The 115,182-nt window shown below is 43.9% G+C and overlaps 1 protein-coding gene and 2 long non-coding RNA genes across 3 annotated transcripts; 1 reads left to right on the top strand and 2 right to left on the bottom strand.

Annotated features, from left to right (window-relative positions):
- Positions 1-56,324: 56,324 nt before the first annotated feature.
- Positions 56,325-56,614, top strand: LOC115480420. Its single transcript, XR_003943820.1, has 2 exons — positions 56,325-56,356; positions 56,559-56,614. It is a non-coding gene; the product is annotated as an uncharacterized LOC115480420 (long non-coding RNA).
- An 806-nt stretch (positions 56,615-57,420) lies between these two features.
- Positions 57,421-103,390, bottom strand: LOC115480419 (cytochrome P450 2A4-like). Its single transcript, XM_030219088.1, has 9 exons — positions 103,102-103,390; positions 97,236-97,398; positions 95,723-95,872; positions 90,790-90,950; positions 86,774-86,950; positions 85,273-85,414; positions 80,960-81,147; positions 74,860-75,001; positions 57,421-57,957 (listed from the first exon to the last, which is right to left on the bottom strand). The coding sequence occupies exons 1-9, from the start codon at positions 103,291-103,293 to the stop codon at positions 57,776-57,778; spliced, it is 1,497 nt and encodes a 498-aa protein (XP_030074948.1). The 5' UTR covers positions 103,294-103,390; the 3' UTR covers positions 57,421-57,775.
- A 5,720-nt stretch (positions 103,391-109,110) lies between these two features.
- On the bottom strand, positions 109,111-114,470 carry LOC115479759. Its single transcript, XR_003943754.1, has 3 exons — positions 114,459-114,470; positions 110,468-110,471; positions 109,111-109,187 (listed from the first exon to the last, which is right to left on the bottom strand). It is a non-coding gene; the product is annotated as an uncharacterized LOC115479759 (long non-coding RNA).
- Between the last annotated feature and the right edge of the window lie 712 nt (positions 114,471-115,182).

Here is a 115,182-nt window from a genome sequence, read left to right as displayed (position 1 = left end):
TGAGTCCTCTGCCAACCCATTCAAGTCTAGTCTAATTCTGGTAAGGGCAACCATCTGCCATAACAGCCAAATTGAACTTAGAACTGGAAGAGAGGTGGAAGTGGAATAGGACAGTGGTATGAGGTCAGACCCATCTGCCTGGACCAGCTGCACAGACGTAATCAAATATGGTCTTTTTTTTTTTTTTACAAACCAGGAGCCCACTGAAACCACCATGCACAAATATCCCCCTGTTGGACAGAGCTTAAAAATAACCTTCATATGTGTGTTCCTATTTCACATGATTAAAAAGACGGAGCAAGAAGGCTCCATGCTTTTCTAGATTCTCAAGGACCCTGTGGATAACGCAGGATTGTCAGAATCTTCTCTGTGATAGCAGTATCACAACATGAAGTGGAGCAAGGACCTGAAGAATAAAATCAGATTAATGACAGGTCTTCGAGGCTTGTTGTCCTGCTGAATTATACTTCATAGGCTGGCCAAGCATGGAGTGTCCCTGTGAGAGTGGGAACAATCCCAGAATCCACCTACACATCTGTTGGGAACGGATGTGCTCAGAAAAACATTTTCTCCTATGGAGATTTTTTCTTTTTTTCTGGGAACAGTCAGTTACCAAAACACAATCAACAATTGTGCTGGAGAGAGATCAGCTGGGCTTGGTTAAGAGGGACTGCCTGTGCGTGCCCAGCTTTGCCTGAAATTCTCATCCTGATGTATTTATTGATTTGAATTTGGCTTTTGCTTTTTACAGTTGTAGTTCAAGATGAGTAACATTCACATACACTAGGGGCTCAATATTCAACTGGAGGCAATCAGCGTTCCGCCGCTGGCATTAAACCTGGAAATTCAATGCCGGCCATTTTCAGGCACCAGCACTGAATTTCTGGGTTTCTGGAACTGGCTGATGCATAGCTGGTTAAGTGCAATATTCAGCTAGTGGCAGACTGACCATTCAGGCCTGGGCACAGGCTCTAGGCTGTATGGCGGCTGGGGTAAGAGTGTGAGACCCATCTTTGCAATTGCCTCTGTGGTATTTCGTGCTGTGGTGAGGCCTAGCATTGTCATGTTGCAACAAAATTTCCTTCTTGTGCTTCCAAACTCTTCTCAATCGTTCTTTCAAAGTTTTCAGGGTTGCAGTGTAACGCTTTGAGTGATCCTCTGATTGTCCTTTACAAGTTCGTCAGCCCTTCTCGTATGAGACTTAAATCAGTCATTCCCGGTACATAATCTTTACATTTTTAGCCCAGTGACACACAGTACTCACATCAGTACAGCCATAAACAACCTGTAAGCAGTGGCAAACTGGAGGGACTCCTTCAACGGTCAGAAATTCTATCATTGCACATTGCTTAAATCACACTGATGAACGCTCACTGCATGTTTCCATTTCACAAGCAATAGCAAAACAACCTCTTCACACAGACACTTTTCACCATCTGAGGTAAAGAAATTTCAAAAAACATTTGTAGTGTCAGTGCTGCCATCTGTTGATGAATTATGAAGGTGACGGCATTGCTTTTCATTTAACACTTGCAGATTAAACATACATTTTTGGACCCCCATTCATTTCTTAGGCCTCCTAGGGATGATTAGGATCTTCATTTATAGTCTTCACTCTCCCTCCCTGGATTGCCCTCCCCACAGATCACCACTCCTGAAGTCATATGGAGACGACTGCAGTGGCTGGTTTTAAGTAGGGCGGCAGCAGCAACAGGTTGCAAGTGAGTGTAAGGACTGAAGAAGCACTTGCTCATAGATCCTGCATTCCTCCCAGAATCCAGAAGCAGGAGGGGCCATTATACCCAATATTAGGATCAGGGCCGGTTTTAGACAAGGTGAGATCCAGGGCAGAAATTAAGGAGAGGCGCCAGATCCCCCCTCCACTTGATCTCCCCATCTGCATTGCTACTACACGGTCCGGACATCTCTTCCCCTTCTCCACACCAAGGTCCATCTCTCTCTTTTCTCCTCACCTTGCAGACTTCTTTAAAATTTTATTTCCCTTCTCAGAGAGGCCCCGGCATGGCAGCCATCTTCACAAGCTGCCTCCAGCTGTCCTGAAGTTTTCCCTCTCTGGAAGAAAGCCTCTGCTGTGATTCGCCCAGGCAGAAACAGGAAATTGTGTCGGGGGGGGGGGGGGGGGGGGGTGCGGATTGAGGCACACAGCGGGAAAGCTGGATTGAAGCAGAGAGTGGGAAAGCTTTGGGGCAGCCACGCCAGAATCCCTCTGAGAAGGGAAATATATTTTTAAAGAAGATTGGAAAGAGAGGAGGAGAAGGACTGTGGTAGGGAGAAGGGAAGAGAAGACTGCGGGGCCCCCTGGAGCTATGGGTCCCAGGGCAGCCGCCCTGTTTGCCCCCCCCCCCCCCCCTTCCACTGATGCCAACCTGAAGAGGATTAGATACATTAGAAACCTGGACTTTGGATTTCAAGCTGAAATTTAATAACGATAAAACAAAGTTTTTAGTACTGAGTAGTAGTTTCAATAGTTTGCCATTTAACAAGTTGATTGTAAATGGTACTAGCTATATGCTGGACAAGGAACTTACATTTTTGGGAATAATTTTTGACAACTCTAACTTTTGAATCACAAATACAGGCAGGTGCTAAGAAGGTGTTTAGAGAGGTTTGGAAACTTAGAATACAATCATATTTCAAATCTGATGTCTATCAAATAATTGTTCAGTCAGTGACGTTAACTCATTTAGATTATTGCAATGTTATCTACACAGCTGCCGTGATTTTTTATTAAGATGGCTGCGGATGTTGCAGAGCACAGTAGAACAGTAGAGTGTAACGAAACACGTGACTACTCACCTCCTTCTGTTTTTTGCAGACCACTTTTAATATCCTGATCTGCACATTTCTTATCTGTGATTTGAAAATCCATTATTACGTTACCTGATGATTTTATTCTTAGTGCTGCATTCAGCATCAAGGCCAGTTCTTTTTCACTTTTTTTTTAACATCTTTTCAAGTTTTATTCTCACCCATCTATGTACATGTTAAGCCATACTTTATACATAACTATAATTGATGATGTTTTTGAAGATAACGCAAGTGGTTTTATAGATGTCATATTTTACAATTTGTATTTAGTTATAACTTGCATTATAGTCACTAATATTACTATTGGTAATTATCCTCGTGTTGTCATCCTACAATTTATTTTTCATGTAAGTGTTACTTTTTTATGCATCTACTTACATCAACATGGCAATTATCTTTTTGATTTACGGTTTGTTATTTTATATTTGTCCTCCGGTATTTATATTGCCTATATTTGCATGGTAATGTTTTTGACATTCTAAAAATATGATTTTACCACTTAAAAATATATTTTTTTCTACTACTTAAAATATGTCGTTTAGTTTTTTACAAAATATTCCTTTTAGTATTTATATTAACATATATTAACATGGCAATTATCTTTTTTGGCTTATATAAGTACTTATTTGTTTCCAATATCTGTCCTCCAGCATCTATATCAACATGGTCATGTTTTGATATTCTATAATTTATATGTTCCTCTTTACTGGACGTTACATCACTGTATATCTTATTTATGTTCTTATTGTTATTGTTTTTGGTTTTTAGACTCCTGATGTAGGCCATCTGGCCGAAACACAACGTTGTGTCGAGTCATTTTTAATGTGGAAATTGTTTTATTATCATTTGTTTGAAAATTAATAAATATTGTTTATTTTAAACTACATTTTGGGTCCAGTTATTGGATTGCCTGGCTCATATGCCCACCTTTTTGTTTACATTTTACGCAGAGCACAGTAGCACAGCTTATTTGAAAGGGATCGAGATTTGAGAGAATTTCACCTGTATTTGTTCAACTTCATTGGTTATTGATAGAGGCCTAAGTGATCTTTAAAACCAATGTAGTTGTAGTTCAAATACTGAATGGCTGAGCTCCAGTTTATATTCAGGCTTTAATCAATATTTTGCAGGCTTTAATCAATATTTTGCAGTGTTGCATCTAAGCACTTTCTTGTTTTGCAGTTTCCTAGTGAGATATGACAATATTTTCTTCCACTCCACTATCAATATTCAGTCAGAAGTGGTGAGCGTCTTTTTAAACACCTACTGTCACTGGCTAGTTTAGCCCTCAATATTCAGTGCCGGACCCATACCCACGCAATGGAACTGAATATTGGGGGCTAAATGATGGTGGGCTGGCTGTCAGAGCTTATGCAGGCCCAGCCAATATTCAGCGGGGCCCACTTAAAGTTATACGGACCCCAGACGAATATTGGGCCAAGACCTACATTAAAAATTTTATTTTCCCCTTCCCTCCCCCCCCCCCCCCTATGAAGGCTGTAGGCTCCCCTCCCAGTCCCTCCCTGATGTGTGGCAGCACCCCCTTTCATCTCCACCTCCATCTCCCAGTCAGGATAGGACCCCCGGGGCCTACCTGACCTCCCTGATGGTCCAGCACAGTATTGAGGGCAGAAGCAAACCCCTCTCGCTCCTGTCCTTAGTAGCAGCTTCCTCAAAATGGCTGCAGCGACCTCTCAGGCCCTTCAGGACCTGGTTGCCCACCCCTGGTCTAGCCAGTCCTACTTTCCCTAACACAGACTTCCTGTCTGTAAGGGGAAAGAACCAGCTGGACTTTCAGAGTGTAGCATGCATGTGCTCAGAAGCTGTGTGCCACATTTTTTCCTGTTTTATTGCTACTGCTGCAACAGCCACCCTCCTTCTTCAAGGACCAAAGGGACAAATGGACCCAGCACTAGTGCAGGGTTCCCAACCACAGGCCCACACTCAAGTGCCTCCTCCTCCCTCCACTGATGCTGGACTTCATGTCAGGGAAGGAGGGATGAGACACAGCAGTGCTTGAATGTGGACCTGTGGCCAAAGACCCCACACTGGCACTGAATCAACCTGTTTTTTTTTTGTTACATTTGTACCCCGCGCTTTCCCACTCATGGCAGGCTCAATGCGGCTTACATATACAGGTACTTATTTGCACCTGGGGCAATGGAGGGTTAAGTGACTTGCCCAGAGTCACAAGGAGCTGCCCATGCCTGAAGTGGGAATCAACTCAGTTCCCCAGTTCCCCAGGACCAGAGTCCACCACCCTAACCACTAGGCCACTCCTCCACTTTTTATAAAAGGACCCAGAAATGTCAGTGGTAACATATCTAACATACATGTAACTACCATACATGTAACTACCTTACATGTACCTCATTATACTACAATATCACTTTGTATTCATTCATACCATGTATTTGTTCAGACCGTAATCGGCTAACACCGTTAACAGTTATATATAAGCCACATTGAGCCAAGGTGGGAAAATGTGGGATACAAATGTAACAATTATTATTATTATTATTATTATTAACATGTAATTGACTTTGGGTGTCAGGTAAACAAAATACAAAAATCATGTGACAAATATTCACCACTCCACTATTCATCTAATGTAATCTTGTTGATTCTCTTTACCCAGTAATCTGCTCCGAACTTTGAGGTGTGAGTGAAATATAAGCACCTGGTAAGGTAAAATAAAATAAAAGTAAAAATTTTTAGAGGAGAAATCCGAATCATTCAATATTAAATATCATTGTTTTAACATTTATTAAATTATTCAACTGAATACATATTAGCTTCACTCCATAACCATTTCACCTTCATATAAACCTATTAATGTATTAGTATGTAGAAGGCTCAAAAGTCTTATAAAGTCTCTGTAAGATATTGGATTCCCTCCCTACAAGACTTTAGAGCTCTCCATATAGGTTTATATGAAGGTGATTTTTTGTGAATAATTTAATAATTGTTAAACGAGTGATATTTAATATTGAATGTTTAGGATTTCTCCACTAAATATTTTTTGGGTGATTCTTTGGGTATAAGGGTCGTATTTTGATGAAGTGAAGGGAAGATTGGCAGCGGAACAGATCTCATACTAATTGCTTCAAGATTTGGATGTTAAGGTCCATATTCTCTTTTAGGGTATGAATGAACTAGCCCCTAAATATTTCAATTTTTCAAGGTACCACTGAAAGGAAAAAGCAGCCAAACCAGCACTATGCACATATCCATTAAGGGACATCACTTCAGTTTTAACATGATTGATCTTATACCCCGACCAATGGAAAAAACATCCATCAACTGTTGTACTTTTGGCACATACTGAGGTGTGGTAGATAGCATAATATCATCTCCATAGAGACTCAGAACCCCCTGAAGGAAAGCCATGCACTGTCTCCCTCTCTGCAGGATAGTTCCTCCACCCCCTTCCCCTCTTGCAAGCATCTCACAGTTGTATTGAACTTCATTTTGTAGGGATACTGTCTCTTTAAGAGCCGGTGGCAGTATTGGCTGTGAGAGGCAGCAACAGCTGCTCTGGGCTGGAAGTGGCTTGGGGCAGCTGCATTACAGGCAGAAATTCACCATATATGGCACCGGTGGATGGGCAGTGAAATCCAGAAATGATGGGATTTTTGATTGTAGTGTACCTAGGAAAAAGCTGGGTTAATGGAGGTGAGAGTCACTTGTTCCAGGCCACCGTGTGGTTAGTGCAGGACAGCGGCTGTTTCTGGCTCCATCAGCAAAATTGGGGGTGGGGGGTGTAATGTATTTATTCACATTCATTTGCTCTTTCTAGGTTATAGTATTTTAGCAAATATAACAATAACAATACAAACCAGCCTCCATAAAGCTTTAGAACGAAAAAATAAATGCACCAACAAACAAATATCTGAATGTAATAAAATGCAGGACAATCATTTCCATCAGAAGCAAATAAAATTACCCTGAAAAGATAGGCCCTTCATTTCAACCCTGTGTATTGTAGATAACACAATCATATAAAATTAACCCCTTTTATAACAGTTCATTAATTGTACCAACCAGAAATGGGTCTAGACTGCTACGACCCTAATTCATGCCATGTAAATTATTAACAAACGAGTGGGTCCTTTTACTAAGCTGAGGTACAAAGTGGCTTTAGTGCACCCTTACATGGGCTTTCCCCTCTTGCTAAGGCCATTTTTACCACAGCCAAAAAATGGCAGATTTTCTATTTTTTTTGTACTGATGGCCTGAGAAACCCCGGGCAAGGATTATGGGTTGGCCCTGGAATAACTCAGCCAGACAAGGTATATAAATATGAGCCCTGTGACCTGTTCCCTCACAGGACAGGAACATCAGATGCAACAGTTTCTCTTATTTAGTGACAGTCCTGTGTAGGCCTCTGGCTAGCAGGCGAAGTAGTCTGTGGCTGGTGGGGCTGCCCCGCCTCAAACAAAGCCTGTAAGTTCTCAGGTCTTCTGAAACTCTGTTCTGGCCCCAGCCAGACCTCAACAAGACTTGCAAGTCTTAACAAGAAACAAAGTTGGCTTACCTCAGCTAGGATTACCATATTTGGTCCCCCAAAAAAGAGGACACATGCCCTACCCCCACCCACCCCGTCCCCTTTCACACACCACCCCACCCCTTTCCCACCCTTGCTCTGCCCCCTTTCACACCCTCGCACCACCCCCTGTCACATATTCCCCTCCCCCCTGTCACACGCCCCGTCACCCCCCGTCATCCCTCGTCCACTCCCCTCCCCGTCACCCCCCTTCCCTTACCTTACTCTACTGCCCTGGTGGTCTAGTGACCTCCTCGGGGCAGTAAAGAGCCCCCTCTTTGCTGCCCGGAGCGCTGCCCTGCATCCTGTTGCTGATCTCGGCGCCGATTCAGAATGGCCACCGAGAGTTGAAGTCTCGCGAGGTCACTTCAACTCTCGGTGGCCATTTTGAATCAGCGCCGAGATCAGCAACAGAATGCAGGGCAGTGCTCCGGGCAAGAAAGAGGGGGCTCTTTCCTGCCCCGAAGGTGGAAGAGGTCACTAGACCACCAGGGCAGTAGAGCAGTAAGTAAGGGGAGGGGAGGGCCAGGAGGCTAGCATAGGACGGCCCACCAGCCTGCCCATTTGTCCAGAAATCTGGACAAACAGGCAGATTGGCAAAACCCGCCCGGTTGCCTGGACATGTCCTCAAAAAGAGGACATGCCCGGGTAAATCTGGACATATGGTAACCCTAACCTCAGCCAGGTTACAGTAGTGACAGTATAGACTTTGGCTTCAGTTCTTCCTTCCCTGAGCCTTTCTAACTTTAGCCTTGCCTTGTCTTTTAATCTCCCAGGTGTTGAGGCTGCCCCTTCTGGCTCACTTCCTCCCGGGGTGGAATCAATGTTCTTAAGGTGGCCCAGTCTAGTTAGAGAGGGACTTTTCTTAAGGGTGAGGGGCAGTGTTCAATAAACCCCCTCACATGGCCATTTAAAAAAAGCATGTGTGCATTTACTGACACCTATTTTGTAGGTAGTAAGGACTCACATGCTAATCCTACACTATCCAGTTAGCGTACTGTAATGTGGATACGTTAACTGCTTAGTGCAGAAACACCCAGTCTGTGGCCCCCTGACACACTTCCTCCAATAACAACAACAACAAAAAATAATGTTTATCACGTGGATTAGTGCGCACTGATTTGGCAGTTACCGCAGGATGCCTGAGCCCATCTTGTGGTACGTCATTTTAAGCTGTGGTGAACATGCGGTAGTGTTTACCGCAGCTTAGTAAAAGGGCCTCCAGGTCTTCATGCTGCACTGAAAAGCTTGTGACCATGTCTGAGTTAATGTCATTCAGGCCCATACTGAGTAGCGTGGTCCACGGTAATATTTAACCAGATATCTTCATTCAGTTAATTTTCCCATTATATTCAGCAGCACATATCTAGTTAAAGTGTTGCTGAACGTAACTGGGTTAAGCTAACTAGATAATGGTGTTACTGAATAGTGTTACCCAAATAAACCAAAGCCACGACACTAGAATTCTTAACTGAATAAATGTGGTCTGGCCAACAGTATTTACCCAGTCAGTGGGAGGGGTGGCGCGGGGAATTTTAAAACCAAAGATTTGTCGGAGTAACTGTCAAAGTAACAGTGGGAGTAACTGTACAAATCTTCCAAATAAAATTCCCATTGCATTATTTTTTAAAGAATTTATTTACTAAAATGTATTTCTTGACTGGACATTGTTGTGCTTCAAGTGAATTACATTATAATCAACGTTATACATATCATCCTCCCTCTTTCTCAAACCACAGAGACCAGTTCGGAACATATATCACCAGTCCCTCATTCAATTAACTCAGACTCAGGCCTGTTATATTTTGAAAACTACCACAAGAAAAATGAACAATGCTATAATAGGCAGCCAATGGAATCTGAGTTAGAACTGGTCTAATAGCTTGTCTAGCTGTACATCCTACTAGAAAACATGCTGCTGTATATTGAGTTAATTGAAAATTCTCCAGAAGTCTCTTTGCATTTGTCCTGGAGTTCAGGGTAGGTAGGTAGCAAATTAAAATGCACCTACCTCTCCCACACTTTTAGTAACACCTCTGGGAACTATTTTAAATCCTTAAGGGCTCTTGGGTTTTGAGGGAGAAATATAGCCAGATGATTGAAGGTAGAGATAGTCCCTGGTACACAAGTAACATAGTAGATGACAGCAGAAAAAGACCTGCACGGTCCATCCAGTCTGCCCAACAAGATAAACTCATATGCTACTTTTTGTGTATACCTTACCTTGATTTGTATCTGCTATTTTCAGGGCACAGACCTTAGAAGTCTTGCCCAGCACTAGCCCCGCCTCCCAACCACCAGCCCCACCTCCCCTCACCGGCTCTGCCACCCAATCTCGGCTAAGTTTCTGAGGATCATGATAACTACAATGGAGATAAGCAAAGAAGACTCTAGTGTTGGCTGGACTAATTTGTCACTGTAGATGTTCGGACTATCCTGAAAGTCAAGCTCATGTGCAAACCCTCAAGAGCTGCAGGCCATCATCCAGTAGAAGAGTAGTCTGTTTAGAGCAGTAGGATGTAGAACTAGGGAAGCCCAGTTCTACTGGCTCTCTTTGTGACCTTGAGCAAGTCACTTAATATCTGCTGGAAATTAACGTTATCAGGCCTTGAACTACAACTAACAATGGGGTGAACCAAATCTAAGTAACTGAACACAAACAGAACACAACAAAGGCCCACAAAAGCCATCTTGTCTGTTCAATGTAAAAAAGAGAGAGGCTCAGGTCTGGACAGTTGGGAAGAAGTGGGGCAATCAGAACCACAGGAATACAGTTTACGTCTATGCACTGTATAACCTGAAAACCAGAGCAGCCCATCCCACTAGTGGGAATAAGAATGGATCAACTCCAATAGTAGGCAGATCCAAACCTAGCTTTTACCCTCACCAACATTACAGGGTCTTGTAATTTCTACCACTTTTAAGGAGAATCGGAACTACAATTCCGCAACACTCAATAGCAAAGCCTGGCTTATGAATGATTTATGGGGGCCACCACTTGTGTGAGAGTTTCTTGGCTTGCCTTGTCCAGTCATCTTTACCCCCTGGCTAAGGCTGGGTGCTCAATCATTTATTGACTGGAACTGGATGGATGAGTGAATTGGCCAGAGGTTGCCTAGCTGACAGAAATCCTACTTTGGGATATGAACTCAGGTCCTGGGTGTAGTAGACAAGTAGATCACCCATTCCACTGCAAGGCCTGTGCCAGATGGGTGTAGGGAAGAAAATGTTTTACATATTTTAGACTGATTCCTTCATTAGTTGCTCCAACAAACCATCTAGCAACAGCAATATGAGGCTTCTTTTCATCCACACCCCTCAGAAATTACTCTTCAGAGGTCCTCCCCACTAGTACTTTGCTAGGGGACTGTCACCAAATGGATTACCTTTGCCCAGTGGTCAATGACCTGGAACCTTTTGTCACCACCAACCCAGAATCTTTTCAAGCTTGCTTCCTGTTCCAGTACATTTTATTTTGCACATTGCATGACAGTGATGGACCTCACACGTAAACCAAAGCATGCTAATGATGATCTCAATCTTTTAAATTTAATGCTAGTGCTCTTCATACTTGCATTGTGCCAGAGAGAACTTCTTTCTGGAGTTCATGGAGTGTAATGTATGTAGGTACCATGCCTCTTTCTATTTTCCCATGCTTGTTAGACTTCTTCTGTTCTGTACTGAAAATTCACTTCTTGAAGCAGAAACAAGCTACATCTCCACTAATGAGATTTTGCTGGGGGAGGGTGTGTATGAAGGCTATCATGGGTGGTTACTAGTCATACAGGTCTGAATCATGCTAGTTATGCTTTCTTCCCTCTTGTTTCCCTTTCCTTGCTTTGCCCCCCCCCCCCCCCCCCCCCCCCCCACTATCCTCTCTTCCAGAGGTGTAGCTATTATTGAGCAAGCCTGGTAAAATGCCCAGGTCTGTCCAATGGTAGGGGCAACCTGAAGTTGCTCCCTTCCTTCTACAAGTCCAGCATCTCTCCCACCCCCATCCCTGGTATTTCTAAAGCCACTACTTATTCCTGAGGTTGGTAGCATACAATCTTGCTACTCTTTGGGATTCTGCCAGGTACTTGTGTCCTGGACTGGCCACTGTTGGAAGCAGGAAACTGGGCTAAATGGACCCTCAGTCTGATTCAGTATGGCAATTCTTAGTCCCTGAAAGATGGTAATTGGGACATTGACAGGCAGAAAAGTTGGTGTGGCAGGGCCTGAGTGGCCCAGCCTATTCAGGTGCCTATGGATGCTAACGCGCAACATAAGCACCTTCACTTTTGACGGGCTAGTAGGGTCTAATTCTAACCTTGTGAGATCTGCATCAGGAAATGCTGGACATGAATACTGAAGTTGCTCATGATGCTGGCATCTGGCACTTTAAAAGAGAACCTGACCAAGAGCTGCAGGTAGGATTGTGGTGGTGATGGTAATGCATTCAAAGTACCTGCTTCCAATTTTGATGGTGTGCTGTAGTGCAGTGCACCACATCCAGGGAGGGGGGGGGGGGAGCTGAGGGGCTTGGACCCTAAGAACTCCTCCCCATGGCTATACCCCTGTTGCAGAACAAGGAGTTTTAGTGTTTGCTCCCTTTTCACAAGGATCACCTCTGGTTCTATTCCACTCAGGATCCTCATTGACCTCAAGCTTGCTCCCCCTCCTCGAAAGCCATCTTTGGTCCTTAGTCAACTTCTCTAGAGTAAAACCCAAGAAGAAAAAGAAACAGCTGTCCCAACAAGTCACTTCCCTAACTGAAGTTGTTATAACATCTCTATATTCTCTTCATGACATGAAGCTGTCCCTACAAGACAATTTCCATTAGGGAGTGGCTATAAAATCTCTACATTCTCTTCATGACATGTATGGAGACACTTAAGTAAATAGTAAGAGATAAGGGACTTTTATGATACACTTTAAATAAATAAATGACCATCACAAGAGATCCTAAGAGGATAGAATTATTACAACAAAGTCATAAATAGAAGGAAGGGTTTCTTAACATTTGCGATATGTGCTTCAAAAGATAGAGTCAGGATTCCCAGATTGTAAACCACATCCTCTACTACAAGAGGTAAACAAATAGAGGGATATGGGAATGTATTGCTCTTTCTCACCCACTTCAGCTATGCTTTTTGTGAATTTAACCTTAGCTCATTCAGGAACAGATAAACAGCAACTGGAGCCAGGGATTTAACCAAATAAATCCAAGTTTCCAATGCAATCTGGACCAAGGGGCATGCAACAGTATATCACCTACATGATATTTGATCCCAAATTTCCTAAAGATTTCAGTCAATAGACCAAGGTAGATATTGAAAGGGGGGATGGTTGGAGATAGTGGTGACCTGTGTGGAGCCTTGCAAGTCATTGTGTGAAGATAAGATGACTTATTATATACATGTACAAATTAGGACTTCTCAGTAAGAAACCATGATTCAATCCAAGAGGTGTGAACAGTTCACACATGATGTCCAGGAGGAACCAAAACAAAGAGCAAGGTGTACCAATTACTTGCATTGCATTTGTATTTAAGGAACAACTTGTCTTACCCTCAATCAGTGGATTATTTTCCTAGTGAAAAAAAACAAGGAATTCAAGGTCTGTTTCCCCTAAAGCAGCCTATGGGTGAAATGTGGTCATAACATTTTTAAAGACTAATTGCCGCCTCTCACTCTTTCTTTTGGTTCCTGAGAGAAGGAGATGGCAATTCTCCTAGGACTAACCAAAGAGGAGATCTGAAGATGTGTTGACCTAGGAAGTGACTGGAGATAACCACTGTAAGTAAGTTTTGAGTATCCCATGGGAGCAGCGCAATGCATCTCATCAGCTCTGGGGAAGTCCAGTTTGAGTGTGAGGGGCTGAACCCAGGCCCATGTTTAACCCCCAGGGAGAAAGGTTTTGAGAAGCAGTGTTTTAAGGGACTTGAGGTAATTCTGGGGTCCTTTTACTAAGCCGTGGTAAAAATAGGCTTTAACGTACCCTTATGTAGGTCTTTCCTGCAAGCTAAGGCCATTTTACCACACTCATAAAAATGACATTTTTTTTTCTTTAATGGCCATGTTCTAATGTTTAAGTTTTTTTTTGCATTAGTGGCATTTTTTAAAATTACCCATGAGCACTTACCACCACCCATTTTGTAGGTGGTAAGGACTCCTGAGATATCCATGCGCTAACCAGTTAACACTGAGTAATATAGATGAGCTAACTGGTTAGTGCAGGTACACCCACTCTCTGCCCATGACATGCCCCCTAAAAAAATTTTATTTAGCATGCGGCTTAGCGCAGATTTCAGTGTTACCGCATGTTAACTAAACATTTAATTTTTCATCCTATTTAGCCATCTTTTCTCCAAACTGAAGAGCCCTAACCCGTTTAGCTTTTCTCCAGAGCTGCTTCATTCTCTTTATCATTTTTGTTGATCTTCTCTGAACCTTCTCTAGTTCTGTAATATCCTTTTGGAGACGGGGTGATCAGATCTGTATACAGTACTCAAGGTGCAGTTGCATGATGGACTTATACAGAAGCATAAAGATAATCTCAATTTTGTTATCCATCCCTTTTCGGACCTATAGGGGTCTCCATTGTCACCACAGCTTTTCAATGGAGTGGAGGAGTGGCCTAGTGGTTAGGATGGTGGACTTTGGTCCTGGGGAACTGAGGAATTGAGTTTGATTCCCACTTCAGGCACAGGCAGCTCCTTGTGACTCTGGGCAAGTCACTTAACCCTCCATTGCCCCAGGTACAAATAAGTACCTGTATACAATATGTAAGCCACATTGAGCCTGCCATGAGTGGGAAAGCACAGGGTACAAATGTAACAAAAACAATGTTTACATGAGTCATCTGGGAGGTTATTTGCATTCTTTAAATATATTTCACTATCATACGCTAATGATATATTTGTTTTATGCCCAGTTCACGAAACTTAGTATTTTTCTATTGTTAAAACAATATATAAAGGCAGTGGAAGGCAGGGCATTTTTAAATTATCTTGAGATTAACACACAGAAAACTAAATTTATTTGGTTTGGAGATTATCAAAAAGTTTCATCAGAAATAATGTCTTTCTTCAGGTATATCTCTAAAGATTGATTGTAAATCAAGAGTTCTTGGAATAATTTTGGATTCTAGACTTACTTATGAGCATCAGATTAATGCCTTAGTAAGGAAATTCTTTTTTTTTTCATTTGAGAAAACTTCGAGCGATTCAAAATTCTTTAAACCCTACTTGATTATTGTAATTTACTATACCGCAGTGTAAACAAAAAGCAGATGCATCGACTTCAACGTCTTCAAAATACAGCTGCCTGACTGTTTTTTGGTTTAGGAAAATTTAGTGAAGTTAGCCCTTTGTTGTGAGATTTACAATGGTTGAGATTGGAATCTCACATTCAATTTAAGATTACTTGTCAAATTTGTAAGTGTATTTTCAGTATGAATTCTGTTATGGTAGGAAATGTAATAGCATTTTCAGGGTTAAGAGATTATCTGAGGAGTTAAAAGAAATTTAAATCTTGATATTCCATCTGTGAGAGAGGAAAGTTGTCTGGTAACGCTGTTTTGCTTTTCATGGTTTGAGAATTTGGAATAGTATGCCAGTGTGCATACGGTTAATACCTGATTATAGTCTTTTTCATAAAATGTTAAAATCCTACCTGTTCTCATTGTAAGATTTCTCCAGTGAATGGATTGTTTAGATTTAATTGCATATCATATCTGAATAAGATATTAATCTTGTTGTGAACCAGTTTAAAATGTTGTTAAAAGCAGTATACAAGATGTGGAATAGAATAGATTAAATAAATGGTACTTAAAATTAGTATTAAAAAAACATTGGTGTTCAATGCTATTTTATAATGGGTAGTCGAAGATGAGCACCTATTATAGAATTAGCTGGCAACCAAATTTGAGCACCAAGTCTTAGGCCTGCTGAAAACCAGGTCTAATTTCCAGAGTCCAATTTGGGTGCATATCCCCAATATTCTATAACACTGCATGCAAATTATAGGAATGATCCTGACCTACCCACATACCTCCTATGGCCACACCCCTTTTTGGATTGTGTGCTATGTGATTTTGGGCACGCATTGTTATAGAATAGTTCATAGCCAGATGTGCATGCAAATTCAAATTGGTGTCAATTAATGGCAGTTAGCAACCAATTATTAGCTTGTTAGTCATTTAGTTGGGTGCACATTCTGGATCGGTGTCCAATTTTGGGTGCATTATATAGTATCTGGGGGATCCCTAAGATTCTATTTGCTTATTTTAGACACAATACACTGGACTGAAAATGTCAACATATCATAAGTACATAAGTATTGCCATACTGGGAAACACCAAAGGTCCATTAAGCCCAGTATCCTGTTTCCAACAGTGGCCAATCCAGGTCACAAATACCTGTCAAGATCCCCAAAAGTACAAAACATTTTATACTGCTTATCCCAGAAATAGTGGATTTTCCCCAAGTCCATTTAATAATGGTCTATGGACTTTTCCTTTAGGAAGCCGTCCAAACCTTTTTTAAACTCTGCTAAGCTAACCGCTTTTACCACATTCTCTGGCAACAAATTCCAGAGTTTAATTACTGTACATGTTGAATGAAGAAACATTTTCTCTGATTCGTTTTAAATTTTCTACCTTGTAGCTTCATCACATGCCCCCTAGTCCTAGTTTTTTTGGAAAGCGTAAAGAGATGCTTCACATCTACCAGTTCAACTCCACTCATTATTTTATAGACCTCTATCATATATCCCCTCAGTCGCCTTTTCTCCAAGCTGAAGAGCCCTAGCCGCTTTAGCCTTTCCTCATAGGGAAGTCATCCCATTCCCCTTTATCACCCTTCTTTGCACCTTTTCTAATTCCACTATATCTTTTTTGAGATACGGTGACCAGAATTGAACACTGTATCAGTCTGCTCATCTTCAACTATTTGTTTGTTTACACATTCAAAAACATCTCATAAATTGGTAAGACAAGATGTTACTATGTTACTAGAACAGTACAGGGATCATGGATTTGATATACTGCCTTTACAACCAAAGCAGTGTACATTTATTACATGCAGGTACTTTCTCTGTCTCTAGTGGACTCATCATCTAAGTTTATATCCACCACTTTATCCTTCCCTTTTTGAGTACCATCCTGTCCTGACCTCCTTAGTTCCATCTGCTCATTATATAATATCTCTGTTCACCCTCAGCAGGTACATATGCAGGACTGCACAGCAAGAGCCTCCTCCCTCTCCATCTTCCTCATATGCGGAAATAAGGGTCAACCAACAAGTTTAGGTGAGACCTTTTTGTGGACTAAATTAATCTCTGATAAATGGTAATGGCAATGGGACTTGATATACTGCATTTCTGTGGTACATCTTTGATAGTTCTGTCTCTTCATCAGGTCAGTGAAAAACCACTGAAGTTATAAATTGTGTTGACTCATCTGGGTCTTAGATGGTCTGTATATGCCATTATAGCTGAGTAAAAGGGGGATAGACAAAAGTGATTGGATAGTAATACAGTTTCTACCTCAAAGTCTGCGACAGTTACTGCCGGGACCAAGTCAAGGAATTATGGTGCCCTATCCTGCTTATAATCAAAATAGAAAAACGCCTATATTGTGACCCAAATCGGGAGATAGATGTTTATCTCACAAAAATGAATAAAGCTGCACTCCGTCGCGGATGCGGACAAAGTTGATGGGGGCGTGTCGAAGGCGGAACTGGGGCGTGGTTATCGGGCGATCAGAGATGGGCGCCTTTCGCCGATAATGGAAAAAAAATATGCGTTTTTAGCGAGAATTTAGGGCACTTTTCCTGGACCCTGTTTTTTCACGAATAAGGCCCCAAAAAGTGCCCTAAATGACCAGATGACCACTGGAGGGAATCGGGGATGACCTCCCCTTACTCCCCCAGTGGTCACAAACCCCCTCCCACCACAAAATATGCCATTTCACAACTTTTTATTTTCACCCTCAAATGTCATACCCACCACCCTGGCAGCAGTATGCAGGTCACTGGAGCAGTTATTAGGGGGTGCAGTGGACTTCAGGCAGGTGGACCCAGGCCCATCCCCCCTCCACCTGTTACACTTGTGCTGGTAAATGGGAGCCCTCCAAACCGCCCCCCAAACCCACTGTACCCACATGTAGGTGCCCCCCTTCACCCCTTAGGGCTATAGTAATGGTGTAGACTTGTGGGCAGTGGGTTTTGAGGGGGATTTGGGGGGCTCAACACCCAAGGGAAGGGTGCTATGCACCTGCGAGCTGTTTTACCTTTTTTTTTTTTTTGTAAAAGTGCCCCCTAGGGTGCCCGGTTGGTGTCCTGGCATGTGAGGGGGACCAGTGCACTACGAATCCTGGCCCCTCCCACGAATAAATGTCTTGGAGTTATTCGTTTTTGAGCTGGGCGCTTTTGGTTTCCATTATCGCTGAAAAACAAAAACGCCCAGCTCAAAAAAAGATAAACGTCCATGTTTTTCGAAACTACGGTTCGGTCCGCCCCTTCACGGACCTGTTCTCGGAGATAAACGCCCATGGAGATAGACGTTTCCGTTCGATTATGCCCCTTCACATCAACTCGCTTTCCCCTGCATTGTGTCTGTCCTTGGTAACCCTCACAGGTCCAGCATCTCTCCCTCCATCACTCACTCAATCCAGCATCTCCACCACCCTGATCCGAACTCTCCCTCCTTCTTCCACCGCAGTCCTTTACATTTTACCATGTTTGTTGGCAATGGCAGCATGAACAACAGATGTCTTTTGGCCCGCCCCATGTCTTCCCTCTGCCACATCCCAACTCTTCTGATGCAATTTCCTGTGGGTGGAATGCAGCAGAGGGGAGATGCAGGGGCAGGTTGAAAGCTGCCTGCTGTTCATGCTGCCACTGTCGCTGCTGGCAACCAAGGTAAACTGTACATGACCGCGATGACAAAAGGAGAGAGAGATGCCAGACTCATAGGGAGGGGGAAAGAGAAGGTTTAACTTTTAGACCAGGTGAGACACTGGCGGTGACATCAGAGGCTGGGGATTTTGTCGCATTTTATCACCTGGCGTCCTCAGCCAGTGCCTCACCTGGTCCAGTGGTTAAGCTGGCCCTGGTTGCTGTCTTAGATATGATCTTGCTCCTCTGCTTACCTCCTGCTGCTTCCTCCATCCAGATAGAAACCTTCAACACAAGTTTCCTTAAGCCTGAGGGCCTAATATAGAATGCATAGCCACACAGTTACTGCCGATCAATACAGAGAAGGATTGAGTGAGGGTGTTAATTATTTTACTATTGTTTTGCTGTTAAGAAAATTGTAATTTTTATGTTAAACAGTACCTGCTGTATACCGCCTTGGGTGAATCTCTTCATAAAGGCAGTTAATAAATCCCAATCAATCAATCAACTCACTGAGAAGATATGGCCACACATTGAATTAATACCGTGGCATGCAGCAAGCTAAGTATATGCAAACTTTATGCATGCAAAACCTACGTTTTGCAAGGAGAAGCCAGCCAGGCACATGTGTACATGTATGTTCTGCGTACATAAAATTTGCATACACTTAACTTGCTGTATGTCACAGTATTACACGCATGGTAGAAGCCGACAACTGTTTGTGGCTCTACCTGTGACTTTCTGCATCAGTCTCTGAGACCTGATGGCGAGGGGAGGAAGCAACAGAGAGAGCGAGTCAGGGAAACTGGGCAAAAGCAGTTTCTACGATCACTATCACCACTGAAACATAATTAATCAATCAAGTTCTCCTCATTTCATTTAAAATCTAAAGACACGATTTAAGGCATGGGGCAGAGCCATGGAAATATGAGATGTGATTCTGCATAAACCTGAAAAATCTGTCATCGATGGGAAATCAATCGCTTGTGCAAATTACTTTTAATTTTGCGATTTCCACTCCTCCCTTAGCCCAATTCTTAAAATATCCTATGATATCAAATAGCTTATTGAAACTTGCTATACTGCCCAGGCTGACTCGCAGATCAGGGCGTTTACAGTCTAAAATAACATTGAACGGAAATTTTGAAAGGAACTACAATATAAATGATAGGACAGGTTCTAATATACACCAGTAGTGTCAGTAACACGTCATTTCAAATCAATTCTTATTAAGGAATGGGGCAGGATTTAGCTTTTGCATGTATAGGAGAAAGTGGGATGTTTGACCACGGAGATACAAAGCCTGGAGAGATGGATCTTAAAAACACTTGTTTATTGATGAAAAAAGACTCGACACAACTGTTGTGTTTCGGCCGTTAGGCCTGCTTCAGGAGTCTCGCTTGACAGAGACCGTCTGGTGAACACGCTGAACTGTACGCGGCGAGGTATTCCGTGTAGTCGGTCTCAGCCACGGGAGAACAGCTGATGCATACATTGAGAGACACGTAATGTGTTGATCTATGAGGTGGGTCTTTAGAAAGACCTTTTTCGAAAAAACTTGCTCGTAGTCAATTGAAATGTCAGCGTGACTCCTGATGCAGGCCTAATGGCCTAAACGCAACAGTTGTGTCGAGTCTTTTTTCATCAATAAACAAGTGTTTTTAAGATCCATCTCTCCAGGCTTTGTATCTCCATGGTCAAACATCCCACTTTCTCCTATACCTGTGTTCTCCCATGGGGCGTTCGAGTTCTCCGCTTGCCTGCGGATCTGTCTGAACCTTTAGCTTTTGCATGACAGGAACACTGCACAAAATTCTCCCTTGGAAAATGCAGGTTGATTGGATCCTGTTTATAATGTCCACCTCTTTAGGTATCTATACTCATCCTGCACACAAAAATGCACATGGTACAATACCAAATCATAATCTCATCTGCAGAAATGTTCTGTAGGGTGAAAGATATAATCTGGAAAAAAAAATACAGAAGAAGATAACAGAGGTGGCTTTAAGACAAAGCACCAAATCACTTTAATGAATGTTTGTAATCCCTAAAAACCCCCTTGTTACCTGGAACAGACCCCTGAATTTCTGCATGCCTACTTGTTTCTGATTACCACCTGGGATTCCTGGCTGGCCCAGACTGGTCTGGAAAAGTACAGCTTTTTGCACTAAAATACTGCTGAGAAACCCGTGAAGCTGTAATTACAATTTCAGGGATAGATATTTTCCCTGCAACCCATTTTTTGGGGGATTTCAATAACTCTTTGCCTTTTCACTGTCGTTTCCAAGCTGCCTCTCCTTTGCTCCCTCCTCCTTTCTCCCTCTCTCTGCCATACTTTGCAGGTCATTTTAGAAGGGCCACATGGCATCTGTATGTGTCAATGGCAGCATTTAGACATGCAAATGCTGGTTTTACAACACCAGATTTAAAGGGGCTTTTACAATGGGAAATTTTATGTATTTATTTATTTATTTGTAGACAAACCAGAAGAAAAAAGCAACACTGGGCCTTCAGAACTAGGACAACAGGAGTACTTTATTAATCAATGACCCGACACGGGCCGTGTTTCGGCGCCAACAAAGGCGCCTGCTTCAGGGGTCGATGTGCTGATGCAATGACGTGCAGATGGCAAAAACACGATTGCTGCTTGGATTTGAGATTCAACAGCAGGGAATGGATCTCTTTGGGTGTTCTTTTGGGTTGTTTTGTGACTTCCGGATTAATTGTTGCTATACCCTTGAAGTAAGTTTTCGCAGGCTGGCCAGTCCTGAGAAGATTCACTGCTGTTCCATGTTTCCACCATTTGGAGATAATGGGTCTCACTGTGGTTCTTGTTGTCCTAGTTCTGAAGGCCCAGTGTTGCTTTTTTCTTCTGGTTTGTCTGACTGTATACTGTAGTGCCCCCTCTGTCTGTATTTTATTTATTTGTATCCCACATTTTCCCACTTATTTGCAGGCTCAATGTGGCTTACATAGTACCGTAACAGCATTTGCCAGTTCCGGTATGAACAAATACAAGGTGATATTATGGTAGAATAAGGTTCAGGTATGATGAATACTTTGGGGGAGTTTAGGGGGGGGGCGAGGAAGAGTTTGAATATGTCCATTACGGTCTTTGGTTTCGTTATGTCGCAGATATACAGGTTTTTTATGTTGGTTCGGTGGGGCATGCCTTTCTGAACAGGTTTGTTTTTAGAGCCTTTCGGAAATTGAAGTGGTCGAGCATAGTTTTTACTACTTTTGGCAATGCGTTCCATAATTGTGCGCTTAAATAGGAAAAGCTGGATGCGTAAGTTGATTTGTATTTGAGTCCTTTGCTGCTTAGGTAGTGGAGATTTAGGTATGAACGTGATGATCTTGTAGTGTTTCTAGTTGGCAGGTCAGTGAGGTCTGTCATATATCCCGGGGCTTCGCCGTAAATAATTTTGCTGTCATTTACATGTGGAAGTGTCAGATAAGAAGCTGAGTAAACTATTTTAAATAAATATTTATATATTTGTTTGTTTTGTTACTTTTTGAGCTGGTATTAAACCCTGGAGCAAATGTAAATACCAACAGAAATGTCTTTTTTTCTTAAATATATGTGCACGTTAAAGGTAGGCGCTCCTTTCTGTGCATCACACAGAATACTCATTTTAATACTAATGAGCTCATTGTAATACTTTTGCATAGGGTTATCAGTAGCTGCTACAGTGAACGGTAAAAAGGACGCAGAACCCCTTTGTGGTACAACCGGTCTAAAGCAAACATTGCCATATCACTGACTCAAGTGAACCCGAAAAGGCTGGTCCGCTCCTTATTTTGCCTCATTATTAGCCTGGAGTTTTCATTCTGATTTCCCTACGAAAAGCAGATCTATTTTATTTTAGCTTTCGTAATACTGGCTTAAATAATGTTACAATAATCATATTGTATGGGAATGTATGCATATGATGAGGAGCAAACCTCATGTGGACGTGAGCAACAAACAGAAGAAAGTGAGGTAGATCCAAGGAGGATATCAAGTGGTTTTTATTTGTAAAACAGCTAAAAAATGACCCAACATGGCTGTGTTTTGGCACAAAAGTCCTGCATCAGGGGTCTGGTGAATCTCTGATGCTATGGCAGAAATGCTTAACAACAAGATTGTGGATAAAATACTTGCTGCAAAATCCTTTTAATATCTTCAGGGGGACAGAAGCGCTAAATAGCAGTCGCCATCCAAACGGCAAGAGTCAGTGCTGCAAATATATATATATATATATATATATATATATATATATATATATATATATATATATTTTTTTTTTTTTTTTTTAGTTACATTTGTACCCTGCGCTTTCCCACTCTTGGCAGGCTCAATGGGGCTTACATATTGTATACAGGTACTTATTTGTACCTGGGGCAATGGAGGGTTAAGTGACTTGCCCAGAGTCACAAGGAGCTGCCTGTGGGAATCAAACTCAGTTCCCCAGAACCAAAGTCCACCACCCTAATCAGTAGGCCACTTCTCCACTGTTGCTACTATTTGAGATTCTACATGGAATGTTGCTATTCCACTAGCAACATTCCATGTAGAAGTTGGCCCTTGCAGATCACCAATGTGGCCATGCAGGCTTCTGTAAGTCTGCACAGAAACAGAAGCCTGCGCAGCCTTCTACATGGAATGTTGCTAGTGGAATAGCAACATTCCATGTAGAATCTCCAATAGTATCTATTTTATTTTTGTTACATTTGTACTCCGCGCTTTCCCACTCATGGCAGGCTCAATGCAGCTTACATGGGGCAATGGAGGGTTAAGTGACTTGCCCAGAGTCACAAGGAGCTGCCTGTGCCTGAAGTGGGAATCGAACTCAGTTCCTCAGTTCCCCAGGACCAAAGTCCACCACCCTAACCACTAGGCCACTCTTCCACCTCCCAAAAATGGGCAAAAAAATCTGAGATCTAAAAGAAAGAGCGGAGTCAGTGATAATTCCAAGATATCTAAATGAAGATACAGGGTAATCTGTCTGTCAAACAGTATGGGAACTAGAGAAGGCATTGGACCAGAGCTTGTAATCGTTTTGTCAGGATTTAAGTCAAGGCGGTGTCCCCTAAGACATCTGTCACTGAATCGATTAAAAAGAACTTTCCAGTTTACCTTGATATGTTGCCTGGACATATTACACCCTATGAACTCCAGAAAGCAGAGCTGGCTTAAACATTAGGCAGCCTAAGGGGCCCCTTTACCAAGCCAAGCTCAAAAGTAGCCGGCACTGTTTGTTGCGCATTCATTGGTTTCCCGTATGTTGTGGCCACTTTCAGCGCAGCAGCAAAATGGCCACACTTATGTTCCTGTAATGGCCAAGCATGACTTTCCCAATTAGTGCGTGGCCTTTACTATGGGAGCCCTTACCGCCACCTATTTACTAGGCGGCAAGGTCTCCCACGCTACTCCCATGCTAATCGGGCAACACGCAGTACTGTACCCACACTACCTGATTAGCACAGGGCACGCCTACTCTCTGCCTAAAGACACGCTTCTATCAAAAAACAAAAACTATTTTTAGCATGGGGTTAGCGTGCATTGATCGACATACTACTGCAGGGTGACTCAGCACATCCCACGGCAGTGCTTTTTGACGCATGGCAGGCACACGCTGGGGCAGTTGTTCCCAAACATGGTCCTGGAGGCACCCCAGCCAGTCAGGTTTTCAGGATATCCACAATGAATATTCAGGAGAGAGATTTGCATGCAGTGAAGGCAGTGCATGCAAATCTCTCTCATGAATATTCATTGTGGATATTCTGAAAACACTAGTAAAAAAGCCCCATTTCTGATGCAAATGAAACGGGGGCTAGCCAGTGTTGCCAGGTGGGCGGTTTTACCGCCCAATTGGGCGGTTTTCCGCGACCCGCCGCGGGAAATTTTTGCCCGCGGCGGGTTGCGGTTTTTTGGGCTGGTTTTTGTGCTTCGGGCGGTTTTTTCGGCCGCGGGGGGGCGGGGTTAGTGACGTTTTTGGGTGGGGTTAATGACGTTTTGGGCGGGGTTAGTGACGTGGGAGGCGGGGCCGATGACGTGGGAGGCGGGGCCGATGACGGGGAGGCGGGGCCGATGACGGGGAGGCGGGGCCGATGACGTAAGAGGCGGGGCCGATGACGGGGAGGCGGGGCCGGTGACGTGGGAGGCGGGGCCGGTGACGGCGGGGGCGGGGTTTATGACGGCGGGGGCGGGGTGATGACGCGGGGGTGGGGGTGTCAGGGGCGGGGTTTGTGTTTGGGCGGTTTTTGGGCTGTTTTTTGGGCTCCAGTGGGCTGGAAAAAAATTTTCCACCTGGCAACCCTGGGGCTAGCAAGGTTTTCTTCAGAGTGTGCATGTGGGAGTGTGTGTCCCTGCCCTCTGCCCTCTGTCCCTCCCCCTCTCCCCTTGGAGTCCAGTCCTTCAGTGTTAAGTTTCCTGCTGTTCTGTGTTACAGAGAGAGTGAGGGCATCTCTCTCCTCTCCCCCTCTGAGTCCTTCACTGTTACAGAGAGAGGGATTTCGTGCTGTGCTGTTTTCCTTCACTCATGGGGAAACCGGATATCTCTGGCGCTTCACACTTCCGGCTAGAGGCTTCAGAACGTTGGTCTTGCCTTTTATATATATAGATGGCTGGCTAGGGTGCCTCCAGGACTAGGTTTGGGAATCACTGCGCTAGGGCCTACCGCAGCATAGTGAAAGAGCCCATAAATGGTTGCTGAGGGTGGCATTTATGGAGAGGGGGATGGCAGTAGAAAACCACTTCAGTTAAAGCAAAAAAGATTAAAAAAAAAAACGGTGCCCCACCCCCACCCCAGCAGCCATGATGATCCTGGTACAAGCTTCTAACAGGGAGGGGGAAGAGGAGGGCAGTGGTCACTTTAATATTCAATGGCTTTTAAAAAACATTATTGTCTATATGCCTAAATAATCTAAACTGTTGTATAAAGAAATAGAATGAGCCTTAGTCAAAGAAATAGTACATAAGAAAATGAAAGCATACAGAAAATTAAGACATCTTTTATCAAAGATTATAATGACTAAAATCCCATTTGTAAGTAAACCATATGGGGCAAAAGTCAAAAAAACACACTAAAAGCAAAACAACCAAGCAAAAAAAACCCATCCACTTCCACCTTCACCGACAACGAAAACCGAAAACCAAAACAAAAGAAGAAATGAACAGACAGACACCTGCTAATCCTATGTAAGCCACTCCTGTAAACACCGCCCCCCCCCCCCCAAAAAAAAAATAACATGACATCAGGGATCTACTCAACAAGAATCCTAAACTGATGAAAATGTTGCCGTCTTAAGGATGAGAGAAAATATACTTTACACTTCAAAGCTTAATAACACCACCTAAACTTCCGGCAATCACTAAAGACTAACCTGTTTAAAAAGGCATACCCCGCAGATCCAACTTAAATAGCTGATCTCTGCTACACAACAAAAGTAAAGTACGTAATGGATATAACACAACTCTTCCCCTGACTGTTCCACATGAACTTTATCTTACCACAACATCACTTTGTATTTGTTCACACCGGAGTCTGTGAACGCCTCTCCAGTACTATGTAAGCTACATTGAGCCTGCAAATAGGTGGGAAAATGTGGGATACAAATGTAAGAAACAAACAAACAAGCAAATAAAAGCACTGAAATCTAAGCACAAAGGTTGTTCCACCAACGAAGCCTTGCCCTGTGCTTGAAAGGCTCTAGGGATGCCAGAAAATACTGATATTATAGATCCCAAAAAACTGAGGGGTCCTTTTACAAAGGTGCGCTGAAAAATGGCTTGTGGTAGCGTAGGCGCGGGTTTTGGGCGCACGCTGATCCATTTTTTTAGTGCTCCTGTAAAAAAGGCCTCTTTTTTTGCCGAAAATGGATGTGCGGCAAAATCGAAATTGCCGCGCGTCCATTTTGGGTCTGAGACCTTACCGCCAGCCATAGACCTAGCGGTAAAGAATCTGGGTGGTAATGACCTAAGCGCGTCAATGCGCGTCAGAAAGTAAAAAATATTTTGCGGACGTGCGCCAAAATATGAAATTACCACAAGGTCCATGTGGTAACCAGGTGGCAACTCCAATTTGGCGCACGTTTGGTGCCCGTAGGTGCCTACGCGGTTTAGGAAACAAGGCCCTGAAAGCTTTAAATTTTAAATACAAAGTGATGATGGTGGTGGGAGGGGGGAGGGGAAGGAGGGCGGGTTCACTGAAATAAAAAATGTCAAATTGGAAGAAGGAACTCAAAACTACATTAAAAATACTTTCCAAGAATCCAAGAGCTGTGTCATACAATTAAATTAAAAAAGAAATAGTAGAAAAGATCTTATTTTAAAAATAATAATAATAAGGAACCATCATAAATCAGAACTTATTTGAGCTCTTTGCAGTTCCTCAGTTTAATGCAGATAAAAGCACTTATCCATCCTGATTTCAACTTCCTCTTATCAACCGAGCTTATGTCCCAACATGGTCTTGATTGTATGGTTTGTGTTCCTGCCCCAAGGGACTACTTCCTTCATATTATAACTGTAGATGTGTTCACAGAGTTACCTCTAAAAACGTGACTGTAATTAAAGGACCTCTAAATAAACTGGGGAATTCCATAGCCTAATTTTGGGGAAACAGGTGCCGTTCTTGGCACAAAAATTTCCATTTGCTCTCGAAGGAAGGTAATCACGGGGATTTCCATATGAAATTTCCACACAGAGAAAGTAATTCTTCAACAGGGTGCCTAGATATGGAGGGAACAGATGGCAGGAATGGGTTGGTGTCTTTTCAGGACCATGTCCTGATGCAGCATAGACAAAACATGGTCCATGTTGGCGGAGGTCCTGTGTAATAGAGGGAGTTGGATTAGCGCCTAGGAGTAAGCAAAGATAAGTTCATGCTTTTAACTACAAATTATAAATTAATAATTAAGGAAGAGATGAAATAACACACTGTGATTTTATCATAGATCCGATGATGAGTTTGGCGAATCACTGGGCTGTGTTCTTTGTGCGAAAATAGTTGCTGTCGAGGATCCTTCACAGTGTTTTAGGAATCATTGATCCTCATACTTAAGAGTGCATAAATATTATATGCATTGGGTTGTTTTAATCATTGTAGGATAAAAAGGTAAACAGGCAGCAACTTCAAGCATATTCTATAGAGCAGTAATTCCCAAATCTGTCCCCAGGGAATCCAGCCAGTCAGGTGTTCAGGGTATCCAAAATGAATATTCATGAGACAATTTGCATACACTGATTCCTAGGTAAGCCACTCTGTGGAGGAGTAGCCTAATGGTTAGTGCAGTGTAGAGACCTGCACGGGAACGGGGTTTGCGGGAATCCCACGGAACCCGCAGGATTCCCGCAGGGACAGAAGCAGTTCTGCAAGAATCCCGTGGGGACGGAAATAGTTCCTGAGGGGTTCCCTTGGGGACGGAAGCAGTTCCTGCGGGGTTCCCGTGGGGACAGAAGCAGTTCTTGTGGGGTTCTCGTGGAAGTGTATGCTGCACTTGCGCCAGCCTCTCACTTATCGAGTACCAAGTTCTTTGAGTGCTGTCTCCTCCTCCTCCTCCTTGCTTTTACAGCACAGATGTGGAAAGTTTTCATTAAGGAAGTGGTAGAGATACAAATGGTGATGAAATTCAGAAAGGCATAGGATGAACACAGAGGATCTCTAATTAGAAAATGGAAGTTATAAAAAACCTAAACTTAAATGGCTGCATGTGTGGATGTGTCGCGTGACATTTAGAGTGGAGGAGTGGCCTAGTGGTTAGGGTGGTGGACTGTGGTCCTGGGGAACTGAGGAACTGAGTTTGATTCTTGGCACAGGCAGCTCCTTGTGACTCTGGCCAAGTCACTTAACCCTCCATTGCCCGCTGCATTGAGCCTGCCATGAGTGGGAAAGCGCGGGGTACAAATGTAACAAAAATAAAAATGGTGACTTTGGCTATGATGAACTAAGGCCAATACCGGGAGACCTGTACGGTCTGTGTCTCATATATGGAAATCTGGTTTAGGATGGGCTGGAAAGGGTTTAGACAGCAACTTTAGTGGCTGGAACATGAGGACAGTGCTGGACAAACTTTTATGGTCTGTGTCCCGTAAACGAGAAGATGAACAGGCTGGAGTGGGCTTCAAGGGCAAGTCCAGCAGTTGGAACATAAGGATAGACCATAGAAGTCTGCCTGGCCCTATGTCCCAGAAATGCCAAAGAAAGACCATAATCAAGTATATAATATCACATTCATTGTTGATTTAACCATGAATTGATAATGATTGTGACTATTGGGCAGACTGGATGGACCGATCTGGTTTTTATCTGCTGTCATTTACTATGTTACTATTACTCCTCTTCTCTCGGGCTGATGCACAGACCTCAGCTCTGACATAGGCATGAGCATCAGATGTCACCTGACCTACTGGCACGTGCATGTGGTGATCTCTTAGTGCACAGTGCCAGTGAATCAGAGAAGTCTTACACCAGAGTGTTCCAACTTCCGTTCCTTCCTTGCCTGCAGTGAGGCGGCTTAAACCCAGAGACTGAGAGAGCCGACAGGAATTTTTTTAAATGTACCATTAAATTCTTGTGGGGCTGGGTGAAGACAGGTTAAATTCTTGCAGGGACAGGTAAGATTCCATGCGGGGACGGGCGGGAATGAGTTAGATTCCCCAAGGGGACGAATGGGGACGGGTTGGATTCCAGTGGGGACGGGTGGGGATGGGTTGGATTTCTGTCCCCGTGCAACTCTCTAGTGCAGTGGCCAGGGAAACCCAGTTCAATTCCTACTGTAGCTCTTTGTGATCCTGGGGATGTCATTTAACCAATCTTCATGTCACTCGGATCTGAAGATTGTTTGTGATGTTTGTTCAAGTCATTTAACCATACATTCCCCTGGTACTAAGGGGCCCTTTTACAAAGGCATGCTGAAAAATGGCCTGTGGTAGTGTAGAAGCATGTTTTGGGCGTGCGCAGAATAATTTTTCAGCGCACCTGTAAAAAATGCCTTTTTAAAATTTTTGACGAAATGGACGTGCCTCAAAATGAAAATTGCCGCATGTCCATTTTGGGCCTCAGACCTTACTGTCAGCCATTGACCTAGTGGTAAGGTCTCATGCGGTAACCGATCTACGCGGTAGTCAGGTGGTAACTCAAAATTGATGCACGTTGGGCGTACATAGGCGCCTACACAGCTTAGTAATAGAGCCCCTAAATAAGTACCTGTATATAAAATGTAAACCGCGAACACAAGGAGGTATAACAAATCCCTTTCATTGTGGATATTCTGAAATCCTCACTGGCTGGGGTTCCCCTAGGACTGGTTTGGGAATCACTGATATAAAGAAAAGTAGGCATCTGTTTTTCTTTCTATAACAATAGCTCAAGTGGCAGACAATACACTTACATGTCAGGTGTGATCACTTGCACCAGTTCTATAGCCCAGACACATGCAAATGATAGAATACTGTAATGTATGAAAATGCTCTGCCCAGCTCCACCCATGCGGACACCAACTGACAAAGTACATGGCAACATGGGAGTGGTCATTTACACATGTAAGTGGTTGCTTATGCATGTGAATAACTAGAATACTGCCATTTATACATGTTCCTTGCCGCCTAATCCAGGCAACTCCTGATAGAAATACCCCCATAGGTAGCTGTTCTATCAAGGGTGCTAAAAGTTAGCTGCCAACAATCTGAGTGCTAAGCTAGCATTTTATAATGGCAGATTTGTGCCCTTCTAGAATGCTAGCTGAAGGTGAGATATGATTGATGTCTACCAAATCCTGAGTGGAGTAGAAGTGAATCGATTTTTTTTTACTCTTTCACAAAGTACAAAGACTGACGTTACAAGGAAATACTTGAAAAACAGGAGGAAATATATATTTTTTTCACTCAAAGAATAATTAAGCTCTGGAACTCATTGCAGGAGAATGTGGTAACATTAGCATATCTGGGTTTAAAAAAAGGTTTGGACAAGCTCCTGGAGGAAAAGTCTATTGAGCTAGACATGGGGAAGCCACTGCCTGCCCTGAGATCAGTAGCATGGAATCTTGCTACTCTTTGGGGTTTCGGAATCTTGCTACTCTGGGATTCTGGAATCTTCCTACTCTTTGGGGTTCCAGAATCTTGCAAATATTTGGGTTTCTGCTAGGTACTTGAAACCTGCATTAGCCACAGTTGGAAATAGGATACTGGGCGTAACGGCAGGCAACACGCTGTTGGTTTTCCTTCTACATCGAATTGATGTGTACAGGAAACTTGATTTGAAACTCATAGAGTTCACCTTTGTTTACAATTTTGCTTTACATGTGTACTCTGTGAATATCCAGTTTAACCCCTGAGGCAGACGCCTTTGTGCGTCGAAACACAGACCGTGTCGGGTCTTTTTGAATAATCAATAAAGTATTTCCATCAACATCATCTCCAGAGTTGGTCTTGTCTGAGGTCAGCCTCTACTCCTTGTGTACTGTGTGGATCCGTTGTACAGGTTTTTCCTGTTCTACTGTTCTTGACCACTCAATAGAATCATTTAACCTGTGAGGTGTAACTGATTGAAGTTTTATATCCAACTAGTAAAAAAGGCCCATTTCTGACACAAATGAAATGGGCGTAAGCAAGGTTTTCCTCGGAGTGTGAATGTTTGAGAGAATGACTGTGAGAGAGAGAGAGAGTGAATATGCGAGTGTGTGTGTGTGACAGAGAGAGAGTGAGACTGGGTGCGAGTGTGTCTGTGAGAGAGAGAGTGTATGTGTGAGAATGAGAGCGTGTGCCATGGGCCCCCCTCCCTTCCTCCCAGTTCCAGTGTCCCCCCTCCCTCCCTTCCTCCCAGTTCCAGAGTCCCCCCTCCCTCCCTCTGAGTTCCAGGGTCATCCCCCTCCCTCTGAGTTCCAGGGTTGTCCCCTCCCTCCGAGTTCCATGGCTGTCCGTCCCCTCCCTCCCTCCAAGTTCCAGGGTTGTTCCCTCCCTCCCTCCGAGTTCCAGGGTCGTCCCCCCTCCCTCCCTCCCTCACTCCGAGTTCCAGGGTCATCCCCTCCCTCCCTCCGAGTTCCAGGGTTGTCCTCCCCATCCCTCCCTCTCTCCCTCCAAGCTCCAGGGTTGTCCCCTCCCTCCCTCCCTCCGAGTTCCAGGGTCAACCCCCCTCACCCTTCCTCCGAGTTCCAGGGTCATCCCCTCCCTCTCTCCCTCCGAGTTTCAGGGTCCCCCCCTCAAAACACGACATCACACGCATGAGGGTGTCGTCATCCCTCCCTTCCTCCCTCCCTCCCTTCCAGTTCCAGGCCCCCTACCTCCAAATTTTAAAAGTCATCTTCACTTACGAAGTCGGGTGTACGGCGGCCGGCAGCTGCGGTAAAAGGCGTGCAGGCTCGGCCCTTCTCTCTCTCTCTCTCAGCTCTGGTCCCACCCTCATTTCCTGTTTCCGCAAGAGCGGGACCAGAGCTGAGAGAGAGAGAAGGGTCGAGCCTGCATGCCTGTTACTGATGCTGCTGTCGGCCACTGTAAACCCGACGTCATAAGTGACGTTGACTCTTAAAATTTGGAGGTAGGGGGCCTGGAACTGGAAGGGAGGGAGGGAGGAAGGGAAGGGCGACGACACCCTCATGCGTGTGACGTCGCGTTCCGTTGCCTGGCAACTCTGCAGCGTTCCCTTCCAGTGATTGGTCTTTATGAACATGGAAGTACTTGATGTCATTTCAGGAGATGGATACAGCAAGAGCACGAATGCTTCAAGGCTTCACTTTCTCGGAGTCAGCTTCAGAACTTTGGAAGTGCTTTTTATTATATAGTATAGGATATTGTTTACGTAGAGAGAGATGAAAAGTCCTGTCCCTCTCATATGTAGCAGGAACATATTTAATAACAAACTAAGGGATCCTTTTACGAAGCTCAGCAAAAGGGGGCCTGTGCTGGCATCGGTATGTGTTTTTGATGCATGCCGAGGCCCTTTTACCACAGAGGGTAAAAGGCAGGTCTTTCTTTTTATAAAGAAATGGCCGTGCAGCAAATGAAGCACTTGCCATGCTCCCATTTCAGGGGGGAGCACTTATCACCACCCATTGAAGTGGCAGTAAGGGCTCCCACGCTAACCTGGCAGTAACCAGGCAGCACATGGCACTGCCCGATTACCACTGGGTACACACCAGTGCTATAAAAATAAAAATATTTTTGTAGCATCAAAAATGGCACGTGCTGGGGATGAGAGCTACTGCTTTGTAAATGACCCCCACAGGGCCCTGTTTACTAAGGTGTGCTAGCGCACGTTAAAAGCTAGAGATGCCCATACATTCCTATGGGTGTCTCTAGTGTTAGCGTGCACTAAAAACGCTAGTGCACCTATAGTGCAGCTTAGTAAACAGGGCCCTAAGGTACATAAGTGAACATATGACCCATTTCTAAGTAATGAAGGAACAATAGGAGAAGCAGTGTTGATACAGCTGCAAATCAATGGTCCAGCTAGCCCAGTGGCCAATCAAAGTCGCAAGTACCTGGTAGAAACCCAAATAGTAGCCACATTCCCGTGCAACCAATGCTAGGGCAAGCAGTGGCTTCCCCATGTCTGTCTAAATAGCAGACTATGAATGTTTCCTCCAGGAACTTGTCCAAACCTTTTTAAAACTCAGATGCACTAATCACTGTTACCACATCCTCCGGCAATGAGTTCCAGAGTTTAACTTTGCTGAGCGAAAAAATATTTCCTCCTCTAGGGACAGAGAAAGTACCGCATATAATGTGTACAGTGCTTCATATGTCTAGTAGCACTATAGGAATGATTAGTAGTAGTATTCCTGTGCTATTGAGTGCAGGAATACCCACTCTCTGCCCCCCCCCCCCCCCCCATGGACACAGTCCCTCAAAAAAAAAAAAGTATTGCTTGGTTAGCACACACAGATTAAGATTTTGCTCACACCTTTTTCAGTAGTAGGTTAAGGTGAGTTACATTCAGGTACACTGGATATTTCTCTGTCCCAGGAGGGCTCACAATCTAAGTTTGTACCTGAGGCAATGGAGGGTTTAGTGACTTGCCCAAGATCACAAGGAGCAGTAGGGGGATTTGAACTGGCCACCTCTGGATTGCAAGACTAGTGCTCTAGCCACTCCTGCACCCCAAAGAATTTTGTTACTCTTGGGGTTCTACATGGAATGTTGCTATACTTTGAAATTCTGCATGGAATCTTGTTATTCTTTAGAATTCTAGAATCTTTATGTATTTATTTAGAGTTTGCTCACACCTTTTTCAGTAGTAGCTCAAGGTGGGTTACATTCAGGTACTCTGGATATTTCTCTGTCCAAGGAGGGCTCACAATCTAAGTTTGTACCTGAGGCAATGGAGTGACTTGCCCAAGATCACAAGGAGCAGCAGTGAGATTTGAACAGGCCACCTCTGGATTGCAAAACCAGTGCTTTAACCACTAGGCCACTCCTGAGGATATTCTGTGGGACACCATTTTAAGCTGCATTAGGCACCAAAATCCTTTAACAACACTAGTCCAAATACAGAGCCATGGGGCTCCATTCTTCACTGAGAAAGCTGACCATTATTCTTACTCAAAGTGGGGGTTGACAATATTTTTTTTTTTTTAGCATTTTCAACACATACTGTATCAGCCCACCCAGAACACTGTTTCCTCTATTATGCTGGCACTGCATTTTCAAGACTTGCAAAAGCTGGCCAGACATTTAAAAAATGACCTTGGTACCAGCATTGCAGAGGGAGCAGCTTGCCGGAAGGATTAAACTCCTTCTACTTAGCTGATGCCATGGTTATACATTTAAATATATTGGGAGCGCTGCTGTTCTGATTGTCATCAGAATATCTCCTTTCACCCTTGTACACTGATACATGTAATATATGAATACAGCACAGACTGCTGATGAGTGCATCTTCACAGCTCTTGTAGACATCACGCTGACATTTAAGTATTAAAATGGCTGGACACATAGAAAGAATTATTTGCAGCAAAAAGGATAAAAATGGAAATATATCAATGAAAAATATTTTACACGTTCTGCAAATTCAGGACAGGCAAAACAGGCACCTGCCTAGGGTGCCAAATGTTAAAGGCTCCAACCCCTGGATTCTATAACAGTTGCCCACATTTCAGATCTACATGCAAACTAATTAGTTAATGAGCCATTAATAATCAATTATTGACATTAACTGGAACTTAGGCATGGATCTGTCTATATGCTATTCTATTTATTTGGATTTTGTTCATACCATTTTCAGTGGTAGCTCAAGCGGAGCTACTGGGTATTTCCCTGTCTGTGGAGGGCTCACAATCTAATTTTGTAGCTGACACAATGGAGGGTTAAGTGATTTGCCCAAGATCACAAGGAGCAGCAGTGGGATTTGAACCAGGCACCTGCTGGATAGCAAGACTGGTGCACTAACTACTAGGCCACTCCTCTACTCCAACTTATAGCATGGTGTGCCTAAATTGTCTCATTTGTAATTCAAAAGGGGTGTGGCCAGGGAAGGGGAATGGGCAGGTGAGGAGCATTCATCAAATTTAGATGCAGTGATATAGAATAAGGTCATTTATGTATCCAACTGCCATTAGTTGCATGTCAGCATTTACACCAAGTTTCAGCAGGCATAAGTCATTGCATCTAAAGGTGGACACAGGAATATGCACTAAGGGCCAGATTATGTAAATGATGTCTAAACTCTAGATGTGCCCAATTAAAGTGCCTAGTGCTATTCCATATAGCGCACCTAAAGTTAGGCGCAGTGTATAGAACAGAGCATAGGACTGGGGAATGCACCTGTATTTAGGTGCAGCCATTTACGTCGCTGAAAACCTGGTGTAAATAGCCGCCCCTAAATGTAGGTGCGATCCCCCGAATTCTATAACAATGCACATAAATTCAAGTAATGCCTGAAATGCTCATACTCCTCCATGGCTGCGCCCCCTTTTCAGCTACACGCATTAGAATTTGTGCGTGCCTCTTTTTAGAATACGCCTAAAAAGAAGCATGCTTAAATTCCAATTATTGCCAATTAGTGATGATAATTGGCTGTTATTAGCCAATTATCAACACTGATTGGCTCGTTATTCAATTGAGTGGTGCTCGTAAATTGACTGTGCGTACAATTTAACATTCACTACTCGCCACACCATATACAGAATGTGGGAAGCAAGCGCTATTCTATACAGGTCCCTTAGCACCAAGTGACTTTTATAGAATTGACAGCACAGATCTTAATGGCGTCTAACTTTGTGCGCCATTTACCGAATCATAAGTACATAATATTGCCATACTGGGGCAGACCAAAGGTCTATCAAGCCCAGCATCCTGTTTCCAACAGTGGCCAATCCAGGTCACAAATACCTGACAAAATCCTAAAAAGGTACTAAACATCATTTTATACTGCTTATCCCAGAAATAATGGATTTTCCCCAAGTCCAATTTAATAATGGTCTATGGACTTTTCCTTTAGGAAGCTGTCCAAACCTTTTTTAAACTCTGCTAAGCTAACCGCCTTTAACACATTCTCTGGCAACGAATTCCAGAGTTTAATTACACATTGAAGAAAACTTTTCTCCGATTCATTTTAAATTTACTACTTTGTAGCTTCATCACATGCCCCCTAGTCCTACTCCACTCAGTATTTTATAGACCTCTATCATATCTCCCCTCAGCCGCCTTTTCTCCAAGCTGAAGAGCCCTAGTCGCTTTAGCCTTTCCTCATAGGGAAGTCGTCCCATCCCCTTTATCATTTTCGTCGCCCTTCTCTGCACCTTTTCTAATTCCACTGTATCTTTTTTGAGATGCGGCGACCAGAATTGAACACAATATTCGAGATGCGGTCGCACCATGGAGCTCCCCAAATACCCAGGAGTCTTCTCCCACTACACTTAAGGCTGTGTCTATGTGGTGCTGTGAAGGATTGCCACAGTGGCACCCCTAGGCCTACCTCTGCTCCTCTTCTGGATCTCCATTCTTTATGGGATCTCTGATACTGTCTTTCCCCCTCCTGCCCCACTCAATGGGCTCTGCTGTCTGTTCTTGCCTAGCCCTGTGTACTGATCTGAGATGATAAAGTGACTGAAGACAAGCGAATCATGTATCTCTGCAGCCTGCCAGAGAGACAGTTTCTTTTACCATTGAAATTTTGAGCAAATATACCAGGTTCAAATAAACTAGGGAAAAGGTCACCACGATTCAAATTCCAAACAGAATTAATAGGAAGCTTCCTAATATGGAGTGACCACAAGTCTACAAAATGGTAAGAGAGTAAAATGTAATACAGTATAGTCTTGATTATTCAACGTAAGCGAAACCGAGCCATCGTCAGAGAAGTGAAAAGTCGGATAATATGGAAAACAATGGTAATCCTTTAAACATACTTTATGCATACAGATCAGGCATAGGGTATCTGTATTTAAAATACAGTATTGTTTATTAACACTAACCAGCAGCGTGTGACGTCAGAAAACAGGAAGAGAACCTGCAGCACATCTTAACACCAATGCGATGATGTCACCCGGGGGGGGGGGGGGTCTGTCGGATATTCCAGATGCTCATATTAGCAATGGTCGGATAATCGAGTCTGTACTGTAAGAGGAAATACAAAAAAATGTGACATTTGTCACAAAGGGGGCAAATCTATGAATGTGGTGCTTATTTTTATGTACCAAGAGGTGCTTTCTGCGCGACTCATTTTCCGCCAAAGTCGCTATGCTCACATTAGCCCCCTCCTTAAGTCACTTCACTGGCTCCTATTCAGTTCAAGCTTCTCTTATTGACCTATAAGTGTATTCACTCTGCTGCTCCCCAGTACCTCTCCACTCTCGTCTCTCCCTACGCCCCCCCTCGAATACTCCGTTCTGTAGATAAATCTCTCTTATCCGTCCCCTTCTCCTCTACTGCTAATTCTAGACTCTGTTCCTTTTATCTTGCTGCACCCCACGCCTGGAATCGACTTCCAGAGCCTGTGCATCTAGCCCCATCTTTGGCCGTTTTCAAGTCCAAACTTAAAGCCCACCTCTTTCCCATTGCTTTTGACTCCTAACCACTACTCACTTGCCCTGTCCTTTAACCTCACCTATTATTCCTTTACCCTTAATTGTTCTGTCTGTCTACCTGTCTTATCTAGATTGTGAGCTCTTTGAGCAGGGACTGTCTTTTAGTGTATGGTGTACAGCGCTGCGTATGCCTTGTAGCGCTATAGAAATGATAAACAGTAGTAGTAGTAGTAGTAATTAATCTATAAAGGAAAGAGACATTTCCAGTTCTGTTCCATGTAAACCACCAAGAGGGTAGACAGTATCTACCCTCGCTATGGAGCATGGTGCCTTGACTGTGCTCCTTTGAGCTTGCACAGGTAATAGTGTGCCGCTTTTGGTCTGTTTGAAGACCTAGTGATGTTAGAAAATGTCTCCACTTTTGTTTTTTTCTGCTCTGTACATGGCTTCAGTTCAGAAGAAGGCAATGAGTCTCAATGTCCCACAGTGTGATCAAAGCTGGGCTTCTGGGGTGTGCTATGATGTCACCTTTGTAGCAGTATTAAAAAACTTGTCCACACCTGTCTTTTCCTGCTCTGTATCTGATCCCAATTCAGCAGCTGACAGTGAGTCTCAGTGTCCTGGGGTTCTGGTCCCATAGTCCAAAGTTGGTGTCCAAGGCTGTCTCTCTCACTCAATTTGTTTTATGTCTTCGACTATTTTTGCTGTATGTAGATGGGTCTATTGTCTTTGCAAGTTCCAGGAATTCAGTGTTCAGTGATACATTGAGATTCAACAATGAATCAAGAATGCTATGCTTCAGCCCAACAAAGAAAGAATGTGAAGGTTACTAGCCAGGAACAGCCAGATAAACAGTGGCACAGAGAAATACAGAGACTCATCCAAAGTCACCTAAATTCATTGACAGAGTCAGGAATTAGAACCAAGGCACAGGGAGACAAAAAGTGACTCACCCTAAGGTCAACAATAGAGCTGGGATTAGAACTGAGGCAGAGGAGGAAAAAGTGAGTCACCCTGAAGAGTGACAGAGCCAGGGGGGTAGAAGTGAAGCATAAGGAGATAAAATGATTCACTAAAGACCCTGGACAGAGTTAGTGGCATTGGAAGGATTTGGATTCCCATCTGATTCATACTATGGCCCTTTACTGTTCACATCTGATCCCTCAGTTCATGTTAGAACAATTAAAAAAAAATGTGAGGTTTGAATGTAGCATTAAAAGATTTTAATCTCTTTCCGTGGTGGTTGGATTATAAATTGCTTTCTGGGTGACTCTTTTTTTTTTTTGCAGCTGTTTTTAATTCGTCTTGGACATCTGAGATGTTCCTTTTTCTCCAGGGGCAGACGGTGACCTGACTATACACATGAATGTAAACTGACTGCTCCCCAACATGAAATCCTTGCGATAACCACTGGCATCAGTGTTTTCATCAAACTGTATGCATGTCCAATAGCCTTCCAGAAACAAACAGGACTGAATTAAATTAATCCATCCCTCTGTGGTGTAAGAAATCATTGGGAGTGTTGGGCCATGTTTGTGTATGCAGCAGTTCTGTGACCCCCTGCTTGCAACAGCCTCATTTTATTGCTGAACAAATCCAGTTCTCATGCTCTCATCTTCTGCAAAGGGAATATGACTTCCAAAGTCAAGGAGGTATTTTTTCTGCAGCTGATGACTTCATACAAAAAAGGTGACTGAAGCTCAATGTTTGTTTAAAACAACTGCTAGTGCAGTGTTTTCACTCCCAGTCCTTGGGGGCCACCAATAGGATAGATTTTCAGGATATTCTCAATGAATATCCACGAGAGAAATTTGCATACAGTGTGACTAAGTAGGCACTCTATCTCTCTCATGCAAACAGAGCTGCTTACCAATCGCGGAGCCCTGTACAAACCAATTTGGGGGGCCTCCGGCAGTCTGGTATGTCCCACTGCTTCTGAACCCTCCCACCTTCCACCTCCCACCTTAAAACATATATTTCTCTGTAGAAGGTTCAGAGCAATGGCAGAGATTCACACAAGCTGTCTGTCACTGACCCCAGAGCCTGCTCTCTGCTGTGTCCTGCCCTTACTGAATCAGGAAGTTACATCAGAAGGGGGACGGGATGCCACAGAGACCAGGCTCCAGGGTCAGTGGCAGATGGTCTATGCAAATTGCTGCTGCCCTGAGCCTTCTATGGAGAAATGCTGTTTTAAGGAAGGGGGGGGGGGGGTTCAGAGACAGTGGAACATACCGAGGCATGGCTACTAGGCGCACGGGACCCTGTGTGGCTGCCCCTGTTGCCCATGCTTAAGGCTGGCCCTGCATGCAAATTCATTAGGGCAATAGTTCCCAAACCTGGTCCTGGAGTCACCCCAGCCAGTCAGGTTTTCAGGATACCCTCAATGAAAATTCATTAGAGATTTGCATACAGTGGAAGCAATATATGCAAATATCTCTCATGAATATTCATTGTGGATATCCTGAATACCTGACTGGCTGGAGTGCCTCCAGGACCAGGTTTGAGAATCACTACACTAGGGATATGCTGAAAACTTAAGTGGTTTGGTAGCTCTTGAAGGCGGAGTGAATACCAAGGTTCCTGGTGCTTTCACCTCACTCTAGAAAAGTAGAATTCACTCCCAGTCCTTGAGGGCCACCAACAGGTCAGGTTTTCAGGATAACCCTATTGAATATGCATGGAAATAGTTGCATACAGTGGGGATTAAGTAGGCATGCAAATCTCTGTCATGCATATTCATTAGGAATATCCTACAAAGCTGACCGGCTGGTGGCTTGAAGACTCTAGGTCAACCAAACAGGCTGGTTTTCCCTATTATATGCAGGGACTTAATTGTTATTTTCTTCGGGAAATCAACAGGAATCAAAACTACAAAGCCGTGCAGGCAGTAGGACATAACTGGAACTCGGTCAGCCTAGTTGATTGACCTGGGGCAAGGTGGCAGCCTTGCATTGCCAGAACACAGGTTGAGCTTTTTATGATCCATTTTGCATGGCAGGCTCCAAGAAGAGTCTTTAGCTCAGTGAGTTAAAAGTCACAGAGGTGTTATATACATACCAGTCCAAGGGTCTCATTTTTATACAGTGACTTGTCAAAGGGGGATTTTTAGATTTCGAAATGTGTGTATGAGAAGGCATCTGCCAAGCTCCCTGACTCATCTCAGTGAGTTGCCTTGTCACACCAGCCAACTGAGAAACAACATCCAAGCTCCAGCATCAGGATCTGTCTGTCGCTTTGCCAGTCCAGATGCTCGGACAACATTGTTTACTGCAGAAGAGCTTGAAGGAATGTTTGCAACGTGTGTAAGCTTAAGAAAAGTGCATGTTTCAGAAATGCAGTCACCAGCTCGGGGCTTATCTGGAAAGAATTTCAGTCCTTTCTGGGTTCTGCTCCGGTTTTATAAGCCTTTTAGTCTGAAGCTAAGAATATGAGGGATTTCAGCTAAATGCACAGTGATTGGAAATGTCAGAAATAGCTGCTCTGCTGTGTGAATAAGTCAAAAATTGATTCCACAGGCTAGAGAGAGGTTCAGACATGATTGCTGAATAATACAGGCTAAGGGGCTTCTAAAAACAATTTTCAATGGACTTTGCCTTATGTAGTTAAGCAGTTCCCCAGGTAAATTCTCTCTGGGCTGAAAATTGTCATCTACACAGTGGCTAACAGATCGTACATACTTTAGTAGTAGGAAAAAGTAGTGGGCTTGGTTAGATACTGACTGCATCTGATGTAAAACAGATGAGAAGTCTACAGATATGTCCCAGTGTCCAACCTTCCCTCTAGACTTGTGGGAATCCACTGCACCTTTCTTATATCAGGGGTAGTGCGCTATCTCATTGTTTCAACCAGGGGTGTAGCCAGACCTGAGCGGGAGGGCGGTCCAGATCCCAAGGTATGGGCACAGTTTAGCCCGCCTCCCCCAGCCGCCGACTCCCCCTGCCGCCGCCAGGTACCTTTGCTGGCGGGGGTCCCCAACCCCCGCCAACCGGTCTTCTTCAGCGCCGGTCTCCGGCGCCTTTGCTGAACTGTTTCTGTCAGTCCTGACTTATGAAGTCCACGCAGGACATCAGGAGTCAGGACTGACAGAAACAGATCAGCGAAGGCGCCGGAGATCGGAGCTGAAGAAGACTTCGGCTGGCGGGGGTTGGGGACCCCCACCAGCAAAGGTACCTGGCAGTGGCAGGGGAGGGTCATCGGCGGCGGTTGGGGGGGGTCAAAAGTGGTGGGGGAGGGTTGGTGGTGGTGGGGGGGTCAGAAGTATAGGGGACCAGGGCTAAATCTGTTGGGGCCCATGCCCCCGTGGCCCCACTTAGCTACGCCCCTGGCTTCAACTGAGTGGAACAAGCAGGCCTCTTGGGAGTCCCGGAGAACCTACTTGTCCTGCCTGATTTAAAGTTGCAGCGCTGTCTCTAAAGGTAAAGAACGCAGGTAGGATGCAGTCTCCGAATTTTCAAAAAGAAATTCAAGTAGAGAATTTAAACATTTTATTAGTGACTTGGAAAGAAATGTCCTTTGCAGGGACCACTGATCCATCGCTGTTTTCCGGGCCAGTGCTAGTGAAGTCCCTGGAAAATGAATCAAACCGGGGTGGGGAGCAGAGGATTAGTAGGGTTTGGGATCTGTGCTGCTAGTTGTTTTGCTTTCCTACTTCTCTTCCCACATGTCCCTCTGATGGCTGGATCTGAAGTAGGATGAGTGTCTCAGGGGTACACCGAGGATATCTCAGGAAATATGGAACGTGCCTTTCTTCAGAAGTTATAAAACTCGCAAGCTGCTGACAATTAAACTGATGTCTGGTGGGTCAGATAGAACTGTTTGACCACCTGTTTTCTTCCCTTTCAGTTTCTGAGGTGAAAGCTGGTTCTGCTTAAGCTCCAGCTGTTAGAAGTGTAGGATAACTAGGATGCTGCTGTCCTGATTAACTTCTGAAACATATTTCACTAAACCCCCTGCCCCCTACCACCAAAATCAGAAGGTAGACGAGGTAGATTAGACACAGTCATTACCTTTTGCAAGAGAACAAAAGAACCAGAAGCCCTAAGAAATTGAAACAGAAGAAAAGGAAATGAAGATGAAACCTGTGCTGTAAGAGTCATTTGCTGCAAGATTGAAGACTGAGATGCTTTCTCTCAAAGAAAGAAGGGGAGATATGATACAAACATTTATATATCTAACTGGTTTTAATAAAATACCAGAAAGAATAATCATCCGTAGACTGAAAAACTCAGGGACAAGCACTCACCATATGAGGGCAAAGGAAGGGAAGTTCATAAGGTATGTGAGAAAATACTTTTTTGCTGCGTGTGGTCAACGTCTGCCAGAAACGTCTGATGGATCTGTGGTCTTGTTTCTTCCTTCTATCACTGCTAAGATCCCTTTCTGTTTATCCCAAGATTGTTTGAATTCTGCCACTGTTCTGGCTCTGCAGACTTCTGCTGGAAGTCTCTTCCAGATGTCCTAGGTTTAATATTTAAAACTGAGGGAGCCGATATTCAGCCCACGTCAATCAGTTAAAATAACAAATATATTCAATACCACTGTCTGGATACTGGTTGACGCCGAGTATCCAGGAATCAGCACTGACCGGCCATGTAAACAGTGCTATTCAGACTGCTAACCAGAGATCCTTTTTGCTGTACTAACTTCATTCGGTTAGCTATCTGGTTAGTGGTTTGAATACCCTCACTAATGGGATAATTTCCTGCTCTGTCCCAGTGGAGTAGCCAAGGGTGGGCCTGGGTGGGCCTGGGTGGGCCCACCCACTTTGGGATCAGGCCCATCCAGTAGCAACACACCTATGATGTGGCTGGCAGGGCTCCCCAAGCCCCACCAGCCAAAATCTCCCAACAACTGTCCCTCCTGCATACCTTGTAAATAGCAGATCTTTGCCTGCAGCAAGCAGTGACTGATACGTACTTCTCGCACAGCCTTCCCTCTGACGTGTTCCCGCCTATGCAAAAACAGGAAGTTGCATCATGGGAAGGCTGTGTGGCCAACATGAGCAGTGTGTATAAGTTTCTGCTCACTACTGGTGGAAATCTGCAATTGTAAAGGTATGCGGGAGAGGGGGGATGTTTGAGAGACCATATGGCATGCAGGTGAGAGAAGGAGAGACCAAATGACCTCTTCTGCCCATCCATCTTGGGCCCAGGCCCACCCAAAATTGTGTGTCTGGCTACGCCCCTGCGTCCAAGCAGCACCCACGGATCGCCCTGGCACTGTCCTGTTAGTGCTGAAATTGTCAGAGGAAATATTCTGCAGTACTGTCCAATTGGTGCTACTGAATATGCCTCTGGTTGGCACTTATCCAGTTAGTAGCACCTGTTAACTGGATAATTGCTGTTGCATATTGACCAGATAATGCCCAGCTTTTTCTTTCTTTCTTTTTTTTTTTTTTTACAGGTTTGTTCAGAAAAGAATGATGACAGGGTGATCTTGATTGTTCAGTTTAATTATCAAAATTTCATGGGAGGCATAGGGCCAGTAAATTAATTTGGAATGGGACAAAGCTGAAGGTTCACCTATGGCACATCGGGGACAATTCTGTAAATGGTGCCTCCTTTTAGGTGCCCTGATGCCATGTAGTGAAAGTCTACTCTATAACAGCATTTGGGGACCCACATTCATGTTGTTGTAATCTAGCATCAGTGTGCCTACATGATCATGATTGCAGTTACACAGCTATAGAGCTATGGTCACATAAATGCACACTCTCCCATGAAAGTAGTACCATTCTGCACATTTAGGGGGCAAGTTATGCAACGCAGGTTACTGTTAAGACATGTTATTTTACTGTTAACCCCAGTTATTAGTAACTAGGTCTCATTGCATAAAATGGAACCCTGTAGTAAAATAGCACAAGTCAGTGGTAAAATAACATGTCATACTGGTAGCCCAAATTGATAACTTCTCCCCTTAGTGTGAAGAGTTTTAATCTCTGATAACCGTAGCTGGTATTGTGATGTCATCATGCTTCATTCCACCAATATCTAAGAGCTAACCTCATCAATGATGTCACAATAGCTTAACTGACAAAAACAAAAAAGATGGGAATATAAAAGCCAGGCTATCCAAAGATTGGAACCAAATTAAAATTAAAAGAACCTGTCTACTTTTGGAATCCTTAACTCATGTTTTGAGATTCAATCATTACACTAGTTGATGTTTTCATTTCAGTATCTAATCACAAGACTCCTGATGTAGGCCTATCTGGCTGAAACACAACGTTGTGTCGAGTCAATTTTTATGTGTAATTGTTTTATTATCATTTATTTGGAAATGAATAAACGCTGGTTATTTTAATTTTAGTTTGGTTCCAATCTTTGGATAGCCTGGCTTTTATATTCCCACCTTTTTTGTTTTTGTCTTTACGCCTCGTGGGATCTATTGAGTTCTCCACTTTTGTGGATTCTCTCTAGACAATAGCTTGATTGCCCTTTATTTGACTCACTTCTGATATTGTGATGTCATAATGCCTCATTCCACCAATACCTAAGAGCCAACCTCATCAGTGATGTCACAATAGCTTGATTGTCCTATACTTGGCTGTGATTTTGATTTCTAGAGATATTTCTTTTTTCTTTAATAAGGGGGGAAGTTATCAATGTGAGCTACTGTTCAAACATGTTATTTTATTGTCAACCCTACATATTAGTAACTAGGTCTCATTGCATAAAATGGGACCTTTGTTAAAATAGCATAAGATAGTGGTAAAATAACATCTTAATGATAGACTACACCCTTACTCATATAAGTAGAGCATAAATATGAGTACTCAGTTATAGAATTGCCCTTATAATACTCTTGCACTAGCTCTGCTTGCATTAACCATTTCAGAGTTCTGGATGCCCTCTTGCCTATGAATTGTTGATATGTAGGGTTAATTTTTAGTAGGTTTCCTCTTCAAGCATCGGAAGGAGAAATTCCTCTTTCTGTCTATGGATATGAACCTCATGGTCTGTCGGGATGCTGAGTCACTCCCCAGTTTGGAGATTTCCCTACACACTACCTGCCGGGCCATCTTGGAAGGAAACGAGATTAGCAACTTGCCCCGGCTACTTCTAGGAGCCCGAAGAGACAGCTGCCTGGCCCTTGTCCTGAGCAATGGGAAACTTGTTACTGTTGGCAGCTGACAACCATGAATGCAGGTAAAATGAAAACTAATTTCACTTTAAACCTGGCCAGTAAGCAACCCAGCCTTTTATTGTTTACATCCTTGCAGACAGCTCCAACCATGCACCCAACTTCTACCATTCAGCACTTCCTGCCATTCTGGTGCTAAGGCCCTCACAGCTCCGCAAATATGCATCTACTATTCCAGCATCTGCAGTGCTTTCTACTGTCATAGTATTGACACATGCATGTGTGCACACACATTCTGTTAATGTACCTCAATCCTGCCTTGTTCTTCCAGTTATGAGAATTCATCCTAAGCCCACAGCTGTGTTTTTGGAAAGTTCATTTCAGGTCCTGTAATGTGTCTGACTCAACAGGCCCTTCCATTTTCTCACCCTTTATTTATAAAATTTTAAGTCCACTTCATCCAAAATACAGTTCAGAGCAGTGTGCAAATAACAAGTGTTGTCTCCTTTATGACTACCTTTACTGTTCATTGTGGTAATAATTTATTTTCAAGGCTTTCCTAAAATGTTTCCTTTCCTTTCCCAGTCAATGGTTAAACGCATTCTGCAAAGTCCGAGATGTGAGTAAACAATAGAGCATGCTGAAGCTCCAAGTCTAAAGGTCAACCATTCAGCCATATGGTGTTCCTGCAGGAGAGCTATCAAGCTACCCAATCCCTGTAGGGAGACTTTTGGCCAGTCCTAGTTTTGGACTCACATCCCAAAAGAAGTGCGGTGTTTGTAGTCTATTGTACCTATTGAAAAATCAATGCTTTAGGACTAATAATGCACCAGGATAGGGTTGCCTGAAATCTAGGACTGGCCTAAAATCTCTCTCTTGAAACCAGGTGATCTGGCAGCTGAGCTCAGCTGCTGCTTCTCCATCTGTGAAGGCCTATCAGATGTCTGTGTGATATGGGAGCATGGTGGGGCCATCAGCTTGTCCTACAATTATAAAATAATATATAAAAAAAGGGTATTTGACCTTCCATGGACTGTAGAATCATGGACAATAATCAACATAGTCAAACCCTTATTGAGTTCCCTAAATGTCCTTCATATAGCATCACATTAGAGCTGCTCACTGTCATACTGCTGACTTGATGCTAGACTATTTGGCTCATTATGTTCATCTTTGAGATGCTAATCCTACCCTTGTGGTTTGGAAGGAAGACTTTGTCGGAAGTATTACTAGTTTATTCATAGATTCCCTATGAAGCTCTCCTCTTCTCTTGCATCTCAAAGGAAGTTTACAAGTAACCTTCTCTCCTTCAAACTTTGGCTTGTATGTGGGTGCTATTCTGGAGCGCATTTCTCTTCCAGCTGAGCAAGTGAAAAGTGTTTCTTTGAAGCCAACATTGAGTCTCTGGGGTTTATCAGTTTGTTTTTCTGTCACTTTAACTTGATTGTACTTAGATAGTCTTTTTCATAAAATATGTCCTAGGATTTTTTTGCCTTATGTTATAATGCCTTTGTATTGCTCCATGGTGCAACTGCACCTCGAATATTGTGTTCAATTCTGGTCGCCGCATCTCAAAAAAGATATAGTGGAATTAGAAAAGGTACAGAGAAGGGCGATGAAAATTATAAAGGGGATGGGATGACTTCTCTAAGAGGAAAGACTCTTCAGCTTGGAGATAAGAAGGCTCAGGGGAGATATGATAGAGGTCTATAAAATAATGAGTGGAGTGTAACGGGTAGACGTGAATCGCTAGTTTACTCTTTCCAACAATACTAGGACTAGGAGGCACGCAATGAAGCTACAAAGTAGTAAATTTAAAATGGATCAGAGAAAATATTGCTTCACTCAATGTGTAATTAAACTCTGGAATTTGTAGCCAGAGAATGTAGTAAAAGCAGTTAGCTTAGTGGGGTTTAAAAAAGGATTGGGTGACTTCCTAAAGAAAAAGTCCATAGACCATTATTAAAATGGACTTGCGGAAACTCCACTGCTTATTTCTAGGATAAAGAGCATAAAATGTATTGTGCTGTTTTGGGATCTTGCCAGGTACTCATGACCTGGATTGGCTACTATTGGAAAGAGGATGCTGAGCTTGATGAACCTTTGGTTTGTTCCAGTATGGCAATATTTACGTACTTATATGTAAATTGCTTTGAATATCGACCCCATGTTTTTTATGGATATTTTAAAATAGATGCAGGAGAAGGTTATTGGGGAGGGAATAATCTTGATATTATGTAACACTAATTTTTATTGTATATTGCCTCAAGCTTTATAGGGTGAGGTGAGTAATCAAGTGATTTTAAAGTAAAATAAGGTAATTATACATTGATTTATTTGTTTATCCAGTGTTTGATATATCTCCATTTCAAAATTTCATATAATATCAAGGTGGCTTACAAACTGAGGGTAAAAGCTACACATAAAATATATCCGGACTAGAAGGCAGGGAGATCACAGAAAAGCAGGAAAGATGAGTTGCAGAAAGCAAACGGATTGGGAAAGTGCTAAGCAGGGCATCCGAGAAAAAGGTGGAAAGGAAAAAAGCAGGTTACTAGAATAGGTAACCAGGAAATTCTAGCGACTGGAGAAGTGCTGCTCAACTGTCGCCTTTTGAGAAATGACCAAGTGACTTATGGTAAAATGAACAGAAAAAAATATTCAAGAAGAGGGAAGGGCACGGGCAAAGGGTCACGGTAAGGAAAAAGACAATATGAAACAGCCAAAGGGGTACAACAATGAAAAGCAGGAAAGAGACCCCTATGGCAAATCCATGGACCAAAGGAGAGAGTAGGGGATGACCAAATGACTTCCAGCCAACAGGTTGATAAAATACAAGTCGTTATTGAACAAGCACCATAAGAGGGCCTGACACGGGACCATGTTTTGGCAGATAGACCGCCTGCCTCAGGGGTCACAAACGTTGTGTAGCATAGAAGCAAACAGCATGGGACAATAACGATCCAAAATAAAAGGTGCAAACAACGGAGAAACAGTGTAGCAACTCAAGATGTAATAAGAGCACATCCAACGAATGGCTATCCAAATTTCACTGCCGCTCCTATGCTACACAGCATTTGTGTCCCCCGAGGCAGGCGGTCTATCCACTGAAACACGTTCCCATATAGCCAAAGGGGTACCTGCAGGGGGCACAAGATGGGATGGGAAAAAAGGGCGCCTAGGATCTGACACTATGAACTTTCATTTGCAATTAGCTAGGAGGCTTTCTCCTATTTTATAAACCTTCCCCTACACACCTGGGAGATCATTTGAAAACACGGGTTCTCAACCCATTCCTCGGGTCACAGGATATTCACAATAGATAGGCATTAGAACAATTTGCATACACTACCTCATGCATATTCATTGTGTGTGTCACGAGAGTTTTTCAGTTTTAAAAGCATCTCTGTATGTAAACATCAGTATTTGCCCATTTAGAAATAAGAGATTGTTGGGATACAGATGCATCGAGGGGGTGTGTTTTGGGTGGGGACATTTGAGAGAGAGAATGAGAATACATATATATGTAAACAGATTTCCTCATTTGATTCTGCACCAGCTCAGAGACATGCAAAGACTTTGAAAAAGTGCTTGCTTCAGCAAGGGCCTTTCATGAAGAATTAAGGGATTAAATCTTCTTAATCCACTGTTTTTTTTAAATTTCTGCTTTAAATGTTCGACAGAAAACATTTGGTGACTTTGAACATTCATTTCTGGCACGTATACATGCTGCTTTCTGAGATTGGGGGACTATGCACATATGTTGGCACTTCTGTGTGGAGGTTGCACAATTCCCTTCTATGTATGTGGTGAAACTTACTTGAAGAAGCTGATGCATGATGCTGCCCTTTGTTTCTACCCAGAGTCTTTCAAAATTGCTATGTCCCCTGTACCAGTCAGCAAATACATATCCTAACAATCATCTATGTATTTTACGAAAGGCTCTGCGTTTGGCACAATCTTTTGTGAAATACTGGTAGACTTGTGAATGCCTTGACCTGGACATTCCAGTTCTCCCCTCGATGACCTATGAAAAATGGGCCTTCACATCTAGCCATTTCAGTGACAGTCCTCAGCCAGATACCATGCATCGAGCCTCCTACCAGAACTGTGCAGTCATATGCTCTAAACCTGGCCACTAGGTGCTGCCACTGTGCCATAGCTAAGACTCCCTCCCAGCACAGGGTCTGTGATTGCTGCCTCCACAGCAGCCCTTGATCTGGCTGACCTGGGAAACAGAAGACCTGAGCTGCGGACTGAAGCCAGGTCTTTCCGCTTGGCACTGCCAGTAAGTCTGGCCCTTAAAATGTACTTAGAAACTTATTTCCTAACTTTTCTTTCCTTGGGGATAAGAATTTGTGTGTGCATATACAGTGGGATGGGGTGGGTAACTGAGACTATGGCCCCCCCATCAATATTTTGCCCAAGACTGGGAGACTGGGCGGCTAGATGGCAGATGACGTTTAATGTGAGCAAGTGCAAGGTGATGCATGTGGGAAAAAAGAACCCGAATTATAGCTACGTCATGCAAGGTTCCACGTTAGGAGTTACGGACCAAGAAAGAGATCTGGATATCGTCGTCTATAATACACTGAAACCTTCTGCTCAGTGTGCTGCTGTGGCTCGGAAAGCGAATAGAATGTTGGGTATTATTAGGAAAGGTATGGAAAACAGGTGTGAGGATGTTAATATTTGGCAAATCAAAATATGAAAGCGCAAAACCCCTACGTGAAAAACTACACTGGCTCTCACTCAAAGAACGCATCACATTCAAACTTTGTACCCTAGTCCATAAAATCATCCATGGTGACGCCCCAGCATATATGTCAGACCTAGTAGAACTATCACCCAGAAACACAAAAAAATCTTCTCGCACATTCCTCAATCTTCATCCTCCCAAGTGTAAAGGCTTGAAATACAAATCAATGCATGCATCAACCTTTTCCTATACAAGCACGCAGCTCTAGAACGCGTCGCCACACAACCTGAAAACGGTCTGTGAATTGACCAACTTCCACAAACTATTGAAAACTTATCTCTTTGACAAAATATATCACAAAGATCAACACGTGTCACTGCACTATCTTTAATATATCCAGAAATGTTCTTTAATGTCTTTTGCTTTAAAACTATCATGTATTTCACCACCATGTAACCCAAAACTCTCTGTAAAACCAATTGTATATTCTCTTCTACCTCCAGCATCCATGATGAATTGTAAGCCACATTGAGCCTGCAAAGAGGTGGGATAATGTGGGATACAAATGCAATAAATAAATAAATAATGCCGTTATATCGTTCCATGATGCGACCGCACCTTGAGTATTGTGTTCAATTCTGGTCGCCGCATCTCAAGAAAGACATAGTGGAACTGGAAAAGGTGCAGCGAAGGGCGACTAAAATGATAACGGGGATGGGACGACTTCCCTATGAAGAAAGACTAAGGAGGTTAGGGCTTTTCAGCTTGGAGAAGAGACGGCTGAGGGGAGACATGATAGAGGTATATAAAATAATGAGTGGAGTGGAACAGGTGGATGTGAAGCGTCTGTTCACGCTTTCCAAAAATACTAGGACTAGGGGGCATGCGATGAAACTACAGTGTAGTAAATTTAAAACAAATCGGAGAAAATTTTTCTTCACCCAATGCGTAATTAAACTGTGGAATTCGTTTCCGGAGAACGTGGTGAAGGCAGTTAGCTTGGCAGAGTTTAAAAAGGGGTTAGATGGTTTCCTAAAGGACAAGTCCATAAACCGCTACTAAATGGACTTGGGAAAAATCCACAATTCCAGGAATAACGTATAGAATGTTTGTACATTTGGGAAGCTTGCCAGGAGCCCTTGGCCTGGATTGGCCGCTGTTGTGGATAGGATGCTGGGCTCGATGGACCCTTGGTCTTTTCCCAGTGTGGCATTACTTATGTACTTATGTACTTAAAAAGGCATCAGCAACTAGAGAACTTGGGGGCAGGACAGATATTGCTTTGTTTGGCCCCTGTGTGTGTATATATTTCACATAAAGAGGGCAATTCTACAAAGGGGGAACCTAGTTTTAGACTTCATGAAAGAGATTATTGCCTACTTTTTTTTTAAATATAGAAAACTAGTGTATAGACATCACTGGGGGGGGGGGGGGGTCCATGATTCTATAAGTGGTGCCTATAGGTAGGTGCTATCTGCACAGGAGTGGTATAAGCCAACCACAATTTCCAAGAAGACCAAAGTTTATTCTTCAAAAAAGATGTGCTGACACAATAAACCCAACATATTTCAACATACAAAGCCTTCATCATGGGTTCTTATAAGCCAGCAAACCAATATAAAAAAGTTGTCAAGGTCCAAACAGTAGCATTCCGACCCTAGCTGACACCCGGGGCGGATCGCCGATGCGCCCCCCCCCCCCCCGACAAAATGACACCCCCCCGGGTGCACGCCGCTGGGGGGGGGGGGGGTGCCGTGGCGCGCGCCTGTTGCCCTGTCTCCGAGTTCACAATTCGCATGTGTTCACTGCTCCCTCTGAGTCTGCCCCGGAACAGGAAGTAACCTGTTCTGGGGCAGACTCAGAGGGAGCAGTGAACACATGCGAATTCGGACTGAGACAGGGCAACAGGCGAGCGCCGCGGCACCCCCCCAGCGGTGTGCACCCGGGGCAGACTGCCCCCACCGCCCCCCCTTGGTACGCCACTGGGTCCAAATGCCGAAAAGAGTAATCTATTTCATAGCATACAAACACAGCGCGGATGCGAGTAAAAATGGAATTACTGCCCAGAGCATGCGGTAGCTCAAAAGTGACGTGCATTGGACGCGCGTGGAGGTGCATAATCGAACGGGGCGCCCAAGTTTTCATGAGGGCGTCCTCGCAGGACAGCCCCGTAAAGGGGCAGGGCAACCCGTATTATCGAAACAAGATGGGCGTCCATCTTTCATTTCGATAATACGGTCGGGGACACCCAAATCATGAAATTTAGGTCGACCTTAGAGATGGTCGTCCTTAGGTCGCTTTTGAGATGGTTGTCCCCGGTTTTCGGCGATAATGGAAACCGAGGACGCCCATCTAAAAAACGACCAAATCCAAGACGTTTGATCATGGGAGGAGCCAGCATTTGTAGTGCACTGGTCCCCCTCACATGCCAGGACACCAACCGGGCACCCTAGGGGGTACTGCAGTGGACTTCAAAAAATTGCTCCCAGGTGCATACCTCCCTTACCTTGTCTGCTGAGCCCCCAAAACCCACTACCCCCAACTGTACACCATTACCATAGCTCTTAGGGATGAAGGGGGGCACCTAGATGTGGGTACAGTGGGTTTCTGGTGGGTTTTGGAGGGCTCACATTTACCATCACAAGTGTAACAGGTAGGGGGATGGGCCTGGGTCCGCCTGCCTGAAGTACACTGCACCCACTACAACTGCTCCAGGTACCTGCATACTGCTGCGATGAACCTGAGTATGGCATTTGAGGGTGGCATAGAGGCTGGCAAAAAAGTATTTTTAAAGATTTTTTTGAGGGTAGGAGGGGGTTAGTGACCACTGGTAGAGTAAGAGGAGGTGATCCCCGATTCCCTCCGTTGGTCATCTGGTCAGTTCGGGCATGTTTTTGATGCTTGGTCGTGAAAAAAAATGGACCAAGTAAAGTCACTCAAGTGTTCGTCAGGGACGCTCTTCTTTTTTCCATTATCGGCCGAGGACGCCCATCTCCTCAGCACGCCCCAGTCCCGACTTCGCTACACTGCCAACACGCCCCGTGAACTTTGGTTGTCCCCGCGACGGAAAGCAGTTGAGGGCGTCCAAAATCGACTTTCGATTATCCTGATTTGGGCGACCTTGCGAGGACGCCCATCTCCCGATTTGTGTTGGAAGATGGGCGCCCTTCTCTTTCAAAAATTCACCTGATAGGCACCTACGCACCTTAGTAAAAGGGCCCCTCTCTGCGGCTGCTTATAGTGTTACCCACAAAGTTTGCATGGCAGCTCAAAGCGAATGCTACATACCTGTAGAAGGTATTCTCCGAGGACAGCAGGCTGATTGTTCTCACTGATGGGTGACGTCCACGGCAGCCCCTCCAATCGGAATCTTCACTAGCAAAGTCCTTTGCTAGTCCTCGCGCGCCCGCGCGCACCGCGCATGCGCGGCCGTCTTCCCGCCCGAAACCGGCTCGAGCCGGCCAGTCTCATATGTAGCAAGACAAAGACAAGGGAAGACACAACTCCAAAGGGGAGGTGGGCGGGTTTGTAGAGGTAGAAGCTGAAGGCTGCCGGCGGGAGAATTTGTCGAATGCGGTGTCCCGCTGGTGGAGCTGCTCTACCACCTGTTCGACTTTCTCTCCAAAAATGTTATCCGCACGGCAAGGCGAGTCCGCAATCCGCTACTGGATTCTATTCTCCAGGTCGGAGGCACGCAGCCATGAAAGCCTGCGCATCACCACACCTTGAGCAGCGGCCCTGGACGCAACATCAAAGGTGTCATACACCCCTCTGGCCAGGAATTTTCTGCACGCCTTCAGCTGCCTGACCACCTCCTGAAAAGGCTTGGCTTGCTCAGGGGGGAGAGCATCAACCAAGCCCGCCAACTGCCGCACATTGTTCCGCATGTGTATGCTCGTGTAGAGCTGGTAAGACTGAATTTTGGCCACGAGCATAGAAGAATGGTAGGCCTTCCTCCCAAAGGAGTCTAAGGTTCTAGAGTCCTTGCCCGGGGGCGCCGAAGCATGCTCCCTAGAACTCTTAGCCTTCTTTAGGGCCAGATCCACAACTCCAGAATCATGAGGCAACTGAGTGCGCATCAGATCTGGGTCCCCATGGATCCGGTACTGGGACTCGATCTTCTTGGGGATGTGGGGATTAGTTAAAGGCTTGGTCCAGTTCGCCAGCAATGTCTTTTTGAGGACATGGTGCAGGGGAACAGTGGACGCTTCCTTAGGTGGAGAAGGATAGTCCAGGAGCTCAAACATTTCAGCCCTGGGCTCGTCCTCCACAACCACCGGGAAGGGGATGGCCGTAGACATCTCCCGGACAAAGGAAGCGAAAGACAGACTCTCAGGAGGGGAAAGCTGTCTTTCAGGAGAGGGAGTGGGATCGGAAGGAAGACCCTCAGACTCCTCGTCAGAGAAATATCTGGGGTCTTCTTCCTCTTCCCACGAGGCCTCACCCTCGGTGTCAGACACAAGTTCACGGACCTGTGTCTGCAACCGTGCCCGACTCGACTCCGTGGAGCCACGTCCACGATGGGGGCGTCGAGAGGTAGACTCCCTCGCCCGCATCGGCGAAGCTCCCTCCGCCGACGTAGTCGGGGAGCCCTCCTGGGAGGCGACGGCAGCCGGCACCGCACGCGGTACCGACACCGGAGACCTCACCTCGGGCGATGGGCCAGCCGGCGCCACGCTCAACGGTACCAGAGGCGCAAGCACCGCCGGTACCGGAGGGGTAGGGCGCAACAGCTCTCCCAGGATCTCTGGGAGAACGGCCCGGAGGCTCTCATTCAGAGCGGCTGCAGAGAAAGGCATGGAAGTCGATGCAGGCGTCGACGTCAGAACCTGTTCCGGGCGTGGAGGCTGTTCCGGGCTGTCCAGAGTGGAGCGCATCGACACCTCCTGAACAGAGGGTGAGCGGTCCTCTCGGTGCCGATGCCTGCTGGGTGCCGACTCCCTCGGCGACCCAGAGCTCTCGGTACCGACACGGGAAGGGGACTGGTGACGATGCTTCTTCGACTTCTTGGAACGAAGCATGTCACTGGAGCTTCCCGGTACCGACGAGGAGGACGTAGAATCCAGCCGTCGCTTCCTCGGGGCCGAGGCCGAAGGAGGTCGGTCTCGGGGGGGCTGTACCGCAGGAGCCCTCAGGGTAGGGGGAGACCCACCCGAAGGCTCACCGCCACCAGCAGGGGAATGGACAGCCCTCACCTGCACTCCAGACGATGCACCACCGTCCGACGACATCAGCAGACGAGGTCCCGGTACCACTGACGTCGATGCAGCTATCCGATGTCTCGGCACCGAAGCAGAGGGCCGATGCCTCGATGCACTCGATGCACTGGCGGCCGAGGATGAAGCTCTGGATGCTGAAGACGTCGATGCACTCGATACCCCCGGTGCCGATGCCGACGAAGAGCCCGAGAACAAAACGTTCCACTGGGCCAATCTCGCTACCTGAGTCCGCCTTTGCAAAAGGGAACACAGACTACAGGCCTGAGGGCGGTGCTCGGCCCCCAGACACTGAAGACACGACGCGTGCCTGTCAGTGAGCGAGATTACGCGGGCGCACTGGGTGCACTTCTTGAAGCCGCTGGAAGGCTTCGATGTCATGGGCGGAAAAATCACGCCGGCGAAATCAAAGGCCGAAATGGCGAAAGTGAGCACCAAAACTTTGAGGGAGAAAAATCTCGACCGAGGCCGAAAAGAGGCCTACCCCGACGACGAAAGAAAACTTACCGGGGCAAAATCTGAAAAATACGGGAAGGGGCAAACGAAACCCGAGAGGGCCTCCGGAGCACTTCCCGAACAGTTTTTGAGGATTTTCCGAAGAAAAAACACGTCGAAAAAGGACGCGCGAGGTCGACTTTCCGGGGCTCAACACGGCGAAAACACGACCGTACCGAGTGCGGACAAAAGAAGACTGGCCGGCTCGAGCCGGTTTCGGGTGGAAAGACGGCCGCGCATGCGCGGTGCGCGCGGGCGCGCGAGGACTAGCAAAGGACTTTGCTAGTGAAGATTCCAATTGGAGGGGCTGCCGTGGACGTCACCCATCAGTGAGAACAAGCAGCCTGCTTGTCCTCGGAGAATAGCCATTACTGTAGAGAAGCAGTTATCAACCCAGTCCTCAGGTCACATTCAGTCAGTTGGGTTTTCAGGATATCCACAATGAATATGCAGGAGATATATTTGCATGCACTACATCCTTGGTATGCAAAACTATCTCACACATATTCATTGTGAGTATCCTGAAAACCTGGCTGGCTGGGTGCAGTTGCATACCGAGGGCGGGGCGGTGGGGGCGATCTGCCCTGGGTGGCAGCTGACCAAGGATCGCCACTGGCTGGGTGTGCCGCAGTGTTGAGAACCACTGCTGTAGAGTTGTCATCTAGGTCAAGGGTAGGCAACTCCGGTCCTCAAGAGGCGCAGGCAGGTCAGGCTTTCAGGATATCCACAATGAATATGCAGGAGATAGATTTGCATACCATGGAGGCAGTGTATGCAAATCAAGCTCATGCTTATTCATTGTGGATATCCTGAAAACCTGACCTGCCTGCGGCTCTCGAGGACCGGAGTTGCCTACCCCTGATCTAGGTGAAAGATGTGAAGCTAGCTCCTGAATTTTAATCCCACCAAAGTTTTGACATATTTAGAAAATAAAAAGTTTTCCATCTTTGTATCATGAGCTCTTGTCCCAGGGCCTTTTTATCTCTGGAGTATATACCTCTTGATTGTTTTTATTGTAAGACCTGATTAAGCCAGTACATAGCGATTTGTTTGTGCTTTCATTCTTAAAGCTTTGTGGTTAATTCATTATTTTCCTATCATGAGATTTTCTACTTCCCATTCATGGTGAATGCCTCTTTAATTCCGAATAATGACTTCTGTGGAGGATCAGCTTTGCCGAGGGAAGGATTAGGGGAAGCAGTCAAAGGGTGGGCAAAGCAATGAATGAGAACGCTGGGATTTCATAAAAAAATCAAGTTATTATGGCAGAGGGAGGAGGAGCATGGATTTTTGAATTGCAATAAGGCAGACCAGCCTTTACAACTGTGTGTTCTAAGGGGCTGCATTCTTCTTGGTATGCTTAAACGCCTCCTCCACAGCAATCCCTGAATATTACTGCCAATAGTCACCAAGCAGATGTGAAGTTACTTTAATTTACAGGATTTGATCCAGGAGCATAGCCAAACACCCAATTTTGGGTGGGCCTGAGCTCATAATGGGAGGGTATGAGAACATCACTTCCCAATCCCCTGGTACCTTTGCTCATTGCCGGCAAAGAACTAAAGAACTGGAGGACTTAAAAAGTACCAGGGGGTTGGGGGAGTGGATATAAGAGACCTCAGATCACTGGAGAGGGGTAGGGAGGGAGGGAGAGATGCCAGGAATCTTCAGCTGCATGCACAGATGCACAAAATACACATACAAAGTTCCTTTCACACACACACACAGAAACTGAGCCCATATTTCATTTATTTTGGTTGGACAATTTTCTAATTTCATGAACAAGTCACAGACCTCTCTGAAAGTGTTATCTATTTATCTCAGGCTGAGCTACAGAAGAGCCCTAGATTCCTTTTTGAGTTGTTACGACATGTTTGTGACATCATTGAACATAGGCCTCTCTACCCCTGGGTAATGAGGATGGCAATCAAGTATCCGCTGTTTCTTGGAACAGTGTTTAGAAATGTTGTTGCCTCCCGCTTTTTCAGCACCCCTTTCCGTCAAAGCCAACATCTGTGCTGAGATTTAGAGAGCACTAGGTAGATGGGAGCCAAGTCCATGTCCTTTTCATCCTCGAGGCGTCTTTAGCGAGGCAGCATACACAGTGTGTAAGCCTGGGGTAGGTGCCCAACGGTGCTCAACTCAGGTGTCAAGTCAATGTTCTCAGCATCTCCAGTGGGTTTCAAAGTGAAGTTCTGTAGGATGGTGGTAAGGAAAAGGAAGAGCTCCATGCGGGCCAGGCCCTCTCCCAGGCATACCCGCTTCCCTGTGGAACAAAATACATTACATTTGAAAAAGCTTAGATCAGATGAGGGGCAGACCCTCCAGTGCACTACGGTCTTTAAAGAACATTTTAGAAAGTTCAAGATTAAAGGGCCCTCTCATTAAAGCGTGGTAAAATCTGAGCTTAACACATTATAATGCGGGACATTACCACTCGCTAAGCCCAGATTTAATGCAGCACTTTTTTAAAGGGCTTTTTTCTCTTTTGTTTTTATGCAGGTCATGTGCTAATGCTCCCATTAACGTGCCCTACCTGCGGGAGTACTTACTGCCTCCTATTTAGGAGGTGCTAACCAGTGTCCCCTCTAAGCTGAGTGAGAGTCCTCCAACTGTGTTGCTGCCAGTAGAGGGCGGTGCTTCAATATTGTGTTTTCAATCACCAGGGACAGGCAGGTTCCCTAGAGTCCTGCAGAGCTTGCCTGTCCATCACTATTGAAAATGTGATAGTAAAACAGCACCACCCACTGGCAGGACTGTTGGTGGAGGACTCCAGCTCAGCTTAGAGGGAAGAATGCTAAGGACTTCTGTGTTAACTCTGCTTTAGCCATGGAGTGCGCTAGCTGATTAATGCTTCCATGACTAGAGTCTACCCATGCCACATTTGGGGCAGAGAGGGATTAGAAAATTATTGGGTCAGGGGCAGTTGTGAAGGTAGAAGTGGCACCTACCTGAATAAGTGCAGCTCACTGGGGCCAGCCACTAATTTTTAGGGGCGTTATCTTGTTAATATTGCTGAAACTCTTTACTGAGCACTCCGGCTCAATCTAAATGTTGGAGTGGTCTGAGGGTGGTATCATGATGGAGCCAGAGGTTACCCAGGTAGGCAAAATTGCTGTACTGACTGGTTCGGATAGTTATCTGGGTCTGGCACTGACTGTCACCAGTATCTTTGATAGCGTCCGGTAGTTGCTTTATTCCTGGATCTTCAGTGCCGGGATCTATGCTTGATCCGGTGCTGAGTATCTGGGTATAAGTTTAATAATTCATACACCAGTTAGATCCTTAAGGTCTGCAATCACAGAGACATGGCTCAATGGTTCCCATGAATGGGATGCAAACATACCAGGCTATAATTTTTTTAGGAAGGATAGAGAGGGGCGTAAAGGTGGAGGAGTAGCTCTGTATGTGAGAAATGATATCACAGCGACTGAAATGACAGGGAACTGGGGAAAGGAAGAAGCGATATGGATCACCTTAAAAAGAAAAGGATAAAACCTCTGTCCATGTGGGTGTTGTCTACAGACCTCCGACACAATTGGAGGACCTAGATAAAGATCTGATCGCTGATATTCAAAAGTTGGGGAAGAAAAGAGAGGTGCTGTTGTTGGGAGATTTCAATCTGCCGGATGTAGATTGGACGGTTCCGTCTGCGAAATCGGAAAGAAGTAGAGAGATCGTGGATGCTTTTCAAAGTGCTCTGCTCAGACAAATGGTGTCAGAACCCAAGAGGGAGGGAGCGACGCTAGATCTGGTACTCACAAATGGGGATAATGTGTCAAATGTCCGAGTGGGTGCCCACCTGGGCAGCAGTGACCATCAAACGGTTTGGTTTGATATGACGGCTGAAGAGGAGGGTGGCCACTTAAAACTCAAAGTCCTGGATTTCAAACATGCTGACTTTAGTAAAATGGGGGAATGGGGGAATACCTGAGGAAGGAGCTGATGGGATGGGAGGAAATACAAGAAGTGGAAGGACAGTGGTCCAGACTGAAAGAAGCTATAAATAGGGCCACAAACCTTTATGTAAGGAAAGTAAATAAAAGCAAGAGAAAAAGGAAACCGATATGGTTCTCCAAGCAAGTGGCTGAGAAAATAAAGGCTAAAGAGTTGGCGTTCCAGAAATACAAAAAAACTCATGAAAAGGGACACGAGGAGGAATACCGGATGAAACTGAAAGAAGCCAAGAGAGAGATACGTCTGGCGAAAGCGCAAACGGAAGAACAAATGGCTAGAAATGTAAGGAAGGGTGGCAAAATTTTCTTCAGGTATATTAGTGAAAGGAGAATGACTAAAAAGGGAATTGTGAGACTAAAAGATACTGCGAACTGCTATGTGGATAATGATGAAGAAAAAGCAAATTTGCTAAATAGATACTTCTGTTCTGTTTTCACAGAAGAAAATCCTGGAGAAGGACCGCGATGGACTGCAAAAAGTACAAATGAGATTGAAGTGGACAGAGCACTGTTCACGGAAGAGAGTGTGTATGAACAACTTGAAAAGCTAAAGGTGGACAAAGCCATGGGACTGGATGGGATCCACCCTAGGATATTGAGGGAGCTCAGAGAGGTTCTGGCGGGTCCTCTTAAAGATTTGTTTAATAAATCCTTGGAGACGGGAGAGGTTCTGAGGGATTGGAGATCGGCGGATGTGGTCCCTCTTCACAAAAGTGGTGATAGGGAAGAAGCTGGAAACTACAGGCCGGTAAGCCTCACTTCGGTTATTGGAAAAGTAATGGAAGCGATGCTGAAGGAAAGGATAGTGAATTTCCTGGAAGCCAATAAGTTGCAAGATCCGAGACAACATGGATTTACCAAAGGGAAATCGTGCCAAACGAACCTCATTGAGTTCTTTGATTGGATGACAGGAGAATTGAATCAGGGACGAGCTATGGACGTAATCTACTTAGATTTCAGCAAAGCTTTTGACACGGTTCCCCACAGGAGACTCTTAAATAAACTGGATGGGCTGAAGATAGGACCCGAAGTGGTGAACTGGATTAGGAACTGGTTGACGGACAGACGCCAGAGGGTGGTGGTGAATGGAATTCACTCGAAGGAGCGAAAGGTAAGTAGTGGAGTGCCTCAAGGATCGGTGCTGGGGCCGATTCTGTTCAATATATTTGTGAGTGACATTGCCGAAGGGTTAGAAGGTAAAGTTTGCCTATTTGCGGATGATACTAAGATCTGTAACAGAGTGGACACCCTGGAGGGAGTGGAAAACATGAAAAAGGACCTACGGAAGCTAGAAGAATGGTCTAAGTTTTGCCAATTAAAATTCAATGCGAAGAAATGCAAAGTGATGCACTTAGGAAGTAGAAATCCATGGGAGACGTATGTGTTAGGCGGGGAGAGTCTGATAGGTACGGGCGGAGAGAGGGATCTTGGGGTGATAGTATCTGAGGATTTGAAGGCGATGAAACAGTGTGACAAGGCGGTGGCAGTAGCTAGAAGGCTGTTAGGCTGTATACAGAGAGGTGTGACCAGCAGAAGAAAGGGGGTGTTGATGCCCCTGTATAAGTCGTTGGTGAGGCCCCACCTGGAGTATTGTGTTCAGTTTTGGAGGCCGTATCTTGTTAAGGATGTAAAAAGAATTGAAGCGGTGCAAAGAAAAGCTACGAGAATGGTATGGGATTTGCGTTACAAGACGTATGAGGAGAGACTTGCTGAACTAAACATGTATACTCTGGAGGAAAGGAGAAACAGGGGTGATATGATACAGACGTTCAAATATTTGAAAGGTATTAATCCGCAAACGAACCTTTTCCGGAGATGGGAAGGTGGTAGAACGAGAGGACATGAAATGAGATTGAAGGGGGGCAGACTCAAGAAAAATGTCAGGAAGTATTTTTTCACGGAGAGAGTAGTGGATGCTTGGAATGCCCTCCCGCGGGAGGTGGTGGAAATGAAAACGGTAACGGAATTCAAATGTGTGGGATAAGCATAAAGGAATCCTGTGCCGAAGGAATGGATCCTCAGGAGCTTAGTCAAGATCGGGAGGCGGGGCTGGTGATTGGGAGGCGGGGATAGGGCTGGGCAGACTTATACGGTCTGTGCCAGAGCCGGTGGTGGGAAGCGGGACTGGTGGTTGGGAGGCGGGTATAGTGCTGGACAGACTTGTACGGTCTGTGCCAGAGCCGGTGGTTGGGAGGCAGGGCTGGTGGTGGGGAGGTGAGGATAGTTTTGGGCAGACTTATACGGTCTGTGCCTGTGCCAGAGCCAGTGGTTGGGAGGTGGGGCTGGTGATTGGGAGGCGGGGATAGTGCGGGGCAGACTTATATGGTCTGTGCCCTGAAGAGCACAGGTACAAATCAAAGTAGGGTATACACAAAAAGCAGCAAATATGAGTTATCTTGTTGGGCAGACTGGATGGACCGTGCAGGTCTTTTTTCTGCCATCATCTACTATGTTACTATGTTACTTGAAGTTCCACCTTTCCATCAAGTCAGATGTCTATCGATCCTCTATTTTCTATATAGAAGGACCAGTCTTATGGAATGCACTACCAGAAGCTTTGCACAAAACTTGTTCCATCGTTCAATTCAATTTGTTTACCCACTCCTACCCTAGCTGAGATAATATTTAATCACTTTCTTTAAATCAGTCACCTTACTTTCTAACTCTTCTTACTCTCTTACCTAGCTATATGTTACATCTTTGCTTTATCCTTCACTATCAATTAAAATGTTCTATTATGTATTGCGTTGACATTGTAAGTAGTATACTACTTTGTATTGTTATTTGAGTATTTTTACTGCTGTAATTGCCTGTTGCTCATGTTTGATCTATTCATACTGTACACCGCCTTGAATGAATTCCTTCAAAAAGGCGGTAAATAATTGCTAATAAATAAATTCAGGAAGTGTTTGAAAGCATGTATGTTCGCACAAGCTTTTGCTGGTATTTAGTGACTGCTGTTGGACTTTTTAATTTATTTTCTGTTGTATTTATATTTGATTTCATCTTTTTTGTTTATTGTGTTTGAAGTTTTGTTTGTCATTTGTTAAGAATTTTTATTAGGTATGTTTTCTTTGGAAGCCGCCTAGAATGGTATGATAGTGGAATGCAACAGATGGTTTTTTCAACAGTATCAGAGGGTATGTTTTGAGAAGGAAAGAATGAGAGGTCAAAAGTCAGTCTGCTGCAGTCAGCGTTTTTTTTTTTTGCCAACACTGGCCACTGCAGGCTTTGTGTATCAGGTGCTGAATATCCAGCTGTTGGATGGCCATCAGTTGCTATTTGGGTACCAGTGATTTTTGGACTGGCTTTTAGCTGTCCTAACTTTGTTCATATAGTTAACCAGTCAACAGACTGAAAATCACCACTAACCAGGGAGCTCCCAGTTCTACGTGGACTCCACCTCAGGACCATCCCACACTACCCAGAGTTCCAAGGTACCAGGAGTAGCAGGCTTCAAACATGGAGCCCCAGGTTCCAGAGACTACTTACCTGCAGACAAGCCACAGTATTTGCACAGACTTCCTCCAGTCCGTACAGCTGTTGAATGGAGGCAGTGGAAGGAGGTCCCCGCCCCCAGAGGAAGCCCACTGGACTAGTATATATATAAGAAAGTCAGACCATCCCACCCTTGTTGGTCTTCTGATGGGCCTGTGCCTGGCTTGTATCCAGCTCTGCTTTCCCACTGTTGCTACCTGCATAACATCTGCCTACTTATCCGTTGTCCAGTTGGTCTTCTGTTCCTTGTGCCTGCTCTGTACTGTACCTCGTATTGGTTTTCTGACCTGGTTCCTGATCCCAGTCTGCCTGCCATTCCACCCTGGCCTAGAATTGTCTGTCCTTCTGCTAGTCTGGAACATCCTGCCCTGGGCCTAGCCTCTCCACCACACTCTAGTCCAGGCCCTGACATAAGGCAGTCTGAGCAAGCGCTGATCAATATCCAGGTATGACCTGGTCAGCTAGACTTGTCTGGGTAGAACCACTCCTATCCAGCAGGCTGATGCTCAGGAATAGTGAACAACACCTGGGAATAACGCAGGAACGGTGCAGAAAAATAGCTTCCCAGTGCTCAACACTAACTGCATGCAAATAATATGCGTGCTGAAAAAATGAAGGCAAGGGAGAAAAACGTGCCTGGTGCATGCGACCAACAGTTTCACGGTAAGCGCTGCTCTTGTGCACATGCCCAGGGAAACCTGGAAGTGAAGCACACATTGCCTTTAAATATAAGCCTTTCAAAATTTGTTTTCACTGGAAGGCTTATATTTAAGTGCAGAAAACAGGTGTGAATGTGTGCTTTCATTTTCATTTTTGCTCAGACTTGCACTTGTGTTTCTCACTCCCAGCTTGTTGGAGCTTTCTTCCACTTCTAAATTCAATCAAAACCAGCAGAGTTTAAGGAGAAAATCATGGGAAATCCTCTTTTCAAACTACCCAGTGCCTGACATTAGGTTTCCAGTGGTAAAGGTGACTTTTTTTTGTGCGTTGTTCTCTACATTGGGGAGGGAATAAGAAATGACCTTATTAACATCTGTTGACTACATTTAAATACTATTTGCACTAATCTTTGGCATGTAGATATTTTCCTGAGTTAGAGCCCTTTGAACATTCTGTGCAGCTTAACACTGACGCTACTTCAGCGTGTATCAGCTGTAGTGCTGGCCTTAGGTTCTGAATGTCGGCTCCCAGCTGAGTTTTGTTGAATATTGCCCCAGGAATAAGATTAGTATAGAAAATCAGGAGTACATCTCTGTGCTAAAGGATAGCACAGTCTACTGCATCAGGACCAGAGTGGATGGGACGACTTCCCTATGAAGAAAGACTAAGGAGGCTAGGGCTTTTCAGCTTGGAGAAGAGACGGCTGAGGGGAGACATGATAGAGGTATATAAAATAATGAGTGAAGTGGAACAGGTGGATGTGAAGCGTCTGTTCACGCTTTCCAAAAATACTAGGACTAGGGGGCATGCGATGAAACTACAGTGTAGTAAATTTAAAACAAATCGGAGAAACTTTTTCTTCACCCAACACGTAATTAAACTCTGGAATTCGTTGCCGGAGAACGTGGTGAAGGCGGTTAGCTTGGCAGAGTTTAAAAGGGGGTTAGACGGTTTCCTAAAGGACAAGTCCATAAACCGCTACTAAATGGACTTGGGAAAAATCCACAATTCCGGGAATAACATGTACAGAATGTTTTTATGTTTGGGAAGCATGCCAGGTGCCCTTGGCCTGGATTGGCCGCTGTCATGGACAGGATGCTGGGCTCGATGGACCCTTGGTCTTTTCCCAGTGTGGCATTACTTATGTACTTATGATTAATGCAGTGATTATAATATCTTTGGGTCCTCCAGTGAAGGTTACCTCTGTTTCTTCCAATTGTTTTCCTGTATCGGGTTTGTTCTTATGGTGACTACTTAGGGGATAAATGCATAAACTGATACTGGAAGTGAATATGTGGAGGAGTCACCTTCAGGGGACAGAGGTCCAATAGAGATGAACACAACAGGATGAGGTAAGAAAATAAAAAGGTGGGTCAAGAGGATGGGAATATGAGATTGACTATGAGAACCAGAATGACTCCATGTCGTCAATAGTGAATATTTCATCTCAAGCATTATCGGAAGATTACATAGCAGTGCTTTCTCTTGAATTGAGGTTCATTCCCACAAGTAAATCTGATCTTTCTCAATTTAGAATTGCATTTTTTCATTTCAGAAGGAAGTTACAATTGAAAGTTTATTTTTGGACAATCCTCCCACAGTTGTCATATCAATTGTCAAACCGTCTTCTAAATGGTGTCCACTGGGAGTTATGGACTCGGTAATTTCTACATTTAGAGACCTGATACTTGTTGGAATGTAATTGTATTTTACATGCATTGCCTGTCACCTATTATTTCTCTGTGATTACTCTGTGACCTCTGATGTGAATTACTTAGAGAGGTCACATAGCTATGCAACTTCCTGTGGGGGTTAGACACAGCACATGCAGCACATGGAGCACATGGAGCTCATGTTCTCTCCTAACCTGAGAGGATCTATGGTGGTGTGAGCATCCATTACCATCTAAGCACATGGAAGGAACTGATAATACAAATGTATAGTAATATGTATATATAAGCCTGTCTGATTATAATCTAACTGCAAACTGTGAGTAAAAAGATGTTTTGTTACTTCAACTTTAAAGTGACTCAGCAGTGAATTATTCAGGGGTGAATGAGAGAGAGATGAAGAAAGAAATTAACATTTCTAAAGCTGAAGCTGTGTGTACTAAAATCTGCTAATTATTTACTACAAATAATCCAACAAAAGGGTTATGGGCCCAGGGTCCAGGAATTGAAAAAGAAGAGAAATATTACCAGGCAGAAAAAAAAGGCCACATTTTTTCTCTTAAGTTTTAAAGGAAAGATTCAGTCTGTCTCTCTCTCCCCCCACACAGCAGACAGAAGGCTAAGAAAATGGCTGAGGGAAGAAGTTCACCATTGTTCTATTCTCTCAAGGTGCCTAAATTAACTGAGTTTAATTATCAGCAGTGGGAATTAAGATTCATATGTCTCCTTCGAGCAAAAGGATTAGATATATGCTTAGACCAAGACAGAACAGCTGAAAATATGGCTGAATGGGACAATGCAAACTATTATGTGAAGTGCATGCTTTTGGAAGCTCTCTCAGAGAAACAAGCCATATTAGTGGAGGGAAAAGATACACCAAAGGACATTTTATATAAACTGAGAACTATGTATGCAACTACATATGCAAAGCAGCAACCAATTTGGTTGGCAGAGTTGAATGAAACCAAATTAAGGGATAAAAGTAAATGTAATGATCACATTATGCATCTTATGTCTTCATTTCAAAAGCTAGAACTTTCTGGAATTCCCATGTGTGATGCATTGAAAAGAGCATTTCTTTTTACCTCACTATCAAAGAAGTTTGATGTTTTTAGGTCTGTAAATGAGGCCATTGAAGGGCAATCTTTTGAACAGGCAACATCAAAACTAAGGCAGGAATGCATAATAAATGATTCTGAGGAGATGTGTTCTCAAAGTCAGTCAGAGAGAAATGAAACAAATTTCTTGGCAAAGAACAGAGGAAGGCGGAGCTATGGGAAAACTCCACCCAAGGGCAAGCTGATTTGCTACTCATGTGGAAAGGAGGGACATGTATCTAAATGGTGTAAGGAAACACAAAACACTCCCTCTAGCTCACCTAAGCCAATGGAACTAAAGAATTCTCAAACCAGGAAATGTATGAAGGACAAAGATAAACACAAGGGCTTTCTAATGGCAGAAAAATCTTTGACTATGGTAAATAATAATTCAAATGAAAGTACTTGGATTTTGGATTCGGGGAGCACATGCCATTTAACCAATTGTAAGAATTTCTTTCAGGAAATGTGTCCAGAGGAAGGTATTCTTAAAACTGCAAACGCAGGGACTGCTAAGATCCAAGCAAAAGGGATTGGATTCTTAAAATGCAAAGTGTCTAATGAAGTTAAAGAAATTCCTGTAAGTGATGTCTTGTATATTCCCCAAGCAGTTTGTAATATGCTTAGTGTATCTACATTAGATAAGAAGGGATTTGTGATTCATTTTGAAAATAGTAAGTGCACAATCTCTAAAAATGATGAAGTGTATGCTGAAGCTTTTATGCATAATGATGTTTATAAACTGAGCATTTCAGGTGAAGCCTCACATATGGCGCAAGTAAGGAAGAATGATGGTAAATGTAGTCTGGAAATCTGGCATCGCCGCCTGGGACATCGTGATTCTAAGGTGATCCAGGATCTTTACAGTAAGCAACTAGCCACTGGCATTCAGATAAGTGCAGATGCTGGTAAAATGGAGAAATGCATAGACTGTGTTACTCAAAAAGGTGTGAGACCCTCATTTCCTGCATACACAGGAAATAGGAGTAATAAAGTGCTGGACTTAATACACAGTGACTTATGTGGACCGTTTAATATCCCATCATTGGGAAATAACAGATTTGTGCTAATATTCTTGGATGATTTCTCTAGATATTGTGTGGCCTATTTGCTGAAAGAGAAAAGTCAAGTCACAGACATGCTGAAGAAATACGTAGCCATGGTGAGCAATAAATTTGAAAGAAAACCAAAGGTTCTTCAGACCGACAATGGTGGTGAGTTCACTTCACAAAGCATGCGCACATTTCTAGAACAAGAAGGCATTCAGCTTATCACCACAGTAGCTTATACACCAGAGCAAAATTCTGTTGCAGAGAGAAAATTTAGGTCACTTGTGGAAATGACCAGATGTATGCTGTCAGATAGCAATCTCCCTAAAAGACTATGGGGGGAAGCCATTCTCACAGCAGTGTACCTACAAAACAGAATGCCAGCTAAAGGCGCTGAGCGCACACCACATGAGACATGGCATGGTAGGAAGCCAAACCTGTCACACATAAGAACATTTGGAAGTACAGCATATGCTCATGAACCAAAGCAAAGAAGGCATAAGCTGGATTCCACAACAGAAAGGGGCATTTTAGTTGGCTATGCTCCAGGACACAAAGGATATAGAATTTTGAATCTGAAAACTGGCATTGTTGGCATAAGACATGTTACATATTTTGATGAAAACAAAAGGGTTGATAAAGGCTGGATTATCCCAGATGAGCCTTATCATCCAGAATATGAAACTAGAACCATAATAGACATGCCAGTGTATATAAATGCCATACCAAGGCAGATGTCTGAAAGCAACTCACCTGTATCTAACGAGGAACAGGCAGAGGAAGCAGACACAGAAAGGATCATTGAAGAAGACAGTACAGTTGGAGAAGGGGAATCAATTGGAGAAGGACTCTCAGATATAGAGGATGCAGAAAGGTCAGACCAACCTGTTGTCAGACGCTCATCCAGGGAAAACAAAGGTGTTCCACCCCCAAGACTGTCTTACCTAACAAAGTCAGCAGAAGCTCAAGAGCCCTTAACATGGGATGAGATTGAGAAAATGCCAGCAGAAGAAGCTGCTGAATGGCATATAGCTGCACAAGAAGAAATTGATGCATTGGATAAAAATAATACTTGGATTCTTACAAAATTACCTCCTGGCAAGAAAGCTATAGGATGCAAATGGGTATTCAAGTTAAAAAGGAATGCACAAGGAAAAGTGGAAAGGTATAAAGCCAGATTAGTGGCAAAGGGATATCTTCAAAAATATGGAGAAGATTTTGATGAAGTGTTTGCACCTGTAGTGAAACACACGACAATCAGAACACTTCTGAGCATTGCAGTCTCAAAAGGCATGCAAGTCAACCACATTGATGTGAAAACAGCGTTTCTTCACGGAGATATAACTGAAGACTTGTACATGGAACAGCCAACAGGTTTCATAAATACAAAACAAAGACAGCTAGTGTGTAAATTAAACAAAGGTCTTTATGGATTAAAGCAAAGTGCAAAATGTTGGAATGAAAAATTGCATGAAATATTGACAAATTTAGGATTTAAGCAAGGTGAAGCAGATAAATGTTTGTACACTAGGTGCAGAAATGGACAATATGCATACATTTTAGCTTTTGTTGATGATCTGCTCATTGCAAGCAAAAGTGAGCAAGAGTACAAGGACATTGTAAAGTGTTTAAACCTCAATGTTGAGATAAAAGAACTTGGTAATGTGTCATACTATCTTGGTATAGAAATTGAGAAACAAAATGATGGTTCTTATCTTCTAAGCCAGAAGCAGAAAATAAATGAGCTTATTGAAAGTTTAGGTATGCAAGATGCCCAAGTTGTAAGCACTCCCATGATCACTGATTTTCTGAAGGATGAAACAGTAAGAGAACCTTTACCAGATAACATCCAATATAGATCAGCCATAGGTAAGCTTTTATATCTAGCTACCACATACAGGGCTGATATAGCAAATGCAGTAGGAATTTTGAGCAGAAGGGTCAGCTCACCTACCAAATCAGATTGGACTGCAGTTAAAAGGATGGTAAGGTATTTAAAGGGTACCATTGATTGTAAATTAAAGATTTCAGCCAATAGTAATCCAAAACTAATATGTTACTGTGATTCAGATTGGGCAGGGGATCATTCTGATTATAAATCCACAAGTGGATATGTGTTTATGTATGGAAATGTACAAATTTCATGGGCCAGTCATAAACAAAGTATTGTGAGTTTGTCTTCTACAGAAGCTGAATATGTGGCCGTATCGGAAGCGTGCAGAGAACTGATGTGGATTGAAAAACTTTTGCTGGATTTCGGAATAGCTGAAAAGAGACCAATCCAGTTAATGGAAGATAATCAGAGCTGCATCCGACTGTCACAGAATGACAAGGTTCAGTCACGTACCAAGCACATCGCAACGAAATACCACAACGTGCGAGAGTTGGCAAAAGAAGGGGTCATCAGTCTACACTATTGTCACACCAGTGAGATGACAGCTGACATCATGACCAAACCGTTACCCAGAGAACATTTTGTGAATCTGCGTATAAAGCTTGGACTTTGTATGAATAAATAATTGCATGACAGTTATGCATGAGAAGGGGTTTGTTGGAATGTAATTGTATTTTACATGCATTGCCTGTCACCTATTATTTCTCTGTGATTACTCTGTGACCTCTGATGTGAATTACTTAGAGAGGTCACATAGCTATGCAACTTCCTGTGGGGGTTAGACACAGCACATGCAGCACATGGAGCACATGGAGCTCATGTTCTCTCCTAACCTGAGAGGATCTATGGTGGTGTGAGCACCCATTACCATCTAAGCACATGGAAGGAACTGATAATACAAATGTATAGTAATATGTATATATAAGCCTGTCTGATTATAATCTAACTGCAAACTGTGAGTAAACAGATGTTTTGTTACTTCAACTTTAAAGTGACTCAGCAGTGAATTATTCAGGGGTGAATGAGAGAGAGATGAAGAAAGAAATTAACATTTCTAAAGCTGAAGCTGTGTGTACTAAAATCTGCTAATTATTTACTACAAATAATCCAACAATACTTAGAGACTTTAGAGTAAAAGAAGCAGCTCATGGAACAACTAGATACAGCTCTAATTTAACCAAATATCAATGAGAAGGATTACAGGCTTTGAGGGACTCTGACTCTTTAATTGTTGTGAGAGCTGACAAAAGGGGTGCCATGGTGGTCCAGTCAAAAACAATTTATCTTCGACCAAAAACTGCATATGATCAAGAGGCTGTCATGCAATTGTCTGATGCTACTACATATAAGAAATCGACAGGGGATCCAATGTTTGAATTGAAAGCTATGATTAAATCTGTAGTTGAACCAGCTCAAAAGAGAGGTATGCTGACCGTGAAAGAGGCTCAATTTTTGATGGAGAATCATCCTAAAACACCTAAAATATAGTTTACTCTCAAAGTGCATAAGGATTTGAAATTTCCACCAGGTCGCCTGATTGTTTCCATTAGAAACTCCGTGACTGAACCTTTATCCCAATTCATTGATAAGTTTTTGCATGATGAAGTAATTATGATTCCTTCCTGTTTGTGAGATACTGGGCATTTTTTGAGACTATTAGAAGATTAGGAGGATGTTCCAGATTCTGTCTGGATAGCCACATTGGACATAACTTCATTATATATGAGAATACCACAACAAGGGGCTTTGGATGTTATTACTGATACCTTGGAAGTGTGGGTGGGCCCAGTAAGCATGTCCATTGAATTTCTGCTGACCTTAACAGAATTAGTTATCACAAAGAATTATTTCTGGTATACAGGATATTATCAACAACTATAAGGGGTAGCCATGGGGGCTACCCTGGCCCCATCAGTGGAAACTTTATATGTGGCCCGTTCTGAGAAGGAGAAGCTCTATCAAGCTGAGAAGTTTGGAGGCGTGATCTTCAGGAAGCGATTTTTGGATGGCATATTTTTCCTATGGTGAGGTACACAGCAGGAGTTATTAGACAGCAGGAGTTATTAGAGTTTATGGATTGGATTAATTCATTTGACCCTAATCTTCAGTTTACTTTGAAATACAATAACTCTCATATTGAGTTTTTGGATGTTTGTGTACAGAAGATAAGAGGCTGATTACAAACCACTTTATATCGAAAGCCTGTAGAATGAAATTGTTTCTTGAGTTATCATCCATATTGTATGAAGAAGAGCTTCCCAGTGAGTCAGGTTTTGAGGCTTTGTTGAGTATGCACCTCCTTGGATTATTTTAAACAGCAAGCAAGTTTGTTAACAGAATGATTCAGAGCAGTGGGAATCCGAAGAAAACTGTCTCAGAAGCCTATTTGAGGGCTAAGTTTGCCCAACATGAATTGCTCCTGGAGGACAAGAACATTGATTTAAATGTAGAAGCCTTTTTGACCTGTGTTTTACTGTTTTCTGATAAAGCAAGTCAACTTGTTTGAGTTATACGGATGCAATGGTGTATTCTACAGCTTTATCCAGTCTTTAAGGATTTTCCTGTTATAACATATAAACAGGGATGAACAATTAGGGAACTTTTGGCAAGACAGAGATATGATGGAGATAATAATTTCCAGTTGGTAGGGCACCATTCCGCATGTGGGCGATGCAAATGGTGTGCAGTGGAGGAGTGGCCTAGTGGTTAGGGTGGTGGACTTTGGTCCTGAGGAACTGAGTTCGATTCCCACTTCAGGCACAGGCAGTTCCTTGTGTCTCTGGGCAAGTCACTTAACCCTCCATTGCCCCATGTAAGCCGCATTGAGCCTGCCACGAGTGGGAAAGTGTGGGGTACAAATGTAATAAAAAAAATAAATTACTGGATCTATTTGGACTGATTCCAAAACATAACAAGTTAAACAAACATGCACTATGACTACATGTAATAGTTCTAATGTAGTTTATGTAATTGAATATCCTTGTAAATTAGTTTTATAACGTACCAGTAGACAGGTGCACCTGAGACTGAATGAGCGTAAGTCTAGAATTACTACTGTTAATCTCCAGACTCCTTTAGTACCTCATTGGGTGAAGAAAGGGCATACTATTGAGGATATTAAATGTCGAGTATTAGATTAAGTATGTGAAGGGTGGGGGGGCGGTCATTATGAAAAAATACTAAATTATAAAGAACAACAGTGGAAATATTTGCTTCAATCAGTAGTCCCTAAGGATTTGAATGTGGAGACTTGAGTGGGCTTAAGACATAAGCATCGCCATGCTGGGACAGACCAAGGGTCCATCGAGCCCAGCACCATGTCTCCGACAGCGTCCAAAAGAACAAGCATTTCGTCCCGCCCATCCCAGAAATAGTGGATTATTCCTACGTCCATTCAATAACATTCTATGTCCTTTTCCTCCAGGAAGCCGTCTAACCTTTTTTAAAACTCCGCTAAGCCAACCGCCCCAACCACCTTATCCGGCAACAAATTCCAGAGTCTAACCACGTGTTGAGTGAAGAAAAACTTCCTTTGATTCGTTTTAAATTTACTACACTGCAGCTTCATCACATGCCCCCTTATCCTAGTATTTGGAAAGTGTAAACAGACACTCCACATCAACCCGTTCCATTCCACTCATTATCTTATAGACCTCTATCATATCTCCCCTCAGCCGCCTTTTCTCCAAGCTGAAGAGTCCCATCCCCTGTGATTAGTGGTTAGTGTGAGTAACTAATAAGTTAAATACTCCCCCCCCCCCCTGTTTACTAAGCTGTGCTAGCGGCTGTTGTGCGTTAATGCCGACACAGCAGCCGCTAGCACGGCTTAGTAAACAGGGGGGTTAGAGTTTAGATGTTGGCGCTATCTTGACTGTGAAACATTTGTCAAAAGGATGGATCCTGCTTTGGACAAAATATGGGTGTTAATTAAAGGTTTAGGGCTCCCTTACTTTTAAATTTTAATGTTTAATTAAGTTTGTTTGATATCATTTGAAATTACATCGCTTAATATATGCTTTGCTTTTCCTATGGGGTTATATCCTTGAAAAAGCATAATGTGAAACATGATTTATGTTGGATGAGTCAACCCCCCGAGCCGAATAAATTTAAGTACAACATTAAGGCATAATATTAATATTTAGAAACACTAATAAATACTCAAGATTTTGAGGCAAATGAATATCCTATATAATAAAACGCACCTCCAACATTCTGAAGCTGACTGCATGGCTGAGGCATTCCTGCTCTCTGTATCCATCTCCTGAATTGACATCATGTACTTTCGGGTTCGTCACAAGCAGAAGTGACCAACCACATGAGGTTCCTCGGCTTCAGAATGTTGGAGGTGCATTCTATTAAATAGGATTGGTCAGTTCCTTGAAGCACAGCCAGAGCTCAGCGTCCTGCACAGTAACGCTCAGACACCAGAGAGAGGGAGGGAGGGGTGGCCTGACACCAGAGAGGGGGGGGGGGGAGGTATCTCTGTCACACACACACACACACACACTCTCCTACACAGTCAATGTCTTTCTCTCACTCTTACACACTGTCTCTCACACACTCTTATGTCTCACACTGTATCACATTCACTTTCTATGTGTCAAACAGTCACTGTATCTGTGTGAAACACTCTCTCACACTGTGTCTCACATATGCAGTTGCACACACTTTCATTCTCACACACACTCTCTCTCTCTCAGACACACTCGCACCCAGACTCACTCTCTCTGTCTCTCACACACACACTCGCACATTCACTCTCTCTCTCACACACAGTCACTCTCACATACACTCAAACATACTCCGAGGAAAACCTTGCTAGCGCCCGTTTCATTTGTGTCAGAAACAGGCCTTTTTTACTAGTTGTATATAAAAGACCTGTGAAGATTGTGGTGCTTAATCCTTGGTGGTATAAAAGGTAGCCATCGAGTTGCACCGCTGAGGTCTTGGTTAAAATATTAAGTATATTGATATATTCCAGCGAAAAGTGTGAACTGATAAACAAAATGACAGCCATAATTTCTGAAAAGTTATTGTATTTATGATATTTTAATATTTAAGAATGGAGAGAAAAGAAAAGCTGCTTCATTTCTGCTGTTTGGCGGTTCACTTTTTTTGCTTTAGGGTTATTTTGGCAGTACCAGGTTGCCCTCTGGTGTCCTCCATGTGGAATTCTAAACTAACTATTACCATTTATAACCCACAAAACTGGTGAAACCTTTCAGTGTTTAATTCATATAAAACAACAGTTCAAGAGATCTTGAGGACAATACAATGAAACCAAATACATACATTTATAATTGAAATATAAAGGTCTGAAAGAGTTAATCAATGCAAAATCTACCTGTGGAAAAAGGAAGGAAGGCCTCCTTCTTCTTAAAAGTCCCATTCTCATTCAGGAAATGGTTGGGGTTGAAGTGAACTGGGTCCGAGAACTGCTCTGGATCATGCAGGGCAGTAGTCAGCATTGGGAACACGTCTGTGTCCTAGAAAACCAGAGGGAGAAATGGGCCTGTAATTCCTTGCACAATTCCAAGCTGTCAGGTTTATTATGATTTGATATACCGCTCAGGCAAAATTTTAGGCAGTTTACAAGAATAAAATCCAATAAAAGCTGAACAAAAACCTCCAGCATTAATAAGAAAGAGAGATAGAAATAAGAAAACAGCAACCATTCATATACATATATATACACTACGGCATCCGGACATAATAGCCCTGACAAAATAGCCTTGACAAAAAAGCCCCGAAAAAACAGCCTTGTAACAAAATAGCCCTTGACAAAATGGCCCCTCCCACAAAATAACCCTTGACAAAATATCCCCTAGACAAAATAGCCCCCTAGAAAAAAATAACATCACAAAAAAACATGATAAACTACAAGTGAAATCTTCACTGATATGTACCAGCATTGAATTGTATAGAGCATATATAAAGCAACAAAATTTCATAGCTACTAACTGGTATTCATGATCTGTTCTGCTGTTTAAGGAAACTATTTTTCCATCAACATGCTAATTAAAAAAAAGTATTAATAATATTGTCATCATTTTCATAGTCTTACCAACCTTATCCTGTTTGGCAAGGTAAGATTATTGGGAAAAAGATGCAGTGCCATATTCTGGGCAGCCTGATCGGGCCCTTTTGACAGGGGGCTAATTTGTCAAGGGCTATATTGTGGGCAGGCCGTTTTAACAGTGGCTGTTATGTCAGGGGCTATTACGTCGGGAGTTTTTTTGTTTGGAGCTTTTTTGTGGGGGGCCATTTTGATGGGGCTATTTTGACTGGGTACCATACACTACAGACCTCAGAGATTCCGGATAAATCACTCCCAGGAAGAGTGAAATGAGGGAGATTAAAAAAAAAAAAGAACAACAAAAATCAAGGGTTGAAGGCCGCTGTGAATAAAAAAAAAGCTTTCAACTGTTTCCTGAAAGAAACAGGAGTTATCTCCTGCCGGACATTCAGGGGTACAGTCCAGAGCATAGGATCAGCAGCCATAAACAATCTACTTCTAAGGGATTGTGAAGCTGAGTCCCGAAAAGAAGGAATAACCAGTAAATTCTGAGAAGAGAACCTAAGGGTCCGAGTGTGGGTGTAACAGACCAAAAAACCCACGAGTTATTGCGATGTAGCCGAATTTGAAGTCACTTGATAAGAGCGTGTAGTTAGGAACCCCTTAAACCAGTTGAGAACATTGCCTCCAATGCCGAAGCATTCGAGGATGTGTGATAAAATTCCATGGTCAACCATATCAAATGCGCTTGACATGTCGAATTGTAGCAGTAGTATGTTGTTCCCGGTTGCTATCAGTTGTTTGAGTTTTGTCAGGAGTGTAACGAATACGGTTTCAGTGCTGTGATTGGCGCGGAATCCTGACTGGGAGTCGTGTAATATTGAGAACTTGTTTAGATTTTCCATGAGTTGTTTGATCACCATACCTTCTGTTATTTTGGTGATTAAGGGAATGGATGCTACTGGTCTGTAGTTCGTTAGTTCGTTGGCATTTTTCTTTGCATCCTTGGGTATGGGGGTGAGTAAAATGTTACCTTTCTCCATTGGGAAGAGTCCGTTTTGTAGCATAAAGTTTATGTGGTTTGTTAGGTCCGTTATGAATTGTTGAGGGGCTGACTTCATGAGGTTGTTTGGGTAAATGTCTAATTTGCAGTGAGATTTGGCGAATCTTTTAAGCGTTTGTGAGATGAGGTCTTCCGGTAATATTGTGAATTCAGTCCAGATCCTATCTGCTGGGTAAACTCCAGGGTCTGGGTCTAGGCATTCTAGGAGTGCAGTGTAGTCGGTGGGACTAACAGGTATTTTGAAGTACTTCGCCAAGTCGTCAGCTCCCGGTGTGTCTTTGCTGTTGTTAGTGACTGGGGTAGTATCTAGTAATTTATTCACGAGTTGGAAGAGTTTGTGTGTGTCTTTGTAGTTTGGGCCAATTTCAGTTTTGTAGTATTGTCTTTTGGTTTGTCTTATTGTATATTTATATTTCCTTCGGAGCTGTTTCCAGGCGTTCAGAGTAAGATCATCTTTCTTTTTATTCCATGCGCGTTCTAGTTTCCTAACTTGTGTTTTAAGTTTTTTCAATTCTTCATTGAACCATGTGCTCCATTAATTCCATGTGCTCCAATGAAAGGAGAGTTTAATTCCACTTCCATTTAATTTCAATATATTCTATCATCTTTATAACACCAGGCTTCCCAAAGGCAGATTACAACAACAGTTAAGATGAACCCATCAAAAAAACAGGATATCCTCACCAGTGCCGTAGCGAGGGTGCCTGACACCCGGGGCGGGTCGCCGCTGCGCACCCCCCCCCCCGGGTGCAGGGCACGGCGCCCCCCCTCCGGAGCGCCCCCCCGAAAAGCACCCTACCTTGCAGCGGGGGGCAGGCGGGAGGGCCGATCCGCCCCCAGTGCACGTCACTGGGAGCTGCGTCGGCTCTGCTGCTTCCCTGCTTTCTCTGCCCCGGAACAGGAAGTAACCTGTTCCGGGGCAGAAAAGAGCAGAGAACCAGTGAGCCGACACCTCCCCCCCCCCAGCGCGTGCACCCGGGGCGGACCACCCCACAGCCCCCCCCCTTCCTACGCCACTGATCCTCACTGAAATCTGGACATCTGTATTGTATAGAAGAACAGTGAAGAAAAAAATGAAAGAACTACCAAGTTTATAATTGTGGTTTCTACCAGCTACAATAATTTTTGTTGCTGTTTTAGTGATATTCAATTGTTATTACTTTTCTCCTCCTGCTTTTAAGGCACTGCCTATCCAACTGAAACAGCTTTAGACTTGTTACCGAGAAAGAACGACGTGGATGCAGCAGCTCATATGTTTGCTTGCTTTGTTTCGCATGAACAGCAATGACGGCTGCGCGGGGGAGTGGAAACAGATTAATCAAACTGTTCTGGCTTATTTATTTATTTATTTATTGTTTGCATTTGTATCCCACATTTTCCCACCTCTTTGCGGGCTCAGTGTGGCTTACAATAAGATATGAATAATGGAAATACATTTGTTACAACTTGGTTATGGGTTATATTGTACAAGTTATGCGAGATAATCGAATTATCATTAGGAATATCACAATGGGACATCAACATTGAGACATTGGGAGGAGACAATGGGAAGCTTAAGGGCAGTGTTAAGACACAAAGGCATATGGTGTACATATTTCTGTGAGTAAATGTATGAGTAATGTGGAATTATGGGGGATGGGAGATCATAAGTGGATGTATGATGCATTGATGAACAGTGAGTGTGGACTCTCCCCTCCGAAGGGACACCACCTTGTAAGCGGTGGAGGGGCTTCCGTGTTTAATGACTCAGAGGGCTATGCTGAAGGGTTACCCATATCAGACAGGCCTCTGAGGAGAAACCAGACAAAGAGTGTCCCAAATTAGGGAGAGGGGAAAGATGGTGACCTGAAGCTCATACACTCAATGGCCCAGCTGTCCTCTGAAGTTCAGTTTTTGTTCACTTGAAATTTCCTCTCTGTATTGCAGTTGCCTTAACAGAGGAAGGGGACAATGGGGGGTCAGCCGCCGATGACCAGCATTTTGTCCCCTGTGCAGCAAGTGTGGGACCGCTGTGTGACGAGCTGCCCATAGATGACTGGGTTGATGAGTCCTTTGATTAGCGCCGACGAAGGAGCGTCGATGCTCTTGGACCTGGAAACAACTTCATCGCTCAAAAATCATTTAACCACCATGCCCAAAGGGGTGGAGGAGTGAGTTAGGAGTGTATGCTGAAACGGAAGTCGTTTACAGCTGAACCTGTGTCGGCGGTGCTACTCCTAAACCCTTAAGAGTTATCAGCTTGGAGTTTTTGGCTCCTGTGGAGGTTGCATTGAATGTCATCTGGAGGGTGCTCCAGGACCTGACGGTGGTAGAGAATGACTTTGCTTCAGATATAGTCTTGTTAATGAGCCACATCGATAATCTAATCAAATCCTTTGAGAATATACAGCAAATGAAGTTCTACTGAAGTAGGAAACGGTTAAGATTTGAAAATGATAAAAGACCAGAAAAATTTGAACAAAATGAATATTGTTACAGATGATTAATATCGAGATTGTTGTTTTCCCAGAGTTCCGGGTATGACTCCTAATGTTTTTTTTTTCCTCTGAAGTGATTCCTCTTAATATATTAATTCAAAAGGAGTGGAGCCTGTGAGACTGGGATTACTTTAATCAGCGGGAATTGGATTGGAAATTCAATGGTTTGTATTGTTAAACAATTTCTGGTTTTAAAAGGGAAAAAAATGAAATCAGGTGTATTACTTTCACTAATATTGGACAATAAGTATGTTTCCAATGAAATTGACGGGCTATGCACCGTTATGGTCTTGAAGAAACCAACCAGATGATCAATGTGGAATAATGATTTAGATAAATAATAACTGGGGATAATCGGGTTAATACCACGTTTTCTTTGTTTGCTGTTGTTTAAATTGATCTCCTTGTCTTGTTTCACTCTCCCTATTTATTTTGTGGTCTAAGAAAGAGAAAGATTGTATAAAATCCATTTATCTTGTTGAGATTGTTTTCTTCTAATATTGTTTTAATGTACAATCATCTCTGTTTTACTATTTTGCAAGTGATCCTTGTAAAATGAAAAAAAATTATAAATAAATGATTAAAAAAAAAGTGAGTGTGGACTCTAAGTGTTTTGGTTCTTTCCGTAAATTGTTTCAAATAGATGGGTCTTCAGTAATCTGCGGAAGGATGCTTGTTCGTGGATCGCTCTTAAGTTGCGCGGCAGTGTGTTCCAAAGCTGCGTGCGCGTGTGAGAAAAGGTTGACGCGTGTAGCGTCTTGTATTTCACGCCCTTGCAAGTAGGGAAATGCTTACAGTGGACTAGATGGCTCACTTCCACTCCTGTCTATTAAACCAAATTGGGCAGTTTTTTCTCCCTTTCCCCCCCTCCCTGCGCTGCTGCCGCCATGTCTTACATCTTTCTCCCTCTCTTCAGCTCGCTCTCTCCCATCTGCATAGTCATTTTGACTGCCCTGAAGCGTTCTTCTTCTCCCTCCGCACCGCCGGCGATTGACACAGTCAGCCAGCCCTTTGCCAGGGTCGGGGCCTCTCCTCAGGCACGTCCTGCCTACTGTAATGCAACTTCCTCTTTTCCGCAGAGATGGGATGCGCCTGAGGAGAGGCACGGACGCTGGCAAAGGGCTGACTGACTGTGTCAATCGCCGGTGGTGCCGGAGGGAGAAGAACGCTTCAGGACAGTCAAAATGACTATGCAGATGGGAGAGAGCGGCAGAAGAGACAGGAGAAGACGCACGACTCGCGCGGGAGGGAGCAGAGAAAGATATTGCTTTGCATGTGGCGCATAGGCGCTATTTTTTGTAAAAATCTGTTTAGGGGCGCGACCGCTCCCCCTGTGCCCCCCTTAGCTACGCCACTGCTTACAATCTTGTTAACAGCATAACAATATACAATGACCCAGGGCTTTTTTTGAGGGGGTACTGAGTACCCGCACCTCTTCCATTGTCTGCTAAAATTGACCCATGGTGCCCAAGTTTTAATGAAAGAGCTCAGTCTACACACCAATTCTGCCTTGTCATAGATTCTGTGACTGGTTGCAGGGGGCCTGGCTATTGTGGAGTGGGTCCCTCAGTGATCACCCCACCCCTGAAGGGTGGCCTGGCATTTGAGTATCTGCACCTTTTTTTGCTAGAAAAAATTCACTGCAATGACCAAACATAAGTATAAGAAAAGCCTGGAGATGGCAGATTGAATCCTAGTAATAGGACTAACATGATACAATATCAGAAATATAAACATTTAACAGCACTGTAAAACAATGATATAATATATAAAACAGAGGGTTATAACTGACCACATACATATAAGGGGGAAAGCAGGTCTGACTCATGTGACATGTAGTCCTCTAGTGTCCATAAGTAAATGACCTCCAGGTGCTGGCTGGCCTTACCTTAGGAATACAGTACCCCTGCAGCTGCACATCCTGCGTCACTGAGTGAGGAAGCCCCGTGGGAATGATATCTGCAAAGCGCTGCACTTCATGGATCACAGCATCTGTGTAAGGCATCCGGCTGCGGTCCTCCATAGAAGGGCAACGCTCACGACCAATCACACGCTCAATCTCTTCATGAATCTTTTCTGCAAAGACAGAAGTGGAGTGGAGGAGTAGCCTAATGGCCACTGCAGTGGCCAGAGAACCTGGGGGAATCTGCTTCAATTCCCACTGCAGCTCCTTGGGACTCTGGGCAAGTCACTTAACCCTCCATTGCCCCAGGTACCAAAAAAGTATATAATATGTAAACTGCTTTGATTGTAACCCCAAAAAGGCAGTATATCAAACACCCTCCCCTTCAGAAGTCTCATTGCTTTCATAATGCAGCTCTAAACTTCAGTGCACAGTATTCTAATGCAGGTGCTCAAAAAATGTTTTACTCCCTATATAGTAAACTCTTGTAGTGTTAAAAAATGTGTACTAGTTGTTTGTTGCAGCATGAGTAAATGTCTCTCTTCCTGACAGTGTGTGAGTGGAACTGGCTCATGCATTGACAGGAAATGATCCCGGCATTTCACAGACTACCAATGGAACCAAGAAGTAGAAACAACAGTCCTCATTGATGTGTATTAAAGACTTGACACGGCACCGTGTTTCGGCTATATTGTGCCTGCCTCAGGAGTCTCGGACAGAATGAGTTGTACTTATACTTCTGGTATGGAAAATTCAATATGCCAATCAAGGGTATGTTAAAGTGGTCTTTACAAAGACCTTTTTTAGATGGTTGTCTGAAAAGTACCAGTGTGTACAGGCCAGGGGCAGACTGAGAGTGGTCTGGGCCCCTGGGCACTGAGGGTGGTCTGGGTCTCCTGCCTGGTTGCTGCGTGACCCCGCCACCGCAGCTGACACCCCCACTGCTCCAGACCTACCTGAGAGGGTCCTGGTGGTCTGTTGGCCTCTGCAGGGGGCATGTTCTTTCCTGTGTGCTGTGCTACCACTATTCCCCCACCTGCTGGCATCACCGTGTTCACAAAATGGCGGCCTAGACTTCCCACATTAGTCTCGTGGGTCTTGACAGTCTCGCGAGACTTCCACAGGGAGTCTCAGTTGCCATTTTTAAAATACAGTGGTGCAGGGCAGGGGGAATAGTGACAGCACAGCGGGTCGGGCAGGAAGGAACATGTTATCCCCTGCAAAGGCACTAGATCACCAGCAGTGCGCCTTTCAAGGTAGGACCGGGGAGGGCTGTAGTGGGTGCAGGGCATCTGAGCAGAGCCTTTGGGCCCTCGGGCACTGCCCGGTTGCCCGAATGATCAGTCTGCCCCTGGTACAGGCTCAGCGACGGGGCTGGCTTACTTTGGACCAGCCACGTCGCTAAGCCTGTACTCACTACTTCTTGGTGTTTCATTGGTAGTCTGTGAAGTACCGGGATCTGTTTCCCACTCTCCTTTTCTGTTGCATTCTCCTGTGGGATTTTGGTGTTTTGTGGTCACTGTGCTTAACAGGAAAAGAGACATTTAAAAATCCCCAAACCAACAGGGGTGGACCAGGGATTTTATAGGGATAGGAGCTGGGGAGGACTGGGGACCCATTTGGGTTAGCAGGTATGTGAGATAAAGTGCCACATTTCACCTCACATCATCCGTTGCCCCTGTGCTACATCTTTTACTGCAGCCCTGAACTGGTGCAAAGATTCAGCGGCAGGAGAAGAGTTAAAATACATGTTAGATTTTAGAGTAGTTTTTTTTTTTTACATTGGGAGCAATTTGTTATTCAGTAATTTGCATGCACCCATTAGTGCTTTGGTTGTGCCCAGTGGCGTAGCCACAGGTGGGCTTGGGTGGACCAGGGCCCACCCATGTATGGCTCAGGCCCACCCAACAGTAGCACATGTTTAGTGGTAACTGGTGGGAATCCCAAGCTCTGCCAGCTGAAGATTTCCCCCTGATGGTAACGAAAATGCTACTCTCCACAACACCGGCACCTGCGCATGCTCAGTTTTCAGTGCATTCTTGCTGCCAAGGTGGAAAGAAGCGTTTTCCCACCAGCTGAGATTTATTTTTTTGGGGGGGGAGAACACTTGGTGCCCACCCAATTCTTGACTAGGCCCACCAAAAATCTGTTGTCTGGCTACGCCCCTGGTTGTGCCAGTGATTTTCCAGTGATAAAATGTATTCCTGCACTGGGAGTAAGATTAGTGAAGGGAAATTAGTAGGACATTTCTGTTCAAACCTATAGCACAGTTTACTGCATCGGGGCCAAAGTGGATTAATGCAGCAATCATATCATCTTTGGTTCTTCCAATTAAAGTAACTTTGTTGGGCCTGATATTCAGCCACCAGCAGCCAGTGTTTTGCTGAATAACAGCATCGGCGTTATCCCTGGAAATTCAGGGGTCCTTTCAGTAAGTTGCGGTAAAAGGGGGGGGTCTGTGCTAGCCTCAGCTTGTGTTTTTGATGCACGCTGAGGCCCCCTTTTACTGCAGTGGGTAAAAGGATGCCTTTTTTTTCTCCAAAAGAAATGGCCGGGCAGTAAGTGAACCACTTGCCATGCGGCCATTTGGGAGGGGGAGCGCTTACCGCCACCCGCTGAGGTGGCGGTAAGGGCTCCTGCCAGGTAAGCATAAGTATATAAGTATTGCCATACTAGGAAAGACCAAAGGTCCATCAAGCCCAGTATCCTGTTTCCAACAGTGGCCAATCCAGGTCACAAATACCCGGCAAGATCCCCAAAATGTACAAAACATTTTATACTGCTTATCCCAGAAATAGTGGCTTTTCCCCAAGTCCATTTAATAATGGTCTATGGACTTTTCCTTTAGGAAGCCGGCCAAACCTTTTTTAAACTCCGCTAAGCTAACCGCCTTTACCACATTCTCTGGCAACGGATTCCAGAGTTTAATTACGGCGCTACAAAGTTGAAAATATTTTTGTAGCACCGGAAATGGCACACGCTGGGGTGGGAACTATCACCGGATTCCTGTGGTAGCCCGACAGTAGTTCTGGATTGGTGAGCAGCAAGCCTTTAGTGAAAGGGCACCTCAATGCTGGGCCATGTTTGCGATATTCAACACTTAACCGGCTATGGTGAACTGCATAAAGATAAGACTGCATTTTATGTGGTTATCTTAACTGGTTAAGTGCTGAAAATTGGCATTAATTTGCTAAGTGCCGACTCTGCCCCTGGAACCCCCCCCCAAAAAAAAAAAAAAAAAAAATTGGGCGCTAATCAAGCATTTTCAATGGCAGTATCCAGTTAAGTGCCACGAAAAATGCCTGGTTAGTTCTGGGCCTCTATTGGCTATTTAAATCATTTTGAATATCGAACCCGCTATGTCTAATTATGTGCCAGTATCAGATTTGTTCTAATGGTGGCTGCCTTTAGGAATAAATGCATGAATGAAATTATAGCAACAGCTCCTGAAAAGTTATTGCGCTTTTGATATACAGTAAAGTCTCGATTATCAGATGTAAATGGGACTGACCCGTTGTCAAATAATACGTAAAATAATGGTAACCCCTCAAACAATGCATAAGTAAAAGCTGTAAAAGTAGGGTCCTAGTTCTGAAACAAATTGTCTCAGATGTGAAACTTTCCTCTGTGCTACGCTGGAAAATGGGAAAAGACACGATGACATCACCAGGGGTGGGTCTGTCATATATGCCAGATGGTTGGATTAGCAAAGGTCAGATAATCGAGACTGTACTGCAGTGGCGTAGCTACGTGGGGCCTGAGGGGGCCGGGGCCCCCGCAGATTCACCCCAGGACCCCCCTCCCAACGAACCCGCCACCGCCGCCGCCTACCTTTACTTTTGCTGGCGGGGGATCCCACTCCCCGCCAGCCGACGTCTTCTCAGTCCTTCCTGCTCTTCAATTTGTTTGCTGACGTCCTGCACGTAATTATACGTGCAGGACGTCAGCAAACAAATTGAAGAGCAGGAAGCGACTGAGAAGAAGACGTCGGCTGGCGGGGAGTGGGATCCCCCGCCAGCAAAAGTAAAGGTAGGCTGTAGCGGCGGCGGGTTCACGGCGGGAGGGGGGGCGGCAATGTCGGCGGTGGGGGGGCGGCGCCGGGAGGAGGGCTAAAATGTGCCCCTCCCCCCGGGCTCTGGACCCCTCCCCCACGGAAGGCTGGCTACGCCCCTGCTGTACTGTATAATGAAAAGAGACAAAATGTGATTTAATTTCTCCTGGTTTGGTGATGTGATGACAGTGATATTTGACATGGCAAATAGATTTTAATCTAAGAGTGTAAATTTAGTGTACAGTACCTTCAACCTTTGGGTACTTCAAGAGAATCAGAAAACCATATCGCAGGGTAGTACTAACAGTCTCTGTTCCAGCAAAGAATAAGTTTACTGTGCTGCCGACCAAGTTTTCTATATAGAATTGTGTCTCTGGGTTCTCTTTCTCCTACAAATAGAGGTAGAGAGAGATTTTAGGAAGCCCTGGTTAAAAATCTCCTCATTAACTAAGCAAGGGTTGCAATAAACTCTTGGTCATTCCCCAGTGTCTATCAGGCTCATTTTCAAAAGAGATCGACGTCCATCTTTTGACATAAATCGGAACATGTTAGTCTATCTCCCAGAGATGTCCAAATCAGTATAATCGAAACCCGATTTTGGACATCTCCAACTGCAGTCCGTTGCAAGGCCGTTCAAATTTCAAGAGGGCATGTCGGCGGCATGGTGAAGGCGGGACTTGGACGTGCCTAAGACTTGGACATCTTTGAGCCATAATCGAAAAAAGCAGGGACATCCTAAAGTAAAACTTGGAACAGATGAGCACTGGAGGGAATCGGGGATGATCTCCCATTACTCCCCCAGTGGTCACTAACCCCCTCCCACCCTCAAAAACATCTTTAAAAATATTTTGTGCCAGCCTCTATGCCAGCCTCAGATGTCATACTCAGGTCCATGACAGCGCATGCAGGTCCCTGGAGCAGTTTTAGTGGGTACTGCAGTGCACTTCAGACAGACAGACCCAGGCCCATACCCCCCCCCCCCACCTGTTACATTTATGGAGGAAACAGCGAGCCCTCCAAAACCCACCACAAACCCACTGTACCCACATATAGGTGCCCCCTTCACCCGCAAGGGCTACGGTAGTGGTGTACAGTTGTGGGTAGTGGGTTTTTTTTGGGGGGGTTGGGGGCCTCAGCACACAAGGTAAGGGAGCTGTGTACCTGGGAGGATTTTATGAAGTCCACTGCAGTGCCCCCTAGGGTGCCCGGTTGATGTCCTAGCATATCAGGGGGACTAGTGCACCACAAATGCTGGCTCCTCCCACGTCCAAATGGCTTGCATTTGGACATTTTTGACATGGACGTCTTTGGTTTCGAAAATCGCTGAAAGTCAAAGATGTCCATGTCTAGGGACGTCCAAATCTAAGGACGTCCATAGTATTTTTGAAATGAAAGATGGACGTCCATCTTTTTTCTGAAAAGACATTTTCCCCGCCTCCAGATTTGGATGTTTTACAAGGCCATCCAAATCCAAACATAGACATTTCTTTCGAAAATGCCCCTCTTTGAATAATTAGTAACATGGTAACATAACAACACCGTAAATGATAGCAGATAAAGACCAGGATTGCTCAACAAGCCTATCCAGAAAGGTGGCCAGGATTGTACCTACAACTCTATGTGGATTATTCCCCCCCCCCCCCCCCCCCCATTCCCCCCTGTTGTCTTTAGGATTCCTGAGTTCACTCTCTACTGCTCTGTGAAAACCTCTCAGTGCAGAATCAGGACATTCCTGGCTGTGCCCCTACCTCTCCCATCTTCTTGAGGAAACAATCAATGAAGTCCCGAGGGGAATTGGGGTCCAGTGTCTCCTGATGAACCTTTATTTTCTCTGTAACAAAATCTTTCAGCTCTACCAAATTCCTCATCCTTCCATGGTGGGGTCCAGGAAGGCATTTCATGATGCGAGGAAAACAGGCAAAAATCTGCAGAGTAAGGCAATACTATGAGAATCCTCATACTCCAGTGAGAATCTTTTGCACAGATACATGTAGAAATTCAGTTTAGAGCAGAGACTTATAATCCAGTTCTTGGGGCACACCCAGCCAGTCAGGGTTTTCAGGATATCTTGAAAATCCCAGCTGGCTGGGAATGTCCCGAGAATTGGGTTGAAAACCCCTGGCTTAGAGGAAGCATATAATCGTCTGCTCTGGACATGACCCTACCATCGTCTGATCTCAGGGCTGTTATGAACGTAGAAAAGAGAGGTTTCTGAGTACAGTCAAAGACCAAAGCAAAACAAAAAGCACAAGTGGACCTTCAGGACAAAGGAAACTCTTTACTGAATGGACCCGACACAGTCCGTGTTTCGGCGACCAAGCACCTGCGTCAGGGGTATAATAATAAGACATATATATATATAGAGAGAGAAATTAAACATCTAAAAAGATTGTTTTATAAATATGTAAAACAATGCATATAAAAGAAACATAAATAAAAACAATACAGAAATGTGGAAAACCATATTAAAGCAAGATTGTTGAATTCCCAAATAATACACAGAAAATGTTCAATTAAAACACTGTTAAAACTGAAAAAGACATACAATAATGGTGACATATAGAGAGCACTGCTCTGCTTACCACAATACTGTTGAATATTGATGTATATAAAAAAGGAAGCATCATCAACAATAAAACAGAGCTAAAATCATGTTACGGACAAGAAGGGTGGCACAGAGTCAGTTGGGATAAATAGATGGGTGGCTAAACTCAAGGCAAGTTCTTTGAACAGTTAAACAAAATATAAGGATCTGATCTAAGTTACAGTGTGTAGCAGTACCATCCTTTAGATATCTAGGAGTGATTATAAGTACATAAGTGTTGTCACACTGGGGCAGACCAAACGTCCATCAAGCCCAGCATCCTGTTTCCAACAGTGGCCAATCCAGGTCGCAAATACCTGGCAAGATCTCAGAAAAGTTCAATACATTTTATGCTGCTTATCCCAGAAATAAGCAGTGAATCTTCCCAATTCAATTTAATAATGGTCTACGGACTGTTCCTTTAGGAAGCCGTCCAGACCCTTTTAAAACCCCGTTAAGCTAACCGCCTTTACCACATTCTCTGGCAACGAATTCCAGAGTTTAATTACACGTTGAGTGAAGAAACATTTTCTCTGATTCATTTTAAATTTACTACTTTGTAGCTTCATCGCATGCCCCCTAGTCCTAGTATTTTTGGAAAGAGTAAACAAATGATTCACGTGCACTCGTTCCACTCCACTCATTATTTTATAGACCTCTATCATATCTCCCCTTAGCCGTCTCTTCTCCAAGCTGAAGAGCCGTAGACGCTTCAGCCTTTCCTCATAGTGAAGTCGTCCCATCCCCTTTATCATTTTCGTTACCCTTCTCTGTACCTTTTTTAATTCCACTATATCTTTTTTGAGATGCGGCGACCAGAATTGAACACAATATTCGAGGTGCAGTTGCACCATGGACCCATACAAAGGCATTATAATGTCCTCACTTTTGTTTTGTTTTCCATTCCTTTCCTAATTATACCTAACATTCTATTTGCTTTCTTAGCCGCCGCAACACAATGAGCAGAACATTTCAACATATCATCAACAATGATGCTGAGATCCCTTTCTTGGTCAGTGACTCCTAACTTGGAACCTTGCATTACGTAGCTTTAGTTCGAGTTCCTCTTTACTACATGCATCACTTTGCGCTTGCTCACATTAAAAGTCATCTGCCATTTAGACACCCAGTCTCCCAGTCTCATAAGGTCCTCTTGTAATTTTTCACAATCCTCTCCCGATTAAACAACTTTGAATAACTTTGTGTCATCAGCAAATTTAATTACCTCACTAGTTACTCCCATCTCTAAATCATTTATAAATATGTTGAAAAGCAGCGGTCCCAGCACAAACCCCTGAGGAACCCCACTATCTACCCTTCTCCATTGAGAATACTGACCATTTAACCAAACTCTCTGTTTTCTGTCCTTTAACCAGTTTTTTTTATCCACAATAGGACACTACCTCCTATCCCATGACTCTCCAATTTCTTCTGGAGTCTTTCATGAGGTACTTTATCAAGGGTCTTTTGAAAATCCAGATACACAATATCAACTGGCTCGCCTTTATCCACATGTTTGTTCAGCCCTTCAAAGAAATTTAATAGATTGGTGAGGCAAGATTTCCCTTCACTAAATCCATGTTGGTTTTGTCACATTAATCCAAGCTTTTGAATAGACGTGCAACTAACATTTACACAGCATATATCAAAGGTAGTAAAATCAGTTTTTTTCTTTTTATGAAGAGGAGTGTGGTAGCCGTGTTAGTCCACTCTTAAGGTTATCAATAGAAATCAAACAAAATAAAACATGGAAAAGAAAATAAGATGATAACTTTTTTATTGGACATAACTTAATACATTTCTTGATTAGCTTTCGAAGGTTGCCCTTCTTCGTCAGATCAGAAATAAGCAAATGTGCTAGCTGACAGTGTATATAAGTGAAAACATTCAAGCATTACTATGACAGTCTGAGAAGGTGGGAGGATGGGGGTGGGTCGGAGGTATGCGTGGGGACATCAAAGCTTTGATGTCCCCACGCATACCTCCGACCCACCCCATCCTCCCACCCTGTCAGACTGTTATATCAATGATATGCTTTGATGTCCCCACGCATACCTCCGACCCACCCCCATCCTCCCACCCTGTCAGACTGTCATAGTAATGCTTGAATGTTTTCACTTATATACTCTGTCAGCTAGCACATTTGCTTATTTCCGATCTGACGAAGAAGGGCAACCTTCGAAAGCTAATCAAGAAATGTATTAAGTTATGTCCAATAAAAAAGGTATCATCTTATTTTCTTTTCCATGTTTTATTTTGTTTGATTTCTATTGATTTCTTTTTATGAGAAATCTGTTCCGTAAGATGTTTTCTTTCATTTGAGGCCATTCTCACTTTATTACTTTCCCTTGTAATATCTAGGATTGATTATTACAATGTGATGTTTGCAGGATTAATGCAATCAAGTTTAAAGCGCTTATAGATGCTGCGAAACACAGTTGCATGAGTTCTTTGTAGGGATAGGAAGTATGATCGTGCATCTAAATTACTCCAACACTTATATTGGTTGACTGTAACCTTTAGGATTAAGTTCAAAATTTTGATGCATGCTCATAAAGCACTACATACTGGCCTTCTTGAATACGTAGCCTTATACGTCATTCCCTACACTCCGACACATCTTTAATGTTCCATCAATGACCATAAACAGGTCCTTCTGGGACCAATTAGGGCAAGATGGAGAGTACTAGAAATACAGTGTTTTTCTTCGTAGCCCCTTCTCTTTGGAATGCTTTATCTATTGCACTCTGTTCCAAACATAGTTTAACTCATTTAAAGGCTGCTTTGAAAACCCCTTTTTGTCAACTAGCGTATGGAGACACTGTGGGGTCCCTGACAGTTGTTGGATTTGTCTGATTCAACATATTACATACAAAAATAACAGATCTGGCTACGCTACTGGCTCCACCTAAAATCCAACCCTGGGCATACCTGCTGGTAAAATATGTGTCATCATGTCATGGTGCATGCTTTTCAAGTAGTCAGTGTTCGGTGAGGGGCTATTTACGTGCGTATGTTGCCACATCCACAAGTAAATGATTAAAATAACCCAAAGTAGGTGTGTACTTTACTTCTTAAAGTGCACACCCCCTTATAGAATTACCCTTTTAATGCCTGCAGGAGCAGCTTGACATAGTAACAAAATGAAATGGACATGATAGATAAATGTAATTTACTTACTAGTCCAAGAGTGGAGTTCATGAAACGAAGAACCTCATTGATGTTTTTCAGCAAGCTGAGATACTTCTGATCCTCATAGTCAAACCGATTCCCGAAGACCACAGAACAGATTATGTTGGAGACGGATTGACTGAAGAAGAAAGTGGGATCAAAGGGCAGCCCTAGTGGAGGAAACAACACATGAAAATTGCTCTCTTCAGATTCAATGTCATGCTTTGTGATGTCTCCAACAAATAGTAGGGCATAGAAAGGATTGATTCTGTAGACTACCTTCTTAGCACTTGATTGAGATCAGTGATGGTGCCATGAGCAAAGTCTGTGACATGCCAAGCATTCCTATGGAAATGAGCAGAACATAGACCTTGGCATGATTAGAAGAAATATGTTGGTAAAGAAGTGGATTTGTTGTAGAAAAACTTTGGTATACAATTACTGAAGAGTGACTTCTATGTGAGCTTCTTGACATCCATATTGGTCATTAGAACATAAGAGCATAAGAATCGCTATACTGTGTCCATCTAGCCCAGTATCCTGTTTCCAACAATGGCCAATCCAGGTGTGCATGGCACTGGTGTAAGAATCCCAAAGAGTAGCAAAATTTCCTGCTACCAATCCCAGGGATAAGGAGTGGCTTTCCCTATGTTTATCTTAATAGCAGATTGTGGACATTTCCTCCAGGAACATATGCAAACCTTTTTTTAATCCCAGATACACTAACTGCTGTTGTCACCTCCTCCAACAACGAGTTCCAGAGCTTAACTATTTGCTGAATGAAAAAATATTTTCTTCTATTTGTTTTAAAAGTATTACCATGTAACTTCACACAGAGTCTCCTAGTCTTTGTGCTTTTTGAAAGAGTAAACAATTGATTCACATTCTACTCCACTCAGAATTTTGTAGACCTTGAACATGTTCCCCTCAGCTGTCTCTTTTCCAGGTTGAAGATCCCTAACCTTTTAAGCCTTCCCTCATAGGAGAGGAGTTCTATATCATTTTGGTTGCCCTATCTTTTTTGAGATATGGTGAGCAGAATTGTACACACTGCCTTTTTTTGCATATAGACCAGAATTGCACACAATACTCAAGAAGAGTTCACACCATGGAGCAACACAATATTTTTGTCTTATTTTCTATTAGTTTCCTAATAATCCCTAGCATTCTGTTTTCTTTTCTGGCCACCACTGCACACTGAGAAGATTTCAATGTATTGTCTACGATGACACTTAGATCTTTTTCTTGGGTGGGAACTCCTAAAGTGGAACCTAGCATCAGGTAACTATGAGTTGGATTATTCTTCCCAATGTGCATCACTTTGTACTTGCCTACATTAATTTCATCTATCATTTGGATGCCCAGTCTTCCAGTTTCCTCCTGCAATTTCTCACAGTCTTTGTGCAATTTAACAACTTTGAATAGTTTTGTGTCATCTGCAAATTTGGGGCCCCTTTTACCAAGTGGCAGTAAAAGGGGTCCTACAGTGGCATTAGTACGTAGGTTTACCGAACACCAGGGGCCCCTTCTACCGCTGCCTTGTAAAAGGGAATGTCTGGCTGAGAAAGGAAATGGCTGTGCAGTAAGCAAAACACTTGTTGGATGGTCATTTTCTGAGGGACCCCTTACCGCCTTCTATTTAGGAGGTAGTAAGGGTTCCTGTGCTAACCTGGTGGTAACTGAGCAGAGTATGGTGCTGCCCGATTACCACTGGGTAAGCCCCTGGCGCTAAAAAAAACATTTTGACACACCAGAAATGGTGCATGGTGGAGGCAGGCACTACCGCTGGGCTACTGCGGTAACCCAGTATTAGTGCTGAATTGGTGTGTGGCAAGCCCGCGGTGAGCTTGCCATGCCTTTGTAAAAGAGCCCTTAATTACCTCGCTGGTTCCCATTCGCAGATCATTTTAAAATATTTTAAATTGCACCGATCCCAGTACAGATCCCTGCGGCACTGCACTATTCACCTTCCTCCATTGAGAGAAATGGTCATTTCACCCTACCCTCTGTTTTCTATCTATTAACCAGTTCCTATTCCACCACAGAACATTGCAGCCTAGCCCATGACTTTTTAATTTTCTCAGGAGTCTCTCGTGAGGACTTTGTCAAAAGCTTTCTGAAAATATAAGTACACTTCAATAACCAGCTTACTTTTATCTACATATTTATTCATATCTTCAAATAAATTAAGCAAATTGGTGAGGCAAGATTTCCCTTGGCTGAATCCATGCTGTCCCATTAAACTAAATTGGTTTATGTGTTGGGTAATTATATTCTACATAATAGTTTCTATTATTTTGCCCAGCACTGACATCAGGTAGACCGGTTTATAATTCCCCGGAACCTTTTTTAAAAATTGGCATTATATAAGCCACTCTCCAATCTTCAGGTGCCATGGACGATATTAATAACAGGTTACAGATTACTAATAGTAGATTTGCAATTTCATGTTTGAGTTCTTTTAGTACCCTGGGTTGTATGCCATCCAGTCCAGGTGATTTACTACTCTTTAAACTTGTTGAAATGGCTCAGTACAACTTCTAGGTTCACAAAAATTTGTTTCAGTTCCTTCTTATCATCACCCTTGAAAATCATTTCTGGCACAGGAAGATCTCTTACATCCTTTTCAGTAAAGACTGAAACAAAGAATTCATTTAGTCTTTCTGCTATGGCCTTGTCCTCCCTGAGTGCCCCTTCTATTTTTTGTTGATCTAAAAGTTCCACAGATTCCCTCATAGGCTTTCTGCTTCTGAAATACCTGAAAAAGTTGTTATTATGAGTTTTTGCCTCTATGGCAAGTTTGTATTCATATTCTATTTTAGCCTTGCATCTAGCTTGGAGTGGAATGGGTAGATGTGAATCGCTTGTTTACTCTTTCCAAGAATACTAGGACTAGGGGGCATGCAATGAAGCTAGAAAGTAGTAAATCTAAAACAAATTGGAGAAAATATTTCTTCACTCAATGTGTAATTAAGCTCTGGAATTTATTATCAGATAAAGTGGTAAAAGCAGTTAGCTTAGTAGGGTTTAAAAAAGGTTTGGATAGCTTCCTAAAAGAAAAGTCCATAAGCCATTATTAAAATGGTCTTGGGAAAATCCACTGCTTATTGGGATAAGCAGCATAAAATGTATTGTACTGTTTTGAGATCTTGCCGGGTACTTGTGACCTGGATTGGCCACTGTTGGAAACAGGATACTTGGCTTGATGGACCGTCGGTTTGTCCCAGTATGGCAACACTTATGTACTCCTGTAATGCTGCTTCTTGTTTTTTGAAAGAAGTTTTGTTTTGGCGCTAATAGTGTCTTTCATGTCACCTTTTAACCATGCTGGCTGTCATTTGCTCTTCTTTCCATCTTTTTTAATATGTGGAATACATCTGGTCTGGGTTTACAAGATAGTATTTTTAAACAATGTCCATGCCTGATTTAAAGTTCAACCCTTTGTGGCTACTCCTTTTTGATTTTTTTTTTTAACCATTTTCCTCATTTTATTTAGTTGGCCCTTTTGAAAGTTAGCTATTGCTACAGTAGATTTCCTTAGTGTCTATACTCCAGTCATGAGCTCAAATTTGATCACTATTTTCCAAAGGACCCAAAACTGTTACCTCTCACAATAATTCCTGCATTTGTACACCGCTTTGAACTATACACTAGCAGGGGCGTATCTGAAAGTCGGCAGTAGCGGGGGCCTGAGCCAGAGTGAGGGGGTACATTATAGCCCCCCCCCTGCCGCCGCCGCCATTTCCGACCCCCCCGGGCCACCATTGCCAACCCCCCTGCCGCCGTCACCTACCTTTGCTGGCGGGGGACCCCAACCCCCGCCAGCCGAGGTTCACTTCCTCCTGCCGCTTTTAAGTTCTTCTTCATCCTAGGCTCCGTCACTCCGTGCTGTTCAAAGAAGCTGGCGCTGCTACTTCAATCCACTTTTGGAGTCTAATGTCGCTGCACGTTGTACATGCAGGACGCCAGACTCACAGAAACAGATTCTGTGAGTCTGACATCCTGCACGTACAACGTGCAGCAACGTCAGACTCCGAAAGTGGATTGAGGTAGCAGCGCCAGCTTCTTTGAACAGCACGGAGTGACGGAGCCTAGGACGAAGAAGAACTTAAAAGCGGCAGGAGGAAGCGGACCTCGGCTGGCGGGGGTTGGGGTCCCCCGGCAGCAAAGGTACCCATGGCAACGGCGGGGGAGGGTTGGCGGTGGTAGGGGGGTCCAGGGCGAAATCTGCAGGGGCCCAGGCCCCTGTGGCCCCACGCAGATACGCCCCTGTACACTAGTAAAGGCGGTATAGTAAGTCTAAATAAATAAAATAGTTCCCCTTCTTGTCAGTTCTGGACCAGTTTGATCCATGAAGCAGTCATTTATTTCATCTACAAATTTTACCTCCCTAGAATTTCCTGATGTGACATTTATCAATTGAAATCACCCATTATTATACTATTGCCAAATTTGCTACCTTCCCTAATTTCTGTTAACATTTCTTCATCAGTCTGTTTGTTCTGCTGGGGGGGGGGGGGGGGGGGGCGGTAGCATAGCCCTACCAGTATTCTCTTTCCCTTCACACATGGAATTTCTATCAATATGAATTCCATGTAGCTGTTTTCTGCTTAATTTTTATTTTGTTTCACTCAACCCCCCTTCCCCCTCTAATATGATCCACCCTATCACTGTAATATAATTTGTATTAATCGGACAGTGCTGCTAAAAATGCCCAGTTAGCGCCAAAGCTGAAACCGGCTATTTGGGGGGGGGGGGGGGGGGGGGGGTCAGCAGGCGGGGTCGGCTATGTTTTGCGCCAGCTCTGTATACTTGCAAATTCAATGCTAGAGCCCGAACATGGCCCGGCACTAAATTTCCAGGAATAATGCTGGTAACAGTCAGCAAAACACTGATCGCCGCCAGCTGCCTATGGAGCCCCATATTAATAAAGAACACGTACTGTTGGTTTTTCTGAGTGCTTCCACAAGAAAATGAGCTTCCTCCTGGATCCGCTTCTCGATGCTCCTCTTCCCCATCCCAAAATTTCTCAGGGTCATGAGGACGAATCGCCGGAGCTGCTTACTGCGCTCTCCATTGCTGACAGTGATCCCTGTAAAGGAAACCATATGATCTAGCAAGTGCAGTTCGAAAACTTGCATGTTGTGTCATTTCCCATGCCATTTGTGGCAATATTTGCTTGTTTGGGATTTTTTTCGGGCATTTTTCCGTTACAGGAGCAATGTCATTACGAGTATGCACTCTTGCGGGAACAGCACAACAGATGAACCAAGATGAGCAACTGTCTTTCTTCTGGTCCACCTGTTCTCTACCAAGTCTTCCCTTTTTTTCTCAGCCTTCTTTCACTTTTTCATCTTTCTTATTTTTGCCAGGTTTTATATTCCATTTCAAAATTCACTCCCAGTCCCTTTATGTTTTCTTAATTGACCACTTGACATATCCTTCCTTTCATGCTACGGCTTCATTTGCTCCCTCTTTGTAGTAATAAGGCCTATTTCATGGCTTCTTCCCTGCTTATCTTGCTAGTTAACATAATAACATAGTAGATGACGGCAGAAAAAGACCTGCACGGTCCATCCAGTCTGCCCAACAAGATAAACTCACATGTGCCATTTTTTGTGTATGCCTTACCTTGATTTGTACCTGTCTTTTTCAGGGCACAGACCGTATAAGTCTGCCAAGCACTATCCCCGCCTCCCAACCACCCGCCCCGCCTCCCACCACCGGCTCTGGCACAGACCGTATAAGTCTGCCCAGCACTATCCCCACCTCCCAACCACCAGCCCTGCCTCCCACCGCCGGCTAAGCTTCTGGGGATCCCTTCCTTCTGAGGAGGATTCCTTTATGTTTATCCCACACATGTTTGAATTCCGTTACCATTTTCCTCTCCACCACCTCCCGCGGGAGGGCATTCCAAGCATCCACCACTCTCTTTATTATATACCTAATAAACCCAAAGGAGTTGAAGGTGATAGAAAACATATGGGAAACGCAGACATTGATGTGGATAATATCTCAGCAATTTTAGAACAATCCTTGGAAAATGTCACTGAAAGAGCAATAATGATAGTTTCCCTTGTCTTTGAGCAAGATCTGAACTCGATTATGAGATTATATTTTAAGTTTTCTAATTGTCAGTTTGGAGGTGAAAAAATCTGGATCTATCTGGACTTTACTAAAATAACACAACAGAAGAGGAAAGTTTTTCTCTCAATGAAGATGAGAATATTAGAATTAGGAGGATCTTAACCTTAGACTAGTAAGCTCTCTGGGCAAATGACCTTCAGATTTCTGTCCCCTCAATGTTTGTTGTGTTGTAAATCTCATTTATTCATTCATGCTTATGCATGGATTGCTCTCATGCGTTCCGTACACTACATATTCTGTATCTGACTCTCATCTACTTACAACTCCATTGCTCAGTGTTTCAATAATGGAAACAGATATCCTCTCACCATATCCCTGCAGGATGTACTCAGCCAATGGAATTTTGCCTCTGGCACCAAATTCCTCTTTCTTATCCACCAGCGCCTCTTTGAGGACCTGGTACCCGCTCAGCACCACAATTGGTCGAGGACCCAAATGGATCATGTAGATGGAGCCAAACTTCTCCCTAAGCTATCAAAAGAGAACCAAGCAAGATTGAAGCTGTTAGGAAGGAATGGTTGGTTACTAATATGATTCACCAATCAGCTCTGTAAGAACGCTGAACACTATAACTTTTATTTATTTGGCAGTTTTCCATTTCTTTGGACTTACAGCTCCGTCAGAACTGGCTTCTGTTGTGTGACTGAGAGCTTTCATTCTTACTACTAGGGTTTCTTCCTCCCATCAATTGCAGTGATAGTCCTCAGCCAGGGACTAGAACCCATAGCTCCCTCTAGAACTCATATTAACATAGGCTCTGAGTCTTCCATCTATCTTCATGGCAGATGGCACCATTGGAGAATGACTAGTACTCCCTTCTCACAAGGACTGTGCACTAGGAGTGGGCAGTCCCAAAATTTTCATTTAATTTCCCATATCATTTGTTTTGTTTAGTCTTCATTTTCATTTTGGGGAAAATGTCATTAAAAGTGCACCCTCTTTGCAAGTAGGGCATAGAGAGTTACACGGGGGAAAAATGTCACCCATCCCCGCTCATCCCCAATGGAATCTAACCCATACCCACCCATACTCGCTAAGATCCATTCCATCCCCACCCATACCTACAGGAGTTAACTCTATTATTTACTTGTTGTCAGCCCTCTGATGCCTCCAACCCCAATAGCCTTCTGTGGTTTTTCAGATGGTATTCACTATTCTACCAGTGAGTGTTCCAAGCCTCAGTCTCGTGTTTCAGCTGCCTCTCTGGGCATTCCGAGACCCATTCTGGTGCTCCAATTACCTCTCTCAGTGCAATCCACGCCTCGTTCTGGAGTCAGACATTTTGAATCCCATGGCAACTTCTTCCATCCCTGTGGGAATTCCACAATCCCCATTCCCATACAGCTTGCATTATTTGCAAAGAGGGTGCACTCCACATGCATGATGGTTCACACATATGTGCACTATTGGGAAATAATGCTCACTCTTTGAAAATAGTGCACACTATCTGAAAAGAGAGCACACTGTTTACAAATAGTGCATGCTCTTTTCAGCAAATGAAAAAGCCTACAAAATATTGTGGGTTTTTTCTGCTCTTTTTCATTTATCATTTATTGTCACTTACTATACTGCTCTTTTTGAGCACAAATCAGAGAGGTTCACAGAGTAAAAATACTTAAAAGCAATTAAAGGAACTCCAGTTTATTAGTGATATGCAATGATATGGGATATGCCATTGACATTTCCTATGTAAGTCAAATGATACCCCATCCCTACTGTGAAAAACTGTTTCCACAGCATTGCTAGTCAGTTTGGGGGGCAGAAGCCTGGCTCAGGAATCAAAGCCAGGTCTCCTGCATGGCAGTATTTGTCACTATGATTGAGTCACCAGGTAGGCAAATTTTCCAGATTCTTGAGTTTTTGATTCAATCACTGGAGGCCAGAGACGTATCCGTACAAGGTGCATCAGTGGCGTACACACCCCCTGTCAGGATGCAGGATATAAGCAGCATGGTTCAGTGCAAGCATTCCGCTTGGCACTCAGCGCACCTTTTTCCCGTGCTGGTGCTGGAGTCGTGTGGCATGCAATACACACCACCATTATCACCTGCTCTGCTCACTCCCACTGTAGTTCAGAGAGAGTCTGTGTGTGGCGCCGGCAGTAAGGTACTGAATGACTGTGTAGTTGAGGTTATACCTTTCCACCCTCCAAGCACATAATAACATTTATTAAGCACTTTCTAAATTCTTTGTTTATTGTGTTTCTCGACTTCTTTTGTAGAACCGGGTGCAGATGGATATGTTCTAAGATAGATTCACATATTGCATGCCCCTAAATCCTTACAGAACACACTATCTGGGTAAAAAAATAGTTGGAATTGGTCTCGGTAATCTGGGCAGAGTGAGTTTTAATCTGGACAGGGTGAGTTTTAATCTGGACAGGGTAAGTTTATGTAGCCCGGGCAGCTTCACTCTTTCGATCAGGGGAGGGAGAAGAAGCAATTGGGGGAAACCTGAGAGATCTGCGGGAAGAGATCCTTCCATCTCCCTGGTGCCCTCTTGACTGATGCCTTCACACCAGTCTGTGGACTCCCAGACCCAGTCCTCCAAGGGCTGGGACCTGGATTGGATTTTGATTTGATTGGCGATGGAGATCAAGACTCTGGAATTCGTTGCCGGAGAACATGGTACGGGCGGTTAGCTTGACGGAGTTTAAAAAGGGGTTAGATAGATTCCTAAAGGACAAGTCCATAGACCGCTATTAAATGGACTTGGAAAAATTCCGCATTTTTAGGTATAACTTGTCTGGAATGTTTTTACGTTTGGGGAGCGTGCCAGGTGCCCTTGACCTGGATTGGCCACTGTCGGTGACAGGATGCTGGGCTAGATGGACCTTTGGTCTTTCCCAGTATGGCACTACTTATGTACTTATGTACTTATGTAAGTTATCAAATCCTTCCTTATCAAAGTAGATGACAACCAGAGCAGCTATAGGTTGCAATTTTGTTGGAGGATTTTCAATGAGAAAATTGAAACCGGAAAGCAGAACTTTAAGTAGTTGCAACACCAGTCCCTGAAGAAGCCACGTAACGGTGAAACGGTGGCACCGTAGGACATATATTAATGGTCACTTAGGCGTGTTGAGCTACCTGGGAGGACGAGTGGCTGGGACGGTGATGTTTGACGTGGCTAAAGTAGTACGCGTGGGAGGAGGAACGTCACTAGCAGGAACCAAAGAAGAAGGAGGAGGGGTGGGTCGTAATTCAAGCAAGGCAATATTATCCTCAAAAGTAGTTGTACGATTGGGGACAATATGGACCGAGCTACTGATAGGATTGGAAACAGTTGTAGAATACAAAACAGGAGGATCAGTGAGGAAAGGAGTAGTTGCAGAGGTTTCAATAGGATCTGGAGGATTGCCAGTTGAAAAGTCTGTCGTGGCAGATGTGTCTGCCCAGGGGGTGGGATGACTGGTGGCAGCGGGGCTGATCTTTGAGATCGTCTGGGGGGGGCTATATCCAAACGGGCGTGTGATTGTGGTGTACTGTTGGAGTTTTGTGTAAGATGCTGTAGTAGGTGGTGGAGCAGGAGTGGATGCAAATACAGAAGTAGTTGCAAGTATTGCTGGGGTAGTCGCAAGTACTGAAGTAGTTGCAAGTACCGTAGCGTTTCCGGCTGGCAAGGTAACGTTGCCAGTGGGAAAGGCAGTAAGTGTGATCCAAAGGTCAAAGAGGTTACTGTCAGCAGTATAGGGAAACAAGGTAGTGAGAAACAAAACCAAACCTATACACAGTATGATCATGCACACGAGTCCAACAGCAAACAGTCTGGCGGATGGGAAGCAGAAGAAGAGGGTGTACTGATGTAAGAGGGGAGATTAAAAACAGACACAAGCTAAGTGTTGCATTTCTTGGTTTTGGCGCTTTCCTATATTTGAACTGGTTGCAGTCAGAATTGCTATATTTAAAAACTTCACATTGAGCACTTTAAAAAATATTAAAAAGAAGAGTTTAAAAATCCCTATGATAGAAACAAGTCAACGGCTCAGTTCATACCCGTTGAGAACCTGGGACGTGAGGTCCGACAGGTTTCTGAGGGATTCTTTTCATTTATAAAGTATTTTACAGCCATTGAGCCACTTTTTGCAGTGTCATTTTTCTGTCTTGCAATAGTAGTTATCCCCTGGATTCTATTGGCTAATGAGCCAATTACAGCCAATAATTCATTACTAATTGGCACCATTTTGAATTTGTGTGCTCATCTTGCTATGCACTATTCTATAACAATATGTGTCCAGCTCCCATAGGGTGCAACCCAAAAGGGGCGCGGCCATGGGAGAGGCATGGGTGGATCAGTGGGTGCTCCTAAAATTTACACACACTGTTATAGAATACCGTGGATGTGTGCCCAAATTGGGTACTGGGAATTACACATAGTTTCAGCAGGCATTTGGGCATGAAATTGGCACTCAATGCTATTCTATAATGGACACTCATCTTTGACTGCCCATTATAGAATGGCATTGAGTGTCAATGTTTTTTTCAGCGCCGATTTTCGAACGCGGTTTACTGAATTGAGCCCTATATGGACAATTTACGTGGATAGCAACTGAGTATCACTGCTGTCATTATCTGCTCTGCCTCAACCCCAAATCCCACTCAGTTTCAACCCCATAAATTTTGTTCATGTAATAAGTTTGTGGCCAAAATATATATATACACTTAGAAGTCTGCAGAATTCAGACAAAATCACTTATATTGCCTGCACATAGAGGGCAATTCTATAACTGGGCCCCAGAGATTAAACATTAATGACACGTGCTGAGGGCTAATTCTACAATGGCACTGGGGCGCAAAGATTCCATTATAGAATACTAGCTTAAGTTGGTATCAGTGTGCCTACATTTACAGTGCCAGCCCAAGGCAAGATGCCATTCCCCCCAGGCTGAGATGCCATTCCCCACCCTATGCCAAGATGCCTCCCCCTCTTGGGCCGAGATGCTGCCCCCCTTCCTACCTCCAGCCCATTTGTGGCGTTTACCTGTTTTGTCACGTTCCAAACCTGGCAGCGATTCCCATATACTGCCCTGCCGCTGGCACCCACTTCTTCCCTTTCCTGCGGCTGGTTGCCTGAGCCTCTGACAGAACAGGAAGTTGCATCAGAGAGGCAGCCACAGTAAAGAGAAGAGGGGCAGCAGGGCAGCGTATGGAAATCGCTGCTGCTGCCGGGTTTCAAACATGACGAAACAGGTAAATGCCATGAACGGGTGAAGGAAGGAATGGGGAGATGCCACTCTTCGAAGAGTGAGGAGATGCCGCTCCCTGCAGAGTGCCACCTGCTTCAGGTGGCCTAATGGTCGGGGCACCCCTGTACATTGAGTTCTGCCAACTTTTACCTTGTCAATAGTGGGCATAAATGCCCAGCCTAAATGCATTACTTTAGGACCCAAGTCTATATATGGTGCCTGAAAAATCAGCGCCCCAAAAAATTTCGACCTAAGCATATTCTGCAAACCGTGCCTAAATCTAGGCACGGTTTATAGAATACGCCTGGGAGGGGGGTAATAGAATATGCCTAGCGGCCATGATGGCACCTAACTGTAGGAGCATCCACTTACACCAAGTAAAACTTAGTGTAAATACCGGCACCAAAGTTAGGCATGGAGCAGGTGTATTCTCTAACCCTGTGCATAGTTTTTCGGAATGTCCACAATCCGCCCATTCCATGCCCATAGCCACGCCCCCTTTTCAGCACCACACAATAGAATTTACATGCAATGCTTTGCAGAATATGTGTGTAAATTAATGTCAATTAGTGATTATAATTGTTTAACATTCAATTATCAGCACTGATTAGCTTCTTAACCAATTAGGTTATGTGCATTGTTATGAATACGCTTCAATTTCCACGTGGAAATCTTGGCACGATATATAGAATCTAGGGGTTAATGTGTACCTTACATTGTTCTGTAAGTCACACGTGTAAGTGAAACCCCTGCCCATGCTTCACTCATGTGTCCCTTGCATTTAACTGCTGCACAAGTTGTACACTTAAACTGAAGAATAACGCTGAGTGATCTGCTAGCACATACACACGTCAGTGTGCATTCATGCACTTACGTGCTACTGTTTTATAATTTTGCTCTATTACTACCACACTGTGTAATGCCTCATAACTTGCCAATGACCTCTAGAATTGTTGCCATTATTTCCCCAGGAGTGAAAGACCCCCTACCTTTAGCAGAGACCTTAGTAACCTTCTGGCATTCAGTTGAATCAACAAGTTGCCAATTAGCGGAAGTGGTATGGGTCCAGGGGGCAGTCGCAAGTCTTGTCTCTGTCCAGGAACATCTTTCTTCAACGAAAGCAGAATCAAAGTGAAGACACAGACACCTAGGATTATGGTGGTTGCCTCCAGCAGAAACATTTTTGAAGATGATGAGACAGGGCTTTCCACAGTCCTAACAGGTGCTCCTGCTTTAAATCAACTCTTTCTAGACTGACAGTGGCTTCCTTTTAAAAGACAAGATTTAAGATTTGACTAACGGTTGCTCAATTGTATTGTGTAATTTGGTTATACAGTAACCTGGTTAAACATATCATATAAGCTGGTGCTTTTCATTTTGTTGTGTACCTGACTTGTACACAGAGGACAGAACAGTGAACCAGCTATATGTGTATATGAGCCATGTCATCTTTTGTCTGTTCTTTAAGGAGAAGAAAGGGGGTCCGATTACCAGTAAGGTATCAGTGGCCCATAGATTAAGCAAGGCGATATAATTAAATTAATCCAACTTGGATCTACATAATGCAGCCTTTAGAGGACATTATACCTTGGTGTCAGTGGTGTTGGCCGAACTTGAACACCACCCAAAATTATTTTGAGCACAGGGCCAAAAGGTACTTTTCCCTTTTTTATCTGCTGTTCCCTCCGTCAACTTCCTGTATGCATGCATGAAGTTCTTCTCTTTCCTATCCTTTAATCAACCTCTCTCCAGGAGACAGATCTGAAGGGCAAATGCTGGGATATCAAGCCATGAAAGTACCATATTACCCTTTTGAGTCAGTCTAGAACTCTGTGAGCACATGAGCTGAAAGGGAAAGGGCAGCCAAAGCTACCTATGCCCTGGGCACTGTTTAGTCCAGCCTCTCTCCCTCCTTCCTGTCATAAGTACATAAGTCCATAAGTATTGCCATACTGGAAAAGACCAAAGGTCCATCAAGCCCAGCATCCTGTTTCCAACAGTGGCCAATCCAGATCACATGTCCTTGGCAAGATCCCAAAACAGTACAAAACATTTTATACTGCTTATCCCAGAAATAGCGGATTTTCCCCATTTAATAACGGTCTATGGACTTTTCCTTTAGGAAGCCGTCCAAACCTTTTTAAAACTCCACTAAGCTAACCACCTTTACCACATTCTCTGGCAACGAATTCCAGAGTCCTGTAGCCTGTCTCATTCCCTGTTGGCATAGTTTCCCATGTTAGCTCTGGGCTGGTGTCAGGCTAGCCCTTAGGTTTCTCCACCCCTTCTGCTCATATCCAAACTTAAGTTCATTGACCTGCTCAAGAAAAGCATGACGTATGTGTGCAAACACTTCTGGGGGTGAATGAAAATTCAACCTACGTGGGTAGCATGATTATCTCTGAAGTGGGGAAAGCAGGCGAGGCGCAACTAATACTGCCCACTTACACAGGGAGATAAGGTGATTCACCTCAGGGTCAGTCAGTGGCAGTGGAGTTAGAACCTGGCCTGCTTTGTCTCTCACTGCCCTGCCTAGCATCTTCTAAGCCTAGAGACCCATCTCAAATCAGCACTGAGAAAGAAAGAAAAATAAAAGAAGGACCGGGAGAAGGCACAAATAAGCCAGACAATAATACAGCTGTCTCAGGTCTCTTAGGTCTACTCCTTCACGCCATACAATTTAAAACTAATTTTATAACAAAAACGTGACACGGAGTCATTGTGTACACCAGAACCCTAGGAGAAATGCCGCTTTCCACAAAGCACATACAAAAATGTGAAGGGTCATCATGACAATGGGTCACAATAAAAAAATGTTTCATGTGCTACTGGGCAAAAACCATTTGTCCTATACTAAATTTAGTGTGCTTATTCCAAATCCGAAGTCAGAATTGTTGTAACACGTCAGGAAATTTTGTTATGCATAAGTTTGCCCAAATGAATTAAGCACTTGGAAAGCATTGAATAATTTTTTATAGAACAAGTTTTACTCCAACAATTACTTGATGTACATCAAAGTTTTCGTAGTAAACAGTATATGAAAATGTAATGGAATAACAGCATTTCAAAAAAGTCTCGTATTCCAGTTTAAAAGTCTTACTTCAGCAAGGCCCAGTACTGTTAAAAGTACTTCAGGCATCTGCTTTTGCGTTTGTGACCGGTCATTTTTTCCCGTTGCAAAAACCAGCAGTAGTCCCCCATCATATTGGGATTCCAGCGGCCTTGATATCTGTTCTCCATTGTAGAAATGTCTTTATGGAACCTCTCTCCATGTTCGTCACTTACGTGTCCCAAATTGGGTGGGAAAAAGTCAAGATGGGAATGTAAGAAAAGCATTTTCAATGACATTCGGCAGCCAAGTTGTTCATATGCTTTAAGCATGTTGTCTACTAGTTCAGCATAGTTTTCAGCTCGTCTGTTCCCAAGGAAGTTCTGCACTACTAGCACAAATGCATCTCAAGCTGCAAGTTCCAGAGGGTTGAGTTTTGTTCTGAATGTGTCATCATGCATTAGTTTGTTGATTTCGGGGCCAATAAAAATTCCGGCCTTTATTTTAGCCTCAGTTTTCAGTGTACTAAACATCTCCTTCAAATACTGGAAACCATTTCCATCAAGATCAAGTGCAATTACAAAATTTTTTATTAAACCAAGTTTAATGTGAAGTGATTTGTGTTGTACATTGTACCGACCAACTGTGTGCTTGAGAGTGAGAGGCCACTGTCTCATTTTGTAATGATTTTTGTCATCACGACTGTTCCATAGGCACAAGAAACATGTATGCTTCATGTACCCTAACTGTAGGCCAAGCAGCAGCTACCACTTTCAGGTCAGCACAAATATTCCATTTATGTTCAGAGTATTTGATCATTTTCAAAATTAACTCCATAGAATCTGGGTCTCTTTCATTCCAACCCCATGAGCCAATGGAGCAGATGGTTTTTCGTTACCATTGTGCAACAAGACAGCTTTCAAAATCGTTTTGCTAGAGTCTATGAATAGCCTCCATTCATCGGGAACATGTGTACCATCTAACTCCATCATAAGACCATTTACATCAGTACAGAAACAGACATCACTTTCCATTGCATAGTATGTAGCTAACTTGGTATGTCGATGACGAAAGTGTGAAGTTGTGGTGCTTCATTGTAGCAAATTCCATTCCCGAAGTCTAGAAGCTAGCAGTTCTGAATTTTCTTTAGATAATGACAGATCTCTTACCAGATCATCTAAATCTGATTGGCTCAGCAAGTGCGGCTGACCCTCCAGTTGTTCTGGATCAGGAAATACATCATGCCAATCAACATCTTCTTCTTCATCAGGATCAGAAGCGTCAGTTTCAATTGCCGTTCCTGCTGCGGGAGGGGCAGGCACTGGATTCTCTACATCGTGTGGTACTGGTTTAAGAGCAGACTCACAGTCAGGATACACAATTTGTGACTTGTTTCTCTTTGAATATCTGGTGATTTTAGTCATGCAAAAGTAACAGTCTGAATGGTGATTTTTCTGCTCACGCCAAACCATCGGCACTGCAAAAGCCATTCCTTTCCTTTTACCATTCAACTACTGCGTTAGCCCAGAGTAACACACAGTGCAACAAACATGAGGTGCCCAGCTTTTATCTTGATCTCCAATTTAACAGTCAAAGTAATACTTGTAAGCAAGGCGCACTCGCTTTGTCAGATTCTTGCGCTGATCAGTGTATTTGCCACATATGTAGCAGAAATTGTCCGGATCATTAACACATTTGCGTCTATCCATCTTGCCTCATATACTTACTGCTGACATCAGCCAATAGACCTGTCTGACCACATCCGGACAAGTCCGGGCATGTCCGTTGGAATAGTTCCAATATATAATGCATTAATATTATAAGTGAATAGGCTTTGCATGTATAACTTAAAATCTAGACGTGTCAGACAAATTTGGAGTTCATATTTGGAATCGGCGGGTTCAATTTAGTATAAATCACATGTTTTTCTCTCAGTAGCAAAATCATTGTTGCATTGTGGGAGGCTCCAGTGCCGAAGTTGGCTGAAAGAGAAAGTGTGGAATGGGTGGATTGTGGATTGTGACCAACAATTAGCTTGAGCATGAGATTCATGTCCCTGGCCCCTCTTGTCCCCTCAGTGTCTCTCTCCCACTCCCTCCCCCTCCCCACCTGTCCTTGATGCTGCAGCTTGTTCTGCTCCAGGCTCTGGCTGCTATCAATGCAAGACTCTATTTTACATGATGTAAAGAAATTCCAGTGTTGATCCCTAGTACTGGAAAAACAGCGGTCAAGAAGTATTGCATTGGTATTGGTATTAGTATGTCGTTCCCCCCCACCACCCAAGTCTGCCCTCTAAAAGACACAGGAGCTCATGAGCTGGCAGCTATTTCTATATTGCTGGGCTGCAAACCATCGTGCCTTTAAGAAGACAAACACAGAGACAGTAGCATATTTCCAAATTTGGGGTGGACCAACAGGCAAAATGGGTGGTCATGATGCATTTCTTCTCTGCCTCAATCCACTCCTGCTCCACACCCCTCCCTGCCCCCAGTACACCTCCCTCAGCTAAACTTAAAATTTATATACCTTAGCTGATAGAGCTCTCCAACTGAAAACATCCCCCAAAGGCCCCCAGAACTGCCCTCAGCCAAACTCGGTAGTCAGTGCTGCCAAAGCTGGCACCCTGCCTTACTCAGTTCTCGTACATGAACTGAGCACGGGCATGGTGCCAGTGTCGGTAGCTCAGGAATACTGCTGAGCTTGGCTGAGGGTAGTTCTGGGGGCATCTGGAGGATGTTTTCAGCTGGTGTGGTTTGGGGATCCTTGCCAGCTACAGCAAAATGTGCCTAACCATAGCTATGCCCATGCTCAGAAGGGATATACTGTTTGGTTTTGGCATACTGGTGGTTATCAATAGAAATCAAACAAAATAAAACATGGAAAAGAAAATAAGATGATACCTTTTTTATTGGACATAACTTAATACATTTCTTGATTAGCTTTGGAAGATTGCCCTTCTTCGTCATACTGGTGGAAAGGAAGGGATGCTTGATTCACTGAAGGGGCAATCTGTACCACCTAGCCAAGTGCAGAGCTGATAAAAAGAACCATCTTGTGCCTTGAACCCCGATTGCATCTGAACAGCAGTGCTAGACCCATGAAGAAAATCCAAAGTCTGATGGCAGTAACTAAGTGGGGGTGGGGTGGGAAGGGGAGATGAGAAAGATAAGGAGAAAATGGGAGATGAGCAATAAACTACAGAAGGAAAGAAAGTCATCCTTCTCTGAGCTCCAGAGGTGGCCAGCGGTTCTGGGGTTCTGATCTGTCATGCCAGACTACCAAACACCAGAGAATAAATGCGAGAGAATGTGGTGCACCAATATTATAAATCCAGATCCAAGTATGTGTAAGAGAGAATGGGTTTAATAGTTTACTGATGCTGTTCTTCAGTGCTGAAACCAGCAGAATTAAGCGAAGCAAACCAGCTACTGTCTTAAAGCAATGAAGTATGTCATTCCACTGGAGAGGAACAGACATGGTTAACATGACGTTAATGTGTTCAGAGCAGCTTAAGATTGTCTTCATTTTGATACCATTAGTTACATGATTTGGACCATAGGTACAAAACATGTTTCCCAAAATCTCAAACCCAGTTTATTCTTTATCAAGCAGTAAAATATTTTTCCTGTATCCTGAGGCATGACATGGGCTCAGTGTAAATATTCCTACTCCAGGGAAGTCCTGGAGCCTGATAGAAGAGCTCACACTGTGCAAATACAGCACAGGAGAATATCCTGGGCTTATGCCAAGTTATCTAAAGGTAGAAGCTGACTGAAACTGCTTTTTTCAGTTTTGGATGAAACTGTTAACTGAATGTCTAAACCAGTGATTCCCAAACTTTCTCGGGTCACTGTGCCAAGTCTTCCCCCCCCCCCCCCCCCCACAAGGCCCAAGCTCCTGCCTCCAACAGCATTGAGTCCTACCTTTGCTGGCCTCCTTCTTGCTCCCCATTCCATCCAGCCTCTGCCGTCCCTCTCTCAACTTTCATCCAGCCTCTGACCTTCTCTCCCCACTTTCATTCAGTCTCTGCCCTCTCTTGCGCTCCCCCTTTAATCAAGCCTAAGCACCCTCTATTTCTCCCCCCAATCCAGTATCTGCTCCCCCCCCCCCCTACAGACACCCATCCCTGCTGCTGCTGCTTCTCTAGAGCAGCAGCAGTGGCAAAACAAGCTGCAGCCATGCGGGACCGAACTCTCCATACATGCAGCTGGCAGCTGTGCCCTGGAACAGGAAGTGATGTTCAAGGGGGCAGGATCATCAGCCATGTGTATGAAGTATCCAGCCCTATGTGGCTGCAGCTTGTTTTGCTGTTGCTGCTCATCTAGCAGCAGTGGTGGTTCGGCTGGCAGGAGGAGGGAGCAGGAAAATATGTCAGACGGCACCCCTGAGAGTTTGCTGCGGTGCACCAGTACCATGATGCACAGTTTGGGAACCGCTGGTCTAAACACTTTCAGCCAAAACGTATCACCTGGTTTCAGCCAAAGCTGAAATTGGAACCAAAAACTAAAGATTGGTTGTGTGAATGTGAACCAATGCTGTTGCACTTTGATCCAGAGCAGTGTCTGTTAACAAGCACAGCTTTTTTTGAAGGAGTATGTTGATCACCCCTGATTTTTAGTTTTACCCCTGACGCAGCCTGAGGGCGAAACGTGACCATGTCGGGTACTGCTTTTATCTTGGTTTGAATAAATTATTTCTTTGTTTTTATATATGTGTATCGGTCTACTTTTTATAACAGACTTTTATGTAGCAAGTAGACTGTTGCCTTTTTTGTTTTTCTTGATAACTGGGAAACTCATTTTAACAAGGACTTCCCCACACTTCTGGCAAGTTTAGGTTCCCAAGTCAATGCAGATGTAGTTAAATATCCTCTGAGACAGGAACTTTGTGAGAATGTGTTAAAAAATGATGATTATCAGCTTTTTATGCTTACCCAAACTTTGCACAAGTAACAAAAGAAAGTAGCATTGAGATGTTTCCCGTTTTGTATTTAGTTATAAAACTAATTAAGGACAAACATGATATAACAGAAATGAACTTTCTATAGTTGATTATCTAACATGTTAAAATTTACTCTATCACTCAGGAACTCTATGCAATACCATACTGTACTATACTTTACCAAGTATGCACCTTAATGTAATATCATTTGTAACTCTCTACCCGGAAATGGCGATCGCCATTACAGCATAATGTAAGCCATATTGAGCCTGCAAATTGGTGGGAAAATGTGGGATACAAATGCTACAAATAATAATAATAATAATATAGATTCTTACTAAAATAGGGTAAAGGAGTTCAGACACTGGTCTACACAGTGGACATTATATCAGCCTGATGCACAATCCAGAGTAAAAAAGTCCATTGATGTTACTAAATGCAAGGAGTATATGCTCTGAAAAATTGCAATCAAGAGCAATGCATTTCTCAAATTATTTTCTAATAGATAAACGTCATTTCATTGTAATATCATTTCCCTACTAACACTATAAGCTGACCAGTACTTGTGCTTGAAAACAATCACTGCAGTTTACTTGCTCATAAAATCTGTCTTCTGCATCTTCATCATACCCAACAGAGCCTGGAAATTCTTTAGAATCACCAAACTAGTATTCAAGCCAGAATATATATAATAATTTAAATAATGAAAGACTATTTTTTTACCTCCATGCAAAATAGCCTCCATGCACATGGACCTCAGCTAATGAAAACAAACTAAAAGCCGCAGTACCAGTGGCGTAGCCAAGGGTGGGCTTGGGTGGGCCCAGGCCCACCCACTTTGGGTTCAGGCCCACCCAGTAGCAACACATCTATAATGTGGCTGGCAGGGATTCCTAAGCCCCACCAGCCGAAAACTCCCAACAAGTGTCCCTCCTGCATACCTTGTAAGTAGCAGATCTTTGCCTGCAGTGAGCAGTGACATACATACTGTTTGCACCGGCCTCATAGCCTTCCCTCTGATGTATTTCTGTGTAGGCGGAAACAGGAAGTTGCATCAGAGGGAAGGGTGTGGGGCCAACATGAGCAGTGTGTATTATGATGGTGAAAATCTGATATTTAAAAGGTATACGGGAGAGGGGGGATGTTTCAGAGACCATATGGCATGCAGGCGAGAGAAGGAGAGATCAAATCACCTGTGGGACGGGGCGAGGTTCGTCTGCCCACTCATCTTGGGCCCAGGCCCACCCAAAATTGGGTGTCTGGCTACGCCCCTGCGCAGTACTTTTACAATGGCAGACTTTGCAACACATTTGGAGTGACAGCTGATGTCATATCTCCACAGAGAGGCTAAGTCCTAAGGAACTTATCATTCCAAATTTATGGACTTAAATTCCTGCTAAACTTTTGTATCAAAAGCAGCTCTTGCCCATGTCAGCTCTACTCTCAAAATGGCTGCCGTGACCTCTTGTGGCAGTCTTGTGAGATTGCTGTTAGAGGTCATGGCAGCCATTTTGAGAGCAGAGCCAGCATGGGTAGGAGCCACTGCTGGGGATCACTCCTGCCTTGAATACACCATTAGATTACAAGGGATTCTAAGACAGGTATGAGGGGGGAATCTACAATGAAGGTTGCTCATCGGAGGAGAATAGAGAACTGGTACTAGAGTGCTATACACCCAAGACAGTTCTCCCAGCACCTAGTTGGTGACTTCAGGATCTCTAGTTGGTTTCAGGAAAAAATGTTGCATGATTTTTATTTATTTGGATTTTCAGTAGTAGCTCAAGGTGAGGTACATTCAGGTACACTGGGTATTTCTCTGTCCCTGGAGGGCTCACAATCTAATTTTGTACCTGAGGCAATGGAGGGTTAAGTGACTTGCCCAAGATCATTGTGGCAATGAACAGAAAGAACTATTTGCGGGACAAGTCCTCTTCCAAGCAGTTCCTTTTACTTGGCAAGCCAAAGATGTCATTTCCAGAACTGTCATATGCTGCCATGTCAAAATAGGAGGAATGTTTTAGACAGTAATAGAATATCAATCTATAACGTTCCAGATAAGGTTTATTTTGTCAGGCTGGAAGAGCAGATGGCTACGTAACAAAACAAATAAAAACATTGGCCCAGCTTTAAAAAAACATCAAAGTCCATGAGGTCTGATGAAATAGTAAAGGCCACAGAGCTGTAGCTTCCTTTCCCTGTTGCACTTTAGTACAATAAGGAGTTCATTTTTTAAATAGAAAAATGTCCAAAAGGCGGCACAAACAGCAGATGGATGTTTTTTTTTTTTTTGCCAAAATGTCCAAATCACTATTTTTGAAACACATTTTAAGACATTTTTCTATGCAGATCATCTGTAGTACATCCAAATCACAAGGAGGGTGCAATGGGGGTGGGGGTGGGGGTGGGGGGATTTGGACGTTCCCAACACTTGGATGTTTTTCTGCCATAATGGAAAAAAAGAAAAATGTCCAGGGTTACCATTTAGACGTTTTGGTCTAGACCTGTTTTTATCACGACCAAGGGCCTGATGCCCAAAGCTTACCTTGCTTGCAATGGTTGTAGCCTCTCTAAAGCAAATTTTATTTAGCGTCTAATGCACAAAGGGGTTCTGCATCCCTTTCACTGTTCCCCATAGCAGCTACCGACAACCTTATGCAAATGCATTACAATGAGCCATAAAAAAACCTCCCTGTTGGTCCGGCAGACCCTCTCCTGACCCCTCCCCCCATGACATCCCTTGTGGTCGTGGAACTCTCAACCCCCCCACCACCTAATGACATCCCTAGTGGTCCAGTGTACCTTTTGACCCCCCTCCACCCCCCCAAAAAAGAAATCTCCATTTGTGGCAACTAGGGGGGGGGGGGGGGGTCCAGCCTGGTCTGTCCCAGAACCCCCTAGTCGCCACAAAGCCCAGGTGGTGTAGTGGGATTCCCTTTCATCCTCCAGACCCCTAAAATACCTCCATCCTGCCTCTGGGCCCACCCTTCTCAAAACGGCAGCTCCCAGCCCCTGTCAGGTGCATCCTGGGATGCACTGGGAGAGGCCTAAGCACCATATAAGGTGAGATGTGTACCTGGGACCTTTTATGTGAAGTCCACTGCAGAGTTGGGTATTATTAGGACAGGTATGGAGAACAGGTGTGAGGATGTTATAATGCTGTTGTATTGCTCCATGGTGCAACTGCACCTTGAGTATTTTGTTTAATTCTGGTCGCCGCATCTCAAGAAAGATATAGTAGAATTGGAAAAAATGCAGCGAAGGGCGACGAAAATGATAGCGGGGATGGGACAACTTCCCTATGAAGAAAGACTAAGGAGGCTAGGGATTTTCAGCTTGGAGAAGAGACGGCTGAGGGGAGACATGATAGAGGTATATAAAATAATGAGTGGAGTGGAACAGGTGGATGTGAAGCGTCTGTTCACATTTTCCAAAAATACTAGGACTAGGGGGCATGCGATGAAACTACAGTGTAGTAAATTTAAAACAAATAGGAGAAAAAGTTTCTTCACCCAACGCGTAATTAAACTCTGGAATTCGTTGCCGGAGAATGTAGTGAAGGCGGTTAGCTTGGCAGCGTTTAAAAAGGGGTTGGACGGTTTCCTAAAGGACAAGTCCATAGACCGCTACTAAATGGACTTAGGAAAAATCCACAATTTCGGGAATAACATGTATAAAATGTTTGTACGTTTGGGTAGCTTGCCAGGTGCCCTTGACCTGGATTGGTCGCTGTCGGGGACAGGACGCTGGGCTCGATGGACCTTTGGTCTTTTCCCAGTATGGCATTATTTAAGTACTTATGTCCCCTCAGGTGCCCCACTTCTCTGCTGGGATGTCTGTGTGGCCAGTCTATTAAGAATGCTGACTCCCCTTATGACCCAATGGCTTGGTTTTGTGTGTTTTTCACTTGGATGTGTTTTTTTCTCTCTAAAAATGGTCCATAAAGATAGACGCACTGAGCACAACAACGTCTAGCAAGTGACCATTTTCAAAACAAAAGGACGTTTTTCTGTTTTGAAAATGGCCATGTTCGCTATTGGGTTTTTGGATATTTTTTGCAAAGTGTCCAAAGTCGGATGTAGACGTTGTATCCAAAATGCCCCTCCACATCTCACCATCGGCCATCCTGGCACATTGTGGCTTGATAGCATAGAGTCCAATATTCAAAAAAGGTATTCTCGTATCTTTGAGAGTTACGTTCACAGATTAACCTATTTGAAAACTGAACTAATATTTCACAGACCAATAAATTAATACGTCTTGCCCCATCCTTGGCCACCTTTAAATCTAGACTGAAAACCCACCTCTTTAACATTGCTTTTGACTCGTAACCACTTGTAACCACTCGCCTCCACCTACCCTCCTCCTTCCTGTACACATTAATTGATTAGATTTGCTTACTTTATTTCTTGTCTATTAGATTGTAAGCTCTTTGAGAAGGGACTGTCTTTCTTCTGTTTGTGCAGCGCTGCGTATGCCTTGTAGTGCTATAGAAATGCTAAATAGTAGTAGTAGTAGTCTTTGCAATGGAATTTTCAATAAAAAGATGATCCCAAGTGAAGAACAACAGAGCGGAGCAACAAAAACTGTCATCTCCATTTTTGGTTTTCATGGGATATATCGGGAACAAAAACAAATCTTTTCTTGTTACATCTGTACTCTCCCACTCATGGCAGGCAATGGAGGGTTAAGTGACTTGCCCAAAGTCACAAGCAGCTGCCTGTGCTGGGAATTGAACTCAGTTCTTCAGGCCCAAAGTCTACCACCCTAACCACTAGGCCACTCCTCCACTCTATAAGGTGCTCTCTTTCAGCCCATAACTGTTAAGCTCATAATTTAAGATCAATTTTCAGCTGAAAACCTATGCCCTTAAAAACAAATTTAGGAGTGGAGGAGTAGCCTAGTGGTTATAATACTGAACTGACAACCAGGGAAACTCCATAACAGTTCAAATCCTGCTGCTACATTTGTAATCTTGGGAAGTCACTACTGTCTCAGCTGCAAACTTAGATTTTGAGCCCACCAGGGACAGGGAAATCCCTACTCTACCTGAATGTATCTCACCCTGACCTACTACTGAAAT

Source organism: Microcaecilia unicolor, chromosome 11 (genome assembly GCF_901765095.1).
Source record: "Microcaecilia unicolor chromosome 11, aMicUni1.1, whole genome shotgun sequence".
Classification (NCBI taxonomy): domain Eukaryota; kingdom Metazoa; phylum Chordata; class Amphibia; order Gymnophiona; family Siphonopidae; genus Microcaecilia; species Microcaecilia unicolor.
This window is presented reverse-complemented; position numbering and strand designations above follow the sequence as displayed.

What these genes read in the sequence shown, in the direction of transcription:
- LOC115480419 (XM_030219088.1), bottom strand. Translation starts at nt 103,293, where the DNA reads ATGTTTCTGCTGGAGGCAACCACCATAATCCTAGGTGTCTGTGTCTTC. An exon ending in TCCTCAAGAAGATGGGAGAG is followed by an intron (nt 85,415 to 86,773) that starts GTAGGGGCACAG and finishes CTCTATTTGTAG; the next exon opens with GAGAAAGAGAACCCAGAGAC. An exon ending in AGGGGTACTGTATTCCTAAG is followed by an intron (nt 75,002 to 80,959) that starts GTAAGGCCAGCC and finishes CTGGTTTTCTAG; the next exon opens with GACACAGACGTGTTCCCAAT.